This window comes from Saccostrea echinata, unplaced genomic scaffold, assembly GCF_033153115.1.
Source record: "Saccostrea echinata isolate AGI-Se365-2 ecotype Australia unplaced genomic scaffold, CSIRO_AGI_Sech_v1 ptg000001l, whole genome shotgun sequence".
NCBI lineage: Eukaryota > Metazoa > Mollusca > Bivalvia > Ostreida > Ostreidae > Saccostrea > Saccostrea echinata.
Genome location: NW_026889750.1, coordinates 42,977,850 through 43,106,208, shown reverse-complemented (window position 1 = coordinate 43,106,208; position 128,359 = coordinate 42,977,850). Strand labels below are relative to the sequence as shown.

At 33.2% G+C, this 128,359-nt stretch overlaps 3 protein-coding genes across 6 annotated transcripts; 1 reads left to right on the top strand and 2 right to left on the bottom strand.

Annotated features, from left to right (window-relative positions):
• Positions 1–46,444: 46,444 nt before the first annotated feature.
• LOC133179699 (buccalin-like) lies at positions 46,445–79,763 on the bottom strand. 4 transcript variants are annotated; one of them, XM_061314402.1, is made up of 3 exons: positions 79,673–79,763; positions 47,571–47,712; positions 46,445–47,468 (listed from the first exon to the last, which is right to left on the bottom strand). In XM_061314402.1, exons 2-3 carry the CDS (start codon positions 47,606–47,608, stop codon positions 46,724–46,726), a joined length of 783 nt encoding a protein of 260 aa, XP_061170386.1. In that variant the 5' UTR covers positions 47,609–47,712; positions 79,673–79,763; the 3' UTR covers positions 46,445–46,723. The 4 variants fall into 4 exon arrangements, with proteins under 4 accessions (XP_061170386.1, XP_061170393.1, XP_061170379.1 ...); XM_061314409.1 differs by lacking the exon at positions 79,673–79,763 and adding an exon at positions 53,438–53,501; XM_061314395.1 differs by lacking the exon at positions 79,673–79,763 and adding an exon at positions 53,296–53,367.
• Positions 79,764–91,649: 11,886 nt separating this feature from the next.
• On the bottom strand, positions 91,650–119,087 carry LOC133192182 (major facilitator superfamily domain-containing protein 1-like). Its single transcript, XM_061328144.1, has 14 exons — positions 118,856–119,087; positions 110,800–111,008; positions 110,371–110,438; positions 108,139–108,247; positions 107,776–107,878; positions 100,408–100,506; positions 99,765–99,876; positions 97,118–97,174; positions 96,723–96,879; positions 96,322–96,419; positions 95,639–95,751; positions 95,217–95,264; positions 93,743–93,812; positions 91,650–92,685 (listed from the first exon to the last, which is right to left on the bottom strand). Exons 1-14 carry the CDS (start codon positions 119,013–119,015, stop codon positions 92,667–92,669), a joined length of 1,422 nt encoding a protein of 473 aa, XP_061184128.1. The 5' UTR covers positions 119,016–119,087; the 3' UTR covers positions 91,650–92,666.
• Positions 119,088–119,329: 242 nt separating this feature from the next.
• LOC133179690 (chromatin complexes subunit BAP18-like) lies at positions 119,330–125,134 on the top strand. Its single transcript, XM_061314385.1, has 6 exons — positions 119,330–119,431; positions 119,597–119,691; positions 121,679–121,780; positions 122,222–122,400; positions 122,981–123,070; positions 124,639–125,134. Exons 1-6 carry the CDS (start codon positions 119,414–119,416, stop codon positions 124,659–124,661), a joined length of 507 nt encoding a protein of 168 aa, XP_061170369.1. The 5' UTR covers positions 119,330–119,413; the 3' UTR covers positions 124,662–125,134.
• Positions 125,135–128,359: the final 3,225 nt, after the last annotated feature.

Genomic DNA, 128,359 nt, shown 5'->3' with positions numbered 1-128,359 from the left:
TAACGATAGAAAAGTTGAATTCATTACCTTCTTCTTAAAGCTTAGTTGTTGGCATGCAAATGATGTCTATCTCTAGCGAAACATCCAAGTATGAAGCAGTTTTGTCAATTTCTGTGTTGTCATTTGTTTTGAATTCGGTGAGTTATATCGAATCAACATCCAAATGAAAATGAATATTGATATTTAATGAAACGTCGGCGATGTGTCTACGTCTCATTGAAGACCGATGCAAGAGGTCCGTTCCTTTCTTTTAGAAGTTTTTGAATAAACATAAAAAAAAAACAGGTCTTTTGAAAAGGGGGCACAATTACATGTAGTACGAATGGAAATTTTAACAGAAAGTTGGAAGACATGGTTTCGAAAGACTACATATTTATTAATAATGAGGAACTTTGGCATTTTTTTAATATATTCGGTGTACTTATTTGTAGAAAGATTTGTAACGAGGTAAGTTTCTAGATGACCAATTAGTTGAAAATTTCTGAAATCATACGAGAAGTCATACTTGAGATGCTATTCACTTTGTCAAAATATTGTGATTTCAATTTTCTAAAAGTTCTTTGCTTTTTTATTGACATATGATTTACATCACTTCTCGAATATTTGCATAGGACTGCTGGAGTTTCTCCGTTGCTGCTGTTTATATTTTCAGGAGAAGTTAAGGAAAAGGCTTCGTAGAACATTTACTAGATCCCACTGTGTATCTTTGGAAATATCCTCACGGACTCCTTCCTAATAGTTTTTAGCATGTATTTCATAGACTGTTAAATAGAATCAAGGAGATGCGTTACAAATTATTTAAATGATAACATTATGATAACTTATTGGAAAATATAAAAACTCAGCCTTATTATCTCCCACTGCTCTTTTTACCTTTTGTCACTTTATTTCCTTGCGTTATTGTCACCTAATTTCCATTTGTTGCTATAGCAAACATTCGTAATTCTTTTTAAGCCATTTTTGTGCAAGGACTGTACCTTTCTTTTTCAAATTTCTGGATACACCAATGATTGTCACGTTTTTAAAGATATGATGCAGTAATTGTTCCCGTACTAAAGCCGATTATTTCTGATGTCAAAGCTCCTCGATTTAAAAACATCATTTAGCCTTTTGGGTAGTGTTAATAAGATACAAATAAAACTATAAACCATGTTCCATTTTAGCTCTGTCTTATCTATTTCTTGCAGAAATATTTGTTCTTGATCTTAATAATTACAAGTAATAAAAGGTATTAATGTATCAAACATGAACAGAGATATAAAAATATTTAACAAGCATGCAGATAAATTCACATTGTCTTTAAAGGATAGAATTTTACAACTACGCTGGCTCTAGCGCAAAAGTTAATTTAAATAAAACACAAGGTGTATTACTAGGTAGCATTAAAGATAAACATACCAGCGTTTGCAACATACATCTAACTAATGATGTTGTTTTATGTTTAAATATAAAACACTGACCATAAAAAAATTTCCATATTATGAAATGATATGGTTAAACTCTAAGGAAAAAAATGTTTGAATTTTTAGAAAAAGGAAGATTGACTTCTGTAGATTCCTAAATATACGCGAGGAATTAGTTATCGCGTAATTACGCGAGAAGCACTACTCACGAAATAAAATTACTCGCTTTTATTTTTTATGGTACTGAAATCAATGTTAAATCCCTCCCGTCCAATCGCGAATTATTGTTCTCGCGATTTGACGTTGAATAGCCCTTTCCCAATAACAATTACTCGCGAAAAATAAAGAATCTACAGTATCTGCGGGAAATCATGCGTTAACTCATTATTTACATTACAACTAATTTTTATGGATTCAATATTACAAATTCCTGATCCTGAACATTTGCAGCAAATTAAAAGTAACGTCTTACTTCATAAGGAACAAACGAGATAGAATCAAGCGGTTGGAAAACATGGAGATGGTAAGGAGGTGTAGTCAATATTAAATTACGAGTAAAGGCTTTATAAAAGCTGCATCGATTAGAATCCTAGTAGAAAAGAACTGCATTATCAGCGAAATAGTAGACAGCTACTTAAATCGTTCAAATTGAATATCATTTTGTATGAGCTCTATCAGAGACAGAAACTTCCCACTTTAAAATTATTTCGCACCTTCCGATTTTGTTGTTTTAATAATTGTAAATATCTATCGACGAGATTAATTAGTTAATTTATGTTTCGCTCAATGATCAATATGGAATACAGATATTTTTAATTAAAATAATTCATCAATTTGTTTTAAAAATTGAATACAAAATAGGATAATGCAAACAAGGTCATTTTATCCAACCGTAGAATTTAAGAAATGTTGAGTTTTTTCACAATAATGAACAATAAAAAAAAAAACACTACGAGAATTGTTCTTTGCTTTGAAATAAAAAAAAAAGTGGATATACGAAAATGAAATATTAAAAACTATCTGTTTTAAAATCACTAAATTTCAATATAACATATTGTTTATACCTACAAAAACAGTTAAATGCGATTTTCGTTTTAGTTTGTTGTTTTTTTTTCCTTCTTTCTTTTATTTTTTTTAAAAATCTAATATATATTGTATTACAAAAAAAAAACAAAAAAAAAAAAAAAAAAAAAAACAATGTAAACAAGTCTACGTTTATCCAAATTTAAAGTTCAAAGTCATCAATTATTCGTTAAAAATATTTTCTGCAGATAAAGAAAACTGGAATGTTATTTATCAAAAAACAAAGTTTACTATAGTTATAGTAAAAGAAAATGCCAATTTAATAACAGATTTTTGTGATGCAACAGTTTTCTTTTTAAATGCAAATGTAAATTTTCTGCCTCTCGTGTAATGTAAATGAAGATATTACACATCAATTGTTTTTAATATGTTTTCTTCTACTAATATCGAACATGTTCAAATACTATGGAAAATTAAGGATTCGGTTACATTTTGACATAGAATGGAAACATGTTATCTTGGGATTTTTTAAACTGAATACTAAGGTATAATTGCTAAATACTTTTATGTAATTTTTAGCTGTAAGATATATATATATTAATTATGATGTTTTGTAGATGTCAGAACATTATATACATGTATGGTCGTCAAAATAGATAAATATACTGAAATGGATATTATTTTTCCTTTTATTTTACTTTTACTGGAAAAAATATGTTCTGAATTTTTTTTCCAAATGGCCTTGCAGGAGATAAGACCATCATTAAAAATATAAAAAGGACATCTACAAGGAATTCTATAATATAAGCAACCAAAAATAAGCAAGATTAATTGCTGTTTTTCTATATGCTTGGAGAGAAGGATTTTTTTTATTAATCAAAAAGGTTTTTATCTATAAATAACTACGGCGAATATGTTTCCTTATAATTAGAACTAAAATTGAATTGTCTACTACAACAAAGTAAATCATAGCCTAGCGTTAGGTTTTCAAACGACTTAATTTTAAAACATTTCGTGTGTCATTTTGCATACTAATGTTATGATGCCAGAAAACGAAAAAGGTGAAGGTAGCAAACATTGATCGAATTTCAAAAAAAAATCGTATGAACAGTACAAACAGAGAAAAAAAGGTAAAACACGGACTACTGAAAACATCAGGGGTTGGATTAAGTGCCTAGGAGAAGATAAATACCCTACCGACCGGTCACACCCGCAGTGAGCCCTCTGTATTGATCAATAAACTGAGAAATTCAAAATTAGTTTGAAACAATGGCCTTACGATTGCTATGAAACTTGTAAGTCAAAACATGACCCATTGATAGTTTGTATTTGCAAACAAGTAAATCATAATTCACAAAATTTGTGAAATACTGACTTTAAACAAAACCTTGATATTCTGTAACATAATTTTTTTAAGTAGAAAGGCCTCAGTTTTAAAATTGTTCGTACACAGAACATACTCTTGCGTACCGAACCAGTTCGGAGACGTAGACATCATCTACATGTGTAAGGGAATGCTGCTACGTGAACATGGAAAGCTGACAATATAAAAACTTAAGTCATCCCGTTTAGTTGTAAGTTAGCCATTAACGTTTATTTCAGTAAACATCCATGATGTGAAGCAGATATGACATTCTCTGTGATGCATAAAATTTCGGGTCCACTGGTATATATTAAGTCTACATATGAACAAAAATGAATATTTATAATTGATATAACGTCTTGATATATATTTAAATGTCGAATTGAAGTCAAATGCAAGTTTTTTTTTCTCATGCCGATTTTTTTCCAAAAATTCTGCTTTGTAATATATATACAGGTCGGCTAATAAAGAAAACACGTTGTGCTCAAGGGAAATTCCAACAGATCGTTGGAAGACCTGGTCTCCAAAGACTACATAAATATTGTAAATGAGGAACTCCAACATCTTTGTAATACCTTCAGAATACTTTTGCTATAATCGAAAATGTGGCTGATGCATGTGAAAAAATGACATTGTTGACGAAATTCCCTTTCCTAGTTTTTACACTTATTTATTAATATACATCAATGAAAGTCCTTATATAATCACCAACCAACCTAATTTTTCGTCGCGTAAAAAGGGAGGGTCTCAATAACAAAGGTATTGTAAGTTGTATACTGAGGGAGGTCATAAGAAGACCTTACATGCAGTCTTAAGTAGAATCATATGTAGAATGCTATCCTGTCTAGAGTAATATTGAAGAATTAAACCTGGGTAATTTCCCAGAAATCATCTCTCAGTTACTTAAGGTATGTAAAAATGTTTCAATTTTTTAAGATCTCCTGTTGCAAATATTGCATATATAAAACAAGGTAAAAAAAAATCGTCCTCTGTTTTACTGCACAGTATTTAAACATTTTGGCACCAGATACATCACCATTCCTTTACAGAAACTATACCATTCATGTATGCTATTATTACAATTCCCTGTTGTATCTAACTCAGTATCATTGTGCTGTTTACTCATTATCGCTGTTCGGATCGTGGTCATCCTGGTTATTTCCTGAGAAATTAATATTTCGTCATCCTGCGCATCATTTCTTCAGTCACATTTTTCTTACATATCCATAAAATTCTTTAATCTATGCGCTTCCCCTATTCTGGCCTGAAATTAAATTAGTATCTGGGGGTACTTCGAGACACAGGTTGCTCTGTATACCACAAAATACACTAAGTCCATTGTTTAGTGCGCAGAGTTAAAAGATTTAAGGAGAAATCGGCAGTTGTATAAATGTTCTTTAATATCTACATTTAAAGGGTAGCATTAACTATTTTTCCAAATAAACAATATCTTATCAAGACAATTTGTTTTATATCTTGTAATGGAGGAATGGATCAATAAACTTTGGGTCAATATCTTTGAGAATGATAATTATGTTTTTGTTTGTATAATTTAAGATCAAGCACCTTTATACATCTCTAAATTCCCTTTAAGTAATGCTTAATTTGTCAATCCTATCATGATTTAATTACAGTCATGAGACTGCTCCTGCTTATTAATGTCCCACGTACATTAATCTTAGACCCCCTACACATGCCCAGCATTGTATATTGATTTTAGAGATTTCAGTTTTAAAGCTGCATTTCAATTCATGATGACAGTGTCTAACAGTATAATCAATTATATGAAGGAACGATAGAAATCTATCCAAAATTTGAAATTAAATAATTTTGGGGGGCTTTATTTAATATACTACATATAATATAATATTTTGATTACTCTTTAATTTGTAGCATTAACCTGGGTGGTCTCTGAAATTCTATGATATATATTCTATAATATTGACAATTTAGATAGAATTGAACAGATTAAGATAGGATTTTTGTGGGAGAATGAGTCTTTCGGCATTTGTGAATAAAAATGATTCTATAAAATGTCTTCGCAGATCCCAGTGCTATGTGTCTAAAATCGAGCTTTTTTAAAATCATTAATGAGAAAAATGATATATGCAGTTATTTCAAATTGTTATCATTCGTCAGGCCCGTCAACTTGAATAATATTTAGATGATTAAATCTGTAATAATCTAGATCTTATAAAATTAATAAGGCTTCAAAATAGTTACATGAATTTCTTAAGTATTTATTACGAAAAGTGTGAAATGACCACCTCTTTAATTTGCTTGTAAGAGTTCATTAATCATTAATTACGATGAAAATAAGGAATTTTTTTATGGGGAAATATTAAGAATGCTTTTTAAAAATATTTTTCTCGCAAGAAGTTCGTTTGAAGCCATTTTGATATTACATATCCATTTCACCGAATGTTCGTAAACTGAATTTGCCCTTATTTGACTTCATCATAAAATCTTGTTTTGATATTCGTATATAAGCATTCAAATGTTTCTTTCGAACCCGGATTAATTCTTCACTGAGCAAAAAAAAAAGGTTTAAGATTATAAGATAAAAAGTCGTCAAAAGAAACATACTAGTAATATATTGCTTAAAGAAATGTATATTCTCTAGATGTTAGATAAAAATATAATTAAAATAGGAAAAAATCCCTGACAACAAACTAAGATTTAATATCTTAGTCTGGAAAAAATGCACGCTTGTTAATAATAAAAGTTTTTCAAATATAATTTATGCATAGTTTGCTTTGTTGTAGCTAGGAATTTAGTCTCCTCAAACAATAGAGTATCTTCTATAAGATTTATACATCTATATGCATGATCAAAAATTCCCATTTACTTTCTATCCATAATTTATCATGAGTTCGCCATTTTTCTATAAAAATTTTCAAAGTGTTTGGTTTTAGAGGGTTTATGTCAACAAGATCTTTTCATTCAGAGCTTTAAGATCTCTTGTTGTAAAAATTTCAAGCTTATTTAATTCAATGTAGTGTTTATTTTTCCTATAATTTTAGTTAATAACCTTCTAATTCTAGGATTTAATATGATCTTTTCTTATATATCATACAAATTCAATAAATTGAAAAGTTGTCCACGAGAATACATCTATACACCAGAAAAGCAATTCGTTTTGAAGACATAAATAAATTAGAATCTAATAGAAAAGAATTTAATTCTTGTGATGAGAAACTTGGATTTCGTATACAATCTTTATTTTATAAGAAAATTAGCCATTTGATTTATTAATAGGGTGTATAAATGTTAATGTCAATTTGAATAATTTCTTCTCTTCATTTTGCATAATAAGGTAGCTTTACTTTACTTAAATGAATGCATAACCAATATGGTTTCTTCTCTGCTTCTCCATATTGCATATTTGAAATTTTCCAAAAGTCAATCCTCTGGAATATATTTGAACTATCTCAATGAACTGCATTAATTCTTGAACTTTGAACTGTGAATAAGGAGTGGGTCTCAATGACTAAAACCTAGAGAAAATCATGTAAAAGCAGCCTTTACTAACCATAAAACATCTCTATGTTTCTCTGTCCTAATATAAAATTTTAACACACCGTGGACAAAATGCTCAAACTTGGTTGTCAATTTTAACTGTGGATATTTCTTAGTCAAATTTTATTTATATAATACGTTCAGACTTCATAACAATTAATTGAACAAAATTAAACATTATGGAAATCATCAGGATTAACTCCTACAGCTTCACGAGTATGGGTTTTGGGTATTCATATATAATAATTATAATAGATAAAAGACATCTGTCAAGTATAGGACAATACCTTTGTTTAAAGGATAACACAGCATCCAAGAAGCATTAGTTTGTGTATTCAAACATTTGGACTTTCGATAGTTTCCAAGCACAAAAACAATAAATTGAACATAATTTTTCATCTTAGATATTTCAACACATCATAAGGGATCATTCTGATTGCGTGCCGTTTCATCTTTACCGATTCATCCAATACGCATTTATTTACACCAAGTCTCTGTTTTATTATACAGATACGTTATCGTTCTAAAGTACCAGTGTTAAAGAGTAGAATTTCTCCAATAGCCAGCTCCCACCCCCGGAATCTCAACTCTAGAATAGGATATTTCCCGAGGGGAAATCTCACAACAGAGCCAAATTTCCCCTCTGTCTTTCTCAGAGTAGGACACTCCCCTCTTCTATCAATGCTTTAATCATATTGAAAATATTTTGGACTAAAAGTTTATACGAAAGTCAACTGATTTTTTAATGAATTTATAAGTGTTTTCTTATCAATAATGTGCAAAGGAGATGGGTGAACATAGCGTGCAGAAAGCCTATAGCTTTAGAAATATAAACGTCATGTTCAGTCTGTGAATTTAAATATTTAGAGTGAAGTTCTCATTATTGAAATTTATGTAATTGTGATAAACAAAACTTTTCTGAGGAAAATTTTCTCGGCAAAATTTATTCTTTTATTAAAAGAAATTAATATGGTATTCGTGGGGTTCGAACCCTAGCAATAAAAATCCTGAGAATCATTTTCTTTCGAGACTAGCACGCTAACCACTAGACTACACAAGTCCTGACGAACAGTGGCATTTAAATCATGTTTGAGATATGACCCTTGACTTAATGGACTTCAAGTATTTCTCGAAAAGATGCGAATGTTATGTCATAAAAGAATATTTATAAGGTATAGTGGGTCATTGCTCCATATTTTTGGTAACCAAAAAATGTCTATTTTTATGCAAACTTTGAGGATTAACTTTCAAAAAGGTGGAGCGAAGACCCACTCATATCGAAAAATAGTGATATAGTATGCGAAAATGACTCTTTTTGCCCGCTTTAGTGTGTTTCTAATATTTCACAGGCAAATAATTTCAATCTTTGAGGGATTTTTGCAAGTTGTAGAGATTTTACATAAAGTATATTTTAATGTTAGACGAAATATCAAGGAAAATTTTGATATAATAGAAATTTAATTTTTCATCTTCATGTTTGTCACACTATAGGCTTATCGCTCGTCATGTTCACCCATCTCCTTTATAATAAAATCTTAAATCATTTAGTTATGATCATTAGATCACAGGAAATTGTAAAAGTAGTCACTCAAAAATCGTAAGACTCGATGTCATAACACCCTCCCTCGGCGACTGTTGTTCAGGAATTTTAAAATATATATCAGGCCACCTTCAGTGATTAGATAATTTTTTTGTCCTCTAAAAGGCCCAATATTTTATCTAATTAGAGCCAGTTTTCCGGGGGAACGATTTTAGAGGGGAAAGCCTACTCTACATGACCGGTATTCTATACGGAGAGGGATATATGCAATATCTTGATGGCTTAGAAAAAAAGCAAAATTTACAAATAATTCAAAGTGCTCGAGTTAATAAAGAACAACTACCAAAAATTAATTATAGCTCAAATTACTCCAGGGGATAAGGTAGTAACTACATCTGAATTTAGATACGTTGGGCTTCCACTCGCATATATTTAGGGACATTCATAATTTATTTCATTATTGAAATGAGAAAAATTAATCCATTTACGAAATTTAGCATTAAACTTTGCAATTCAATCAAAAAATTACAAATAAAATTATCGTTTTTTAGTTCATGTTAATAAAATGATCGTAAACAAAATTTTACACTAGGTCGATTTATTCCGCTTTACTCTGTCACTTTTATGTTATTTTCAAAAGATAGGTTATGTAAAAATACCAGTAGTTTCGTGATGATTCAAATTTGAAATTTTTCAAAAATCAATCCTCTGGAATATATTTTTGAACTATCTCAATGAACTGCGTTTAATTCTTGAAATTTTTAAATGTCTGGCATCTCACAACCCATTCTTAAATACAATTTTAACATGTAATATTGAAAAATGGGGATGGAAACCATATCCATTGCAGCCGCAATGATTTTTTTCTTTTCCTTTTTCTGCAAAACATTTTTTTATGAAAATAAAGCAAACATACTTCTCTGTGTCATATTACTGACAGATATCAATTGACGTCAACGCGCCATTTAAAATAAAAACTACAATTGTCGGAACAAAATAAATTCAAATGATTCATAGTTGTTTGTCACTCCTCTTGGAAAAGTTTCAATATTCTATACCATGTATTCATGATTTTTAAAATTAATTTATTTTTTGCAATGTATTAATCAAAATCTAAATATAGAATGTGGACACAATCATTTTTTCTCTTCAGTATTGAATTTTTAGTTGCTAGTTAGGAAATCTAGGAGTTTCACTATATTTTTGTCATTGGAATTCTAAAATTTGAAATCTATCAGTTAAGTACATGTATACACTTTCAAATACCGTTATGAATATATCATCAAATGAGTAGAAAAAAATTTGTGGCGTAGTTAAAGGAATAGAATGCCATTTGCAGTCGAAAATCAGAGGTATTTTCGAATCGAGAAATTTCAAAATACAAGTTAGATTACAGCACACTTTGAAGGGAAAAAAAATGAGGGACATTTACTTAAATGATCAGAGATACTGTGGAATTATCATTGTTCGTGGGGGATCAATGTTCGTGGATTTCGTGGGTCAACTTTTCCCACGAATTTACATCCCCACGAACAATTTTTTTGTCAACGTACTGATTAATTAAATCTACCAAATAAACGAGCTGCCCACGAAATTACATCCCCACGAACCAATAAAATTTTGCTTGCCCACGAACAATGACCCCTACTAATTTAAATGATTCCACAGTAGGTATCATTAAGTTTTCCTATGTAGCCAATCTTATTTTTGCATTTTCCCCATATCTACATCTTTATATCTATATTGAAATTCAATGCAAAATATGGAACAAATGGAAGTCACTCCAAAATAAATATAATTTTACTCTTATTTTACCATATAAAAATCGATTTTTAAATAAAAACAACAAAATACAAGAAGCTATGATAAACCCTATAACTTGAAGGGGGGGGGGGTCATATGACCTTAAGATGGTTGACTTGGGTTTTATTGTCCAATATTTTGCGCAGTATAGTTTTACCCTTTAAAAAACTAAGTAACATCGATATCTTTTATCAAATTTGAAAGAAATGAATTAAGAAAAAAAGCATTTCCAAAAAATGCATTTGTTTAAAGAAATTATTTTTTCAGGATTTTTCAATGGATAGATAAGTTAGTGTTATCGTTATGCCTTAATGACCTTATTATAAACACGTTCTTCGGGATGAGGACAAAAATCTATATTAATATGAAACACCAGCTTCTGAAATATTAAACACAGAAGAATATAAATCTCAGAGTTATTTTTGTGAATTTCTGTAGGAACGTTTTGTACATTTTTACGTTTTGAGATGCTATCTTCTGAAATCCAGATGATAGAATGTTGTGTTTGTATCTTAAGATATTAATAGCGATTCTCTGTAACCACTTAAACTTCTTTGCCACACATGGTCACCGATTTTGATGAAACTTTGCTAATTATTACAACTTGACACCAGAAACATATATCAAATAAAATTCTGTTGCTATGTGTCTTGGTTGCCATGGTAACAGCCAGAAAAGTTGAAAAAATTGAGATTTTCAGCAACTTTGAATCTTTATTAAGCCTTAATAAAGAATAAGAATAACAAACAAACCATTCTCCCCAAAACCTGACACCTTGTTGCCACTTATGCTATAAAGAAGCTGTTTAGAATTTATCTCTAAGTAAGTGGTAACCATGGGTACATTTGGAATACATTTTAGATGCTGAAAAATGCAGAAAAATGCACAAAATTCACTAATGATAGGTGTTAAATGATCAAACTCAATCAACAACCTAAGAAAAAACAATGAAAATATTTGACCTTAAGTAATTAGGTATTGGCAATATTATTCTAAAAATAACTTTCATGGTTGCCATGGTAACTGAGTGTTACCATCCAAAATGTGTTGCTAAGATTGGGTTAATGCTACTATCTTCAGGAAAAACAATAAATTTCATGACTGGCACATATATATCCTTAGGACCTTGCAACACCGACAACATAAGAAAAATTGGGATTAATTGTTACTTTGCAGTGTAACCATGGAAACAATGTACCAGTCGTTTAAAGTGATATTTTTTTGCTGCCTTAGGAATTTACTTACCTTTTATTCAAGAAACATATTATTTGACTCACCTTGAATAGTACTTATCTGGTAAAACAAAAGTTGAATATCATATATTGATAACGTTTGTTGAAAAATACAACACTGTTGCTATGGTAACCAAGAAGGGAAAATGTTCGATTTTGTTAATTTTATATCAATATTAAACCCTATGTGCCAGCTTTTTGCATCCAGTTAGAGATTGGGTGGCAGTCAAAATTGAAAGTCAGGTTAGTTGTTCATAATTACCAATCATAAAAGTTTTGGGAATCTACATACAAGGGTACGTATCCAAGGAAACAGAATATTTTAAAGATTTTTATGCATATTTTTTCAGTTTATTTCCATAGCAACGTTCTATTTAAAGAATTGAATTGGAATTTTTTGAAATGTGAGAATTAGAGTCATATGAACATCTTTAAAAATTGATCATTAGTTATATAGAAATATGCTTTTTAAAAAGATAGGATTAGATTTAATCACTAAGAGAGTAAATTTAAAAATCCCTTCTTGGTATTAAAACCATGGCAACCATTGCCAACCTATAAGAAATATCATATTTCTTCCTTGGTATATGTTACAAGGATCTTTTGTCCATTATTTGCTTGCATTTCAACCTATAATTTTTTTTTATTCTTAAGTGTATGATGTTGTAAAATTAAATGATCAAAATTATTACTTTTGAATACTTTGTTTCCATAGTAACGTATGTAATAGTTGATTTACCAAACATGTTTATCATGCATTTAAGACATCAGGTCTTCAACTTTCAGAAACAATCATTACCACTTGTTTGCTTTGCTGCAAACGTTAACTGTGGGACTCTGAAAATGTTGAAAAATGCCATTTTTCAAACTTTAGGACATGTTGCCATGGTAACCATGTCTCGTAGCAACCAATTTCTGCCTGATTTGAGTTTACGGTATCAAAGACTTTTATCATAGAGAGTTTGGAGAAATTCTGAGACTATGCGTGCCACAGCTTCTATATAAAAGTTCAAGTCGTTACAGAGAATGGCTCTTTAAAACTCATCACATAGTGCAGTCTGAGCAAGAAACTAATTGTAATATTTCTATAAATCATTTAGTGCGAAAAATACGAATTCCATAAAAATATTGATAATCCTAAAGCAAATATATACCTGTATTTTGAGATGGTTCCTAAAAAGTTAAAATATTTCTAGACAAGGTTACAATGGTATTAAATTGTTGTTATTAAATTTAAGTTATTCTTACAGAACTTTTACACCAAAATACAAAGTTGACTTCCTTGTAAATATAAAATCTCTCTCTCTCTCTCTCTCTCTCTCTCTCTCTCTCTCTCTCTCTCTGTGTGTGTGTGTGTGTGTGTGTGTGTGAGGGTGTGTGTGTGAGGGTGTGAGGGTGTGTGTGTGTGTGTGTGTGTGAGAGAGAGAGAGAGAGGGTGTGTGAGGGTGTGTGTGTGTGTAAGACTTTCTCATCAAATTTTTTTCCAAAGCCTTATCTTTAATATCGAAAAGCATTAATAACAACTAAAAAAAATGATTGCTATTTTATACAAGGAAGTGGAAACCATACTTAGCAAAGAATAAGTCATGATACCTACCCTTTATTAGTTATCTGCTGTACAATATGTGCATTTACATCTTTTAATTTTTTTTAATTATTTTTTAAAAGTTTTTTTAACCTACCTTTGCATGAGTTTAGGTTCCTGTAGCCATATAATGAAGAATAATTCGTACGTATGGTTTTCTTTCAGAATCCCATCCTTCATACATGAATCCTCGCCTACTAATTAAATGAAATAAAATAAACACATCAACATGAGAGTCGAATTATTGAAATAAAGATGTCTAATGAATTGAATTACTGCTTACAAAGCACCATTAGTTTTACTTTCCTGTGTTTCCGATTACTTGTCTTATAATCAGACTAAAAGCCTTTAGAATTAGATAAATTACCTTGAATTGACGGCTCCAATAACCCCTCGTACCTGTATCTCGTGTTAGGAGTCACTTGCCTTTATATATATCCTTATTGTGTTTACGTCCATCGATATTATTAATCAATAATCGATTAAAAAACAATATCACAAAGACCTCTCCAAGGGAAAAAGAGGACAAGATATAACAGGTTTTTTGACTCGTCATTACAGAATATTTAGCTATATCAATATCCAAATAGCTCCAGACTTTGCCAGTTATCTTAATTCAGACAGTCCATACATTGAGCTCCGTATAATAAAATTACTGAAGCGTTTATTAACAGCCAATGCAGAATACATTGATATTCTTCATCTGATGATTTTAGACATTAGCTTCAAGGATTACATACCATACAAAGTAGGAACCCTCAGAAGAACAATTTAAGGTGTAATATCTAATGGAAGAATAAATGATAGGATTTTTTTTTATTTTACAGAAATTATTTAGAGAATCAAAATATTGATAATTCACTTGGTTTGACACTTCATGACATTGAAACCAGTCACCAGCAAAGAGAATCGAACACGTCTCTCCTGGGCTTTGTTTGATTCCTTAGTGAATATGCATATTCAATGCATTTGAATGAATAGAAAATGAATATCATATAAAAGCAAAATTGTCATGTGTAAGCAACATTGTTTTATTCATTATTATTTTATTTTTTATCAATTTTTTACAATGCATCTAGATGTCAAGACTCTTGTTCTGCCTCGAATGATATTTTTATTGTACTGAAGTTCGAATATAATCGTCTTATTTCTTATATTGGAGCTTAAAATTCTCATGAAATATAGAAGATCAATGATTCAATGTTTTTAGACTAAGACTTAGAATTTAATTTTAAAAAATTACACAAACTTTGAAAAGTGGATTTTTTGGCAATAAATTAAGATTTTGTAATTGCCACCTGATATCAGCTTCATGTAAATATATAGCTAATTATCTTCCATCCAGAATGCCAGAAATTTCTAGGATGTTTTGATAAATATATTCTTATGTGGTTTATCACATTTAAGGTTTTTTTTAAAACAAAAACGTAAATATTGGGTTAAAAGTGTGAAAATTAAAAAAAAAACATTTATGTGTTCCATGGGGGAACCCACTTCTAAGCACTTCATGAATATGTAAAGGGATTAATATAATTAATGCTAGAAAAATCAAAGAATTCGTTGGGTGAATGTTGCGCCACGTGACCTAAAAACTGGCAAATTTTATCTCACGTGGCGTAACATTCACCCCCCAAAAAACCTTCTTACCTGAATTATCCGATCTGGCGCAAAACGCAATTTGAACTCCATATTCATCTTTCCGAAATTTCCAGAAGAATCTACACTTTGCGAGTTTCTTTAAGAAAATTAGAAGAAAATCACAATGGCTTTGGGAGCATTAATGCAGAACAAAATATCAAAAACATTCTCAGAATGAATTTTTCCAAAAGAGTGCGTGCATCTGGTCACCTTTTTATTCAAAACAGAATTCGTACAGCAACAAGTCAATCTAAGGTGCGTAAATTCTTCTTTTTTTTTTTACATGAAGCAAGGTCTCATCTTATGAATAAAACAGAGCTTTCTTTCTTGAAACTATTAATAAAGTTCTTTTATTTGTTTATTCTAACATTATTTTTTCACATTAAAAAAGGTGTACATATTTTTATTTCTTTCTTTATTTATTTATTTATAACTAAAAGAAAAGGTTTTTATAAAAAAAATTTAAAAATATTAATAAACTAGATAGTTTCCATCAAGAGACATTAAATACATGTCACCCTGCCTACGAATGCTAACTGACCAGTTTCAAATTTTACTAATATCAAATCTGTTTTTGAAAAACCAATATTCTTTCTATGCGCAGACAATTTACTTTAAACATAGGCTTACAACGTTGTCAAACAACACCTCAACTTACTAAATGTCCCCTTTTCAAATGCTTTCTTGCGGACGAAATTTGTAATAACCATAGACACTGAAAATCGACTGAAGAGAAAAGTACAATTGTGTGAAAAGTATTTTTATGCAAAGTTATGGACGATATCGGTTGCCATTGATGCTATTTCTCGACATGGCATACCATTCAACTCTTAAAGTCCCCTCCCTCTTTTGTCAGAGAAAATGTAATTCTTAAATAAAATATCCATGCAAAATTCATTCATAAAAATAAAATCAAAAAATAATTATTGTTGGCATAATTCACTGAACCTTTATTGACTGAGAAATTAAGTTCTTTGGAAGAAGCATTATTGGTCCAGTGAATAACCCATACGGAGACAGGAGAATGAATTCATGTTGTAGAGAACAATAGAGGACATTTAAAGAATGTTTTTAAGTTTTGTGTGAGTTATTGATGTGTAAATCACACAGATTTTTCACGTAGGCATATTTCATGAAGCGCGCTAGAGCTTCATGACAAAAATGCATACGTACAAGACTGTGTAATGTACACAACAATATTTCACACTAAACTTATAAACAGTTCTTATATTTACATTTAACATGTTTAAAAGCACCAAAAAATACTCAATGTTTGATTTTCTCACAGCCTTATATCGTTATATTTTATTAACGTCTCTGTAGCTCACTGTGACGTCACTTTACCGCGAGAATCACCGTGTATATACGCGTGACTATACACGAAAATGGCATTCAAATTAATTTAACGGCAGGCTTACTAGAAAAAAACAACAAATGTAAATATCTACAATTAAACAATAGTTTTTTTGTTTTGTTTTGTTTTGTTTTGTTTTGTTTTGTTTTGTTTTGTTTGTTTGTTTGTTTTTTTTTTTTTGGTTTTTTTTTTTTTGTTTTTTAAAAAAAGGTAATAGATATTGATTACTAGCAAAATTAACTGTATACTTATATAATGTAAACATTGATGTTTAGTTGATTTAACAATCAAATTGTACAAGGGGTATTAGAAAAGTTCTGAAAATGGTTTGATGGATAATATCCCTTTTAAGGATGTTAATGGTTTTGATAACATTAAAAAGGGCTGGAAAATATTCAAATATTGTGTCGTCACTTTAAACTTTTTGGACGTACATGTATTTGATTCCGAAAATGACTTCACAATTCTGTGTGCTATGACCCAGTTTGTCAGAAAACCATGCAATAAAATAATCGCCCAAATGAAAAGTGGCATCTTCAGAAGATATTTGTGGCTAAGCATTTTCTATATAAAAATAAAAATCAGAAAATTTTCAAAAAAAATTGACGAAATTAGCTTCTGTTTTTAGAGAAAACTTTTTCGAATAATGGTAGATAATCAAAGTGCATTAAAAGAAAAACATTTCAAAACTGATCGACTCAAAAGGTGACTTTCTAACATCAGTTTAATTCAAAGTTTGCCTTATTTTCGAAATCATATTCTCATTTACATAGTTAATGATGAAAACTTCAAGTCAAATAAATGTTCTATTTTTCAAATGTTTACTAAGATTCTTAATCAGTGACTTTGATTTTTTAGCCATTTTTAAGATGTCCTTTTCTCTCAAGGCAAAGTATAAGACTGAATTAAAATAGGTATGAAAAAAAATGGTAGATTCTTCAGAATGAACTTAGGTCTGCTATATATTAAAGATAAACTTTGAATTACCGTTCATAGCTACAATTGTACACATTCTAAATAATGGTTAATTATCATATATCTGTATGAAGCCGAAACGCACTTTAGAGTCATATATATATATATATATATATATATATATATATATATATATATATATATATATATATATATATATATATATATATATATATATATATATATATATATAGTGCGTTTGGGCTTCATACAGATATATACAGAAAAAGAAGAGCTTATGTAAAAGGTGAAGATAACGAACAGTAAAACAAACTATAAACAATACAATTTTGTGAAGAGGGCATGAAACACGGACTCCTGGAAATTGCAGAGGTGGGATCAGGTGTCTAGGAGGGTAAGAATCCCCTGTTGACCGGTCACACCCGCCGTGAGCCCTATGTTTTGATCAGGTAGACGGAACATTTCGTAGTCAAATTCAGTTTAAAACTAAGGTCTAAAAATTGGTATGAAACAAGTCAGCCAAAATGCGAACCAATGATAGGTTGTAATTGCTAAGAATGTTATTATATCGACCATAGAATTTACGAAAGGTCTTTTATTGAGGTTCTTGAAATTCATGTAACATCAACTTACTTATCTCTCAATAGCTGTCTCGGTTTAAAAATTGATCGTACTCGGAGCATGCTCTCGAGAATCGAATAAGTTGAGAGATATAAATAGCAAATGCAGGTAATAGCGAGATATTCTACATATATATAAGGTTGGGTGGTTGGTTGTTTTACGTCCGATTCCAGAATTTTTAACTTATATAGAGAGGTCACCATATCCCGGTGAAGGGCTTCAAATTTTTTACCTTTACTCGGCACTCAGGGCCATTGAGCAGTGAGGGATCTTTATCGCGCCAACGCCTGCCGTGACACGGGACCTCGGTATTTAAGGTCTCATCCGAAGGACACGCAACTTTCACTTCAAAGTGCCGAGTACATGGCGAAGGAACAGTTGCTACCCATTTTTTATCGACTTAGGTCAGTCGCAGCCGAGATTCGAACTCACGACCTCCCGATCACGGATCGAGCGCTCTAACGACTGAGCTACCGTGAACGGTTCATAAATAAGGAAAGCTGACGATGGAAAAGTTGAAGTCATCTTGTTTGTCATACAATTTAGTTGTTAGTTTGCCCCTATCGTTTATAGTCAGTGAAGCATCAAAATGTGAATCAAATGTGGCAGACTCTGTGGTGTCATTCATTTCAGGTTCACTGGGATATATCGAATGAAAATAACTATTGTTAATTGACACCATCGTCTATATAAGTATCTGAATGCCGAGTTGAAGGCCACGGCAAGTGTTTTATTCTTCTCATGAAGAAGTTTTTGAATAAACTTTGCTTTATAGCTATATAAAAACAGGTTAGCTGATAAAGGAGCACAGATTATTGCCCAGCGCAATTCCAACAGTTTGTTGGAAGACCTGGTCAAGGAAGACTACATAAATGTTGTCAAAGAAGAACTCCAGCAACCTTGTAATATCAACTTCACAGTACTTATGTGTAGAATCAGTTATTTTTAACAAAATATTTTTGTTGATGACCAATAACAAGATAGTAAAATTTCCAACTTTTATTTTTATTGAAGAAGCAATTGTCTATGATATCAAAGAGCCAAGTTTTCAATTTATCGTGATGAATGGTTGTATAAAGTGCAGAAAAGTCGTCCGTTTTGACGTTACTTACTATGAAAAATTTCGCGATTTTTAAATTTTCTAAAAGTTTTGAGAATCCACATCTAATTTACACCACTCTAAAATATGCTGTATCACGGTATGTCGGAGGTTTCTCCTTCAAAGCAGTTTATATTTTTGTATGGAGTAAGGATAGGGGGCATAGTAGAGCATTTAATTGACCTTGCAATGTGTTCTTATGAGATTAAGGAATCCAAAATGGGTAGAATAGATCGAATTCACCTTGTGGAATGTGAAAAGTTTTAAATACTGAAATGTGATTTTGAAGATTTTAATCTTTAATAAATGAACTGCGAGTATAAGTTGAATTTTCAAAAGTTTAATTAAAAACAAGTTCTTCTAAAAAACAGTTAAAATAATGAGCCTTGCAAACAAAGACGATATAGTTACAAGCCTTGTCGGCTGCAACCATAACATATTGTTTATTTAGACTTTCTAATTCTTTGATAACCTCCGATTTAATGAAATCGAAAGAATGGATGTTTCGCACATTGACTTTTAGCTATCTTAAAGGATTCTTTAATATATCTAAAATATTAATCCATTTTGACAAAGTATTCAGATTTTCCTTTTCATATTTAGCCCAACGTCTCGAATAAATCTCGACAGAATTCGTCAAAAAAATGAAGATATGTCGCCATATGAAAGACTCACTGTATTTAGGACCTCTTAAGATGGTCGCTTTAAGGTCTTCATTTTCTATTATATTGACATTACTAGCAATGACGTGTCTAGCGGGATTGTAGTTGAAAGAAGAATAGGAAGAAATTTTGAGAGGATTTCGTTTTAGATGTTCAATATCTAGGCACTGTAAGGTTTGTTTATAATTGAAAAGTTTGGAAGCAATAGCTTTGGAATATCTGTAGGAAATACATGGTGTAGATTTCAACTTGAAATATGGTGGAATACAAGACTGAACGTTTTTTATGATTAAGAATGTTACTAATGTTCACAGCATCTATTCCTTTGTTGGCAAATTTAAGTTTAAGGAACCAACGGGTTGAGTCAGAATTATTTTCCGACTTCTCTGTTGGCTTAAAGAGTCTGTGCGGAGCAACATCCATAATCACAAACACTAGCTTGTATTCTGTAGTTGAAGAATCTAAGTATGGACTTGTTTTAGCTTCTCAAATAAACTTATGCATTAGTAAGGTGTCCATCGTCCTTCCCTCTGTCCAGCTGATCGTCTGTCTGTAAACTTTTTTTTTTCAAAACGCTACTCATCCTACACTTTTAATTTGATTTCAATAAGATCTAGTTCGCACATAAACAGAATACATACTGTAAGGTAATGTTCCTGATAATTCCTATTCGTCTTTTCATCATCTGTGTTTGATTGATTGATTGATTGTTTGTTGTTTAAAGTCCCTCTCGAGAATTTTTCACTCATATGGAGACGCCACCACTTGCCGGTGGAGAGCTGCCAATTTTGACCTATGCTCGGTACCTAGGGCCATTGAGCAGTGAGGGATCTTTTTCGTGCCAGCACCCACTGTCACAAGGGACCTCGGTTTATACGGTCTCATCCAAAGGACCGGTCTCCACGTCCCGCAGTGGGATTCGAACCCGCGACGTAGGGATCAACTCCTTACTCCGCGACTCTAGAGCAGACGCTCTTACCACTGCGTCACGCGGGCGACCACCTGTGTTTGAAAGCTTTCCCTTAATTTTACCTTTTTCACCATGTATACCCTAATATGCAGAGTCTATACTCATTTGGGAACGGGGTGTATGCCCTTGAAGCTTTTTTAGCTTCTAGAAAATTGCCAAACCTAACAAACCTGTAACTTCAGCACTAGACCTCAACCTAATCATAACTGATTCGTTCATCCCACTGACAATACAATCTCTTGTCCTTAATATATTTTATAGGAACACAAGCTTCATCTTTTCGCATTAAATCTTAAATTCCTTCTACCTTCTGTGACTCTGCCTAAACATAACAAAATCTGGTCCTACAGCTGTAAAACCTGAAATAATTTTACGCATCCATCTGTGGCTGCAGAACCGTAGCTCTCTCCTCGAGAAAATTCGGACAGAAAACGTATAGAGCTACAGATCCAAGCGTTGTAAAACCTTCGAATTACGCCGCCGCTTTTTTGTCGCTCACTTCGAGTATTATTTTATGCTTTCTTTCGCTTTAAGAATGGTATCCGATAATTAACCATATATTTTATACCTATTTTATTAATATTCGAAGTGAACGACAAGAATCGGCGGCGTGAATCTGTAGCTCTCTGCTTTATCTGTCCATTTTTTCAAGCAGAGAGCTAAGTTCCGCAGCTTGACCCTCTAAAATCGTCAAAACTGTAGTAAAGAATATTGATAAGACTGGGAATTAGATTAAGAGCAAGGAAAATAAGGGTTAGTATCTTTATAGGGGTAATTTGATTTTGTTGATTTTCCTGAATGTAGGGCACAGAAACTTCAGAAATTCACGACTCATTATAGTTAGAGTACAAAGAGGAACGGATCATGCTAGTAGTAGACGGCAAACGACATTTTATGCTCACAGCTGAGAAATGCGAAGATGGAATTCAAATCTTTTGCCTATTTATAAATTTAGTATTACTTGTTTATGTCAGAACTTTAGTCTCTGATTTTTAGTCCATTTCGTACATTGATTAAACTTATCTATTAATGTATTCAATTATTCGTTAACATAATAACTAATGTTGTCCATAGGGTTATTAAGACATTTGCATTTTTCATTTTCAGTACCGCAAAATCGACTTTTTTAAATTCGTATATTTATTTAAAGTTTGTAAAATCATATTTGGTGAGATGTGGGGGAGCACATCAATGTGAATTTTTCAGGACCCAATTTTCTAGGCCATATTTGGCAACTTTTATTTTATGATATCACGAGAAGTATTTTTAAAAGTAAAGAGTGTTTCCGGGGTACTGTCCGGAAGGTTGTTTTATCAGAGATCTACTTAGCAGTTTATTGTGGTAATCATGACAAGATCTTCTAATAATCATAAAGCCTATATTTTTATGTTTGTGATATGGTATGAATTGGTTTCTTTGAATCTTGTATCTGTTTTTTTTTCCTTCCAATACTTCAAGTTGCGTCATTTAATCTCTCCTCGCTTCAGTTAATTTCTGTGACCTTGACTTATGGACTAAGTAGTTTTGATTCATTGTTGTTTTTAATTAGAATTTAGTTTCTATCTAATTTAGTTATATCACTGATGATGGCCTATATTTATGTATCAGAGTGGCCTCTCTTTGATAATGAAATATATGGAGATATTAACGAACAGTATTCAAGCTCAAACGTTCAGTTAACAATACAAATTATGGAGCACAGCAAACGCGGACATTTAAAACATCAGAGGTGGGATCAGGTACCATGACTTGAGCATCCACCTACCGTGTGCCCCTTGTCATGATCGGGAAATAACGGGAAAATCCTTCGACAATTCAGTGTGTAAGTAATGGCCTAACAAGTGTTTCTTGAAATCCTGTCGGATTAAACTTTATCCTATACTTGTAGAGTGCTAGAGTTCTGTCGGCTCTTTTAGATGTCATGCATTCCTCCTTACTGATACCATTGAATAAATAAGTCTTTCATGCAATTTTTCATGCAAATGTGAAATTTTGTTTTCAAGAATCTATTAATCAAAAATACATGGAACATTTTTTGAAAGAGTTGATTTATATGGTACTTTTATTTTAAATAAGAATATTGATAACTAATTCACATGAGTAATATAAAGTCAGAAAGCCTTTCTCATTGTTCAACCATTTTCAAACTTACAGTTAAAATTTTTTAGACTATTAATTAATTTAGTGTTACTTTATTACAAGGTCCCTCCCCAAAATAACTCGACAGGCTTTCCTATGTAGACATCCAAAAAGAAAAAAAAGATATGATCAAGTACAGTACTAAGTCTCTTATAGTAAAGCACATTGAATAACAAATGGATAAATCATTTAAAATCATACACATTCACCCTTCGAATAAAAGCGGGTATCTTAACAAAATGAAATTAATCATCAATTCACAGCCCACTACATTTCTGATTAATTTACTTAGGAGTTATATTGTTTTGAAAAATACACAATTATGCCAGTCTTTTAAGTATATTTCATGAAATATAAACAAAATCACATCATCACATTATCACGAACAGTGTTGAAGTATAATTAATATCAATGCTTTTACTGGAGTTCTCTTTCAGATTGTATGACGAAATGCGTAAAAAGTATGACAAGACAGAGGAATCAATTGAAATATGAATTATATAGAATTGAAGTATTTTTTATCCTTAAAGCCGAAAGCAGAAACACATTTTAAATGTTACTTCACACAAGCTTAATAAAAATGTACACTGTGTGTATACTTCCAAAAGTGTTATTTCAGACCCTCTTCTCAACGTGAAAGTACTTAAAACAAGCGACAATGTATATTTATAGCCTCCGCTTGAAAAGCATGGGGGTATATAGTGATGGGATGTCCGTCCGTCCCGTCCGTCTGTCTGCATTTGCACGTATTTTGCAAAGAACCATTGACTTTTGGCAGTGGTCAATGATGCCACCATATAACTTGAGACATTTCTGGAGAACGACCATCAGTTATAAATTATCTATTATATGAAATATAGCTATTTAATGTTGTCTGTTTAAACTAGAGGTACTGTGAGCACTGAGCTCACAAAATGATACCCCGCCTCCCATATTATTATAATGGCAAAGTCCATGGTTTGCTATGGGAGACCCGAAATAAGTGCCAGATCAAAAAGTAAAATAGGAGGTCACAATAGCACTATATAATAAAGATTCTGTGAAAGTATCATTAAATTTTATTCGGTGGTGTAGGAGGAGTTGCGGATAAGAGATGGGTACCCTCAATATTATAGAAAGAATGGCAGTGTCCATGTTTTGCTATGGGAAACCCGAAATAAGTGCCAGATCAAAAAGTAAAAAATATGAGCTTCACAATGGCACTATGTAACAAAGATTCTGTGAAAGTCTCATTAAATTTCATTCAGTGGTATAAGAGGAGTTGCGGATAAAAGATGGGTACCCCAAAGTGTAACGGACAGACGGACTGACGTACATATAAACAGACATTACGATGCATGAGACTTTTTTCAAATTAATTACCATTGCTGTTTAAACAGTCTGATGTTTTAAAGGATGGTTCTTTCCTAATGGAGGTAGCAAAACTGTTATGTAGGCACTTGTTTTTCTACTCACTACTCAAAATACCTTTCTGATTGGATTGTAAGATCAGCAATTGCTAAAGAGATCCTCACTTGAAACGATTCTAAGAAATTATCACTTTAAACCAGAACAGTTTATGACGATATAGGCAAGAAAGTTTAATTTACCTAACAAGCCCTTTACGTCAACAGAGTAGGTGGCAAAAGGATTTTTGAAATATATAGATCGAATTCGTGACAAATATCTGAGCATTACAATCACAATATCAAAGAATTTAATTTTTATTTGACAAAGCAAGAAATATGCGATTATTAAGAGATGGTATTTCAAATTGGTAGAATATTATATCCTTAATGCAATAGACCAATCACAAAACAAGTTTACAAGTTTAAGATTTAGGTGTTAAATCAGATTGTAAGAATAATTAAAAATAATGTGAGTTTAGTTGACTGTTAAATATATCAACTTTATGCCAAAAATAGTTATTTTTTTAAACTGGTAAGCACCAATATGTGACTTATTATTTCTATATAGAATAGTTTGGGGCGACTAATAACATTGATGCATAGCCATGTGACTGGAGACGGACACACACACACACAGAGAGAGAGAGAGAGAGAGAGAGAATTAATGGGTATCTAAGAAATGCAAAAGGGGAAGACAACTGTAATCAACCCTGTAAACCCCATAAATTATACAAATCGAAAACAGGACAGCAATATAGACCCCTGGAAATACCAGAGGTGGAATCCCGGATATACCAGAGGTGGGATCCTGGAAAAACAGAAGTGGATTCCTGGAAATACCAGAGGTGAGATCCTGGAAATACCTGAGGTGGGGTCCTGGAAATACCAGAGGTGGGATCCTGGAAATACTAGAGGTGGGATTCTGGAAATACTAGAGGTAGGATCCTGGAAATATCAGAGGTGGGATTCTGGAAATACCAGAGGTGGGATCCTGGAAATGCCAGAGTTGGGATCCTGGAAGTACAAGAGGTAGGATCTTTGAAATACCAGAGCTGGGATCCTGGAAACAACAGAAGTGGGATCCTGGAAATACCAGAGGTAGGATCCTGGAAATATCAGAGGTGGGATCCTGGAAATACCAGAGGTGAATTCAGGTATCCAGAAGGACAACCCATTAGCTGTCGATTATAACAGCCTTGAGCTCTCTGTATTTACAAGGCAAACGTAGTCAAAATTAATATGAAAGGTATGAAACATGTCATCCAGAATTCGACCAAGTGACATGCTGTTTTGTTTCTTTGTTGTTTAACGTCCCTCTCTAGAATTTTTCACTCCTATGAAGACGCCTAACGACATGCAAACAAGGTCATTATAATAATGACCATAGAAATTGCGGAGTGCTAAGTTTGAACGAGACTTTTGGGACCATTGTAACATCAACCTATCTGTCAGAGGCCTGCCTTTAAGGCTTTGTTTAAATCTTGATCGTACAAGAATATGGTCTTGAGAACCAAATCAGTCATAACATTATCTACAGATGATAATGGAATATAACTATATAAATATATTAAGTTTACGAAGGAAAAACCAAAGTCCTCCCGTTTGTCATAGAGTAAAATTGTTAATTTAGCATTAACGTCAGCACTATATTCATTGAAACATTCAAATATGAAACAGACGTTGCAAATTCAGTGGGTCTTTTATTTCGAGTTCACTTAGATATATCGAGTTGATAAAGAATTAGAACGAAAATTGCTAGACAAAAAAATGATGGTTTAAATTTGGACAAAAATCTGCTGTTTGCAAAAATGGTCAAAATATGTCAACATTTTAAACCGAACAACCATTTATTTCAGTTAATATACAATATGTCTATAATCCTGGAAATTTGGCTACTATGTACATACTGTATACGATTTTAATATTTTTAAAAGCCCCAAGGCGTTTCATTTTTTGATTTTCTTGTATTGTGAAAATTGTTCAATAAATATTCAAAAAGTCCATCCAGTCCTGTGTCGGACTCTTCTTATAGAGTAATATCGCGCAATAGGTTAAAAGGCTAAAAAAAAAAAAAAAAAAAAGGTTGGTGATGGGGGATGTTCGGATAAAACAAGGCTCTCGATGTGCTGTTGTAAGTGCTGAATCCAGCCATGAACGCCTCCAAGGAATCAGCATCTATGATAGATTAGGGTAGTGCATTCCATATGGAAATTCTTATATGTAAGATATAAGATATGTTGGCAGTGTCACAGGCACGTGATGACGTAGTATCATAATTGAAAGTGTATATGTGTGTGTGTTTGGGGTGGGGTTGGGTGGGGGGTAGGTGGTAGGTGGTAGGTTCCAACTTTTAAAAATAAACATGTTACGATTAAGATCACCTGAGCCTTTATAATAATCAAATTATGCTTTATATTTTCATTTCTGCCACTCACTTTGGTGTGGACTGTTTGATTGTCTGAGGTCTGGTGATAAAATTTTATCAATAATGTGATAATAGTGTTATATAAGATATATGGATGTGTCATCTAAGTGTAAATTCTTTGTAATGAGGTGAGAAATAGTTGATTCCGATTGATGGATGCGTTGGCGAGCTAAACCGAGTTCACTCTCTGAAGGTACATAGTATACACAGGCTCAAATGAAGCTTGCAATACGATCCTTTGCTTTTAAATAATAGTAGGATAAGTATACACTTTTTATCCATGTATTTTTTTAATATATAAGTACACCATAAAGGATTACACCAGGATTAAAGTTACTAGTATTATACATTATACATGTATTTGTATACTAAACACACACGCACACACAACTTTCCTGAGAATCCACTTAACTAATTTTGATAGATAGGTTTATTTAACCTTAATGTTTTCAAAACATTAAGGGTGTTTTCAAACTAAGAGGAGTGTGATAAACATTACTAAAATAACATCAGTAAGGCTTGTAGCCTGTACTCTTAAAATGACACCTTAACCAATATGACAGTGTGTTGAAAAATACAATTAAAAGATAAAAGGTATAGGTAAGATAATCTAATACAGGTTCCGTTAAATATTCTACCACTAGGTAGTCCTAGTGAAAATAAATTTAGATTCTCTAAAAACTCAAAGAACTTTCAGAAAAATTTAAATCCCTGTGTTTTTTTTATCAACATAGCATATGACTTTTGAACACTTTATATATTTATTCCTCATGATGAAACAGTTTTTATCATTCATGGTTTAAATGTTTTGGTATAGGAGAGTTTAAAAGTTATTAAAACCATCCATTTTTTTTTATTTTATAACACCTGTTTGTTTTCAGAAGGGATAAATTATTGCTTCTATTAAACCTGTTAGCGAGCAGATTTGTGATAATTGGATTATTGAAATAAGTATATTATATGAAATGAAACTGCGTTTTTTTCACATTTCTTAAAGACTCTGGTCATGGGGTGAAAATGGACCATGTAGATAGTAAGTGTGTCCAAATTCACATTTTTATTCATTCCAATACTCCGCCCGAAGTAATAACTTACTAAAAACTATGACTGCTTAATTGTCAAATATTATGAAAATATAGCATGTCACAAAAAGAATTGGCGAACTATTGGTTGAAATATGAAAATAACGAAAAGTTATCAAGCTGTTCTATTCATTCAGGAAAATCATAGATGAGGTGTATAGTTTCAATCGTTGTTCTCTCTGATTCTTGTACTAAAAATAGATGCGTGCGTGGCATTACAATTAGACATGTCTACAATGTGAACACTTTTAAAAGAACTCAAACAACAAAAAAATCTATATAAAAAAACCTTATGCTTGAAAACATAAATTGATTTTAAATCAAATACTTTCACTTCAAGGGAAAACAGACAATACTTTGTCGTACTCAAGCCAAATTTTTTTTAGATATATCACGAGTCCAGAAGCAAACCCATGTACAGTGGAGCCTCATTTATCCGGACGCTTTGGTTCCCAGTCAATTTGTCCGGATATGTGAAGCGTCCGGATACCTGAATTGCCTTGATTTTAGTTATATGGCCTTTCATACCATTGGCAATAGAATGCTGCTTTATATCATTAAGTTTTATTGTTTAAATAGTTTAATATACGTTAGTACTACTCAATACCTGTTTAAATAAAATAAAAAAGTAAATTGTCATTGGATGAAACATTATTTATATGAAAACCTTGATTATTTCTACTTCCCAGTGTCTTATAAATCAACTTCTCCCAACCAAGAGTCCGAGAGCTGGTGGAGAAAAAAAATCTTTCGATATCTCTATTCTTATTTGATATTCATAATCATTCCAAGCGAGATCGTATTAACGATTTTTAATATTGAAAGTGATTTTATAAAGGTCATCAAATCACAATCCGTGTTGCACACAAAATACTGTGCATAAAAATACCCCCGATGTCATGTCTATAAATAGCAATACATAAAACCATGTAACGACTGTATTCTAACAGAAAAAGAAAACTATTTGCCGACTACAAAAAAATGGACGCGGAATTCCGGTTAAACGAGACAAAAAAACGTTAAAAAATTCCGTTCCCATGAAAAATCGTCCGGAAACTGAAGCGTCCGCATATCTGGCGTCCGGATATCTGAGGGTCCACTGTACATAAAGCTACCCAAAACAAACTACTTTTGAAGGTTTTTATCTTATTACAGAGGAACTTGTTCACACGTTGATTTTTCTAAAATCTAAATGGAAAACTTTTCCCCGGATTGTCTTTCCATCCATTTTAAATGAATTGAAAATGTATCTATCAAAAATACGCTCATACAATTCAAACATAAACATGTGCATACAGCCCCGTCTCAAAATTAAAAGTACATTGATTTCTGTCATAATAAAGGACACATTGTATGAAAATAGAAATACCAAATCTAATTTACCGTACAAACTCGCCTATAAGTTGGATTTTTTTTTTTTTTGGTTAAATTTTATACAACATATGTGCTTACAAATTTAAATGATCATATTTTTGTTTAAATTGTTAACAAAAGATAAAATAATGATGTCATACCCCATTATTAATCTGAAATTGGCTAAGGACTCTTGCAAGAAACGCACCGATTTATAAGCGGGCTAATTGCAAATTCCTCCAAAATAATATGAAAAAATAACAACAGACGTATAGGCGAGTATATACGGTAACTAATAAGATCATACACAAACATATTGATACCTTTAAAAATTTCATTTGATTTAATACTTTTCCGATCCACAATTGGCGTTAATCTGAAAAGAAATTTTTTAGACATATGTCGTATATGATTCCTCAAATTGTCCTTATAAGAGAGTGCTATTGCCCCTGTATTTGCTTTTACATATCTGAGTTAACATACTTTCGAAAATGAGTAATTTATCTCAGCTGAAATTTTTCATTTTTGCTGACCATTCCGTTGTTTCTGTTCTCATAAGATCGGAAAACACTTTGATAATAAAAACAGTTCCTTTCATAGTAAAATATACGTGTTTTCTGGAACGCTGTAAGCGTTTGTGTTTCTGAGATTCTAAAAGAGCTGTCTTCTTTTCAGATATTTTTGACTTGAATTTTTTACCACTATATGATAATCGAACAGATGATGTTTTCTAGCCCTCTCTCTCTCTCTCTCTCTCTCTCTCTCTCTCTCTCAATATTGCATCTTTTCTATTTCAATGTATGCCTTTGATCTTTTAATCACTGCTTCGAATTGTTTAATCTATCTTGCTATCTTGTGGTTTAAATCTTCATTCTCTTAAAGTTTTACCTTTACTGCTCTTTTTCTTCTCTTGTAAAGTTTCATTATTGAAAATTTTGTTTAAGATTTTCATTGTTTTAAAGCTGTTTTTCCACTTTTTGGCATTTTGCAAGGAAAGAAGCTGTTCTTGCTGGAATAGATGTGCTTTGAAATTGATCTATTCTTTAAACATTCATTTCTTAAAGCTATTGGAAAAGAATGTTGCTCAAACTTTCTTGTTGAAAATTATTTGAGAATGAAAAAGGTGTCGATAACGAACAGTGATCGATCTAAAAAAAAAAAAAATCTGCAAACAATTTATATCTGTGAACAGGGCATAAAACACGGACCCCCAGACATTTCAGAGGTGGGATCTGGTGCTTTGGAGGAGTAAGCATCCCCTGTCGACCCTTCACACCAGCCATAAGGTATTTTGTATTCATCAGATAGACGGAATAATAGTCAAATTAAGTATAAAAACAAACGCCTAACACTTTATATAAAGCACGTCGACCAAAATACGACCTAATAATGTGTTATATTTGCTAACAAGGTCATAATAACGACCATAGAATTTTCGAAATGTTCACTTTAAATGAGGTTGTTGAAATTCCTGAAACATCAATTTATCTGTCAGAAATCTGCCTCGGTTTTTAAATTGATCGTACTCAGAGCATGCACTTAAGTATCAAATAAGGTGAAACCCATAAACAAGAAATGCGGGTGAAAGCGGAATATTACTACATGAAATATGTGGAGATAACGAACAGTATTCGAGCTCAAAAGTCCATTAAACATTACAAAATAGGAGCACAGCAAACACAGACCTCTAAGACATCAGAGGTGGGATCAGGTGCCATGGAGGAGTAAGCATCCCCTGCCGACCGGTCACACCCGCCGTGTGCTCCTTGTCATGATCGGGAAATAACGGAAAAAACTACATGAACAAGGAAAGGCGACGATGCATAAACTGAAGTCATTTCGTTTGACATAAAATTAAATTGTAAGCTGGCCCTTTACGTCTATAGTCAGTAAAACATCGAAATAAGAAAGAAATCTGGCGTACACTGTGAGGATTCATTAACTTTGAGTTCGTTTCGATATATGGAGTCAACATATGAATGGAATTGACCACTGTTAATTGAAAACAAAAACGTCGTCGATATATCTTAATATCAAATGGAAGGCCCCAGCAAGTGTTTTATTCTTCTCATGTAGAATTTTTTGAATGAATTCTGATTCAAGGGAATATATAAATAAATATATATATATATATATATATATATATATATATATATATATATATATATATATATATATATATATATATATATATATATATATATATATATATATATATATATATATATATATACACACACACAAAAGGTCGGCTTATAAGGGAGCTCAATTCGTACTAATCGTAATAAATTTGTTGGAAGACCTGAAGTCCAAAGACTACTTGGATGTTCTCATTGAGGAAATCCAGTATCATTTTAATATAAAGTTCAGAGTGCTTGTGTGTAGAATCAGGATGATTTTCAACAAAGTATGCTTGTAGTTGACTAATCACGAGATACGAAAGTTCCACTTTTATTAAAGAAGCAGTTGACTTTGATGTCATAAAGTCTAGTCTTTAATTTATTGTAAGGAATGGCTCTGTACACTAGTCAAAAGTCATATGTTTTGATGATATAAGTTTTGGCAAAATATTGTTATTTTAGATATTCTAAAAGTAGTTAGGATTTTTTAAAATAAGTATCCACATTTCATTAACGCTACGTTTTTAAAGATATTAATGCTAAAAACTAACTTTTCCTAGCAAAGCAGAAATTTCGAAGCCTTTGTAATGGAAGAGGGTTTGTTTCCACCTTTAACGATACGTTTTCAATTATTGCTGTCGATTTGACGGTATTGACGCAAAAAAATAGATTAACAGTGGATAGAACAATTTTCAGTGTCCATGTCTGCTGTTTATTCCAATCAATCGAACCATGATGTGTACTTCTTATTTTTTAATATATTTGTTTTATATAATTCACTGACATCGTTCTTTATGAATAGTACACCGAATAAAGACATAACTAATTCAATTCATCAGTTGTTTCCAATGTTTAATCCATGTTTTTATGATACAAAAAAGAAAAACAAAAAGAAACACTGTTTTTTTTCTTTATTATTTGTTTGGTTGGTTGTTTAACGTCCATTTAGAGAATTTTTCACTCATACTGGGACACCGTTGAAGGGCTGTAAATTATTTAAACCTATACTCAGCACTCAGGGCCATTGAGCAGTAAGGGGTCTTCTTCGAGCCAGCACCTACTGCGAAACGGGACCTCGGTTTATACGGTTTCATCCGAAGGACCGGTCTTTACGTCCTACAGTAAGATTCGAAACCGCGACGTAAGGGTAGCTTCTTAACCATGCAGCGACTCAAGTGCAAACTCTCTAACCACTACGCCACGTGGGCGACCTTTTTGGTTTAAAAGGTAATACAAAGTAATAAAAACCAGTTTATATGAAATACACATTTCATAGAGGTCCGAAATTATTTCATTTGAACTGGTTTTTCAAATTTAAATTAAACATGTAAATTGTAAATACCGGTAAAATATAGAGATAACGAACAATATTCAATTCATAAGTCCATTTGAGCTATACAAATCCGGAGCAGAGCAAACACAGAGAGGTGGGATCAAGTACCATGGAGGAGTAAGCATCCCCTGTTGACAGTTCTATCCGCCGTGTGCTCCTTGTCATGATCGGGTAAACGGAAAAATCTGTAGTAATTTCAGTGTGTAAATAATGGCCTAACAAGTAGTATGAAAAACGTCAGTCAGCATTTGACCTAATGAAAGATTGTATTTGCTGATAAGGTCATTGTATCGACCATAGAACTTGCAAAATGCTGACTTCAAACGAGACTGTTGATATCCTTGTTTCGTCAACTTGTTGGTTAATATCTTGTCTCGTTCTAAAAAAAAATTGCTTTTGCGTATCGAATCAACTGGAGACATTAATTCCATTTGCAGGTGATAAGTAAGTACATAAGTAAGGGGAGTTGACGATTGAAAAGTTGAAATTATCACGTTTATCATAAAGTTTTGTCGTTAAGTTACCATTAACGTCCTTTTCTAGTAAAATATCCAAATATGAAACAAATGTGTCAGACTCTGTGGTATCTTTTATTTCAAGTTCACTGGGATATATAGAATCGACGAATAAATGGAAGTAATTATTGTTAATTGATGATATCCTCGATATATCGAAATGTCAAGTAGAAGGCCACGGCGAGCGTTTACTTCTCCTGTGGAAATTTTTGAATAAACTCTGCTGCATGTGAATACAAAAATGGATTTGCTAATAATGGGGTGCAATTAGTACCAATGAGAATTCCAACAGATTGTTGGAAGACCTGATCTCCCCGAAAACTACATAAATATTGTCCATCAGAAACTAAAGCATCTTTTTAATATCAACTTGTGTGTAAAATCAGAATGCTTTTTAACAAAATAATTTTGCAAATGATCAATGGTTTTTCCCATTTCCTTTTTTATGTCTATTCTTTTCTTTGCCCCCAGGAAAGGAAATGGCGTCCGAAAAAATATTGTTCGTATTGTTGGTAATTATTTTTTGCTATGAATAAATTTCGATCCCTGACCTTGTACATCTGTATCTTATAAATAGATACGACAAAATAGGATATAACAGTGTGCTTATTTTTTCTAGTGCTAATATATAATAACTTACAAAAAATCAAAAAACAAACAATATTTCTCTTTGATTAATTATCATTGAAAAATCACAGTGTCTTAAAATAGACTGCAACTGACATTTCCAATAGAAAAGAGGACAACCAAAGATTATAGAAATTTACCTCTAATAAAAGACGTTTTAGTTAACTTGTGTAACAATTCTACTTTTCTGTGTTGAGAATAACTGAAGTATTCACCTTTTTATTACGCTTTTTATTTCTGTCGATGACGCAATCTGTGCCTTACTTAAAAAAATACTGTTTTTAAAGAATAATTAACAAGAAGGTAATGAGTTATGTTAATTTGTTTAACATGTTAAAATGCAAATCTACATCTTCAGTATAGATTCTTAATCACATATTTTGCACGATGTTAGCTTACGGATCATTGTTTACTTGCGTTTTTCATTTCCGATATTAAAAAGTCAAGATATATTCCGAACGCAAATATCGTCATTTATAAAAAACAATTGATGATTGGTCGAACGATGTCGATCAACTCCAATCACAACTTGAGAAAAAAATCCCAACTTTTTTTAACACCGTATGCCAAGGGTTTATGAGTAGCGTAGCGAAGATGTGTATCTCCAACTTATCAACAACTCTCTCTCTCTCTCTCAAGCGTTTACGGTAGTGAACCCCTGTCTGAATCCTCGCTTGTTGCGTTCTACATTCAAACTAATTTACAGAAAATCTTTATTAAATAGTTTTTCTACTCATCATCCTTTACTTCACCTACAGTTTTTAACATCATTTCATCTCATTTTTTTCCTCAGTAAACAAACAAATCCATGATTACTATATACAATTTACTTATAATAATTAGTGTTTATAACCTAGGTCCCACAAATATTTCAAACGTATCCCAAAAATAATATTTTGCATTTACATGTATGTCATTTAGAGAGTGATATCGGAATAAGTGATGTATAACCCCCCCCCCCCCATACGAAAAACTAAAATTCTTATACCAGTATATTAAAAAGAGAAAAATATTTTTTAATGCATAATATTAATAGAGGAGTGTTTTAACATAGTAAGTCAACCTTAAATAGTTCTAAATATGTGTTTAAGAAAGTTAAGACATACTTAAGTTTTGCTAAGATTGTCAAATCTTAGCACGCTTCTAGTTACGGTCTTAAGTTTAAAACTGTACTTAAGTCCTACTTAAGCATGGTCTTAGACTTAAGTACCCTTTATGTTACGACCCCCTGAACTATAGGCAGTAATATTTTGACATGTGGAACGGTATTCTCTCTCTCTCTCTCTCTCTCTCTCTCTCTCTCATTTATGAACTATGTCATTTTGTCGTCTGCCAAAGTATTTGATATACTTATCGTCTAGTTTTAGTGTAATTTACTGGTCAATGGCCGAGCAGCAATATTGAATTGATAAGTAAGCAGTTGATCGTCAAGGTCATTCAACTGGTCAATTCTCCTTAGAATTGGAATTACCAACTACGTAAGTACCACAGCCTCAAAGATGTGTCAAAAACATCTTCCTCTCACTTCCGTTCGCTGATTAACATAATAATGGTGAAATCGCTAATATCCATTAACACCATCGCAATATACGAAGGAAACGTCAACTGTTCTACGCTTCAGACTTATGTACATAAACATGCGTTTTCTTTACTCAGTTAACAACATCTACTAGTTATAAGATGTAGGCTGTTAAGTTTTAATAATTTCTGTTGAACAAAATACAGGTGATAGAAAACAAAATACAGATAGTGGCCTTATAGCGAAGCTGCACTTAAGTAAATTGTACTTCATTCATTTTCGGGAATATTTTATTGGAAGCATCTGTGTAACCAGCCCGTTTTAAGCCATGCAGTTGATTATTGGAAATTTTTGTCCATATAAACGTATTTAATACGAATAACATGCATTTATATACTAGTATTTATTTCCTAAACGACGTCGCAAAATTTGATATATTACTGACACCACCAACAACAATCCAAATAGCCTGATATTTGTGTATCATCTATCTTTACACGACAGAAGAAATTGTTAGATTTCCTCCGTACAAATCCATGAAAACGAGTAAGTCAAGCCTCTGACCTTTTGGTATATTGAAAAAGCCCAAGACATTTTTAAAATAACCAAACTGTCTCGGGAAAAACTTACTTAACATTTGTGCTATTAATTAAAGTAAGAAAAGTTTGAATTGAGTCAGATCACCATTAGAAAAGGTTAAACTGTGTCACCTTTTAGAAGTAACAAATGAACTTGCCCATGCATTGACGTTCGGGGAAAACTTACCTGAGATCCTACGCAAACGAAAAGTGTGAAATCTGTTGTAGCTTTGGACATCACTCATTATTCCTTGAATTATAATATAATCATAAGATATAATCCGGCTGTTTACACTTGATGTCATTGAATAAACGGACATTTTCAAGATAGCTGCATTTTTGTTTCTAGAAGTTTTTTTTATGTACATAAATAAATATTTTCGAGTTTATAACCTGAGTAAATCGATGGCCTAGCATCATTTTAGATAACTCAAATCCCCTTTAGGTCTGGAATAATTTTAAGTATCAAAATCCGCCCTGTCATGAAAATAGATGAAACTTCTCAGATAATACCCAAGAATTTTGTAGATTATAAAACAATTCATTTTTGACGATTTCTTTTCCCATTTTCTTTTTACAGGTGTTTAAATCTGGTATTGTTTTTCATTGAAAACCCATAACGTCATGACGTTGACGTTTTATATACTGTAATTTCATGACGTTAACGTTATTTATAAGAACATAATGTATTCCGTCATAGAAAAGAATCCACCAAAATGGGTCCTACTTGAAAAATTAAGGAAAATTTATCATAAATTATATTTTCCAGGAATCGGAAAAATAGTCTTTGCTTTGATAACTTAATTCTTAAAAAGATTTTAATGAATTTATTTTTTTAATACAAAATGTGACGCCATGACACTATACAGATTAATACGTGATAAAGAATGTATTGCTTCCTAATATAATATATAAGATTAATTGATTGTTGTTTTCTGTCCCTTTCGAGCATTTTTTCACTCATATGAGACATCTTCATATACCGGTGAAGGGCTTCAAATTTAGACCTTTACTCGACACTCAGGGCCATTGAGCTGTGAGGGTTCTTTATCGCGAACGCCTATCCTGAAACATGACCTCAGATTTTAAGGTCTCGTCCAATTTACCCATGACTTTCACTTCTAATGCTGACTGCTTGGTGAACCTTCTCTTGACGCGGCGTCAGGAACAAGAATCAAACTTGGTACCTCCTGATCACAAAGTGAGCACTCTACCACAATCGGGAAATATAGGAGGGTAAAAATTACTAGCATTTATTTCCCAATACAGTGTAGTTATTGTGACCAATCATAAAGTGCAAAGTGTAAATTGGTATTTCATTAATTCAATATAAATATTAATAAAGAAGTTTGAAGTCTAAGCTTCCCCTTCAACAACTTTGTGTTATATTGTGTTTAGCAATTCATCCTTTTGTTACGCTCCTTTACAAAATTTATGAGCCATTGAACAGGCCCATGGGAAGCAATTTCAGTTGGGGGGGGGGGGGGGCACAGCTTTACATTTTCAGTGGGCGGGGGGGGGGGGGCACTATCAACTACCAAACTTTCCTTGACAAGTCATCAGACGTTTTTGTTGAGGGGACACAAGCATATACATGTAGTAGCTATGTTTTCTATAGTAATCTATATATCGGCAAAATTATTTGGGGGGGGGGGGACGCACCCCTTCTCCGGTTCCTATGGCCACGATGAAGTTCAAATTCAAATAGAAATTTCTATTGGTTCATGAATGGTAATGATTAATAATAAAATTGTTTATCGTATGGAATTTTTTTGCTTCTAAATGTATAAATGTAATCTGCATATGCATAACAATTCATTAACAACATTAATCTTCCTACAGTGTATCTAAAACATTACCTTCCTCTAATAAGCACTCTTGCTTGCTTTAGAAATATATGTACCCTTTGATTCTCAGTCATCTTCTGCTATGTGCTGGCTAACATGCAATGCAACAGGATAGTGAGCAGTGTCATTAAATCAGTGCATGGCTGCATGGGTCATTAACCAGTCACTTTCAGCACAGAATTACTTCGAAGAGAGGGGGAGGGGTTCTAGCTAGTGATACACAAAACTTTTGAATGGATATTATTTCAGAATGATGGAATACTCCCTTTCTCACACATATACTCCCCCATCTCTCTCTCTCCTGAATGTCCTTTTCCTTATAAATTAAGCATTGGATACATCTTATTTTTTATAAGATTAGTCAAATCTGTAAATTTCGATTATACAACGATTATTTGTGTTTAAAAATGGATTCTTTTTTAGCCTTCAGTATAGGGAATAACTCTTGTTCAAGCTCAATCGCATCCCAGTACAAATATTCGTAATTTTGCAAATATGTACTATCCCTTTTTCTTACTTACGGTTTGAAGCAGGAGTCAAAACTTATTTTATTAGTTTACCATATCATTCAATATCATGTAGCTTCACATTACAAGTAGCCCCTCTCCTACGACCTACGGAAGTTATATAGGGCTGGGTCAGCGCATCATCGAATAGATTTAAAATAAATGATATTATTCTTAGAAGGAACATCCATCAAGAGCAATTGAGATTTACTGTGCTTAAAGTCAGCTTAACTAAGCTCATCACAAGATATGTTTTAGTGAATTTCAAATGGTTGAAATATATTGAAAATACATATTGGCCTGAGTGAAAAAAAACGTGAAAGAGGGCGAGGTTTGCCGAGCTCTCTATCACACTTTCGATCCTAGACTGAATATCGCTTACATTTCAAGAAAGTTATCATACATTATGTTTTTCGTACAACATGTATTTAAATTTGACCTCCAAAACGAGCTATTTTCAACAAATTTAGCTAGGTACATTGCTGCAGTTGAAACTTTGAAAACTATGAAACCGCGTAACAATGCAATATGAAAAAGGTAAAGATAACAAAGTGATCGATTTCCAAAAAAAATCTACAAACTATACGGTTGTGACCAGGGACCCCAAAAGTCCAGAGGTGGGATCAGGTGTCTAGAAAGAGTAAGCATCCCCTGTCGATTGATCACATCTAGGTACAGTGATATTCACGTATTGATCAAGTGAACGGAATATTCCGAAGTCAAATTCATAAAAAAAAAAACAAACAAACAAACAAAAAAAAAAACAAAGGCCTATTAATTGGTATCAAACACACGTCTGCTAAAATACTACCTGATGATAGGATATATTTGCTAACCAGGTCATTATAGAAATAGAATTTTCGAAATGCTGACTTTAAAGGAGGTTGTTGAAATCCCAGTAACATAAACTTATCTGTCAGTAATCAGTAGTCTGTCTCATTTTTAAAAATTAATTGTACTCGGAGCATTCTCTTTAGTATTAAATAAGATGGGAGATGTAAACAGAGGTGGGTGATACAGAATATATTATTACATAAAGAAGGAAAGTTGATGATGATAAATCTGAAGTCATCTCATCTGTCATACAATTTAGTTGTTAGCTTGCCCTTATCGTTTATAGTCAGTTAAAACATCCAAATATGAAACAGATGTAGCAGACTCTGTGATGTCTTTTATTTCGAGTTCACGGGGATATATCGAGTGGACATACATGTATGAATGGAAGTGACTAGTGTTAATTGATAAAACGTCGTCGATATATCTGAATCGAGTTCAAGGCCAAAGCAAGTGTTTACTCCTTCTCGTAAAGGAGTTTTGAAATGTTATTCATAGGAATATTAAAACAGATCGGCTGATAAAGGAGAACAGTTAGAGTTCGTCGAAATTCCAACAGTTTGTTGGAAGACCTGGTCTCCGATGACTACATAAATGTGGTCAATAAGGAACTCCGGCATCCTTTTAATATCAACTTTAGAGTACTTATGTAAAGAATCAGAATGATTTTCAACCAAGTAATTTTGTTGACGTCCAATCACAAGACATGAAAATTTCCGAGTTCCATTTTTATTGAAGAAGCAGTTTTCTGTGATATCAAATTACCTTGTTTTAAATTTATCTTGAGAAATGGTTGTATAAAGTGTATGGAAGTCGTACGTTTGATGAAACTTACTTGTTGAAAAATATTATTTTAAATTTTCAAAAAGCTCTTTGGAGTTTTTGAGAATCCACATCTGATGTACGCCACTTCTAGAATATGCTGTAGCACAGCACGTCTGTAGTTTCTCCTTTACAGCAGTTAATATTTTGTAAAGAGAAAAGAGAGGGTCTCGGTAGAGCATTTGCATGACCTGGCAATGCATCTTTGTTACGATTTTTTAAGTTTCGAAATTCAGTATAGATATATGGTAGGCCGAACTCATCCTGGTTGGCTTAAATGTTAAAAATATTAAAGACTAAAACGTGATTTTGAAGAATTTCATCCTTAGAAAGTGAACAGGTAGTAATTTTATATGACATCGCAATGTATTAAAGACGTCAGAATTATAACCGAATAAAGCTTTGATTTATTAGGTTACATTTATTCGGTCAATGTTAGCGGCCGGTGGTTTCCGGATAAATCAAAGTCTTATACATGTAGTAAACTATAGTATGGTATATAAGGTATATTTTGCTAAGATAATGTTTTGACAGGACAAGATGAAATAGGTGCCTGGTTACAAGAAAACAAGAAGCCAATAGGACATATCTCTCATAAAAGTCCTCTTAGCCCCACCAATCTTCATAAAATTATTAACAGAAACCAGATCGATATTTTCGCCCTACTTTTTCCTAAGGGGGTCTTGCATTAACTAAACTTGAGTCGATACTACATGAAGATTCTGAAAATAAATAAATATGAATAACATGGACTTGCTTTCTTTGAAAGAAAAATTTTGATAGATATTTTTGATAGTTTTTTTTTTAAATTTTCTCATATACATGTATATGCACTATAAGTATGTACAATTTCATCACAGACATTTGGAAAATGTGATTTATAGTGTTGTCCTGCTACTTGTACCTTTTTCCAACTTTTAGATATATTCCCACTTAAAAGTCTTACCCCAACCCTTGCCCCAGGTGATCTGAACAAATATAAATCTGGCGTTAGTATTAAGGTTTTGGAATAAGGTTAGGATTAGAATCAAGGTTAATCTAGGATGCTTGGATTTAAGATTCAGTGAACAGGGTGTTATCAAAAACACTGGGACATAATGGAAAATTAAGTATGCCAGCAGAACATTGTCGATTTCACTGAGTAACGTTGTTTATTACCTATTGTATCATTGCTGCGGTGTTTTTCCTTTGATGTCCACTGTGTTTTTATTTTTGATACACCATGACTAACTGTGCTCTAACAACCATGCTCTATCAAGATAGAACACACCAGAGGCCTGTTCAACAGAGCGAACGTTCGCGGGCGCTCGCCAAAATTCCTTATCTTTCCAACAGAAATGTTCGCGAGCGCTCGCGAACGTTCGCTCTGTTGAACAGGCCTCAGGGTAATGATGCAACGATTCCAATGACCCTTGACCTTACATTGATAAAGAAAAAGAATATAAACAAAGTAGCTGACTTTATGAGCAAAATACAAGCACATATAAACATAGCGAAGGTATACCTTTCCTTGGGTCTACCTAAAAAATTTTAAATTTTGCACGTCAATTTTTTTAAAATCCATAACGAAATTCACACAAGCACATTTTTATAAATGAATGTTTTCGTCTCTCATAGCGTAACAAACTACACACAATGTAGTACAGGGAACGAGGTGGATATTCCTTATTTTTAATTCCAACACAAATCGCTGCATCCAGTAATTTAGAGAATCGCTGTTCATCTCGGTCAGAAGTGGACATTTTCCCGTGCTGCACGGATATTTTTTGAGAGTCTATCAAACGCTGAATTTCATAATCGGACACTTGTACAAACCTTTCATTTTTCGTCTTCGTGTCGACCTCAGGACTGGTGAAATAAGCGCACTCAACTCAGTCTCCATCGTGTCTAAAATATCTCCTATATCGAAATCCATAAAAGGTTCAATTTTTAGTTCCGGTAGATCAAACGCCATTCTTCCCAAAGAATCTTCAACCTGCAGCTGGTTTCCTAACTGATCTAAGGAATTTTCCTTCATAATTTCGGTTTCCGTATCTATAAGAATTGCGAAAGCATAAAATCACAACCGTCATCCATGGCGTTCAGAATATGAATGGACGAGGTAGAAAGTTCAAGAAATACAGCGCGCTTTACTTTTCGAATCACATGCTCTTTTTTCATTGGTTATATAAAATGGTATGTTGAAATTTTGATAGATCATGGTTAATTCAGTGCATGAGAATATGTAGTTGAATTAAGTGCTATTAACGTGAATTTCATAGATCATAGGTAGCTCAATACCTGAGAACAATATTAATGATACAAAACATATAGAGTACCTTTTAACTCGTGCATCTTCAGATATCAGACTCGGGGGACAAGCCCCCTCGTCTGATATCTGAAGATACACTCGTTAAAAGGTACTCTATATATTACTTTTTGCATTTCTTATCCCTTTAAATATCCTTCCCCCGTCTTCCGACCTTGACATTGAGATATTGTGACAAAAGTAACAAGTTAGATTGATTAACATACACAAATTGTTAAAACTTTAAATTGCCATTGCCAAAGGTATATATACACAATAAATCCTGTATTTTTTAGTTTAGTTCCCTAAAATTGTAAATGTCAAATATTGAACTATATTGATGCGCTAAGTAATATATAGAGTACCTTTTAACGAGTGTATCTTCAGATATCAGACGAGGGGGATCAAACGTCATACTTCCCAAAGAATCTTCATTATTAATGTTATTCAACTATATTCTCATGCACTGAATTAGCCATGATCTATCAAAATTTCATCATACCATTTTATATAACCAGTGAAAAAAGAGCACGTGATTCGAAAAGTAAAGCGCGCTGTATTTCTTGAACTTTCTACCTCGTCCATTCATATCTTGAACGCCATGGATGACGGTTGTGATTTTTTGCTTGCGCAATTCTTATAGACACGGAAACCGGAATTATGAAGGAATATTCCTTAGATCAGTTAGGAAACCAGATGCAGGTTGAAGATTCTTTGGGAAGTATGACGTTTGATCTACCGTAGCTAAAAATTGAACATGTTATGCATTCCGATATAGGAGCTATTTTAGCCATGGTGGCGTTCATTTTACCAGTCCCGAGGTCGACAGTCGACACGAAGGCGAAAAAATGAAAGGTTTGTACAAGTGTCCGATCATGAAATTCAGCGTTTGAGAGACTCTAGAAAATATCAACAGTCGTAAATATACCAAATGGCAATTTAAACGTTCAGGTTAATCAAGGAGTAGCGTGCGGCACGGGAAAATGTCCACTTCTGACCGTGATGAACAGCGATTCTCTATATAAATTACTGGATGCAGCGATTTGTGTTGGAATAAGAAAACAAGGAATATCCACCTCGCTCTCTGTACTGCATTGTGTGTGGTTTGTTACGCTTCAAGTTTATGAGAGACGAAAACGTTCATTTATAAATAAAAATGTGCGTGTGTGAATTCCATTTTGGATTTAAAAATTGACGTGCAAAATTTAGAATGTTTTATGTAGACCTAAGGAAAGGTATACCTTCACTATGTTTATATGTGTTTGTATTTTGCTTATAAAGTCAGATATACTTTGTTTATATTCTTTTTCTTTATCAATGTAAGGTCAAGGGTCATCGGAATTGTTGCATCATTACCCTGGCGTGTTCTATCTTGATAGAGCATGGTTGTTAGAGCACAGTTAGTCATGGTATATCAAAAATAAAAACATAGTGGACATCAAAGGAAAAACACCGCAGCAATGATACAATTATCTGTACGTGACTGTTATGCTGTTACACGCGTCATAAAAGAAACTCGATCATTTAGTTGTATTTTGATCAAATCAATGAAGTTTCTAGTTGGTTTTAAACGTCCTTTTTGTAATGTCCACCGTCATGATGAAAGATAAATAGATTGCAGATTTCCCTTAATGTACATATTATTCTACTACAGAAAAATCACTACGATCAATCATCAAGTATCTGAAGAGTTACATTTCCTTCTACGTGTAGAAATATACAGGTAAATTGAAGAATTTAACGTCTGACGACACGTTGCCCGAATATCTGTATCTCTTCAAAATGTACCATAAATTAATAATATATATAATCATCAGTATTTTGTGATTTTTAAACTATTTTCAAAATGTCTAAATAGATAAAGACACAAAAAAATTTTGATATTGGCAATGCTAGTGATTTCCAATAGGATTATAAGTAAATAACACCCTCTGGTATCTTGCACAAATGCCTGGTAAGGTACCTTAATTTTTTGTGAGGAAACTTGTTAAGTAGCAATACTTCTATGATAAATTCTTGGAAAAAAATATATATCATTGAGGAACGTGTCGTCTGCCCTTTACACCTGTGTTTTATCTAAAGACATTTTTATCATATAGTCTTGTAAAATGCTTAAAAATATTCAATAAAAAAAATAAAATATTTGTCAAGCAAGACTTTTTTTTTTTATTTTTCAATTTTGTGTTGTGTTGGATCGATTGTTTCATTGACACATTTATTTTACTTACAATGTATGATATATAACAAGCTAATTTAGAGAATTTTTGTCCCCCACTTAAGGAAAAAAAGAAGACAGTGGGAGAACTGGAAAATGTATTTATTACCTATAAAATTTCAGTGCAAAAGCTCAGACTTTAAAATATCGCCCGAAAACAAAAGTGTTACACACAAACAGTGTATATAAATTTATAACCTTGACCTCTGACCTTTTGACCTCAAATTATCATAAGGGGTCTTCTTTAGGCCATACGGAGTTGTGGTATAAAATTTCATTGCAAAAGCTCAAAGGCTTCTTGAAATATTGTCTGGAAACAAAAGTTTTACACAAAATCGGAATGTATGATTTATAACCTTGACCTTTTGACCTCAAAATCAAAAGGGGTCTTCTTTTGGCGATAGGGAGTTGTGGTATAAAATTTCACAGTAAAATCTCAAAGGCTTCATGAGATATTGTCTGGATACGAAAGTGTTAAACACAGACTGAATGACAGTCAGACAAAGGACGGACAGAATCAGGATAATATTCCCCACTCTCAGTGAAAGCGGGGGATAATTAAAAATGATTGAACAGATTTTTCACTGTAATAGGTTGTCTTTACAATGAGTGCAGTTGCGTGCCTGGAGTTATAAATGCCTTGCTAGGTACTGATTCATACAGGGTTGTAATAGAGCAATATTTAAATATATCATGAGTAATTGCATGTTGCAATGCTGTTTTTGAGATTTCCCTGTATATTCGATATGAATATATGATCCCTTATTGTGGCACACTTAATCCCTGGGCCACGAATTGAATAAATGTAATGGGCAATGTGGGGATACATGCATAATTATACATACATTGTAATTTATTTCATGGCTTTGCTGTCCTTGGAAGACCATTTAAAAATGTTAATTTATATAACTTTGTACAACTTTATTCCCCTACTGTATCCCCACCATACCCCCAAGGACCATTATTTGTACAAATGAACATGCACTACCTGATAATACTTATATATTAATATGTCTAGTCATGGCCCTGTTGAGTTTTAAAGTTTTGTCAAACATATTCCCGTGTAAAATGTGATACCCTTCTGAGGATGCTTACATATATTAATATGACTTATCGTAAAAAAAAAATTATTGTCCTTTGGTGGAAGATTTTTCTTATTATATATATTCCCATATTAAACTTGATCCCCTATTGTGGTGTGGTCCAACCGTATGGAAAAGGGCAATGATTTAAACATTTTTAATCCATTCAATGTCAGGAATCCTTCATGTAAGTTTCGTTTTTTTTTCAGGACCAATGGTTCCTGGGCAGATTTTTTAAAATGACGCAAGCTTATGTTTGGTTTTTTTTATTACCTCCCCTTGTTAGGAAGCTTGGGCCTTCATTTAAGGAAGCTCTAAACATTTTTTTTATTACTCTGAGAAATTTCTATCAAATAAAATGGTGTACTGTTGATTTTTTCTAGTTTATTTTAAACATAAAGTACCTATTATATTTCTCCAGGAAAAATGTTCAAAGGTAATAAAGTATTTATGTACTTAAATATCGTTTTTTAAATTTACATTAAAAAACGGAAAAAAAGTGTTCTGACATTTATTTTATCTTGGTCTAATATAATGCTAAGAAGACTTAAATCTATTTCCAATTGTGTGTCAAGGGACCTGATCCCACCTCTGATGTTTTAGAGGTTCGTGTTTGCTCTGCTCCATAATTTGTATTGTTAAATGGACTTTTGAGCTTGAATACTGTTCTTTATCTCCATATATTTCATTACTGTAGATTTCCGTTTATTCCATATTACATCAAAGGGCAGATCACTTTATCTGCACAAAACTATCATCAAATTAGAACTCCTCAGTGAGCTGTGATTAGAGCTTCCTTAAAAATTTTAATTTCCTTTATCCAAGAATTCATTGGTTAAAATTGACACAGTGGTTTTTGAAAAGAAGTAAAAAATTTAAAGACAGACAGATAAGGAGACAGACGGACGGACGACAGAAAACATCAATCAGAAAAGTTGACTTGGGTCTTTAGCTCATGTGAGTTGAAAAGACTTAAAAATAAATGGTATTCCACAAATAGAATTAATTTGTGAGTATAGCTTTATTAAGTACAGCGTAAAATCACAAAATTATCAAAGAAATTAATTTACAATGCTTTTCGATAGAGCAAACGCAAAATTAATATAGGATTCATTTTCGAGAATGGATAGTTCAATAACTTTATCAAAAGATTCCATAATTTTTTTAAATCAAAGTTATTAATATATTTTAATTACAAATAGCATATTTCTGAAGATATTTAGATTAGAAATCAATGTCTCACAATGCTAACTCTCTTTTCACAACCTTGCTGCACCTCTATCAGGCAATTCAATAAAATCTATCATTTCCCAACCAATCCACTTGCAAGAGAATCCATCACCCGTTTTCCAACCAATCCACTTGCAAGAGTATCCAGTCTTCTTTTCCCAACCAATCCACTAGCAAGAGAATCCATCACCCGTTTTCCCACCAAACCACTTGCTAGAGAATCCATGGTTCTTTTCCCCACGAGCCCGCTAGCCAAAGAATCCATCATACGCTTTCCAACCAAACCGCTTGCAAGTGAGTCAAGCATGCGTTTCTGGGCAGCAAGACTACTGACATGTGTTCCCAATTGACGCTTTCCAACTAACCCACTTGCAATGGAATCAAGATGGCGTTTTCCAATAAGACCACTTGCTATGGAATCAAGTCGTCTTTTTCCAACAAGACCACTTGCAATGGTATCTAAACGACGCTTTCCGACGAGTCCACTCGCAATCGAATCTAGGTGCCGCTTACCGACTAATCCACTAGCAATCGAGTCCAGGCGCCGTTTGCCCACAAGACCACTTGCTATAGAGTCCAGATGCCGTTTGCCTACTAAGCCACTTGCAATTGAGTCCAGACGGCGTTTTCCAACCAAACTACTTCCGACTGAGTCCACCCGTCGTTTACCAATAAGTCCTGATGCTAGTCTATCAAAGGAGCGTTTGTCCACTTGCGTTCTGTCTTCATCCCGAAATGAATGTGCGATAGAGTTTTCGTTATATTCGAAATCTGCCTGACAAGCTATATATGCAAAATTCCACGTACCAAACATTATTCTGTTAATAGAACACAGGAGAAATTAAATGTGGAAAAACCAAAATACTACAAATTTTAACAAATTTTACTTCGTGAACTTGAATAAAATAATACCAACTTACATTGTCACAAAAACCTTTTGTTGCTTTTTTGCCACCATCTCGAGAAAAATCTAATTAATATGTCTTTGCAGTCTTGATCAGTAAATCTTTTCCTTTTTGGCGACCCTTTATTATGTTGAAATCAAAATACTGACATCATAGCCTAGAAAATAAAAAAAAGTGAACATGATAATATATATACATTTTTTTCATATAAATGAAAAAATGAAATTGGGAAAAACATACCTTTTAGAGCGAAATTCTCTTACGTACTGACATTTGCGTTTGAAAGAAAATATTTAATACTTTGAGTAAACTAATTATCACTTGTGTTCGTCACTATATGTTCGTGCTTGGAAGATAATTTGGTGAGGGTTGGTTAATAAAGTCGGAAAGCTATCAACTTCACTAGTTTTTATACAGTCTTTCAGAAGATTTAAAAATCTGCAGAATTTTCGCATACTACAATATGTACATGTATTTTGTGAAGGTGTTGTCTCTGAAATATTTCCTTAAAAGGCGTTTACTTATAGATAAAACATATATATAATAATTCTTTGGGATTTGGATCGCAAACACAATACCTCTCTTAAAATATCATTTTTTTTGTTCTTTCTAGGTTTGTTGTCTTAATAAATTACTATTAGTAGTTCTATTTACAGTTCTCTCTCTCTCTCTCTCTCTCTCTCTCTCTCTCTCTCTCTCTCTCTCTCTCTCTCTCTCGGTCTTGTTTTTCTTTTCACTCCCAGACTGTTCTATCCTTTTGCTTTGTGATCCCCTTTAGCGAAGGAGAGGGGGACATTAAATCTCATTCGTCTGTCGGTCTTTCAGTCTGTCAAAAAAATTTAAACCTAGTCATAACTTTTAAATAAGAAAAGATAGGGCTTTCATACGCCATATGTACATTACCCGTGATAAGACCTTTCCAAATATACTATGATTTTTTAACTTGACCATGAAGTTTGACCTACTTTTCGAATATTTTACAACTTTTGAATGAGAGAAATTTATAGTGTTCATGTTTGACTTGTGCATTACATGTGACAAGACGTTCTATGATTTCTGACCTCGTGGCCTTCGCGTTCAAGTTTGATCTTATTTTGAAAAATTTTAACATTACTAATAACTTCTGAATGAGAGAAGAAATGGCGGTCATATTTGACATGTGCATTACCTGTAACTAGGCTAGGACAGTTTTTTTTTTTACTAAACATATGTAAAATTACAATTAAATGTTTGTTTGACTTGTGTTCTTTTTTTGTTCTTTAAAATCTTTTTTTTTTTTAATTTGACGCACATATTGTTGAATCATCTAAACCAATGAAGCACTTCGAAATGCTTGACTACCAGCAATTCTACTGCTATTCAAGATTTTAACTTTTACGTTCATATACTAAACAGATTCTCTTGTTTTAGCGGATTTAAGTCTTGAACTACATAATGATCACATATACACATCACGGTGATGTTCGTATATTTATTTGTTTTCAATAATTGTGCTCCTCCTGTTCTTGAAAATGCAATTAAAAATGTTCTCAGTATAACGACATGTAAAATATCAACACATTATTTGGGTCCTGCATGTATCTACACCCCACACCCAGGGACCACAGCTTGAATATTGTTTCATCTTCACTACAAAACTATTTTTATCATCATTTGACTATCTTTTGCCCTCTTGTTTTCCAGAAAATTTTCCAAGATTGTTTATATCTTCCCGTGTACCGTAAACATCAGTTACAGCCTAGGGAACCTTAAACATCAGTTACAGCCTAGGGAACCTTAAATATCAGTTACAGCCTAGAGAACCTTAAAAATCAGTTACAGCCTAGGGAACCTTAAACATCAGTTACAGCCTAGATAACCTTAAACATCAGATACAGCATAGGGACTATCATTTGAAGATGTTGAATATGCATTGAATGAGAATATTTTGCATATTTTTTACAATCTGATGCTCGACTCTTCTTGAGAGGGGGTTAAAGATATTTTCCCTTTATATTTCCATTACTCTTTTGCACTCCCATTCTGTCTCGGTACTATTCATGGATACAATATGTTGTCAGCATATTTAGAAATTAACATAGAATAATGGTGCTTACTATCAACTTAATAGTCAGAGCAACTATATTCCTACCTGTTCAAATCATGACCCATTGAGTCAAAAGGTACGATAGTCAATTTGAATCTGATATATACGTATGAATTTTAAAAAATGCTTCATTGCAACATTATTTGTACATTATACATGTATGTGATCGTTTAAACGGTCTATTATCATAAAAAAATGATAAAAACCTTAATCAATTTATCTAGAACAACTATAAAACAATTACCTCCAAGATCATTTGAATGACTGAAATAGGATACTTGCTACACGAAAATTATGGTTTATGTAGCTTCTGGCAAAGGAAGTTCATGTTCAGAGAAATTTTACAGGATATCCTTTAAAAAAAATCTTAAACATACCTATTTTATTGATTTCCCGTCAATTTTGATATCGCTATTTTTTTTTTATTTTTAGTGGTTTCAAGTGGCCGTCAATGTATTTCCCTCTAACTAGCGTATTGAAAACACATTTCTACAGAAAGAAAATAAAATCAAAGCCAAAAACATTCATAAACCATTTTGAGTTCAGTCGTTCCTTATGACTATTATACGATCTCATTTTATGTTTATTTCAAAAAAGGTAAGACAGTTCTCTTTTTTTAACTCTGAGAAAATTATATCATATAAAGTTGTAAATATGGAGCTTATCTATTTAATTTTCAGCATAGGGCACCTGCCGTTTACCACAAGGAAAAATATTCAAAGGCAATGCATGAAGTGTTGGTGAACTGAAATCACTGTTGCTTGCTTAAATGGGAGAAGTTCATGCAAATAAAGTGTTCAATTAATTCATCTTGACCAAATGGAATGTTTAGAATACTTGAATTGATTATAAAATGAGTAATAAACTTTAGATTTTGATTATTGCAATTTAGTTCTGAGAGCAGATCACTCTTACTGCATAAAAATGCCACAGAATGAGAACTCTTTCGTGTGCAATGTATAGAGGGTTTTTAAAATAGATGTGCATGTAATTAATAATGAGAGTTTTTATAAATAACAAATTTGGAGTTAAAAAGTAATTTTAAATAAAAAAGATTGAGATTTATTGAACAATTTCCTATGGAAGTCTGCAACTAAAATGTATATCCGAAAAGAAATTTCCTTTTCTATCATCCAATATCACACCCCTATCCTTATCTTTCGAAAACAATATAATTATGGTACCCCAAACAAAGTCGGGAAGCATACTGATATTATTCCACCTATAATTATTTCTACAGGATTTCTCGTAGATGGCTTGGACAATCTTAATAAAACTTCAAAGTATTAAAAATCCTAAAATCTACTTGTGCATGCAACATTTAAAATTTTCAAAATGGCCACTGTTGCCATGAAAACGTAAGAGACACAACAATTTAAGCTCAGTCTTCTTAGTAAGTGTCCAGCTTATTTTTTCGAAACACTAAAGGTTATTCCTTGCATAAATTTAAAATGATTTCTACAAACAATAGGATTCTGTTGGAGTTTCTTTGATTTTTTTTTCCTCTTAAGGTATTTCCAACATGACTGCTATTGCCTGGAAACAAATTGGGTAAATTTCTGAAAATGTTGAATTTTTGCAAAATTTTGAAATGTAGTTTCTCTTTATACATTCACTTTCATGTTGCACCGTTGGGGTCAGTTCAAGTTAACAAGTAATGTTGCTTGCAGAAAATAATGTTTCTACTTATTCTTTCCATTCTGATCAGCCTCACTGAAGAAATCTAAATCATCACAGTATGGAAAACTTTAAGTACAGGTAGTACTCAGATATTCCTTAGTGTTTATTCGAGAGTAGTCCACACAGTTCACGGATAAGACCTTTTTTGGCAAACGTAATGGTCCTAGATATAATTATTGTATACCAAAGTATTTGCTATGAAAATTCAGTTCATTAGAAGTTGGTTTTGATTGTTTGAACTTAATATTTTTGTGAAAATTGCGGTCCTTAAAGGTTGCAAATAATGCGCACGGCAGCCCAGAGTTAAAATCCGAAAAGCTTTTGAAATTAAGTTTCCGGATTAAATTTGAAACAAATGTGTTCGACTCTGTAGTGTCTTTTATTTCAGATATTTGGGATAAATTGAATCAACGTTGAAATTAAATGAGTATTGTTAAATGATTAAAAGTCGATAATCTAAATGTCGAATTGAAGGCCTTAGCAAAATACTCCATTTTTACAAGTAAAAGTTATTGAATAAATTCTGCTTCATATCAATACAAAAACATCTTGTGAATAACGGAAAACAATTAGTACCCGTGGGATCAGAATGTTTTGTTTAACAAAATAAGTTTGAAAATGATCAATGACAAGGTTGGTAAATAGACGTTTTCCATTCTTACATTCTTTTTGAAAACATTCATGATATTATTTTTCATTCCTAAAACAATTTTTCATTATTATTCTGACGTTTTTAAAGTTTTGGATCTTAAAACTTTCTGAAATTCAAGGATATTGAAAGTCTTTATTAAGGAATGGCAAATAATAAGGATTTTTTTCTTTTAGATGAATGATAATACAAAAATGTTTTCATACTAATTTTTTTACACAATTACTAGATATGCAAAATTTTACTTTTTTTTTTTTACTTTAATAAATAATTTTAAAAAATACTGTAATTAAAAAATACAAACAACTGGGAAGAAAAGGGATCAAAAATAAACATGTAGAATTAGGGAAAAATGCTTTTTCTCTCATTTATTTTTCAAAAATTGATATGAAGTGCAGAAAGCTAAGAATAGAATGCCAAAATATAACAAATGTTATCCTTTTACCTGTCATATTGAGAGTTGAAGGCTATGCTGGATTTAGTACAATGCATCGTTAACTTGATGACTTACACTACAACATCGAAGAAATTATTATCATGGAAATCTATCAAAAACTCAAACCCTCAAGCACTGCCGAATTTCACCTTAAATTAGAGTATTTCATTTATAAAATATCCTTTTTAATAACAGTTATCTGTCAATCATCGGAAATTGTAAACAGTTTGCACCCGGAACGTCGATTTAGGTACGGAAGATTTTTTTATTGAGTAATTATTTCCTTATACCTGGAGCAGGCGATCTGTCTTGTCATTGTTAATGCTTCATTGCTCAAAATGTACTATTCTATAGTTGAGAAATTAACTGTTTCCTTTCATTTCTTATTTCTTACAATACTTTCCATTAAACTACTTACTAAGCTTATGGACTATTTAAAAAGGCTAATAAGTAAAGACTGTATCAAAAAAGACAAAGAAAAGCTTCGTAATTTTTTAAAGCAAGAAATACTAGAGAGGACAGTGAACTTGAATGACATTTTGACCAGAAAAAAACTTGACAAACGTCTTAAATTTTGCTTTTAGAAGGAACATCATTAATGAAAAGCACGAATCCATTTGTTAAATATATAATGAAATTCCATCTTCTGACAAGCATTCATATGAAGATTTTTTGCTGCATTGCCAAGCAGAGATCGTTTTAATACATGTAAAAGATTTATAAAACCAATGATATTTAAATGAACGTTTATATATAATTATATATATATATATATATATATATATATATATATATATATATATATATATATATATATATATATATATATATATATATATATATATATATATATATAAATTCAACTTTGGAAACATTGAAACAAACTTACCAAAATCCAGAAAGGATGAAAGGATAATTTTCCTAATCTAATCGAGTTCTGTTTTGTTCAATCGAACATTCAAAAATTCCAGTTTTATAATCTTGATAAGTTAAACGCACTATGTGAGGAATTTTCATTGGACATGACTTACGTAATTAGTTGTAAGTTCTGCCTGAGAAAAGAACACCAATCATGGTGTTTGATGGTATCCATCACATGCTGTTTCCCGCGCTAACCAGAGCTTTATGCAAAGCAGATACTTGAACCTTTAAAGCCTACGTGTTTCGATATTTCATGCATGCTCATTGACACAGAGTGGGATAGAACTTCCACCACGCTTATCTACTGGCTTCATCTCCATCAAAAGCTAATATTTATTGCAAGGTGTCCTCACAAAATGATTTGCATGATTGGCGCTTCTCTTCATTCAATTGATGTTAGTTCTCATTCTACTAATGGTGGTCTTTCACGGTGAAGAATTGAATTATTGTAACTTTGAACATGAAATAATTTATTCTACTAATTACCCATGAGATATTGACAATCATTAAATTTTACTTTTTAATCAAAGATTTTTCCTGAATGTCCCATATTAGTCAAATGCAGAAACAACTTTAAAGCAAAGACTGGAATTATTTCTAGCTATGGCAGCTGGCAAGAATACAATATTTCAAATCATAAGGTAGAAGACGTACGTGATATAATATTTATAACCCAATAATTATGTTCGGCATGAAAAGTGCTTCAAATTGCTTTACAATTACATTATTATGTCGTTAAGCTTTATCCGATATCTTCCTTATTTCAAGACTGCATTTCTTATATAAAAAAAATATATTAGAAGTGTTCAGTAACAAAATCTTGTTTTATTTGTTAACTGCTTTGAAGGCGAAACTTCAGACATGTTGTGCTATAGAACACATTCTTGAGGTGGTGTCAATTGGAGGCGGATTCTCAAAACCTCCAAAGAACACCAAAAGGTGCGACTTTTCAACCCTTATACAACTATTCTTAACGATAACGATAAATTGAAAACTAGGCTTTTGGATATCATAGACAACTGCTTCTTCAATAAAAACTCGGAAAATTTCATATTTTGTGATTGGCCATCAACCAGTTTTCTTTGTTAAGAATCATTGATTCTACACACAAGGTACTCTGAAACTGGTATTAAAAGGATGTTGGATTTTTTTTTTGACAACATTTATGTAGTTCTCGGAGACCAGGTCTTCAAACAAACTGTTGTAATACCGACCTGTTTTATATAGATATGAAGCAAAATTAAATCAAAAACTTCTACATGAGAATGAGTAAAAACACTTGATATTGCCTTCAACTCGACATTCAAATATATCGACTGCGTTTTATCAATTTACAATAGTTCTTCCGTTCATATGTCGACTCGATATATCACAGTGAACTCGAAATTAAAAATACCACAGGTTGTCCGTCAAATCTATTTCAAATTTGGATGCTTTACTAACTATAGACGATAAGGACCAGTCAGCAACTGAATTGTATGACAATCGAGATGAATTCAGCTCTTTAATCTTCAACTTTACTTATCTATGTAGTAAAATTCCGCTATCACCTGCATATGGTATTTACGTCTCCCAACTTATTCGATATTCAAAAGCATGCTCTGAGTACGATCAATTTTTAAACCAAGGCAGACTACTGACAGATAAATTGATGCTTCAGGGATTTCAACAATCAGAATTCAACAAGGTCGTCATAGTGACCTTGATAGCATGAATAACCTAATATTGGGTTTGGTGGGTTTTTTTTTTGTTTTTTTTTTTTTTTTGTTTTTTTTTTTTTTTGCTGACATGTTTCAAACCAATTGTAAGGCCTTTGTCTGTTGACTACGGAATATTCTGTCTAGCTGATCAATACATGGGGCTCATGTGTGACCGGTCGACATGGAATGCTTACTTATCCTAGGCACCTGATCCCATCTCTGGAATTTCCGAGGGTGCGTTTTTATGTCATGCTCAAGAATGGTATTGTTTGTATTTTTTTTTAGATCGATCACTTTTTTTTTCATTATTAAAAGAAAATGTGTACATATCAAAGTGAGTTTATTTATTCCTTATTACTTTGTTTACCTTTTAATTACGGTGGTAAAAAAGGGTTTTATTAAACACTCCTTAAAAATACAATTTTCAGGTTTTTCTTCAAAAGTTTTCTCATTTATAAAAATGTTGGATTTAAAAAGATTTTTAAGCCACTTTGTTAATAATACATATTCACACACAATGAATATTTTTCCCCATTAATTCTTATGGAAACCATATTGTTGTCGTCTAAATAACTAAAGTATAAGCTATTTAGACATGGGTTTTATCTGTATCTTTAATAGATTAAAGATTAACCGTTTTATGACTATCACGCCTGCTGCAAATTTTCGTGGAGGTTAATTTTCATTTTTTCCGTGGTTTGAGGAGACTAACAGATTTATGGCCTATAGGAAATGATACAATTTGGAATCATAGTATCATTTTTCTTCTTTACAATGAAATCAATTCCCCTTAAGCCAATATTTTTTTCTCAAACCACAAAAATTTAACTTAATGAAAATAAGTTATTTTGCAGTTAGGTAAGGAACGAACAAATAACATAAAACTTAACGTACTTTCAACTGCTTTATAGGAATAATTGAAAAAGAAATAAATAAAAACAATAAACAATATTTTGGTTGTTGTTCTTTACAGATTATAAAGGTTGTAATCGTTGCAGAAAAGATTGTTTTGTGGAATGATGCGGTTATATCACGTATATTACAACAAGCAGCATTTTATGGTTTGAATAAAAGTAGCTAGAAATACGTCAGTCATTCTACGATAAATGGACCAATTCAGAGTATAAAACATAAAAAAAATAAATTGTTTCAAATAGCAAAATGAACATCATAATTCATAGGACATATCAGTGAACTTGAAAACAAAGAACTGTCCACAAATCTGGTTTCGTTAACTTTTTACCACAATTTCAAGATACCATTGATTTTAAGGTAATGTTGCGAAATTTAATGCTTGATCATGCCTTATTATTTTTTAATTAAAACTGAATTTGAATAATTTTTCGTTTCTGATGTTCAGTAAAAAAAACGCTAAAGTATGATTCATGAAGTCTCGCATGAAACCGAATTTAAATTAAATTTTCGGGAAAAATGTCATTACGGAAGTTAATCTTTACGGAAGTTAATTCTCAGCAATAAAAGTTAAAATTCTCTTCAATAGTTAAAATCAAAGTTTGTTTTAGGATATTAAACAAAAGTATGAAGCATTTCGCTTCCAAAATAATAAAAAAAAAATTATACCTTTAATGCAAAAACTTTCCTGAATAACCGTTACGGAACCTACATTTTTAATAGAGACAACTTTTTTTCTAATTCATTTTGTTATGTCGAAAATGTAATCGTCTAAAATAGCTGACTCGCAACTAGAATCGATGATATAAGGTTAAAATCCGTGGTCACTTTCAGATAAGTTTCAGTTCTTTTTGAAATCTGCATTCTAAGCGTGAAATTTAAAACAAAATCGATACGGAAGTTATTCGATTTTAAGCGACATGCTATGATTTCGCATGAAAGGAGATCCATGCATTTCTTTGCGAAAAATGGTTTGATTTCTTTTTATATTGGATAAAAAAACTTTTTTAACATTCATTGCAATCTATTCGGAACGATTTTACGGCTGAAAATTTCATCTTGAAATTTGTAAATAAATGAAGCGACATTAAGATTTGCAGTGGAATACGTTTTTCAACATTACATTATGTTCATATCAAAACTTTAACTGCATTTATATCGGTAAATATTTACAAAACCACGTGTGTATGTTAAGTCTTAGAGTTGAAATCGACCTTTAAATCTATAGTTAAGATATTACAAAGGTAAATTTGTAAGGGGCATAAAAAATTCTTAATTGGTCATGTTTTTGTAGAATTACTAATAAACGTAACTTTTAATAAAACAGAAATCAACGCTTTGGGTTTTTTTTTAATAGCGATTCTCTGTAACCACTTAAAATTCTTTGCCACGCATGGTCACCGATTTTGATGAAACTTTGCCCATTATTACAACTTGACACCAGAAACATGTATCAAATAAAATTTCGTTGCTATGTGTCTTGGTTGTCATGGTAACAGCCAGAAAAGTTTAAAAAATTGAGATTTTCAGCTACTTTAAATCTTTATTAAGCCTTAATGAAGACTAAGAAAAACAAACAAACCATTCTCCCCAAAACATGACACCTTGTTGCCACTTATGCTATAAAGAAACTATTTAGAATTTATCTCTAAGTAAGTGGTAACCATGGGTACATTTGGAATACATTTTAGATGCTGAAAAATGCTGAAAAATGCTCGATATTCACAAATGATAGATGTTACATGATCAAACTCAATCAACAACCCAAGAAAAACAATGAAAAATATTTGACCTTATGTAATTAGGTATTGGCAATATTATTCTAAAAATAACTTTCATGGTTGCCATGGTAACACTGTGTCACCATGTAAAATCTGTTGCTATGATTGGGTTAATGCTACTATCTTGAGGAAAAAAATAAAATTCCTGACTGGCACATATACATCCTTAGGACCTTGAAACACCGACAACATAAGAAAAATTGAGATAAATTGTTACTTTGCAGTGTAACCATGGAAACAACATAATAGTTGTTTAAAGTTATATCTTTTTGCTGCTTTAGGAATTTACTAACCTTTTAATCAAGAAACATATTATTTGAATCACCTTGAATAGTACTTATCTCGTAGAACTAAAGTTGAATATCATATATTGATAAAGGTTGTTGAAAAATACAACACTGTTGCTATGGTTACCAAGAAGAGAAAATGTTTGATTTTGTTAATTTTATGTCAATATTAGACCCTATATGCCAGTTTTTTGCATCCTGTTAGAGATTGGGTGGTAGTCAAAATTGAAAGTCAGGTTAGTTGTTCACATATATCAATCATTAAAGTTTTGGGAATCTACATACAAGGGTACGTATCCAAGGAAACAGAGTATTTTTCAGATTTTTATGCATGTTTTTTCGCCTTATTTCCATAGCAACGCCCTATTTAAAGAATTGAAATTGAATTTTTTGAACTGTGAAAACTAGGGTCACACAAAGGCCTTTAAAAATTGATCATCAGTCATTTAGAAATATGCTTTTTAAAAAGATAGGATAAGATTAAAACACTAAGAGAGTAAATTTAAAATCCCTTCGTGGTATTAAAACCATGGCAACATGGCCAACCTATAAGAAATATCATGTTTTGTCCTTAATATATGTTACAAGGATCTCTTGTCTATTATTTGCTTGCATTTCAACCTATAATTTTTTTTATTCTTAAGTGTATGACTTTATAAAATTAAATGAACAAAATTGTTACTTTTGAATACTTTGTTTCCATAGTAACGTATGTTATAGTTGATTTACCAAACATGTTTATCATGCATTTAAGACACCAAGCCTTCAACTTTCATAAACAGTCACTGCCACTTGTTTGCTTTGCTGCAAACGTTAACTGTGGGACTCTGAACATGTTGAAAAATGCCATTTTTCAAACTTTAGGACATGTTGCTATGGTAACCATGACGCGTAGCTACCAATTTTTGCCTGATTTGAGTTTACGGTATCAAAGACTTTTATCATAGAGAGTTTGGAGAAATTCTGAGACTATGCGTGCCACAGCTCCTATATAAAAGTTCAAGTCATTACAGAGAATGGCTCTTAAAGAGCTCAGTTCATTTTATGCATAAAATGGCCCTGTAGATATACCAATTTATTGACTAACACCTTATGTTCCATTTTAAACATCAAGATAAAGTAGAGACCTAGTGCTTTCATTTCCTATTAAAATTTTTCTCTTAAAGTCCAGGTCTTGGAAAACAAGCTTTATGGAATTACAATGTTCTTGAATTTTAAGGAAAACAGGTATATTTAAGTACTTTCAGAGAAGAAAATAATATGAGCGCACCCTCTGATCTAAAAAATAAAACATGTTTTGTAATCTCCAGAAACGGTTCTATCAGTAAATAATTGCATATTTTAGATCAGAGATTGCGCTCTATATTAATTATCGAAAAATACCTTTAAAAATTGGCTGTTTTTGTAGAATTGTTCAGGATATAGGGAAAATGACGCATTTCATGACGTCACAATGCATTGACTAGCCAGAAAATTATGTCATTTTTGGTAGATTCGCAATCGCCATATGTCTAATTGAAATTTAATACATTGTGAACTAAAACTAAGCAGTTTCAGTTTTTCAGAAATTCACAGGGCCAAAAAAGGCCTTAAGTGAACCTTGTTCTTTGAATTTACTTAAATTGTTTACTTTTCCTTTTTTTTTTTTTTTTTTTTTTTTTTTTTTTTTTTTGTCTATGGGGTTAGGATTCTTAATTTTATATCATCTACAAGATTAAATTTCAGTGGGTCTTCTCTAAATAATTGTCTTATTTTTCTAATTTCAAATGAATTTCTTATATTGCTAAACATTTAAGCTTGTAAATTAGGGAGGTAAAGAGGTTGGTTATAAACATTTAACTGAAGTCAGTAATTGTAATGTAAGACAAACAGATACCTCCTTTTATAAAATATCAAACAGAATTATTTCAAAGTAAAAGTGTTTCTTCTCCTTATACTATACTTTAAGGATTGGTGTTTACACATGATGAAACGTGGGATTAGAGAACTTCCTTACCACAATGACGCAAAATTCAGTTCTACAAGAAGGATGTAGAGACACTTGATAAAAATGTACTAATCAAATTAGAGTTCGACAGTCTTTAAAAATTCACACCTAACTTTACACGCCTACCGGTATGTAATATTCCTGATTCTAGTGTGCTTACCTTTGAACATATATGGTATTAAAATGCAAGGATGATTTTTCTCTTCCTGTATACATGTATAACATTATAGATGTTAATGTTGCTGATCCCATTGAGTATAATACAAAGGTACGCTGTATTTTAGAGCATCTATTTAGCTTAATTTATTTAGGGTATTTAGAAGGATAAGTTGTTTTTATGATAATATTCTAAATTTGGAAATTCTATGATAGCATAAATGTATTAAAAATGTGAACTTTTAAAGATGACAGTCCATAATTGGCCAAAGATATCAGATAAAATCTTATTATTATATATTAGATATAATCTGATCCCTCTTGCTGGACAAGCCTGCATTTTTAAAATATTTTTTGCCTCGAGAAAAATGTTTTAAAGAAAAAAAAAGATCACTCGCATGTATAAATGTACATTTCAGGGAAAGTTTAGCCAGGGTCCAGAATTTTGAAACTGATTTGGATATAAGGGTTTTAAACATGTGTGTTATACCTTATGGGTGGACCTAATATTGAAGATTTGCCTATAAAACAGCCTGGCTATGTCAACTTAATTTTTTTAGGACTGCTTGACCTCCACATAATTTCATGACAATATGTAGAATCTGACTTCTATCTAAATGTTTCATTATCCTGGGACCGGAATTTTCTTGATATAACACTGTAACATTGATATGCAATACTAGTATATATTGTACTTTCGAGTTGAGACCATTATAAAATTGAGTTGAGACCTTTGTAAAATTGAGTTGAGACCTTTGTAAAATTTTGTTTTACTGCCTGTTTTATATGCCTACGTGAAAAACTCCTGCTCAGCGTCAGCAAAGAGTAATATTTATTGTGAGCAGTGTTAACTATCTTGACATTGCATAACTTCAAAAACTCCTAATAATGAATACCATAACTGTAAATCAAAACAATAACAGGAAATCGATTAGCTTGTAAATTGCTAATGTTGTCACAGGAAATGACGATTCTTAAAATGTTTGTACAGGTGAAATTCACTTTGTAGCTTAACATGTTTGACATATCTAGAAGAAAATAAAGATAAAGAGAAATTTCAAAATTTTGACGAAGCATACATTTATGGAGTGTTTTAGAAATTGTATGAAAAGCTTTATTTTTAGAATGACGCTGTTTATCTGTTACATGAAAATTTTTGGTAAATTATGCAAAATAAGCTTGTATTGTGTATTCTTTGATGTTCTGCATGTTTATGGGGTGTTTATCCCTCACTTGATTCGATACGCAAGAGTATGCTCTACGTATGAACAATTTCTACAATGAGGTAATTTATTGACAAACAAATTGATGAAACAAGCATATCAGCAGTCTCTTTTAAAGTCATCATTACGTAAGTTCTATGGTCGATACAATGACCTAGTCAGCAAACACAATTTATCATTAAGTCAAATGCTGACTGACGTTTTTCATACTAATTGTTAGGCCATTATATATTTACACACTGAATTGTCGACAGTTTTTTCAGATTTTATTTCCCGATCATGACAAGGAGCACACGGCGGGTGTGATCGGTCGGCAGGGGATGCTCACTCCTCCATGGCACCTGACCTGATGTTTTTGGAGGTCCGTGTTAGCTGCAATAATGTAGCCCTCTCCGATTTTTTTTTTTGGGGGGGGGGGGGGAGGGCTACAGCTCCTCAGGATCTCCGTAAGGAGTGATTCACTACCGCACAGATTTCGGCTCAAATTATCAGTAAAAGGGTTTTTTATTAACATATCTTACCTTAATTCATAAAATGTAGTTATGCAAGACGTGAATTGATCCAAAAATATACAGAACAATCCGTATATCGGTTAGTTTCCGCGTATGTCAACATCACAAATTGAATTTATCCGCCATGTTTACTGACCTTGATCGATTTTATTTTGGGACAACCAATGAAAATTCGGGATCTAGGGAGCGGATCATTTAGGATTTCCCTTATTTTAAGCATAAATATCACTGTTTATGAAAAAATATCACATGGAATGCTTTTATTTATCGATGTTTAGTGATATCATACAACACAAACATTTATCAACACCGACATCAATGAAATCTTAAAACTTCATCAAGTGATTCTAAATTTCAAGCGCAAGTTCTCTGTCATGGCTTCTGAGGAGAACGACTGGTTAACACGCAGATTTATTTTACTTGGTTTTCGCGTATAAAGGGCTATGATGTTGATAGTGAATAAAAATTCCCTCTTATTGGAAGTAAGTTGAAGGCAAAAACCATTTATTTTGCCTGCAGTCGCCCGTATCTAAAAAAATATATTTGCACCATTACGGAGATGCAGTGGAATTGTAGCCCTCTCCTGAAAATATCAGATTAAAAAAAATCGGAGAGGGCTACATTATTGCAGCTAGTCCGTGTTTGCTCCCGAATTGTATTGTTTTAATGGATTTTGAGCTTGAATACTGTTCGTCATCTCCATATTTCATTACTAATGAAACTTGCTAAGTTAGCCAATATATGAAATGGGACCCTAAAATAACTACATGTACTGCAAGGAGTTTAATAAATTTTAAGTTAACATGTGTAATGTGTGAGATAAATCAGTTTGATCCTTGAATTCAATATTTTCTTTAATTGATAGATCGATAAACTTTTTGGTCTCTGGTCAAAAACGTGCATGACAATAAGCGCACATAAACAATCCTTTTATTCAAAATTCTTGCGGATGACATCTCTGTAGCAATGTTCTGAATTAGCAGTCATCTAAAATAGAAGCAGTTTGATCCCTGCTTTTAACTCTAAGCTTATGATATTTAAATATGATTAAAAGATTTTATTGGATGTTCATATTCTTCCCTGAGGGTGGAAATCTCTGTCAAACAATTTCTCCAATGTCTGTTAATGGATGCTTGGATATAGCAGTATGTTAAGCGCTCTGAAGAACAAGACACAGTTTCAATTCAAGTACAATTAGTTTTCATCGGCTTTGATTTTATATGGTTTTTGTTAAATATTACGATGTCGGCTCTTTATTATAACACCAAAGGGACATCGTTATAGTACATTCCTATATCCGATACTTCACGGCTCTTCGGGACAGATCAGGGCTTTTTGCACATTGAAGATTCCTAAAAAGACCTTCGGGACACCTTAGTTTATTTCTGTAGGAATATATTGCCCCACTCCCTTCCCATTCATATGAATTTCAATTTAAAGATTATCCGACGAAGCTTCACAAAGGTCACGCTTTATTTCGTTCTTCCGTTCTTGACATTCATAATAAAATACTTAATGTGATTTTAATGAGATAAAAAGATAATATATCTTGAAATGAAGGATAATTATCTTCCAACAGACTGTTAAAGTAACGTGTCAAGGTTTAAGGGATTTATGTAATCCAGTTTCATAATTTTTTTTAATGAAAATAATCAAAACCTATAAAATTTGATACTACTGTAATACCATAATATCTGATGATTTATTTTCCCTTGTATCTTCATTGGCGTAAATAAAGGGCAAAGTCATTTTGGGACAATATCAATATCCTTATTTACCAATCTATAATTAAGTGTTAGGACTTGAGTATTGTTTGCTAAAAACTTCTTACTCTTGGCTGGGATTGATGGACTTCAAATATTTTATCTTCAATTGTTCATTTTAGAAACGTTAAAATTCCAGTCTTATAAAGAAGTGTTCATATAAACTGAAAAGTATATTTTTTCAGTATCAAGAAAACCTTATAATATTAAGGTTAATCAACCCTCTGATAAATGAGATAAATCTATTTCTTTATGAAATTTTCAAGTTAACCGCCATTTCTGTAAAATTTTGCTCCACTAAGAGAATTTGAGATATCGTACATTTTAATAATTTACTAATATAATAGTAATAATTTTCTCTTGGAAAATCCTAATCGTAGAGTCAAAACTTTATATGAGTGAAAGGAGGAGGGATGAACCCTTATCAAAAAACAAAGAGCTTCGGCTGATACAGAGAGACTGAGAGGGGGAGTGGTTTGTGGTTTCAAATGTCTGTCCTTTTCATGGCTGTAGGAACGGGGGGGCGGAGGCCCAATTATTGTGCTTGTATATTGTAGACATTAGAGAACATAGCTACTTTTTGCTTATGCCAACTCAATGACCTTTGTTTTGCCACCCCAAAACTGAAGATGTTTGCCCCCCCCCCCCCCACACACACACACACATGGAAACTGCTTCCTACGGGCCTCTGAAACCTTAAAATGTTGCAGATTAAAAAGAGTTTTCACATAGCACATACCAGTTTCAATTCTCTTGTTGACTAATTCATCAATGTATCTTTCAGTAAAGAAAATAACTTCGAACAGTTAATTAAAATTACCTCTCATCAATCAAGACATGGCGATTGATTAAGAATGAAATACAGTGTTACTGCTTCCTCACAAGAAATTATTGAGGGAGAATTCCTACAAATATTGGGCTTTATTTCTCTGTATAGACAGAATGGGTAATTATGAGACCCAAACTTAATCAGCAAACTTTAGCGGGTCTTTGTAAAGAAACTTTGGGGTCATGCACTTTTCATTGAGTTCACACAAGTTTCATCCACAGTCGATCCCGATGTGTAGGAAGTACAATGTAATTATCGTTTAATTTAAGTAAATACCACTTATAATCATGACGTGCAAACAGATACATGATTAGTGTGGAAAATATATTTTATTCATTATTCACTATTTTCCATCCTTTTTTTTTTTTTTTTTTTTTTTTTTTTTTTTTTTTTTTTTTTTTTAACAAATTAATATTGCAGAAATTCAATATATAAGGAAATCCTAGAAATGTTAGATTTCATAACAACATAATGTATTTATTTATATTAAAATAAGTCGGGTTTTTGTCTGGATAAGTGCATATCAAAGTCGTTTCACTATTCATAATTCAACAGTACATCCTTTAAATCTCTTTGTGAACACTCAAGTTACTGAATAATTTATGTAAGCGTCTGGGTAGATTCTCCAGTAAGTTAAACTCTGTCTTCTTTAGCGTCTGGTGTATAGCATATAAATTCAATAATTAATTTCGATATATTATATTTATAAGTAACAATACCAAAGGAATGATAATGCAGCATAACAGAGAATTAGTAATCAATTTTGAGTGATAGCATTATATAATTGCTATTTTTCTATGTTGTTGCAAGTTATAAACTTTATCATATAATACATGTATTTATTTACCTAGATATTTAGTTTTTGCATACTTACAGGGCAATTAGTTTCGTAAGTAAAAACTATAAGTATTTAAAATACATACTCGTGGTAGTATATTTTGATGCATTTTGTTTTTATTTTTTCAAGCTTGTAACATGTTCAGGTTCATTTTATTCACGCAAACCAAATTTTTGGTAAATGGGATACAATATTTAAACAATTATATGCTTTCTATGGTTGTTAGTACGGGAATTTATGTTGCAGCCGTTGCAGAAAAAAATTACATATCCGCTTTCGCGGGTTATGTATTTTTTCTGCACCAACTGCGACATTAATCCCCGTACTAACAACCAAAGAAAGCATTTTATTATTTATATTTATTTAAGGAATGTTTTTAAGTTTTTTGTGAGTTATTGGTGTGTAAATCACACAGACTTGTCACGTAGGCATATTTCATGAAGCGCGCTAGCGCTTCATGAAAATATGCCTACAAGCAAGTCTGTGTGATTTACACACCAATAATTCACACTAAACGTAAAAACAGTCCTTATATTTACATTTTACATGTTCAAAAACACCAAAAATATACTCAATGTTTGAATCATTCACTGCCCTATATCGTTACATTTTTATTAACGTCTCTGTAGCTAATTGTGAAGTCACTTTATCGCGAGTTTCTCCGTTCATATTTCTACGCGTGAGTATACATGAAAATGGCATTCAAATCAATTTCACAGTTGGCTTAGTAGAAAAACACAACAAATGTAAATATTTCTTTTTGAGTTGACATTAGTTCCTAAATATTAATATCCTTCGATCTGTAAAAAAAATAATTCCCAAGTGTTTTTTTTCCTTACATTAAAATAAGTTTTTAAATATTCTTGCATGAAATTCATCAGCAATCTGAGCATTATTACAACGTGTACAAAATTCTTTCGCAAAGTGGTGTACCATAACATCTTCCAGTTACTACTGGAAGATTTGCAGTGCAAAATATTAAAAGTGTTTTCTATATTGAGGAGATAACTTATCAAATTAATTTTCAAATCCAAAGTTATGCGTAAAGATTCTGTAAATTTGTCCTTTTGGGGGATTATTCACGTCAATGGGCCACTTTTGAATAAATTAAATAACACAACCAATACAATAAGGCATTAATTAATTAATATACTTCACAGCTATAAACTTCGTTAAGGAGTGGTAATTTACAATGTTGTTGTTGTTGTTGGTTTTTTTTTTTTTTTTTTTTTTTTTTTTTTTTTTTTTTTTTTTTTTTTTTTTTTTTTTTGGATTGTTTGTTTGTTTGGGGGTTTTTTTGCCTACATGTACATAACAATGGCGAGATATGTTTTATTTTCATATTTTATGGAAATGGGTCATTTACAATTTTGAGATAAATTAAACAATATCTTTTCCCATTAATTTTGACACTTTTCCATCAATTTTGACAATTTTCCCATCAATTAAATGCATGTTCCAGACATTACGTAATTGATATAATTCTAGTAAGGTATTATCAAAATGTTTAATAAGAATTACCATTTTGATTCTTTTTTTTAATCAGCACAATTTTTGTTAAATTGGAATGAGTATGCATTTTAACACTCAATTAGAATACAATAAAATATGTTCAAAAATCCAATTTGAAAGAAGACTGAATGTATTTATAACAAATTGATATCTTTTGTAAGTTCATGTAGCTTTTAAATATGTTTATTTTTTAGTAATATAGTTAGCCTATGCTGACTGGAAGAAAAGTTTTTACTCGTATTTTAGTTTAAAACTTTGAAACCAAAATTTACAAGGCGTCTGCAAAAGTTATGAGATCTGAGTGTGAAAATTCATAAGCTTTTATTTGCTTCCTTCTTTTCGAAGACAACATACATATTTTCTATCATCCACGGATAACACATAGTTCAAACCAAGGATCGTGATTATAGAATGATAGTACGAAATTTCTTGATACCAAATTGCTTTTTTCATACCTAGATATGTGGAATGTTCAGTTCATGCTTAAAATTCGTTTAACCTGGATACTGATTACAGGTATTGTGAAGATAACGAACCATAATCATGCTCAAAAGTATAGTTGAGCAATACAAATTGATAGCAGAGAAAACACGGCATCCTTGAAAAAAAATCAGAGGTCGGATCAGGTACATGTACCATGAAGGAGTTAGCATCCTCTATGCCTTTCGACCGGTCACAGTCCTTTGTCTCGATCAGGTAAACGAAATAATCCCTAGACAATTCAGTATGGAAAAAAGGGCCAAAAAATTGTATTAAATACCAAGTCAACATTCAGCCTAACAACAGGTTGTATTTGCAAACAAGATCATTAACCACAGAGTTTACAAAATGCTGAACTAATGGAAGGCAGGTTGTATTTGCAGACAAAGTCGTCGTATCGACCAATAATTTAATTCCGATTGTAACACGCCATTTGACCGAATAGAAATTTATTAAAATTTTATAAATTGGGTTGCCTACGTCAAAATGACTTGCGTCAAAAACGTATCGATCCGCCTGACGTTACATTTAAATTTTGTACAATTTGAAGTCATTTTTAAGAGCAATCATCTTTTTTCTTACACTAAATGAATGAAATTAAATTATAAAGAATGAAATTAGAAGCTACCAATTTATACGGTATAAAGTGGGTTGGTACAGTTTACGCTTTTTTATAAACCGCTTCGCGGTTTATAAAGCGTAATCTGCCCCAACCCACTTTATATACCGTATAAATTGGGTAGCTATTAAATTCATTCCTTAAAAGAATATGTGGAATGTTGAACTTAAACGAGATTTATTTATTTCTTTGTTTTACATTGTTCATGCATTGATAGTAAGTTGTTTTTTTTTCAATTGTGTGTTGTTTACATTCTGCATGTTTAAACTTCCATGACTGCTTTCAGTTGGTGAAACAATATGCAAAATGTATAACAAAATTAATATCATTCTTTCTGCTGTTTGTGAAAAAAGTGTATATAAAAACACATCATTCCTGAATAGGATCGTGTTAAAAAATGACTTTCATGAAAATGAATTGAAATGTGGAACCCATACTAATTAGTTTTATAATTCTCTTCCAACCAATAATGCAGGAGAAAAAACGTCTTGTTTGAAAGGATACTCCGCTTTGCAGTATCCTCCATTCATCGAAATGAAGTCTCCCATTCAAATTTGACTTAAAAATTCTCATGAAATTTGTTTCTCATGAAATCATCTTCTTGGTTGACCAGTATAATTCTTTATCTAAGAAATATTCAGCCTTCTTCTGGCTAATAATTAAATTTCCATTTTGCAAATTGTCAGATAAAATGAAGCCCAATCTGATAATTCTTTACTTCATATCTAATCTTGATTCTTCCTACTTTCTTTACAGAGAAACATTTACTTCCATACACGTTTATTCGTCCACACTTAATATTTAGTGACTGGCTCACATCTTCATCACTTGTCTTTTTGGCGGGTAATTGTTGTAGACGACACAGAATCTAAGTGAATTCCCACTAATGAATTGATTGCAGAATTCGATACAAGCTGACAGGATAAAGAAGATGATGTGGGATTATAGCAGCAATGTTATGAGTCCCTGTTCGGTATCACCTACTATTGAAGCCATGTCCTCGTAAATTTGCATATGTTACGTTAAAATCGCCATGTTCTGCTTTAAATGAACTTTTCAGCGGTTGTCAATTACGAGGTATGAATTTGATTAGCATCGATAAGTCGATACCATTCCACGACATGACCGTCACAACGGCGATCTCATACAAAAACCAAATCCACGGTCGACGATAAATAAGTAAGATTTCTTCAAAAGAATTAACAATAAAAAGACACTCTTATATAAGTTATTGAAAAACTATGAGACATTTCCATTTAACAACAAACAAAATCAGAAGTCTCTATTGAGAATGTAGATGTACTGGTTTGTACTAATATTAAGAGGAGAGCTTTTTCGTATCATTATGTTTTATATGTATATAAGAGATGTATTTCTTTCTTTTTTTTTATTTGTTCAATGGTACGAGGGAAAGATCATTTGCCGATGATTATTTCGTTTGTTTGTTGTTTAACGTCCCTCTCGAGAATTTTTCACTCATATTAAGACGACACCACTTGCAGGTGGAGGGTTGCAAATTCATACCTAAACTCGGCACTTAGGGCCATTGAGGAGTGAGGGATCCTTTTCGTGCCAACACCTACTGCGACACGGGACCTCGGTTTATACGGTCTCATCCGATGGACCCGTCTCCAAGTCCCGTAGTGGATTCGAACCCGTGACGTAAGGATCAGCTCCTTACTCCGCGACTCTCGAGCAAACGCTCTAACCACTGCGCCACGCGGGCGACTGATGATTATTTAGAATGCATGTCATGAAACAAGCCTACTTGTGGAAATAAAGGATTAATTAACTAATGTTTCTATCATTTCAGTCAACGGAAATATACTGGATAATTCTTTGCAAACCTTAGCTTTAATCTTCATTAAAATATCAGTTACTGTGAAAGTGAAACGTCAGATTTACTATATGTTTCAACGTATATTCAAACAGTGGTGTAAATCAAATGTGGATTCTCAAACATTCAAAGAACCTTTGGAAAATCTTAAATCACTTAATTATCCCAAGAGCAATAACACGAAAAATTATAATTAAAACTTAAAGATTATGGTTCTTGACATTACAGATAACTGCTTCTTCAAAAAAATGGAACTCAGAAATTGAAATTTTCGTGCATTGTGATTGTCATAAATAAAGTTAATTACTTTGAATAAACTCGTTTTGATTCTACACACAAGTACTCTGAAGATTCTACACACAAGTACTCTGAAGATTCTACACACAAGTACTCTGAAGTTTCTACACACAAGTACTCTGAAGATTCTAAACACAAGTACTCTGAAGATTCTACACACAAGTACTCTGAAGTTGATTTTAAAAAGATGTTGGAGTTCTTCATTGACAATATCAACGTAGTCTTTGAATACCAAGTATACCAATAATCTGTTAGAAATCCGATGGGCACTTAACTGTGCTCTTTGATTAGCCGGCCTATTTTTATATCCTTATGAAGCAGAATTTACATGAGAAGACAAAAACTCTTGCTGTGGCCTCCAACTCTACAATTGTATATATTGACGGCGTTTTGTCAAGGAACAATAATTATTTTCATTCATATATGGACTCCAATAAACCCAATGATTCCCAATGAAACTCGAAATAAAAAAAAAAACACTACAGAGTTTGACACTTATGCTTCCTTCACGGATGTTCATTGTCTGTAGACGTAAATAGCACACTAACAATTAAACTATATGACCAACGGGAAAACTTCAGCTTTTCCATTGTCAACTTCCCTAATTTATGTAATAATATTCCATTATCACCTGTATATGGTGTTTATGTCTCCTAACTGATTCCGTACTCAAGAACATACTCAAGAGTAATTTTTTACCGAAGCAATTAACTGACAAATAAGTTCATAGTACAGGGCTTTCAGCAATGTCGTTTAAAATCAGCATTTGGCATATTCGATGGTCTTCATACTGATCTTGTTTGCAACAACTTTTCGTAAGATCGGATTTTGACTGACATGCTTCCTGCCAATTGTTAGGATACTTTGATTCCTATATCGACAGTCTATTACTCCGTTTATCTGATGAAATACAGAAATCTCATGGCGAGTGTGACTGGTTGACTGGTAATGCTTACTCCCCCTAAACACTTAATCCCACCCCTCATGTTTTGAACAAGGGGTCCGTGATTTTTCTGTGATCACGAATTGTATCATTTACAGGATTTATGAGAATGATCACCGTTCAATACATTTAATTTTTTTTCCTACATATAAGCTCTGTTTGGGTTCCCCATGAATTTGATAAGCATCAAAGGGTCGATTCCACCATATAACAACTAGTGTTAAAAATATTTTTTTCAATACCATCGCATGTTGTTCGCTATACTTGTGAAAAACCACATATAATGGTTGTCAAGACTTTGATATTGATAAAATACCAAAAAATGTACTAGGATTTACATGTATTTTGCATGAATTTGCATCCAATGAGTCGCATTTTAGAAAATATCACAATACCTAAATTCACCATTTAATGGATCATCCTGCGGGGTTCCCTTGTATGCCGTTTGATCAGTAATGAATTAAACCGTTTCAAGGGAAGATGTCAGTATCACTAAGTTTTGAATTGGAATCACAATATTGAAAAAAAAAAATTCAATTACAATGTTTAAATATAAGGAAACAGCAAAGATGGTTGCAATTTTTTTTATAAGAAACTTACAATTTTGAACAGAACAAAAACCATTTAATGGATACTAAGTATTCATCAACACCACAAAAGCAAACGAAAAATGTAAAACAATATGCTTAGATACAAGGAGACATAAACCGTTAATAATTTCCCTATGTCACTTCAAAACTGAAAAAACTACCCTTGGTATTTCAAAGCAAAGTATTCATTTATCTTTGATAAATATTGAAATAAGGTGTTGATTTATTGATGTACAAGTAATGTTTTGACCAGGATATCGATTACATATTTTTGATTATTACTTTTACGAGCTGAATCAGAGTTCCTCAGGGTAAAAAAAAATCATATCTTACCAGAAACCTTTAAAATTCTATATCAAAGTCACATCTTAAATCTTGGATAAGATTAAAAACACATGAAACATCTGAAAATGAACAGGGGCAAGTGCTTTTTAATGAAACAAAAACTGGTTCAGAATTTCACACCGCCACAATCAGAGAAACTTCGTCAATATTTGATCAAAATTTACATCGAACATCAACCAGTTTTCACTCTAATACAGAGAATATTTAATGTTCCTAAAAATCAGGTTTCACATACATTAAAGAATGTTTTTGAAAAAAGATAATTATCACTTATCCCTTCTGGACGAATTCGCGGCCCGTGAAGAAAAAAATCAAAATCATCAAGTTTTCATTAGAAGGTTGGCTTTTTTATATGGATTTGAATAAAATGTAAACAAATTGGATCCTAATGCAGGGATAACAAAACACATAAATTGCTCAGATCAGCTAAATATTTTTACAGATACGTATTCACTGGCATAAAATGCCTCATATCGTGCTTCACAGCAGAAACAAGTCGGTTAGATTATCTTTTGAAAGAAATATTATTATTATTATTAATATATACATAATATATATTATTTAATTCTACAAGTAGTAATACAACTAATACCCATAGCTCCCTTTCCAAGGAGGAAATTCTTCAAAATCATATGCCAGTTTTGAATATTCTTACTATTCCCAACAACCAAAATGAATTTGAATTACCATATCTATATTGGAATCCGAAACTTCATATAAATCCTTACAAACAAAGATACATAGCGGGTTCCAGTAAATGTTCTACCAAGCCTCTTTCTTTCTCACTAAGATATTAACAGTAGTGAAGGAGAAACTTCAAGAGTACTGTGCAACAATATATTCGAGAAGTGGTGTAAATCAGATGCGGATACTTAAAAATTCCAAGGAACTTTTGGGCCATTTGAAATCAAAAAAATTTACCAAAATCAACAACATAAAAACTTACGACTTTTCAACTTTATATTCAACTATTCCCCACGATAAATTAAAGTCCAGACTTTCTGACATCGTTGACAGCTGCTTTTTTAATAAAAATGGAACTCGTAAATTTACTTTCCTTGTCATTGGTCATTTGCAAAATTATTTTGTTAAAAAGCACTCTGATTGTACACACAAGTACTCTGAAGTTGACATTAAAAAGATGCTCGAGTTTTTTATTGACAATATCTACATGGTTTTGGGGGACCAGGTCTTCCAACAATCTATTGGAATTCCCATGGGTACCAATTGCGCCCCGTTATTAGCAGACCTATTTTTGTATTCATATGAAGCAGAATTTGTTCAAAATCTTTTAAGTAAAAAGAAGAAAACACTTGCTGTGGCCTTCAACTCGACATTCAGATATATCGACGACGTTTTGTCAATTAACAATGGTTATTTCCATTCTTATGTCGACACGATATATCCCGGTGAGCTTGAGATAAAAGATACAACAGAGTCTGACACATCTGTTTCATATTTGGATATTTTATTAGAGAAGACGTTAATGGTAATCTAACAACCAAGCTTTATGATAAACGTGACTATAACTTTTTAATCGTCAACTTCCCTTACTTATGCAGCAATATACTAGTACCCTTATCACCTGCATACGGGGTTAATAACTCTCAGTTGATTTGATACGCCAGAGCATGCTCTACGTATGAGCAATTTCTAGAATGAGGTAAGTTATTGACAAACAAGTTGATGAAACAAGAATATCAACAGTTTCGTTTAAAGTCATCATTTCTTAAGTTCTATGGTCGATAAAATGACCTTGTCAGCAAATACAATCTATCATTAAGTCAAATGCCTTTTTTCATACTATTTGTTAGGCTATTATTTACACACTGCATTGTCGACGGATTTTCCCGTTATTTCCCGATGATGACAAGGAGCACACGGCGGGTGTGACCGGTCGGCAGGGGATGCTCACTCCTCCATGGCACCTGATCCCATCTCTGAAGTTTTAGAGGTCCGTGTTTGCTCTCTCTCTCTCTCTCTCTCTCTCTCTCTCTCTCTCTCTCTCTCTCTCTCTCTCTCTCTATATATATATATATATATATATATATATATATACTGAAACTCACAATTCTTTTATATTTTTATTGTTGATCTTTAAATTTTCTAGATATAGTATTACAAATTTGCTCTCATGAAGTATCATGTTATTCTGAAAATAATATACTAGGAATATAATTATTTACTATATGCCCCCCAACCCCCTCGTCTCCAGTTTAGCAACTTTCACCTGTCTTCATTCATCATTATAATACAGTCTTATATCATAGGCAACACCAGGCTCAAGTTTGAATTGATTCTATCCGACGGTTCCATAGTTATTTTCAGACAGAACTTTGTGATTTACAGGGATACATGTCAACACCAATATATACTCCATATGAGTAGGCATAATAAAACTTAAGACAGTATGCAGTGATTATTAACATTTTACAATAATTTTTTTTTTTTCAATTCACGCGCTATTTATTTTCCTAGTATTTTCCTAGTGCTCCACACATACGACGATTCCGAATGTAACTATCAAATACGTAAATGCAAAATTTAGGCTTAAAATTGAAAAGATTTCAGTGGAAACTGGTGGGTGTATGTTTATGGTGTCTGAATCGGAATCCATCAGGAAAGGGTGGGATAGGCATGTTTATGGCACCCCTACACATCACTGTTGGCATTGGTTTTTCCTATACAGAATGATAAGTGGTTCCCAAATTCGAGAGAGCCGGTGTCTGGATGTTCATTGAAAAGTTTCATCATTGGAGGCTGGCGAAGGAGACGTATAGTAACCATATAGTATGGGCACATATATGTGTAGGAATATTAGTAATATTTTGATCTTTATTACAGTTTGATAATGTAAGTGGTACCTATATCAGTCACTGGATCCTAACGCAGGGGTGCCACTCATTGAACCAAGGCATATCACTTGAGACTCGTGTAGCAATGTTTATGATTCCATCCTGATTTGGAGACTAAAATGCTTTGAATTTGTTTTGTAAAAAAAAAAAAGCTCGACTTGTATACAGAGCCTTCGCCACCACAGGAGAGAGAGGTATTGTAAAGAAGGCCTTTTTCCTTGGAATTTTGGTTCGGGAGATCATACAATTAAGTTATGACGACTGTGTTTTCATTTTTAAATGTATCCAGTACTTAGAAGTCTTGGGGCCACAAGTGTAATGGACAAAGAATTGCCATTATGTGTGACAATTCTGCAAAAAATCCAGTGCATACAATGGTAGATCAAAGTTATATGTACTGACACGCAAAAGAAACACAACATCCTGTTTCAGAGAAAAATATATATATATAGGGTACAGTTTTGTACTTTAACAGAAACTACATCTTTAACATTGATTAATCAGTCATTTAACGATTACGTTACTGGACCAAATCCGAGCCAGACTTAATGAAAAGGGTGAAGATAACGAAAAGTGATAGATCTAAAAAAAAAAAAAAATCTATAAACAATAAAATTTTGTGAAGAGGGCATGAAACAAAGACCCCAGGAAATTCCAGAGGTTGGGTCAGGTGCTTAGGAGGAGTAAACATCCCCCGCTGACCGGCCACATCCGCCGTGAGCCATGTGTATTGGTCAGGTAGAAGGAACATTCCGTAGTCAAATTCAGTATAAATACGAAGGTCTAACAATTGGTATGAAACACGTCAGCCAAAATACGACTAATGGTAGGTTATATTTGCTAACAATGTCATTATAAAGACCATCAGTTTACGAAATGTTGACTTTAAGCGATGTTGTTGGAACCCCTGAAACATCAACTTATCTGTCAGAAGCCTGTCTTGGTTTGATCGTACTCGAAGCATGCTCTTGAGTATCGAAAAAGTTGGGAGACATAACCACCATATGCAAGAGATAGCGGAATATTGATATATAAATAAGGACAGTTGACGATGTAAATGTTGAACTTAATGCAACTGAATTTAATCAATTTCGGAACTAGGACTCGCCGAAAAATAATAGCGAGGAAAAAGAATTCAAATTCGAATGATCCCTAAAATCCAACGTGGTAAGTGTCGCTTCTTTACTTGTGTTAATGAACACAAGAACCCCTTTACAAACAAGGTGATCATTGTTATATCTTTTGGCGATGTAAAACTTGTCCGATCTCTAAAACCTTTTAAAGCACATAGGTGTTGAGCGACCCTTGAGAGATTCTTGAGCGTTGCAAAATTAGCCAGATCTCCCAACGAGCTTTCAACGCTCGGTCACCAATCTCCAGGATTTCTCAGGATCTCCCAGGGGTTTTCACGGTCTCCATGGTCACTTCAACGCATTGAATCTACCAAAAACAGTCACTCAACAGTCAACGGTAATCTCTCAAATCAGTCACTCAAAGAACACACTAAGAGCGCAGAAAGACCGCTCAACGATTGTTTTGTTTTTTTCTGATGATCTTTCAGAGGCTTAAAGAGATCGGACAAGTTTTGCTTTGCCCATACATATGGCACGCCAATTTCACAAAAATTAGCGAAACTTAGTTTCACAGTTGATAAACTAGGTTTATCGACTGTAAACTATAGTTTACAAACCGTGAACTATAGTTAACGATTCGTTAACTATAGTTTTCATCTGTAAAACTATATTTAACGGTTGTTAACTATAGTTTACGAATGCTAATCTAAGTTTATCTGTCTGTAATTAAACGTTAACAATAGATTTTGTTGATAAACATAGATTCACATCTGTAAACTATAATTTACAATCGTGAACTATAGTTAAGAGTTGTTAATCATAGTTTCACAAATCGTGAAACTATATTTATCAGATAAACTATGTTTTACATTCGTTAACCATAGATTTCGGTTGTAAACTATAATTAACTGTCATTTATACTCACAAACTATATTTAACAGACGTAAACTATACTTATCGATCGTAAACTATAGTTTTGAGAGCTAAACTATGATTCACATTTGCCAATCATAGTTTATCGTAATAAACTATAATTCACACTCGTAAACTATAGTTAAGAGTTGTTAAATATAGTTTATGAATCTAAACACCTGTTAACGATAGTTTTCAATTCGAAATTTCGCGGCACCAATCGCGAGAAGCAAATAATGGATATTAAGGACACGTGTTGAGCATTATCTAAAGCAAAGATCGAGTTATATATAATCAATATTACTTTCTCTATTTAAACAGGATTAATTGTATTTGTTTTAAAATGTCGTGTATATATACATTTCCCATGGGGAAATTTTTAGAAATATGATAAAATTTTAATTTTTTAAAAGACAGAATATTACGAGATTTTTGCTCAAGCAGAGGAGGGTGAAGCGCGTTTTACAATGTGCCAAGCATTTTCCCGCCACATCTCATCACCAAAACAAAGAAACTGAAAGAGAGGAAATGCAGTGGCGGATATAGATAGGGTTGTGGGGGTTTCAACGTCCTCCTTTGAATTTAAGAGAGAGAGAATGAGAGAGAAGTCCCAAATATTTGTTGTGTTTGTTCCGTGAAAGGCTACTTTTATTTATGTATGAAGAAAATTCGGTTGTTGAAAAATAAATTCCGCGCCTGCAATGTTACATGTACTGTGTTATGTCTTTATTTACAGAGGAATCTAAGATATACATGTATTTTATTAATGACAGATCACGCATTTCGGTCTCTATTTTTCTCTTTTAAATCAAAAAAATAAAATTTTAATCAATAATTTTCCAGTCATTTTTCTTTTTATTTCTAACTAGATTTGCTTTAAAATAATAGAACATTTACTTATACAACGCCAACAAGAAATATACATGCATATATATTTAACAACAATTGTCGTAACATAGCAAAATCTTATAATGCTGTAACTAGGATTAGCCGATCTATAATTTACAAAAAAAAAAAAAAAAAACTATTGTTAACTATGGTTTTGATCGTAAACTATGGTTTAGAGTCGTGAAATCTAGTTTCACAGAAAATTGTGCATCTCCGATACAAAATAAGCGATTCTGTTCCTAAACTGTGTTTCTCAAGTGTAAAACTATGTTTATCGCATTTTTGTGAATTTGGCGCTTTGTATGTCTGTAAAGTATACTTTACAAAGCCTTAACTATAATTTACATTTGTTAAGTATAGTTTAGAGTTGTAAATCATAGTTTACAAATCGTGAAACTATATTTATCAGATAAACTATACTTTGCAGTAGCAAATGATTGTTTTCCGTGTTAATTATAGTTTACGCTTGTGAAACATAGATTATCGTGTAAACTATAGTTTACATATGTGAAATATAGATTATCATCGTTAACTATAGTTTACGGTCTGTAAACTATAGTTAACAATCGATAAACCTAGTTTATCAACTGTGAAACTATGATTAGCTCATTTTTGTGAATTTGGCGTGCCATACATACATGTTGTAGGGCTCTCAACGATCACTACGTGTGTAAATATCTGAAAGACATTGGAAATCCGTCTTCGTGTATTTTTATAGGGAGGTCTTAATAAATTGAAAAGGATAAAAATGAAAAATTGCGGATATTGCCACATTTCATGGCTATCTGTCGAGATCACTGAGCAATCTAGGTGCTCAAAAAGCGCACACTGAAAGATCCCTCAGAGATTGAGGGTTACAAAGTTTTCTTAGCGACCTCTGAGAGTTTGTTATACGACCAATCGAGATCATATTCAAATTGTATGAATATCGAATAGACGCTTCATACTTGTTTGGAATTTATAATCTTAAAGAGAACAATTTAAACACCACTAGAAAAAAAAAATCAAAATCATAATAATAAACCAATGTGATTACAATTGCCACTGGGAGCTATGTATCAAGATGTGTAATTGGTAGTATCAATAGAATCCTTAGCTTTATTATATATTTGAGAAGTGATCAAACCTGTTAGGTTTTTATATTAAGAGAAAGTGTGGGTTCGTTTATTTTAAAGTTCATCGCTTATTATTGAGTTTTAGTTGAGAGTTCTTATCTATAATAAGTGCAATAGACAAACAGCGTCTCAGAACAATTTTATTCATCCACATGGACTACAATTGGACATGCACTGATCTTAAAATATCTTATATCAAAGTTGCAAATCATCAGCTAACTGTTTTTGTATTTAATTGAGAGACTAAAGAGAATAATAGCCTGAAGACAATGCATTTACTTTTCTATTTTTTTTTTTTTTCGAACGAAATCATGGAAGTCGATCGTCGTGCTGTAGAATCATAAATTAATGTGAAGAAGTGCAACACGTTACATATCATAATTCCCTAAAGGAAATAATCACCATAAACAAGTAATCGGTAAGAATCGTTCCACCTGTTGTGTATTTAGTATCGTGAAAAATTACTGGGCGTATGTATCTCCTATTTCCTGTCTCCAATTGATAGTTTTCTTTTTTATTCATTTACACATTTTATTTTCATTTACTTCATTAGTAGTAAATCTAAATCGCATAAACAGTTGGCTTAATCATTTGGGTATTCAAACAATTAAAACCCTAAGTAATTGATTTTGAGTATAAGTTGCAATATTTGCAAAATTCATCAGTGACACACATAATGAAGAATAAAATAGCAAAATAAAAACTTCTGGCTATTATTTGTATTTATACTATTTCAACCATCGTTTACTTGATTATTTAAAAGGAAAGTTTAACTTTAACATTTAATACTTTCGATTCCTAAATAAATTAACAACACTAAAATATTGTTCGGGATCACTCAAACTTTCACCAACAATTAAAAAACCTTCTTAAAGACATTAAGTGACAAACCTTGTGAAGATGTTTTCTTTCCGGGTTCCTTTTTTGTTGTTTCCCTTAATCAAATGACAGTAATTACCAGTTCCTCGTCTTCATTTAAACTCTCTCGTACTGGCCAGATTAATTTTAATCAATGTTAGAGAGACGCTCATAATGTTATTATGGATATCGCACCAAATCAATCACAATCGATCTCAGGTTTAAGAATCTTTCTATAATACTATAATCTTAATCTAAAAAAGAGACAAAGGATGCAATGAAGATGAATAATTAAATAATAGCTAGAAGTTTTTATTTTGCTATTTTATCCTTCATTTTGAATTCATCTACATCGTTATAAGATCACAGGGAATATTTTATTAAACTTGGTGGAGTGATAAGACTGTTTCTCGTCGTTTATCATGGGGATACATCCTAACAGTTCCTGATGGGAAGATTCTGCCTGATCTATGATCCTAATTCTTGTCTTTATCTCCAGCTCTACATTCAGATTGTCATCTACATATTGTCATCTGACTCCTTTAGTCAGATATGGCGATGGTTTTCTCCATAGGTACTACCTCTTAAAACGATGCAATGTACTTAAATTATCTCTTACTGCATAACGTAATACAAGTTTTGACAATAAATGATTACATGTTCTTTGGAACCATGTACCTGAGTGCATTTGGAATGTATTCTGTGACACAAATTTCATGAAATTTCCTTGATAATCGTGACAAACTCTCGTTGATATGGTAATTATATTTTTTTTAATAAAGAGATGATTTTTTTTAGTTTAGTTAAGAAGTTATATTCAAAGTAGATAGAAATTTTTGTTTATTAATATTCTCTGTATCCAATTACGTAATTATATTACATCATTAAAATCAAGGCCACTTCAAAACGGCAACACGTGAGGGTAGGTCATGTGACCAGAGGTTCAAGGGACTTTTAAATGTTTATTTAACTGAAGTCGTATTCTTAAAAAGAATAATGTTGCACCTTTAGATTTTATATGAAACAAGACATTTGATTTGGGCATCATCCTGGCTAAGTGGACCCCAAATTATTCTACTTCGTGTAGTATGGGGATCGTTTTTATAATACTGTCATAAATTAGTAAATTTGTTCAAATTAAGATGGTAACATAATATTATTGATATATTAGTGTACATTGTATAGTATATAAATATTTAATCCATGTTATTTTAATAGTCACTAGTGGAAAACTTTTTTGAAATGTACATGTATGCTAGTTATTCTATATAAATTACGTTGGATCTTCTATTCTATCCAAATCAACCAATACTGACAAGGAATTAAATTAATCTACTGTTTTATCTGACAGTGTGTCGCTGTGGGGGTTTTTTTTTCAAGAAAATTCTTAATTCTTTCTGAATCTCTGGACTCATTTTCACACATTTCCTAGACTGACTGCTTAAAATTTCAGAGGTTCGCTTCCAAAGATTTAGATACCAACTCTGTCCACACTGGAAGCGCTAGCGATGAATTTCGTTTTTGGAGAAGTTAAATTAGTTTTTTCACTGCCTACTGGCTGATTTTTTTTTTACTGTTCCATTCTTTATCTTTAATCACTATTTTATCTACATTTCCCATCATAATCATATATTTCCAAAGTTATCCAAAGTATTATACATATTTACTAAAATTCAGCAGATTCTCTAACTTAGAAATATTTTCTTTTGAATGAGAATCTTCTTGAATTTGCTTTGTAGATTAGTGAGCCGTACGTAACCAAGCTTTCTGTACACCGTAAATTAGATTTCCCTGGGTGATGTATGTGTGTCTTGCCACCGTGTAATTAACTATCAGAGATGTACTCCAGCAGACCAACACCTCAAAAACAATCTTTCTTTTCTTTTCATCAGACAATTTTCCGGACACCTTCTGATGATGATCCTCTACATCCCACTTACAGCTGAAGAACCATGAAATAATAATGCTCACACTTTAAAGGTAGATACCTGTTAAATTGTTGCGTCTGTTTCTGTGAGAATGTTTTACTGATTATTTCATTTTTTTTCAATAACAATTTAACAATGTAAGTAAAGATAATACTTAGGAAGGATTGATTGATTGATAGTATGTTTTTTTACATCCCAATCGAAAAGTTTTCAGTGAGGGATATTTATCGTGCCAATGCCTACCGTGACATGTAGCCCCGGTTTTTAAGGTCCCATCCGAAAGACCCGCAACTTTTACTTCAAAGTACCAAGCGCTTTGCGAAGGAATACTTGCTTCCTATTTTTTATTGACTTTGGTGTGTAGCGGCCAGGGCTTGAACCAATGACCTTTCTTACTTAGGATCTAAGGAATATTAGCACTAAATATGACTTTCCGATGTGAAACTACATGTATTGTTTTCAGACATAAACTTCTAAGTTTGTTTACTGGAAAGATAAACTGTCTTCACTAGTATTTTAATTCTACTCAAACATTCTTTACGGTAATTCATATTCAAAGGGTTTGGTTTCAAAGGAACATTGTACCTGAGAACATTTCATTTAACAGCTTCAAAAAATTAGGGATGGAACCATCAATAATGAATAAGTATTCAAATGGTCCTGACCAATCATCAAAGTATAGATGAATTCACGAAACAATTACGGAAAGATCGAACTTTTTCAGCATTTCTGCAGAGTACTATCTGAGCTGCTTCTTCTTTGTGTGTGTGTGTGGGTTTTTTTTGTTTGTTTGTTTTCTTTTGCTTTGTTTTGGGGTTTTTATTTTTTTATTTGGTTTATAATTTTGTTTTGTTTTTTTAATCGATGGTTGTTAGTTATGTAGTGGTGTAAAATTGGTTGTCGCAAACACTGTCGAGGAAATTATCTGCTTTATTTGCTACAGCTTTTTGAGGTATTATGTACTGTATACAGTGTTTTCAGTTCTGCCTGACCTATAATCCCTAATCACTTACGGTCTAAGATGAATCTTGCCAAAATAATTAACTTCAAGGTACAAGTTTGAACAATATGCAATTAATTCGATGATGTTGATAATATTTATAAACGAAACTGTAATTCCTCTCTTGGTAAAGGCTGATATTTCATAAATCCGCACTAATTATTGATAAAATTTCAAACTGATTAATATCAGAAGAAATTTTGAAAATTAATATAACTTACTAAAAGAAGATATTAAATACATCAATGCGCGGGAATACTTTAAAGAGAAATTGAAGATGATGTATGGCAAAAATAAGTAAACAGGAAGTTGGTTCAACACAAAGTAAGATCAAATTTTGAAAAATAAATATAGATGAACTATTTGAGCATAAATTCTCAATAGTTATGGGATCAATTGGTGCGGGCTTGGACGCATCAATAATGGATGAATATACGTATTAATGTAATAGTTATTCAGCTATGTACATGCATTTTAAGGCCACCTGTGTCGGATGACTAATTGATAACTGTTTTCATCCGTAATCGTGCGTCGTCCGTCGGTCTTAAACTTTTGAACATCTCTGGAATGACTGAAACATTTCCAACCAATTAATTTTGGTATTTAGCATGTATCGTTGAAGGGGGAACAAAAATTGCTGCGGGGGCCATGATTTGAAACAAACCTTATGAAGATGGATATATATTTATATGACTAATGGTTCATGGCCCTGCTGTCCTTGAGAAAGAGATTTTTACCCATGTATTACCCTCTAAAAATTGGCTCTCAGTTGTAGTCCCTCTGTATCCACATGGGTTTTAATTTAATAAACTCTAAATTTGTGCAATATTTAAGGAATGAATTTAATAGCTACCCATTTTATACGGTATAAAGTGGGTTGGGACAGTTTACGCTTTATAAACCGCGAAGCGGTTTATAAAAAAGCGTAAACTGTTCCAACCCACTTTATACCGTATAAATTGGGTAGCTATTAATTTCATTCCTTATAATTTAATTTTCATTCATTTAGTGTAAGAAAAAAAGATGATTGTCTTTAAAAAATGACTTCAATTTGTACAAAATTTAAATGTAACGTCAGGCGGATCGATCGTTTTCGACGCAAGTCATTGTGACGTAGGCAACCCATTTTATACTATATAAAGTAAATTTTTTTATCCAATCAAATACAGGGTTACAACCAGAATTAAATTATATGAATGTAATATGAAGATAACAAAGAGTAATCAAGCTCAAAAGTCACTAGAACAATACAGATTGGGGGCAGAGCAAACACGGACCTTCAGAGGTGGAATCAGGTACCATGGACGAATAAGCATCCCCAGTCGACCGGTCACACTTGTATGATCAGGCAAACGGAAAAATCTGTAGACAAATCAATGTGAAAAAATGGCCTAACAATTTGAATGATTGATTGTATGTTGTTTAACGTCCCTCTCGAGAATTTTTCACTCATATGGAGACGCCACCACTTGCCGGTGGAGAGCTGCAAATTTTGTCCTATACTCGGCACTTACGGCCATTGAGCAGTGAGGGATCTTTTTCGTGCCAGCACCTACTGCGACACGGGACCTCGGTTTATACGGTCTCATCCGAAGGACCGGTCTCCACGTCCCACAGTGGGATTCGAACCCGCGACGTAAGGATCAACTCCTTACTTTGCGACTCTAGAGCAGACGCTCTAACCACTGCGCCACGCGGGCGACAACAATTTAAATGAAAAAGTCAGTCAGCATTCGATTTAACGATAGCTTGTATTTGCAAACAATGTCATTGTATCGACCATAGAATTTGCGAAATGTTGACTTTAAGGTATTCAATCCCTAATACCTAATAGTCTCAGATTCAATAAATTTGAATACATAACAGATGTGTACTGGTGGAATACCCAGTATATTTATACATAATTCCCATTTTGAAAAAATCTATACGGAAAAAAAAAAAAAAAAAAAAAAAAAAAATCTATTGTCATTCTATTTCTAATGATTTGATGCATCTTTCCACCACAGTATTTATTGATATTCTTATTATTTGAATTTTTATTTTAAAAAAAAATCGCTTGTCTCCATAGACTTCAATGCAATTTCTGGTAATTAATTACTGTTTAGTTAATTACATTTGTGAAATTTTCTCTTGGTAAATCCTTTTCTACTGTAAAATGCTTTGAATTAATATCAGAGTATTATATACGTGATGGATATTTAAGGATTGAGAATTAGGTCCTATTAGGGATGGAAAACTGTTGATTTCCTTGTATCATCAACTTATATGTCATTAGTTTGCTTTGTTTTAAAAATTGTTCGTATGTAGAGCATGCTCTTGCGTTTCGAATCAACAGGGAGAAATAAGCTCCATGCAGTTGATAATGGTATATTGCAATTAAATAAGGGAGTTGACAATAGTAAAATATCCAAATATGGGAATTCCAACAGACTGTTGGAATACTTGATCTCCAAAGTGAAATAGAGTGAATTAAGATAATGAAAGTGATCAATTTCATAAATCCTATGAGAAATGCAAATCGAGAATAGGGCAGAAAAACGGACTCCTAGAAATACATTAAACTACCAAAGATATCTTTTAGAGGTTCCTGGTTCACTCCTGGTGGACCAGGAACCTAGGAGGAGTAAGCATCTGCTGTCCGGTCACACTCGCCGTAAGCCCTTTACATTGATCATCCTAAGCCAAAATTAGTTTGATAATAATGACCTAACGTTTGGTTTGAAAAATATCAGTCGAAATTCGACCTAACAGTATGTTGTATTTACAAACAGGGTCTTAAAAACGGCCATAGTATTGCAAAATGATGACTTTAATCGAGAATGTTAAAACCCTGTACCATCAACTTATTTGTCAGTATCCTGTCTCGGTTCAAAAATGTATCGTACATAAATCAGGTTCTGTGGCAGTTCAGAGACATTGGAACCATATACAGGTGATTTTGAAATATTGCTGCATGAATATGAAAAGTTGACAATAAATGCAGCCATTCCGTTTGAATATTCCTTATAAATCTGCCATTAATGTCGCTATTCAGTAAAACATCCAAATATGAAACAGATTTGAAAGACTCTATGGTATTTTTGGTAGTTTTTTGACTTGCCTAGGTAGCTGAGCGGTGTAGCGCGCTATTTACTGTTACTGCTAGGAGACAGATTCCGTAGTTCGAAAGTTCAACACCGGGTTACGGCGGAATTGGGTTTCCTTATAAAGTGAATTTCTCTGTGCTTTATAGCATGATGTTTCCATGACGGCATAAAACAATCCTCATTACAGAAAGATTTATTTGAACAATTGTTGAAAAGCGTATTCATTATACTGGCGACAATACTTAAAAGAGTAATTTACTATAATGATTGGCCAAGAATAATTATACAATTTCATATACAGACTGTCACAAGAGATTTGTCTAAATGGGTTATTAGGAATTAAAAGCACATCGGCATATCGATATTAAATAGTCTATTTCGTCGTGTTAATTGCAAAACCCAAAATTAAAACAGTAAAGAGAATCCACAATGAAAATATTTTTCGAAAAGTTTGATTTAATGTCGCTCTTTAACGAAATGAGTCAAAACAACAAAATGCAATCGAAGATGAAGGGATACATGGTTTAATTTTTCAAAGTCAAATCCATTATTTTTTTTTCTGAATAGATACAAGAACTTTATGTTAAACTCTGTTATTACTTTTATTAAATGCTACTTTCAGTAAAGACTACGAAATCCCATTGGTCATTTTCGTGGGCTAAAAAATATTCCGTTATAACGTCAAACTTTCGCGAATACACGCGTCTACTAACATATGTTATTAGACTATTTTCATATCAAAATCTGTATTATTAATAAGATATAAATTCAGCCATCCATTTACGATAATGTTGTTTAAGTTGCATTTGAACTCTGTAAACGAAATATTTTTTTTTTCTACGTGGTAATTTTTTTAAACCAGATTAATTCAGGATATATTTACAATTCTCAAAGTTACTAAACATTATGCAGAGTTTTTCAATGTCTTAAGAATAGTGCGGGGGAAGGGGGGGGGTAGATTATGTCTACATGCATAATAATTATGTTGACATGCAAGTTAACAATCTTTTTATAGAATCTAATTTTAATGTTCGAACATGGTTTATGCATGCTGTAGGGTAGTAGTTCTTTTAACAGATTTTTTAAACCCATCGCACTTGACTATTTAACATTAAATTATACAATATATTATATTATGCTTTCATGTAAATTAGTTGAATCTGATTCGTCGAGAAACATTTGTTAAACAACAACTATACCCAATGAATAACGAAGCCACACCCTCCAGAATAACAACAGTCGACATTGCTTGACGATGGGTAATATTCCAAAAAAAAACATTGACTGCGCAGAATTTATGCGCGCAAGGTTCACTGTTATATAAATTTGTATAAAAGTATAATATAATAAATACTGCATGTAGTTGAGAGTAACGTTGAACATTTTCACCATCAAAAAACATATCAAATCGAGGCGCAGCAATGTTGACTGTTGCTACACTGGAGGGCGTGGTTTTATCATTCAATGGATATGTTTTCTCGACGAATAAGATTCAAGCATTTTAAATGAAAGTATGACATATATTCTACACAAGAACCGCATAACTTTTTCTTTGCTGTTCCTGGTGATTTTTTTCCTTAAATCTTCACTGTATATGCGAATAATGCTGGTTACACAAACATCAAATTTTGCTTTTAATTATAGGGTAAAATTGGACGGAAATTACTGACAATTACTGGCTAATTATTCACAACTATACATTAACTTTCATCCAATTTTACCCTATACTTAGAAGCAAATTTTTTTAAACTAAGGGTAGTAAAATTGATAGATTAGAATGGACCTTCACTTAAAATCTGAAATCCATGACTTTTTCTCCAGATTGTCAGACTCTAGGATAGCCCTTTTAATCTGTCATATAATACTGTTTATATAACCTCTATTCTGTTTTACATCTAAGGACAGATCACTATGATATTGAAGCACTCCTCGGAGTGCGGTATTAAGAGCATTTAAAGCATACAAGTTATCGTCTTTCTTCATTGTTCTTATAATGAATTTCTGTTTTACATACACTGTACCTATATAAGTTACAAAACGAAAGTTACGCGTTTATTCGTGAAAGTTTCGTGTTATATCGCGAAATTTAAAGGTTTATTCGCGAAAGTTACGCGTTTATTTACGAAAGTTGTACGCGTTTATTCACGTAAGTTTCGCGTCATTATAACGTTAAAGTTTCGAGATTTATCTCAAAATTATTTAGCTATTCCTTCATGTAAGAATTCCCGAAAGATTACTTTTAGTTTATAGCAAACTACCAGTACTAAGAAATACCTAACAACCCTTCTAAAAAAAATCTTGGGTAAGATGTTTTTAAAAACTTATCTAACAGTAGAAGCATGATATTTGTCTAGCACAGTGCTTCTGGTAAAGTCAGCGGCATTGAACGGCATTTGTCCAAACACAGAGCTTCTAGTAAAGTCAGCGGTATTGAGCGGCATTTGTCCAAGAGAGAGCTTCTGGTGAAGTCAGCGACATTGAGGGGCTTCTGGTAAAGTCAGCGGCATTAAGCAGCATTTGTCCAACACAGAGCTTCTGGTAAAGTCAGCGGCATTGAGCGCATTCGTCCAAACGCAGAACGTCTGGTAAAGTCAGCGGCAGTGGGTGGCATTTGTCCAATAAAGAGCATCTGTTAAAGTCAGAAGCATTGAGCGGCATTCGTCCAACTACAGAGCTTCTGGTAAACTAAAAGTCAGCGGCATTGAGCAACATTTGTCCAACTCAGAGCTTCTGGTAAAGTCAGCGGCATTGAGCAGCATTTTTCCAACGCAGAGCTTCTGGCAAAGTCAGCGGCATTGAGCGGCATTCGTCCAAACACAGAGCTTCTGGCAAAGTTAGCGGCATTGAGCGGCAATTGTCCAAAAGAGAGCTTCTTCGTGAGGTTAACGCATATAGAGAATAAGAAGTACTCTACATATGGTTAACTTATATTGAATAAGCAGCATTCTTTATGCTGTTAACATAGAAGGACTAAGGGTTATTCTTCATGAGGAAAACTTATAAGGAATAGGCAGCATTGAACTTCATGTGGTTGACAAAGGTATGTTATTCTTCATGTAGCTTCGCGGATTATAAAGCGTAAACTGACCCAAACCAGGTTATACTCGAATAATTTGGCCAAGAATTAGAGTCATTCCTAAAATAAATTGCACAGTCGCAGCGATATTAACAATCGTTGAATAAATTGATACGATAATTATGGTGATCATATTTATAGAAGAAATTCAAATTAATCAATATTCAATTTATTTAAAATAATTATTGAAAGAATAAAGTGACAATCAAATTGCGAACGATTATGCTTCATTGTAATATTAGATGTATACTGGTGATACTGTATACTAGTGAAATTTAACTCTATTCAAAATTTCCGTTACGTGCAACTGTTGAGATACCAAATGTAACTGCCTATATTAGGAAAGTAAATTATTTGTAATTCGTGAGTTTCATAATTACAATTACCTGATATAACACACTCTATGTACTTGCTATTCATTTATGAAATATGAAGATAACGAACAGTATTCAATCTCGAAAATTCAATGAAACGATACATATTTGGAGCAGAGCAAACCTCAAAATTCATAGGTGGGATCAGGTGCCATGGAAGAGTGAGCATCTCCTGCCGACCGTTAATTGACAAAGGGCAGAGTAACCTTTTAGAAACTATTTCAACGATTGTCCTTTCAAATGATTATGACAGAACACTTACAGAAAAAAGACAAAATTGCCCTACAATATACCATGAATGACCATTGTCCTTGAAGAAATAGAAAAATGCCAAGATCATTTTTAAAGATATTATAACTTAAGTTTTACAGAGGTTCCTATGTATGAATTACAGAAAACGGTTGATCATATGTAGTTTTTGCAATGTGTATGGATTTATTGAAGTAGATGAAATAAATTGATTAGCGTGTTCAAGAATTTTAGAACATTTTTTTATAATAATACACTTTATAGTAATTTTCTATTGTCTCACAACATTCATCATAATCATGAACGTGTGTAACTGTTTTCCCTGGAGGTGTTGTCAATTCAGTGAATCAAATTATATGAGAAAAATACAGTAAAACCATCAATGTTTGAATTATTAATTTTTGATATATAAGATTGAAAGATTCTTAGAGCTCTCTGACTAGCAGAGATTGAACACTGTTAAAAAAAATCATACTAAGTTATATTCACTTGCACGATACCTTCCAGGAGATCATTTTTTTCTACATTGGACCAAAAAAAAGTCAAAAAAAACATCCAAATTGATACATTATTAAAGTTATTTCATCTGCAAACGACATTCATGTGAACATACTATTTTTTTACAACGAACCAAAGTTGGATCAAGATATTCCAAATTACAATGGATTACGTTTCACTGCGTTCGTCTAGGACTTCAACAAATGTAAACAATCTAGAAAGCTTTAAGATGGCAAAGTTTGCTAATGATTTTGTATCATTTAATCATCAAATCATATAAAACATATATAAATATATTGTTGGCTTTTTTTCAGTCTTTACAATGAGGAAACAACCATTGAAGTATAATATTCACCTCTCCCTTGGTGAATATTGTACTCCTCGAGTAGCTAAATCATCGTATTGACCTCAAAAACAGGAATAATAATCATATCATATTAAAGTAATATGACATTAAATTATATAACTATAATATGAACATATATGTTAAATATAATGTTAGTAAAGGTGAAATAACGAACAGTGTTCAATGTCAAAAATCCAAAAAATGTACGAAATTAAAAGCAGAGCAAGCACAGGTGGGATTATGTGCCACTGAGGAGAAAGCAACTCCTGTCGACCCGTCACACCCGCTGTGATCCCTTTGTCTTGATCGGGTAAATGGAGTAATCTGTAGACAAATCGCTATGAAATAATGGCGTAATAATTTGTATGAAAGGATGTAGGATATATTAGAAAAAAGGTCACAATAACCACTACAGAATTTGCAAAGTGTTGACTTTAAATGCGACTGTTGATACCCCTGAAACATCCACTTATTTTTTTAGCAACCTACCTATATTTAGAAAATGAACACAGAACTTGCTATCGTGTATCGAAACAACTGAGAGACATAACCACCATTTGCAGGTGGGTATGGTATATTGCTATATACATAGATAAGGGAATTTGACAATAAAAAAAAAGTTGAAGTCATCACGTTTACCATTTAAGTTTAGTTGATAATATGCCATTACTGTCTATCTCTAGTAAAATATCCAAATATGAAGCAGATGCATAAGACTTTGTTGTGTCTTTTATTTCTAATTCAGTGGGATATATCAAATGAGTAAAAATGAATATTGCAAAGTGTTGACTTTAAATGCGACTGTTGATACCCCTGAAACATCCACTTATTTTTTTAGCAACCTACCTATATTTAGAAAATGAACACAGAACTTGCTATCGTGTATCGAAACAACTGAGAGACATAACCACCATTTGCAGGTGGGTATGGTATATTGCTATATACATAGATAAGGGAATTTGACAATAAAAAAAAAGTTGAAGTCATCACGTTTACCATTTAAGTTTAGTTGATAATATGCCATTACTGTCTATCTCTAGTAAAATATCCAAATATGAAGCAGATGCATAAGACTTTGTTGTGTCTTTTATTTCTAATTCAGTGGGATATATCAAATGAGTAAAAATGAATATTGCTTATTGATAAACGTCATAGTTAAATTGAACACTATAGCAAGACGCTTTTTCTTTAGGTTTAGAATAAATGCTTCATATTAGAATACAAAAACAATTTAGCTAATGGTGGGGAACAAACCAGGGGTAATTCCAAAGGTTGCTGGAAGAGACCTGGCACATAATATCAGAGCCCCCCCCCCCCTTTTAATCTTTTACTGTTATTTTAGTATGAAAATGTTAATTCAGAGGTCAGTTGCCCCCATCTCCACCCCTTCTTTTTGATACAGTATAGTCAAATCCTCCTCCGGATTGTAAATGATCAATCACAAGATGAAAACTTCCAAGTTCCATTTTTATTGAAGAAACAGTTGTCTAATGTACTAGTAGTTTGCTTCACTGTGAAATATTGTCATCATATAGACTAGTAGTTTGCTTCGCTAAAGATGAAGTACTTACAACTCTTGGTATTTGATTTGGCTGAATTTTACTAAACTTTAAGATAATAAACTTTCATGTCTAACATTTATTTAAATGAAAGCATAAACATATTTGAAAAATACAAATTATTACACAAATACACAAAAATTTAGGTCTGGTGCTGCCACATTGCACAATATTTTATGTGGCTTAAATTTATACTTTTCTTTAAACAATATCCAATTACGAAATGCAATCTAATCACCTCCCACAATTTTGGACAACCAGCTGTTCCTGGATGGATGTACATTGATGAGTGATGCAGAAAACACTGCAAACTTTATATTCACAACATCATTGAATTGTCATGTATATTGTGTAAAACCTTTTTCTGAAAATCTTTAAAAACTTGTTTATACATGTTTCAGCAAATGTAAAATCTTCTTTTGTACAATTTTAATTTAAAATATGTATTCCAGCATATATAAACAATAAATCTCTGTTTTCATGCAGTTAATATCATCAACTGTAAAGTTTAACAACGCCACTCTGATTGGGTTTAAAACAAATTTTAGGGAAATCATATTATGCTTGAAAAATAAAATCCAAGTTCCTTTATATTTTGTTTTTGTAAATAAATATTTCATATTAATATTACCAAAGTATGAGACAAGACATGTATTCCTGAATTTCTTAAAAATTCTGAATGTCCTAAGTGAAGTATACCAGTAATTGCACATAAAGACCATTAAATGCAGTAAGTTTGACTGGAATGCTTGTGTTAAAATCTTCACCGATTCTTTATGCGTGTATGTGTGTGTGTGCCTGTGTATACAATGTCCTTGGTTTTTGTCAATGCTCTCCCATATTATTCCCGTGTCTTGTCCACCTCCACACATATCACAGATTTTGTAAAATATTTCCACATGGCACCATCTTCAATCCAGTAGTTTTTTCCTTGAAAATCAAAGGAATGAAGTTTATTTCTCAAAACCTAAAACTGATACTAGGAGTGTAAGATTAATTAATATACATGTATATCTAATTGTCATCTATTCTTTATCAATTTAACTTTCACTCCTATACAAAATAGATTTGATACATCTACAATAAATTGCAAAATACTTTTATCTACATATGTTATAACAGTTAATAACAAATACACCTGCATACTGTGAATGTTTAATTGCCATCTATCTTTAATTAATTTAACTTTCACACATATACAAAATAGATTTGATACATCTACAACGTAATTTCAAAAACTTGTATCTATGTTTGTTATAACAGTTAATAAAAAATACACCTACAGAATATAGAATATTTATTCAACCAATTTGGGCCCACAGTGGAGCATAAAGATGAACAATGTCCGAAATCATAGTCATAAATAACAATAAACAGAACAAAACAAACAATTGTACATTGAACAGAGAGTTAGCTGTCAACTTTTAGGATGCATAAGATGTATACAAATAGTATATGTATAATGACAGTATTAATATGCCTATATTGTACTATGTTGTTTTCTCATATTAAAATTTTCATTTAAATGCTAGCTGGCATAATAAAACAACAAACTCAGAATCTTCATTTGACATAATCCATGTAAACAGGTCCACTTTGTTAAGAACTGTTCAAAACTGCTTATGTTACAGTAACGAAAACTAGAGGCACTGTGAACATTGAGCTCACAAAATGATAACCCCCCCCCCTCCCACCTACATACTGTGAAAGTTTCATTGTTATCTATCTTGCTTCAAATCCTTCCTAATTATCACATTCATTAGTACTTACTGATGGCATAAGAGAATATAATGAGATAAATTTTTACAAAGGATTTAAAAGTTTTCAGCTACAAAAAAGCATTGAACTCTCATTAGTTTTTGCATGTTGCTTTTAAATTTATCTACTAATTAAAAATTCAGCCTTTAATAATTTGATCCAAAAAGTCTTTTAGGAAACCTACATAAAACGATCCTATCATGAAAAATTGAAGATTGATTTTACTCACTCCTCGCCCTTCTCAGAATTAATGGCTGCCAGTTTCCTCCTCTCCTTTGCTGAGAGATTAAGCTTTCCACCTGTGAAATAATTTTTTTTTTTTAAACTGGTTAAAATAAATTGATATATACAGATATACACCATGAAAAATACAATTTTTTACATATTCCCTAATTTTCTGTTTTAACATATTACATTTTAATGCTTACTTTTTAAAGAAAATTGTAGAATTATAAATAATGCAAATTAAACAAATGTGAATTAAATTGTGTTCACACCACAGTTAATGCGAAGTAAAATAATGTATTAAAATTTTATTTCTACAGTAAGGCTATTATGATGTCATTTGCACATCACCTTATGCAGAGCAGATAGATTTGAAATAATGTCATAGTTGTCTGTACACATTTTTAGAGAAAAACTAAATTTTCCTTTGTTTTTCACTCAAAAATAGCATAAGTACTTACGTTTGACCACTGACATGTGGCATGTGGCTTAATTTTGCTATTAAGCATGCATCAAAATATAATTTGAATTAACTTCACTTAGCTGTTCACATGGAGTTAATGCAATTTGATGTGCAGCAAATTAATTCAAATTAAACTAATGCGCATAAAATTATCCATGGAAACACGGCTTAAATTTAATTCACGGTAACTTGCAACGTATTCGAATTAAACTTTCTGTGAGAACAGAGCATAAAATAACTAAAATAAAGGTAAACATAGAATTTATCAATTTATTATCAACAAAATTTATGCCAACATTTTACACCCAAATGATTCATGGATATCAAATTTGTTTGTGATGGCAAATTCCTACTTTGTTAAGAACTGTTCAAAACTGCTTATGCTGCAGTAATGAAAACTAGAGGCACTGTGAACATTGAGCTCACAAAATGATACCCCCCCCCTCCCACATGGCAAAGTCCATGTTTAGCTATGAGAAAGCCCAAATATCTATCAAAATGTAAAATAAGAAGTGTATAATTGCACACTATATAATAAAAATCCTGTTAAAGTTTCATTAAATTTTATTCAGTGGTATAGAAGGAGTTGCAGATAAGAGATGGGTACCCCCATATAATAGAAAGAATGGCAGTGCCTATGTTTGTTTTGGGAAACCCAAAAAATGTGTCCAATCAAAATACACAATAAGATGTGCACAATGACACTATGTAATTAAATTGATCATTAACTTTTATTCAGTGGTATAGGAGGAGTTGCGGATAAGAGATGGATATCCCCAAGCGTAATGGACAGACAGACAGATGTACAGACACCCCCATCACTATATTCCCCAACTTTTCAAGCTGAAGGTATAATTATAAACATATGATAATGTTATCAGTATCCGTACAGTTAGAACAACCTTAATAATTATGCATATGTGCTATCACAACCATAAACTTTTAGTCACTTGCTGAGGTACACAAAAACTCCAACATCCTCTGTATCACATGGTTAGACAGACTTGATTTTTACCTTTAGAGGCATCCACTAGATAAAGCAACACAGCAGCTATAAGGGCCACTGAAAAAAAATTATCAAGGAATTATTTAATTTGTTATCAATTGAACCATATTTGTTTGTAAATACATGCATATCACTTTCCAAAGGTTGAATGGTAAATCCCTACTGTTATTTCAAATTTCAAGAAATTGTTTCCAAATAGCCATCTGTAAATCTTAGAACAGAGATTTTAAAATATCTTATTCCATGAAGATAGGCAGATGAACAGAAAAACAAAAGAGCATAAATCACATTTTTTATGCTTAAGCATAGATATTTATCTTACTAATAACAATAAGAAGAAATTTCTCATGATAAAGAAGAATATTGTACTATTGTCTTTATATGAAAATAAGTCAAAGTTTAAGTAATTCATAGAAATCATAGAAACATACCGCAGAGACATGCCAAGAAAAACACTTCCAGGATCAGATAGCCTTTTGAATCAACAATAGCACCAGCTACTATAGCTATCACAGCTAAACCCAAGTTCTGTATAGCCTGCATGCTACAAAACAATCAAAATCAGCAAGATACAATATAGCTATCACAGAGAACTATAATAGCTATCATAGAGAGCTCTAACTGCAATCACATGTACAGTGAGCTATAAAAGCAATCAGATCAAGATTTAATTGCTATCAAAGTGAGCTAAAGTAGTTATCACGGTGACCTTCAATAGCTATCATAGCATGCTGCAACAGATATTACATTGAACTATAATAGTTATCAAAGCAAGCTACAATAGTTATCAAAGCAAGCTACAATAGCTATCACTGCAATCTACAGTAGCTTTCACAGGTAATTAAATGATTAAATAGGTGCTTTATCGAGCTACTGAGAAAACAGGCTGTGACTCTCATCATTGAATCTATTACTTGTCTTTTAATTCCAAGCTCATTTTGAATGACAAGTTTTGTTTTTTTTTTATTCTGACAGATGAATCTAAGGGAACAGAATACAGAATATTGGCTGATCTCAACAAATTTAAATTGACAAATGTTCTAGCATGTCACATTACAGACAGAAGTTAAATCAAGGATTAACTGTGTTCTACTGATACAGGTATTTTACCTACATGCCATAAGCTGTTCCTAGTTGTGTTGATTTTACAATCTGTGCTGTGATCGGCCATAGGGCACTGGCAAGAATGGAATAGGCTAAGCCCATACATGACTACAATGTCCAAAACATCATTAAATAACAGGAATATTATCATCAGTCAGACTGTCTATAATCAGTATGTGTTCCATATGACACTGGCAAATGGACTGTAGACTTTCCTAAACTTGTAGTTGACTTGAACACATCATTTATATTAAACTTTATCATTTCATTAATGAATACATATTATTTTCTCTCTTACATAGAAGGAAGACAAACTGAACATGAAATTTGTCTTCAAGATCTGATTTGACAGCTAATAGCCAGGTTTAATATTGATAAGTTTTAGTTTACAATAATTCAATAATTACTTACCATGGCAACATAAGGATTAAGGAAAGTGAAAGCTAAAAGGGCGTGACATCCTATAGTACACACAGTCCCCAAAATAACCCAGAAAATATTCTTCCCACTACGGTCAATCAGGAAACCAAAGACAGGGGAGGCAACTGCTGATATAATGTACACCAAACTGAAATATGACAACATATTCAAAGACATAATAAACTCAAGAAATATTATTTTCATATGATTTTGAAGAGAGTTGAAAATTTCATTGTAAAATTGTTGAATATTTATTTATTCCATTAACTTTGATGCATTCCTCAAGCTACCACAAACACCCCTGTGCTTGTAATAATGGTATATAGTGCATATATATGAACAATTGATAAAAAGTTTTGACAATCTTTCCCTTTGCATATGTATACCTGTTGACATTGTTTGCTAAACTTGGATCAAAGCCCCACTTCATCTCAAAGAACACCCTGAAAAGAAAAAAACAAATTAACTATATTATAACACTAAGCAATTAATACAGTATTTCAATAAACAAATAAATTACATATTCAGCTGAATTACGTCAGTAACCATCCCTTTTTATGTAACGTTTTAACAGTCACTGACCAAGAGAACTCAGTTAGGTTGCATACCACTCATTCCACCAAGTTAAAAAAACATAGGTAATCAAAGATTACGAAGCTCACCTCGACGAATGTTATCTACATGTAAGGCAAATTTCACATCATATTTTTTTTTCTAGTTAGGGTACATCCCAAGATCAATATCCATGCAAGTTTGATTTAATTATAGATCTGCTCAAAAAACTTTTGACCTGTTTAGTAATCAAGAAAATTTTGGTCAGTTCCAACATCCAAAGCAAGTCTGGAAGTTTTCATCCTTAGATGCACCATCTATGCAAGTTTAATCATAACAGGCCATAATATTATATAGCTACTCCAAAAAATTACCCTGGTCACTCATCTGGAAAATGTACGTCAGATTCAGAATCCAAGGCAAGTCTGGAAGTATCTATCCCTAGATACATCATCCATGCTAATTTGGTTAAAATATGGCTAAAATTCACTCATGTGGAAAATCTAGGTCAGATCCAGCATTCGAAGCAGGTTGGTTAGTGTACATCCCTAGATGCATCATCCATGCAAGTTTGGTCCAGGAAGGGCTTATAGTTACTTGGGAACGAGACTACTCCTAAATCTAAACCTGGTCTCACATGTGGAAAATCTAGGTCAGATCCAGCTTCCGAAGCAAGTGTGGTAGTGTCCATCCCTGGATGCATCATCCATGCAAGTTTGGTCCAGGTAGGGCTTACAGTTACTTGGGAATGGACCTGCTCCTAAAACTTTAACCTGGTACACATCTGGAAAATCTACATCAGATCCAGCATCCGAACTAAGTGTGGCCATGTCCATCCCTAGATGCATCATCCATGCAAGTTTGGTCCAGGTAGGGCTTATAGTTACTTGGGAATGGACCTGCTCCTAAAACTTTAACCTGGTCACTCATCCGGAAAATCTAGGTCAGATCCAGCATCCTAAGCAAGTGTGGTAGTGTCCATCCCTAGATGCATCATCCATGCAAGTTTGGTCCAGGTAGGGCTTATAGTTACTTGGGAATGGATCTGCTCCTAAAACTTTAACCTGGTCACTCATCCGGAAAATCTACACTAGATCCAGCATCCGAAGCAAGTGTGGTAGTGTCCATCCCTAGATGCATCATCCATGCAAGTTTGGTCCAGGTAGGGCTTATAGTTACTTGGGAATGGACCTGCTCCTAAAACTTTAACCTGGTCACTCATCTGGAAAATCTAGGTCAGATCCAGCATCCGAAGCAAGTGTGGTAGTGTCCATCCCTAGATGCATCATCCATGCAAGTTTGGTCAAGGTAGGGCTGATAGTTACTTGGGAATGGACCTGCTCATAAAACTTTAACCTGGTCACTCATCCGGTAAATCTAGGTCAGATCCAGCATCCGAAGCAAGTTTGGTAGTGTCCATCCCTAGATGCATCATCCATGCAAGTTTGGTCAAGGTAGGGCTTGTAGTTACTTGGGAATGGACCTGCTCCTAAAACTTTAACCTGGTCACTCATCTGGAAAATCTACATCAGATCCAGCATCCGAAACAAGTGTGGTAGTGTCCATCTCTAGATGCATCATCCATGCAAGTTTGGTCCAGGTAGGGCTTATAGTTACTTGGGAATGGACCTGCTCCAAAAACTTTAACCTGGTCACTCATCTGGAAAATCTAGGTCAGATCCAGCATCCGAAGCAATTGTGGTAGTGTCCATCCCTAGATGCATCATCCATGCAAGTTTGGTCCAGGTAGGGCTTATAGTTACTTGGGAATGGGACTTGCTCCTAAAACTTTAACCTGGGACGCCGACGCTAACGCCGACACCGACGCCGGGGGTATAGCATAAGCTCATCTCGACTTCGTCGAGGTGAGCTCAAAATGGCAGAGACAAAATAAGGCCTGCATCCCAGATATTTGCATTCCTACACTAGACATGTACCTCATTTTTTAATGAAATAAAAACTATGCGTTGGCATTTTGAATACTGTACCCCTGATTTATGAAAATTAAGGTAGTGTTGAATTTCTGGGGTGCTGTATGTGATGGGGAATACTTATATCCTGCACATGATTTATCAAGCACCTGCTTGACGTTGACAAGTTTATGTACCGTGCTATTAGAGAATCATTTTACAGACACTGGAAAGGAATCTCTCCAGGCATTTCCTCTGAATAATAATGTCAGCATAAATTTGCAAAATTTTAAGAATGCATAGAAAAAATTAATACTGCACAACCTGCAAGACTTAAAACTTAACCACAGCTCAAGGTGTGTATAATTGATGTATCTTAAAGTTGATCAATAAATCTGATACAAAACAAAAGGGTCTTTTGAACACTATGTAAGTTTTGAGCATGGTTCCGATTGTTTACATAAATATGTAATGATGTGGTCAATACTTCTACAATACCAATCACTGTGTCATTATGCCAATTGTTTTTTTCTAGATCTGTAATATCTGGGAAACATGTACATGTACTTACAATCCTAATCCAATAAATGGAAAAACTGCTACATAGTATCCCACACATATTATACACAGGAGCCAAAAGGTCAAAGGAAAGTACTTCACATCTGTAATCCTGATAGTCTCATCTAAAAAAAGGTCAAAGGTCAGTGCTGACATACAGAATCCAATCACATAAATCCTTGTTACATTCACTTCTTGGGAGGCCCATGGGCTACATCGCTCACCTGAGCACTGTGGCTAGGAAAAAAATCAGTTCAGTATTGAAAAGATTTTTAAAAGATACCATTTATTTTTCACTAATTTGTAATTTTCTCCCCTTGGAAGAGGGTCTGGCCCTTCATTTGAACAAACTTGAATCCCCTTTACCCAAGGATACTCTGTGCCAAGTTTGGTTGAAATTGGCCCAGTAGTTCTGGAGAAGAAGATGAAATTGTGAAAAGTTTACAACAACAACGACGATGACAATGTCAAAAGACAACAGACAAATTTCAATCAGAAAAGCTCACTTGAGCCTTCGGCTCAGGTGAGCTAAAAAAGCAGAATGATCAAACACTCTCAATGCAGTGTTAAATGTCTGGGACTTCAACAATCAATTTTGAATATCCAGAGTTAAGTTTTAGTGTGCTATATATATTTTTAGATACTATTAATCTCACCTGAGGTGACACTGGCTCTCTTTAGAATTCTATCTGCTCTTTTATCAAAGAAACTTAGGACAAGTGCACATATCAAAGAAAATATACACATAATAGCCCCTAAAAAAAGACAAAAAATAACACTGTTTACTACACATTCTTCATATCTACATAAAAACAAAAACAAATAAATTTAATGTAAATGCAATTCCAGTGAAACCCAATTTAGACTCACATTTATGTTAACTTCCATCCCATAAAATGATGATCTCCATCCCATAAAATCAAAAGAATTTGTTCAAAAAATATGTTTTCATGTCTGAACTCCTAACACTCAGGTACTTACTGATCATGCATACTATTCTTAAACTAGTCCCTAATCCATACCACTTAACCAGACAAAAGCACCAATCCATACCACTAACCAATCAAAGGCACCAATCCATACCACTTAACCAGACAACAGCACCAATCCATACCACTTACCAATCAAAAGCACCAATCCATACCACTTACCAATCAAAAGCACCAATCCATACCACTTAACCAGACAAAAGCACAAAATCTATACCACTAATCAATCAAAGGCACCAATCCATACCACTTACAAATCAAAAGTACCAATCCATACTATTTACCAATCAAAAGCTCAAAATCCATATCACTAACCAATCAAAGGCACAAAATCCATACTATTAACCATTCAAAAGCACCAAATCCATACCACTTACCAAACAAAAGCACAAAATCCATGATTCTTACAAATCAAAACCATCAAATACATACCACTAACCAATCAAAACCACAAAACCCACAAAATCCACACCACTTACCAATTAAAAGCACAAAATCCATACCACTAACCAATCAAAACCACAAAATCCATACTATTAACCAATCAAAAGCACCAAATCCATACCATTTACCAATAAAAAGCACAAAACCCATGACTCTAACCAATCAAAAGCACCATATTCATAATATTTATCAATCAAAAGCACCAAATCCATACCATTTACAAATCAAAACCAGCAAATCTATACCAATAAAAAGTTAATACAGTAAAATACTCTTATAGCTAACATGCTTATAACAAATTGATATTTCGTTAACTTATTGGATATAACGAATTACGCTTATAAGGAAGCGAAATTGTCCGCCCCTGGCACTTCGTTTTAAGTGTGTTTTACTGTACATACCACTTGACCAGTCAAGGCAGCAATCAATGCAACTTACCAATCAAATGCACAAAATCCACCACTAATCAATCAAAAGCACATAATCCATACTACTTATATGTACCAATCAAAACCACCAAATTCATACCACAAGCTACAGTAGAAGTACTTTTTTCCGCATGGTATTAATTTACGATATGTACGTGGTCACAAATTTTCCGCAGAAATTTGTCCAAACGTACTTAATACACATGTAATGCATACAGTGACAGTCTAAGAAATCCGCGTAATTTTCTACCCACAGATTAAACAGAAAATGAGATTCCACGGAATTATGACAACATGGAAGAAAGTCCATCTACAGTAATCAAAAGAACCAAATCCATACCACTAATCAATCAAAAGCACCAAATTCATGCCACTTACGAGTCAAAAGTACCAATACATGTCACTTCAAATCAAAACCACAAAATCCATACCACTCACCAATCAAAAAGCACAAAATCCATACTTCTTAAAATTCAAAACCACAAAATTCATACCACTCATCAATGAAAGCACAAAATCCATACCACTTACAAATCAAAAGCACATAATCTAACCACTTACCAATCAAATGCATAAAATCCATACCAATCACCAATCAAAAGCACCAATACATACCACTTATCAATCAAAACTAAAATATTCCAGCCACTCACCAATAAAGAGCACAAAATCCATACCACTTACAAATCAAAAGCACAAAATCTAACCACTCACCAATCAAATGCATAAAATCCATACCAATCACCAATCAAAAGCACCAATCCATACCACTCACCAATCAAAAAGCACAAAATCCATACCACTTAAACATAGGTAATCAAAGATTACCAAGCTCACCTCGAGTCACCTCGAAGCACAAAATCCCTACCACTCACAAATCAAATGCATAAAATTCATACAATTTAATGATTAAAAGCACCAATCCATACCACTAACAAATCAAAAGCACAAAATCCATACCACTCACCAATGATATGCATAAGATCAACATATGTCTCAGTCAAATCAAAAGCACCAATCCATACCACATACAAATCAAATGTATAAAATCCATACCACTCACCAATCAAAAACACTAATCCATACCACTTACAAATCAAATGCAATAAATCCCATACCACTCCCCAATCAAAAGCACCAATCAATTCCACTTACTAATCAAATATAAAAAATCCATACCACTTACAAATCAAAAGCACCAATCCATACCACTTATCAATCAAAACTAAAATATTCCAGCCACTCACCAATAAAGAGCACAAAATCCATACCACTTACAAATCAAAAGCACAAAATCTAACCACTCACCAATCAAATGCATAAAATCCATACCAATCACCAATCAAAAGCACCAATCCATACCACTCACCAATCAAAAAGCACAAAATCCATACCACTTAAACATAGGTAATCAAAGATTACCAAGCTCACCTCGACGAGTGTTATCTATAAGTAATGCAAATTTCACATCATATTTTTTTTCCAGTTAGTGTACATCCAAAGATCAATATCCATGCAAGTTCGATTTAAGTAGGACTTATAGTTACTTGGAAATAGAACTGTTCAAAAACTTTTAACCTGTTTACTACTCAAGAAAATTTTGGTCAGCTTAAAAATCCAAAGTAAGTCTGGAAGTTTTCATCCTTAGATGCACCATCTATACAAAGTTTATCATAACAGGCCATAATATTATATAGCTACTCCAAAAAATTATCTTGGTCACTCATCTGGAAAATGTAGGTCAGATTCAGAATCCAAAGCAAGTCTGGAAGTATCCATCCCTAGATACATCATCCATGCTAATTTGGTTAAAATATGGCTAAAATTCACTCATGTGGAAAATCTAGGTTAGATCCAGCACCCGAAGCAGATGAGTTACTGTACATCCCTAGATGCATCATCCATGAAAGTTTGGTCCAGGTAGGGCTAATAGTTATTTGGGAACGGACCTGCTCCAAAATCTTTAACCTGGCCACTCATGTGGAAAATCTAGGTCAGATCCAGCATCCCAATCAAGTGTGGTAGTGTCCATCCCTGGATGCATCATCCACGCAAGTTTGGTCCAGGTAGGGCTTATAGTTACTTGGGAATGGACCTTCTCTGAAAACTTTAACCTGGTCACTCATGTGGAAAATCTAGGTCAGATCAAGCATCAGAAGCAAGTGTGGTAGTGTCCATTCTAGATGCATCATCCATGCAAGTTTGGTCCAGGTACGGCTTAAAGTTACTTGGGAATGGACCTGCTCCAAAAACTTTAACCTGGTGACTCATGTGGAAAATCTAGGTCAGATCCAGCATCAGAAGCAAGTGTGGTAGTGTCCATCTCTAGATGCATCATCCATGCAAGTTTGGTCCAGGTAGGGCTAATAGTTATTTGGGAACGGACCTGCTCCAAAATCTTTAACCTGGTCACTCATGTGGAAAATCTAGGTCAGATCCAGCATCCCAATCAAGTGTGGTAGTGTCCATCCCTGGATGCATCATCCATGCAAGTTTGGTCCAGGTAGGGCTTATAGTTACTTGGGAATGGACCTGCTCTGAAAACTTTAACCTGGTCACTCATGTGGAAAATCTAGGTCAGATCAAGCATCAGAAGCAAGTGTGGAAGTGTCCATTCTAGATGCATCATCCATGCAAGTTTGGTCCAGGTACGGCTTAAAGTTACTTGGGAATGGACCTGCTCCAAAAACTTTAACCTGGTGACTCATGTGGAAAATCTAGGTCAGATCCAGCATCAGAAGCAAGTGTGGTAGTTTCCATCTCTAGATGCATCATCCATGCAAGTTTGGTCCAGGTAGGGCTTATAGTTACTTGGGAATGGACCTGCTCCAAAAACTTTTACCTGGTCACTCATGTGGAAAATCTAGGTCAGATCCAGCATCCGAAGCAAGTGTGGTAGTGTCCATCCCTAGATGCATCATCCATGCAAGTTTGGTCCAGGTAGGGCTTATAGTTACTTGGGAATGGACTTGCTCCTAAAACTTTAACCGGGACGCCGACGCTAACACCAACACCGACGCCGGGGGTATAGCATAAGCTCATCTCGACTTCGTCGAGGTGAGCTAAAAATCAAAACCAAAAAATTCATACCACTCACCAATAAAAAGCACAAAATCCATACCACTTACAAATCAAAAGAACATAACCTAATCACTCACCAATCAAATACATAAAATCCATACCAATCACCAATCAAAAGCACCAATCCATAACACTTAAAAATCAAATGTATAAAATCCATACCACTTACAAAATAATCAAAAGCATCAATCCATACCACTTATAAATCAAAAGCACAAAATCCATACCATTTAAAAATCAAATTCAAAGATCCATTCTACTTACAAATCAAAAGCACCAATCCATATCACTCACCAATCAAAACCACAAATACATATCACTTGCCAATCAAAAGCACTAATCCATGCAACTTATCAATCAAAACTACATAATTCATACCACTCACCAATAAAGGGCACAAATTGATACCATTTACCAATCAAAAGCACAAAATCCATACCACTCATCAATCAAATGCATAAAATTCATATGTCTCAGAAATCAAAAGCACCAATCCATACCACTTACAAATCAAATGCATAAAATTCACTCACCAATCAAAAACACTAATCCATACCACTTACAAATCAAACGCAATAAATCCATACCACTCACCAATCAAAAGCACCAATCCATACCACTTACAAATCAAAAGCACAAAATCCATACCACTCACCAATCAAATGCATAAAATTCATTATACTTACAAATCAAAAGCACCAATCCATACCACTCAATAATCAAAACCACCAATCCAAATCACTCACCAATCAAAACCACCAAAACTACCACTTATCAATCAAAAGCACCAATCCACACCACTTATCAATCAAAACCAAAATATTCATGCCACTCACCAATAAAGAGCAAAAATAATAAGGGTCTGTCATCTTTATCATAATAATAAGGAAACGGATTAGTATAAGTTTTCAAACTTGTTTCCGAATCCTTTTTGATTTTTGTACTACTTATCTGTATTTTCTGCTTGTCATTTTCAAATAAAATATGGTTTAAACTAAAGAGCAAAAAATCCATACCCCTTACAAATCAAAAGTACAAAATCTAACCACTCACCAATAAAATCCATAAAATCCATACCAATCAACAATCAAAAGTACCAATCCATACCACTTAAAAATCAAATGTATAAAATCCATACCACTTAAAAATAATCCAAAGCACCAATCCATATCACTTACAAATCAAAAGCACAAAATCTATACCACTAACCAATCAAATGCATAAAATCCATATTTCTCACCAATCAAAAGCACCAATCCATACCACTTACAAATCAAATGCATAAAATTCATACCACTCACCAATCAAAAACACTAATCCATACCACTTACGAATCAAATGTAAACAAGATGTGTTTGTGAAACACTGATGCCCCCGTATGGCAGCTTATGGTGAAGGTTAAAGTTTCTCAAATGCAAGTCAAAATCCAGGCCAAAAGATAAAAAATGTTGATACCCAAAGAAAGGTCTTGTCTCCAGGAATACACCTGTGAAATTTGATAGACCTAGATACAACTGTTCAAAGGTTATGGCCAAGGTTAAAGTTTTTTAAATAAAAGTCAAACGTCAAGGTCAAGGTCAAAGTGGTTGGTATCCAAAGGAAGATCTTGTCACAAGGATTACATATGTGAAATATGAATGCCCTATCATCAACCATTCAAAAGTTATGGCCAAGTTTGAAGTTTTTCAAAAGTAGGTCAAACTCCTAGGTCAAGGTCAAAGGGTCAAAGTGATTGATATCCAAAGGAAGTTCTTGTCACAAGGAATACACATGTGAAGTTTGAAACCCTAAGCACCAACTGTTCAAAAGTTATGGCCAAGGTTGAAGTTTTTCAAAAGTAGGTCAAACTCCAAGGTCAAGGTCAAAAGGTCAAAGTTGTTGGTATCCGAAGGAAGGCCTTGTCACAAAGAATACACATGTTAAGTTTGAAACCCCAAGCACCAACTGTTCAGAAGTTATGGCCAAGGTTAAAGTCTCATAAAATTTTTGCAAAAGTGGGTCAAACTCCAAGGTCAAGGTCAAAAGGTCAAATATGATGGTACCCAAAGAAAGGTCTTGTCACAAGGAATACACATGTGAAATATGAAAGTCATAGCTCCAACCAATCAAAAGTTATGGGCAAGGTTAAAGTTGACAACAGACAGACAGACAAACAGACAAACAAACAGACAAACGGACAAACAGACAAACAGACAGACAGGACAAAAACAATATACCCCCTGGATCTTTCGATCTGGGGGCATAAAAATCTATACCACCAAGAAATCAAAAGCACCAATCCATACCACTTACAAATCAGAACCACAAAATCCATACCACTCACCAATCAAATGCATGAAATCCATTCTACTCACACATCAAAAGCACCAATTCATACCACTCAATAATCAAAACCACCAATCCATACAATTTATCAATCAAAACCACAAAATTCAAACCACTCACCAATAAAGAGCACAAATTGATACCACTTACCAATCAAATCCACAAAATCCATACCACTCACCAATCAAATGCATGAAATCCATACAATTTATCAATCAAAAAGCACAAAATCCATACCACTTACAAATCAAATGCATATTAAGATCCATACCACTCACCAATCAGATGCATAAAATCCATACCACTCACCAATCAAAAGCACAAAATCCATACCACTGAAAAATCAAATGCATAAAATCCATATGTCTAACCAATCTGAAGCACCAATCCATACCACTTACAAATCAAGTGCATAAAATCCATACTACTCACCAATCAAATGCATAAAATCCATACAATTTAATGATCAAAAGCACCAATCCATACCACTTACAAATCAGAAGCACAAAATTCATACCACTCACCAATCAAATGCATAAAATCCAAATGTCTCACCAATCAAAAGCACCAATCCATACCACTTACAAATCAAAAGCACAAAATCCATAACACTCACTGATCAAAAGCACCAATTCATACCACTTACAAATGAACAGCACAATATTCATATCACTCACCAATCAACAGCACAAAATCCATACCACTTAAAAATCAAAGGCACAAATTCCATACCTTTTACTTAACAAAAGTCTCTTACCAATCATAAGCACCACTCCTAAGCTGGTGTACTCATGTTTAAACCCCATACCACTTATCCATTGGTAGATGGGCTGCATGATATTCATATTCACAGTACTGCCCTAAAAATTTCAAATATACATGTTAAATTCTATAATACTATTTCAACCCTACAGAAATATATTGTTACAGTATTACTTAATAACTTCTAAAATATTCATTTACTGAAAAGTAAAGTTCTCACAGACAAACACGAATTGCACATTGTTAGATGAATTTGTTACACAGTTACACCTATCAAATTTCTACTAGTCTTTTGACTTCCTGAACTGAAATTTGACCATTAATCAGAAAGCACAAGACTACTATACTGGTAACTTACCACTCTAGAGAAACTGAGTTGAAGACCAAACACCATGTTGAGTTCTTTCCCTTGGAACCACTTTACAGCATAGGTATTCTGGGCTACACAAAGAGATTCTCCTCCAATGCTGAAATACCAGTCATTGCAATTTTCATAAACTTAACCATCACATTTGCTACATTTTTTTCCATTCAAAACTCTTCCATTTGGTAATATATTTTTTCCTTATTATCTATCTTTGAACATTACAATATAGATAGTGAAATTAAGCAGAATTTTATAATTAAACAAAAATAAAAATAGAGCCTCATACAATTCAACCATAAAAATATATTTTTTTTTATTATTAATAATCCATTTTGTTTTATTAGTAATAATAAGAAATACATTGAAAATTAAAGGTGGGTGCCCTTTTCAAGATTTAAAATTTAGATCTTACAATATGTATGCATCAAAAATGCATTACTTCTCTGAAGGAATGGTAAGAAAACTGATTCTAGGTGTGTTCCAGTAAGTGTACCAGTGAATTAATTTTTAACTGCCACATGGACAAAAATCATACAGTTTCTTACTCAAATTAACATGTAATATTACATTGCACAAAACAGCTTAACAAATTGTAATACTGGTACTTGATCTTGTAAGTATATAAGCCTGATCAAAGTTGTCAACTAGATTTGAACCTGGAAGCTCCCACTATCTGTGCAGGTCCTCTACCACACAGATCAAACCTACTTAATTCCTCTTAAAATCTTTCCATTTTTCCTTGAGGTTTTCCTTCTAAAATCCTCTACAGACTCTTCTAAAACTACATACAGATTTTGGTGCTGTGGACCGAAATACCCAATCCCTATTACAGGTCATAGCATGTACAATTTTCTTTTAACATCACTGTAGTCCCTACTTGTGGAATCATTATATCTCATTATAATAATTCTATAAAATGTATAATCTGATTCCTCTCAGACACCTACATGACTCAAAAAACATCAAGTATCCCAGGGAAGAAATATCACATCCCACCACTTCTGAACACTCTAAAGTTTTCCTTTAAAAGTTTTTGTTTTTGGCTGAGAATACCTAGCAGACATAAACTGTCACACTATCTGACAGCTGTAGGTTCCATATTCCCAGTGAGAAATTAATATTCAAAATTACTGAACAAAAAGGACTCAAGAACACATTCAAAACTTGCAGAAGAGTTTCAGAGACTCTCTCCAATTGAAAGTGAATTTGAGAGTGTTACCAGACCTGAAAGTTTATGCTTACTGTATACAGGGAAATTTTTGTCCCCTTTTTATTTTTGTCCCTTTCGTCCAAGTCACAAGTATGTGAATTTAAGACGGGGTGAATTCAAAGAAAAAAGTATAATTTCTTAAACAAAACTGTGACTGGGCGAAATTAAAATGGGGCAAATTGTTTGCAAGTGTGAAAGGGCGGAAATAACACGGGGCAAAAATAACCCTGTATACAGTATTTTTAAAAGTTTGATGTAATTTGGTTTAATAAACAATGAATTGCATGAATATTTGGGAAATGTGGAGATTTATTCAGCCTTCAGAGAATATGATTTTTTGGCTGAATAAATTTCATATTTCCCTCACCATCATGACTTGTGATTAATGTGTAATGTATTATAGTACAGGGTGAATTACCAGCAATATTTGGAAATGTAGATGTACATTTTTCCACAGGGTCATAATTCCACAAAATCACAATTTCTATTTAATCTGCGGGTAAAAAATAATGCAGATTTCTTAGATTGACGCTATTTGCCTAAAATGTACTTCAAGTACACTGGAACAAATTTCCCTGAAAAATTTGTGACCACCAAATAGTGTAAATTTACACTAGGTGGAAAAAAGTACTTCTACAGTATTTGTAAATGTTAAGCCTGAATTTATATTACCATATGATTTTATTTAATACTTAAGTTTTTTTGAAACATACAGAAATACACTACCTAGGCCATGTATTTATGATTTTTTTCAGCTACCATTTGTGGTTTTTCTAGATAGGTTTAAAAGTTGTCAAGCACATGTCATCTTACCATGTGACAACCAAACTAATCAAGTCTTAGGCTAGAAGTCTGTGAATGTCTCACACTTTGTTACGTCAAAGCAAGAGATAATTAAGTGACTGTATTTACAGTGTAAATATCATGCTATGTTTCTACTGTTTTTTTTTTTGTGATAAAATCAATGATGTCTTATTTTCTTGTAACCTCAGTTGATACCAATGTCAACTTACCCAAAAACAAATCTTCCTACATCCATTAGCCATACATGGTTAACCAGAGCACCTGCAGCAAACAACACCTGTAAATATAAGAATAACACTATTCATATTTAATTCCAACTAAGATTTTTACTCATATCTATTTTTCTGTCACTTCTTAAAATTGCATGAAGCTTCAACAATGATTCCCATTCCTTATATTTTTGTTATATCATTTTCATCATGTAAATCAAATCAAAAAAACTTATGCATTCAAGCATATGGGCCTTGGGTAATGTCAGTAAATCTTGACTGATGCATTACCGGGTACTTACTGGTTTTTGGAAACATTGAAGAATAATGGCTTAATTTTTTTTTAATTCAAACAAAGCTTCAGGTCAAAAGATGAAGAATTGGTATATATAGATATGTATAAAAATATAAAAAAAACAAAATGGTTACCTGACCCGCAGTAACAAACAAGGAGAAAATGATGGCTCCCATCCTGACCCCAAAAACCCGGTCGATGAGGAACCCCCCAAAGAAGCAGAGAATGACGTTAGGCCAGGAGTACCAAGAATAGAACCCCATAAAGGTGCTCTCAGAAATGTCCAGGGCCTTTATCATGGTATCCTGGAGAGCAGCCGGGTTATCATAGCAGAAGTAGCTTCCTACAAAAAATAAAAAAAGAACTTTAATTCTTTACATCTAACAGATTTTATACTCTAGACTTAATCTTTTACACTAGTGGCACAAAACATTATTCACAAAATAGACTACTGCCATCAACTATGGAATTATTCTGGTCAATTGCCTGGTCACTCAACCAATGTAATAATGCATTCATTTCCTGTTATTTTACTGAACTACTTTAGTAATCCCCCCTCTCCCACACACATTCAGTTTTTTATGCCCCCGAAATCGAAGATTCAGGGGTATAGAGTTTTTGCCCTGTCCATCCATCTGTCTGTTTGTCTATCTGTTTGTCCCCAAAAACTTTAACATTGCACATAACTTTTTGATTGGTTGGAGCTATGGCTTTCATATTTCTTTTAAGTGTATTCCTTGTGACAAGACTTTCTTTGGGTACCAACATATTACAACTCTTGACCTTGACCTTGGAGTTTGACCCACTTTTGCAAAAATTTACCTAACTTTAACCTTGGTCATAACTTTTGAACAGTTGGTGCTAAGGCTTTCATATATCACATGTATTATAATTGTGACAAAACCTTTTCATGGGTGTAAATATTTTATATTTGATCTTTTGACCTTGGCCTTATAGTTTAATCCACTTTTAATACACTTTAACCTTGGTCAAAACTTTTGAACAGTTAGAACAAGGGCTTTCAAATTTCACAGCTATATTCCTTGTGACAAGATCTTCCTTTGGATACCAACAATTTTGACCTTTTGACCTTGGAGTTTGACCTACTTTTGAAAAACTTTAACCTTTGCCATAACTTTTGAACAGTTGGTTCTAGGGCTTTTATATTTTGCATGTGTATTTCTTATTACAAGGTCTTCCCCTGTGTAACATTAATTTTGACCCTTTGACCTTGACCTTGGAGTTTGACCTAATTTTAGAAAATATTATCTTTGACCATAACTTTTGAATGGTTGGTGCTTGGGCTTTCATATTTACCAGGTATATCCATCGACACAAGTCCTTTCTTTGGGTAACAACATTTTTGATCTCTTGACCTTGACGTTTTACTTGCATTTGAGAGACATTAAACCTTCACCATAAGCTGCCATTTGGGGGCGTCAGTGTTTCATAAACACATCTTGTTTTAATACAAAATTCACTGAATCTGAGGAAAAATTCTTCTTTCATTCTAGTTTTACAAATACAGATTAATTGAAAAGAATATGTTATAATTAGTTCTTAATTCTTAAAAAAAAACATTGTGAAACACTAATGCCCATGGTGAAGGTTTAAGTTTCTCATATGCAAGTCAAACTCATCGCCTGCAGTGCGCAGTGGTTAGAGCGTTCGCTCTAGAGTCGCAGAGTAAGGAGTTGATCCTTACGTCATGGGTTCGAATCCCACTGTGGGACGTGGAGACTGGTCCTTCGGATGAGACTGTATAAACCTAGGTCCCATGTCGCAGTAGGTGCTGGCACAAAAAAGATCCCTCACTGCTCAATGGCCCTGAGTGCAGAGTATAGGTCAAAATTTGTAGCTCTCCACCGGCAAGTAGTGGCGTCTCCATATGAGTGAAATATTCTCAAGAAGGAAATTAAACAATAAACAAACAAACAAGTCAAACTCCAAGGTCAAGAGATCAAAAATGTTTTAACCCAAAGAAAGGTCTTGTCAAAGGGAATACACATGGAAATATGAAAGCCCTTGCAGCAACCATTCAGAAATTATGATCAAGATTAAATTTTTCAAAAGAAGATCAAACTCTAAAGTCACAAGAAATAGTCAAATACTCATATGAAGTATGAAAGATCTAACATCAACCATTCAAAAGTCACGACCATGGTTAAAGTTGTGTCAAATTTGGCAAAAGTAGGTCAAACTCCAAGGTCAAGAGGTCTAATATATTGGTAGTTCGGTACACAAAGAAAGGTCTTGTCACAAGGAATACACATGTGAAATATAAAAACCCCAGCTTCAACCATTCAAAAGTTATGGCCAAGGTTCAAGTTTTTGCAGACAAACAGACTGACAGAGCAAAAAACAATAACCCCCCCCCCCAAAATCTTGGATTACAGGTGGCAAAAAAACTATTATGGAGCATGTTCCTGCGCAGTGTTATTTGCAGCTATTAGCCTCACCTATGGCCACAACATTTAACTAAACTGAACCAAGTCAGTGTAAGTCTTAGATAACTAAACTGAACTAAGTCCGTGTAAGTCTTAGATAACTAAACTGAACTAAGTCAGTGTAAGTCTAGGTAACAATAAAAACATAGGTAAGGCCCAATTAAAAATTACAAAGCTCAACTCAACAAATATTAGGAAAAGTCAAAATCTCACAACAAATGAATGTTCTGGTAGTGTGCATTCCTAGTTGCAAGTACATCAATGCAAGTTTGTTTTGGGTAGATTTTCACTTACTTGGGAATGGATCTGCTCCCAAAACATTGAACTGTTTATTAACCAGAAATCTAAGTCAGATTCAGCATTATAAGCATGTTTGGTATTGTGCATCCTTAAATACATCAATTAATCATATAGCTTATTGTAGCTTAGGAATGGAATTCTGCTTCATACTTTAACCTGGTCAGTCATCCAGAAAATATTGGTCAGATCCAGCATCCAAAGTAAGTCTAGCAGAGTGCTGTCTAGATGCATCATACAAGCAAATTTAATCACCATGTGACTTATAGCTATTTTGAAATGGACTTGCTCCAAAAACTTTAACTGGCTGACTCATCTGGATCAAAAATCCACAGCAAGTCTGGTAGTGTGCATAATCCATGCCAGTTTGGTTCAAGAATGGCTTATAGTTACTTGGGAAGGAGACCTACTCCAGAAACATTAACCTGAATTTTATTTGGGAAAATATTGAATGAAAATTAGCAACTGAAACCTGACTTGTACAGTAAAACATACTAGATGCATCATTCATGCAACTTTGATCAATATAGGGCATAAATTTACTTGAAAATAAATCTGCTCCAAAAACTTTCACCAAGGACGGCGATAGTGAGGATATACATTAGCTTCCAGACTTGTTGAGGTGAACTAAAAAATCTATACCTATCAACCATGATTTGTAATTGATTGATTGATTGTATGTTGTTTTACATCCAATTCGAGAATTTTTCACTCATATAGAGACGTCACCATATACTGGTGAAGGGCTTCAAATTTAGACCTTTACTCGGCACTCAGGGCCATTGAACAGTGAGGGTTCTTTATCGTGCCAACGCCTACCGTGACACGGGGCCTCGGTTTTTAAGGTCTCATCCAAAGGACCCACAACTTTCACTTCAAAGTGCCAAGCGCTTGGCAAAGGAACAGTTGCTACCTATTTTTTATCAACTTAGGTCCATGATTCGAACACACGACCTTCCGATCACGGAGCGAGCGCTCTACCAACTGAGCTACCTTGACAGTCCATGAGTTCTTAAAGAATATATTTATTACAGGAAATAAATAGTTTACTTGGCCTAAACACAAGGTTACAAGAAAAACAATGTATCTAAACCTGTACATCATAATCATGAAATTTTATAGTTAACTGTTCATACACTTTATAGCAGAGTATTCTGTGATACTGTGTGAGGATTAGTCACTCAAATCCAAACAGAGTACCATGCAGTCACTTAAAACTCTCAAGAGGAGATGATATGTCCACTCAACAGTCAACATTGTGGGAGGGGGTGCAAAAGAGTAGTCATCTACCAGACATTTTTGTACTACTATGTACTACCTCTAATGATTGTTTACAGACAAAATAAATAAAAGAAATGACAGTTTTTGCCCTCTAGTGCCTATTCCCCAGTAAGTAACCACCCTCTCTGACTTCCTTCTCCATTGTGGACAGAATGTGACATTTTATTTCCTACTCTGTTAAAACATATATAACATTTTATTAAGTTTGCAGGAAGGTACATGATTGATTAATTTGTTTTCTTGTAAGTTAGTGCCAAGATTTTCTTTTACGATGTGTAATCTATGACGTATTATTGTACACTTCTCCTTTTACACACTGTATCATGATCTTTTAAAAGTGCTCACTTGTCAAATTTCCTAAGTGCCCAGGATGCTTTTTAGGAAAACAGCAATTAGATCATATTGTTCTGCAAGAAGAGCAAGGCTCAACTTTAACTAAATCATTCACTTGTCCATTGGACAAACTGCCAACAAATGTCACTTGTATGAATTCATTGTTTACTTGCCCCACTCCATCGTCAGAAACCCATGGTCGGTCTCGCTTCTAAAAGTAAGAGAAGCGAGACCAACCATGGGTTTCCAACGATGGCCCCACTCTGAAGATATAAAAAATTGTAAACATAGGTAATCAGAGATTACAGAGCTCACCTCATCAAATGTTGTCTTTAAGTAAGGCAAAGTCCTATATTAAACTAAAAATCTAGAAGTGTACATCCCAAGATGCAACATATATGCAATTTTGATCTGATAGGACTTTCAGTTACTTGGGAATGAATTTATCCAAAAACTTTAAACTAGTCACCCATCCAAAAACTGTAATTCAAATCCAGCATCTGAAGCAAGTTCAAGGGTGTTCATCCCTTGATGCACCATCCATGCAAGGTTCAGAAAGCCCTTATAGTTTCTTGGTAATGGACCTGCACCAAAAACTTAAATTTGGTCACTTATCTAGAAAATGTAGATCAAATTTAGCTTCTGAAGCAAGTCCAATAGTGTGCATCCTTAGATATATCATCCATGCAAGTTTGGTCAACATAGGGCTTATAGTTACTTTAGAATGAACCTTCTTAAAAAACTTTAACATGGTCACTCATCAAGAAAATCTAGGTCAAATCCAGCATCTGGAGCAAGCCTGGTAGTGTGCAGGTGTAGATGTATTGATCATCCATGCAAGTTTGGTCAACATAGGGCTTATAGTTACTTTAGAAATGAACCTGTTCCAAAAGCTTTACCCTGATCACTCATCTGGAAAATGTAAGTCAGATCCAGCATCCAAAGCAAGCCTGGTAATGTGCATCCTTAGATGTATCAGCCATGCAAGTTTGGTCAATATAGGGCTTATAGTTAATTTGAAATGAGACCTGCTCCAAAAACTTGAATCTGATCCAAAAACATTAATCTGGTCCTTATTTGGCTGAAATTGCAGCATCTGAAATGTTGACTGGTACAATGAAACACACTAGAAGCATTTTTCATGCATCTCTGATTAATGTAGAGCACAGAAGTACTTAAAAAGAAAACTGCACCAAAAACTTTAACCTGGGATGCCGACGCCGAGGGTATCACATAAGTTCCCCTGACTTCATTGACGTGAGCTAAAAATGTATTTTCAAGAATGAAGTGGTACATGTATATGTACCTGTATAATTTTTGACTTTCTAAATACAGTAGCCCTGTCTGTAACCTAGTCTTGATCACCCTCGTTTGTCTGCCTCGATTGACTGAGCCCCTTAATATTGTAATGTTTTTTACATTTGATGTTTGTAATTTTTTTTTAAATTATAATGTGAAATGAATTCATGTTTTCCAATAATATTTACAATATTCCATAATGTTACAAAAAGTAGCTTGTCCGATCACATAAGTGTGTCTGGAGATTGACCTATCACAAAATGAACTGGACACCGACAATCAGACAAACTTGAAAATTGAATTCTGGGGAATATTTCATAGGGAATATAAACTTAATGGAAACACTTTAAATAATATATATATTGGGCTAAATATGTGAATATGAGATGGGAAGACAGATGTTATACAATCTTCCATAGAGAATGATAGCAGTAAATATGCATATAGTGCTTGATTGATATTTTTGTCTGGCTCCAATGTTCAAGTAGAGTGGCCTTATGCCACACAGTTTTTTCCATTAATCTTAAAAACTCAACTTGTCTCTATCAACTTTTCAATTTTCAAACTCGCAAAAAGCTAACAATAAAATATTCACTTTAGACTATAAAATATGACCTGTATATAGTTTATATTTAATGGAAGTTTGTCTTTAAACTTGAAACTAAGCTTCTTCATTAAACTTTCAAATGAATTAAAATACACATGTAAATTGTGGATAATCAATGGCCTCCTTATCATCATTTAATTTTTTGCTTTTTACATAAAGAGATTATAATTTGAGACTCCACCCCCTGTATACCAACACTGACTTCATCAAAATTTGAAAGATTGACATTCTTCAACACATGCAACACTTCAAAGTTCAAATTAACAACACTACACAATGTATGAAGTAAATTACTATTTTATTTATCAAGTTCAGCACAATATCTCTATTAAGCTAGATATGGCATCCACTGATAACTTCTCCTTCACTTCATATGAAAACCATAATTTTTGTATATATGCAGGAAAAAAAAAAGAATTTCTCACAACCACCTGGCGTCGCAACTTTCCTTCCCTCTTGCACACTAATCTGAATTACCAAACCTTTGAGCTTTGATAGATTTGATGCAAGGAAATTGAATCACATTTTCATATTTGCTCATTTTCATGGACTCTGTTTAAGCAATGTAATCACCAAAACACATTCACCTATAGTAAGAACTGAAGTCTCTCCTGTCAATAGTACTTTTTTTCTATGATCGTGATTCACAGCCCAACATACAAATATGAGAACATGAAAAATGTGACATATTCCACCTGAAACAAATCAACAGAGTCCCAGAGGTTGGGTACATTTGTACTTCCTAATTCTGACCAAGCAAAAGGAAAGGAAAGGTGTGATACCAGCTGGCTGTTGGGATTTCTGGGATTTTAGCATAATGTCCACTCTGACTATTCTCCACAAATGTAAAATATAGCAGGTCCAGTCCAAAGACTATTTCTACCTACGTAGCTATTAATAGCTACCTAGGTATTTAAACCTACTTGAAGTAGCTACTTCTACCTACTTTAAGGCCAAAATAAAATAATTGTTTGTTTGGAATTGCCTCACGCCTCATTGAAATGACCCCTCCTGGAAAAATTTTATTGACCAAAAATAAGAAGATTTTTTTTATTCAATCAATTCTTGGCCTGCTACCACATGTGCCACCCAATCACCTAATAAGTGTAGGATCTAAGCAAAACTGGGTTCACGGTTGATGGGAGATACCCTTTACAAAAAGGCAGAAAATAATGTGTTCATTCCTTATTGAGATTTTTATCATCAATTTTTAATTTTGAATTTTGAAAAAAAATTTCCCTCCCTCCCTCCTGGGTCTGAAACCTCCCAGGCAGCAATTCCAAACAATCATTTTTTTAAGGATGGCCTAAATAACCTGTCTTTGAAAAATCCAAATAAATAATAATTTAGGCGCATCTTTAAAACAGGTCAGACTTGTTGTTTATCATGCTGTACACTTGCACGGCAAAATTTGGGGTGTTAATTTGAAAACTTTATGATGAAGAATGGAGAGGAAACATATGAAAAATCGTCCTAAATACCTTTTATCTAAGAATGCATGAGGGCAAGTTTTAAAATTTGTGCAGATTACAGATTTGTAAGACATTTTAGGCTTCTTACCATGTAGCTTTGATTTTTTAACTCCTAGAAAATGGAATGGGTGTAGTTATTGATGCAAAATTGAAAAAGTAATCATTTTTTGGCCAAATTTTTTTCATACTCATCATCAGTGTGACTATATGTATCAAGAAATTTGATACTCAACATATTGCGTCCTTGCTGCATTTGGCCATAAAATGCAAGTAAAGCAAAAAGTAGGTAAAAATATCTACCTGGAGTAGGTTTAAATACCTATTATAGGTAGCTATAAGTAGCTACCTAAGTAGAAAGAGTCTTTGTACTGGACCTGTATAAAGGTGGGGGTAAGAGAGAAAGAAACGTGCAATCAGAGTACATTTTTCCCTTCAATTTTCTATGAATTCTCACCAAAGCTGAGGAAACACATGATGATAAGGATCAAGTAACGATGAAGTGGTCTGTGGGGATTACACGCCATGGTTCCTCCACATCCCTCCAAGACCTCTTCTTCTTCTTCATCTCCCTCGTTCACTGCTCCAATGAGGGGCTTCTTTTCCGACTCCGTCATAATGTTTGAATAAACTTAATACTTAAGGATGATAGTAATTTTCTACTGTTTGCTGCAACACCATTCTAATCTGCTCTCTCACTTTGTTGTACTTGTGACAATCACTCATGCGTTCTGGTCACGAGACCTCTTAAAATAGTTTATTATAATCTCGAAGTCAAAGTATTGATGAAAGTCTTTGGCTACAGTGATTAATTTATTATTTATGAAGACTCAGTTATGTATTAATTTAACTACCCTCGTAAATAAGATAGTTTAATTTCAATAAATTTCGTAAAATCGTTTTTCTTTTTTATTTAAAGATTGTTTTAAAATTTCCGGTGTAAACTTCCGCTTAGAGCTCATGAAAAAGAAACGAGAATTTTAAAGCTGTTTTGTGCAAAGAACTGCTCGGCAGAATGAGTTCTGCGAGCAAGGTACTGTTGAATTAAAAGTGTTTTATTTTTTAAAGCTTTATATGGTATTGCATTATTGTAAGTGAGTACTTCAGTAATAAGCAAACGGAGAGAGGGGGGGGGGGGATATATATTTTTTAATTCATCATCCTCACAATTCTTTAAAAACTTATCTTTTTAATTCAGGTTGGTGAAATATTTACTGCGGCAGGTGCTGCTTTTACTAAATTAGGAGATCTTACTCTGCAGCTTCACCCAACAGCAGAACAAAGCCCATCCAGGTAAAAATTACCATGCTTTCTTCTTCCATATATAGTGCAGGGCCCTCTGTAGAGCATTTTCACACTTTATGCAATAATGTACACTGTCTGTGCTTTGCAAACATAGGTGCAGGTTAAAAATAGGGGGTAGACTTTACTTTACCGGTCCCCAGATCCGCAAGATCCGCGCGTTCATTGCATTAGTAAGATTACGTCACTCAACTGATAAGGGTTAGTCTTGCACATTTTTTGACTGGTTAGGTACGTTAGTCTTGCACCTACCTGAGAGATTAGGGTTAGTCCTTGCACAAGTTTTCAACTGATTAGGGTTAGTCTCGCATCCATCCGAGAGATTAGGGTTAGTCCTCGCACATGGGTTAGTCTAGCATCCGCCCGGGAGATTTGGGTTAGTCCTCGCTTACCATCCGAGGGATTAGGGTTAGTGTCTTGTTTTTTTAAAATTCAGCTTTAACGACATCTCTTTGGTTTGTTTACATGAAAAAATGGCTAAGTACGAAAGAAACGCTACTAAGCATGCGCCGCACGCGCTCTGTTGACAATTATTTTTTGTCTCCTTTTCACTGAATAAACAATATTAATCTCTTTTTTCAGAAAACGAGGTTAAAAACTTCGTTTAAAAACGAAGTTTTAAACTAAACTTTTATCTGTAGAATTCGATTTTGGGGTCAAAAAGGCTAAAAACCTCATACTTTTAATTTTTTTCGATCGCTCACGCGATCTCATATATACTGAAGTCGCCTACGGCGACACTATATTTTAGCGCGTTTTTCTGGGGACCGGTAAAGTAAAGTCGTTCCAAAATAGGATAAAAAAGACATCAAATGCTTTAGTGGAAGACTGTCAGCCCTGCAATGAAGGTCTCTAGAGACTTGGCAGTGGTGCTCTTGGTGACTAGTTCCATAGTCTGATACCAGAGGGAAAGACAGAATGTTCGGTTTGTGACTGCTCTGCAGAATGTAATCTCAGCAAGTTGCATTGAGACTAAAAATATTGTACTTAAGTCTCTTAAGGATGAGATATCAGTACAAAATTTTTAGTCTCAACAAATCTAGCTGAGATTGTGTAGAATGATGTAATGAGTCTGAGAGAGTGTCCACAGGTAGTGCCGTATTGGTGCTGAGTAGGTGCATGTATGCTGTGGTTGGTATGCATAATTCAGTTCACTATAAGTACTACCTTGTGGTCCGAAATGTAGGGTAGGCCATTCTAGGTTAAGTATCATTTGGCTAGTACATGTACTACTGAACTTGTAGTTAATTACAACAAATCTTGCTGCTTTATGCAAACACCTTTTAGCTTGTGTTAAAAACTCAAAATTGCTAGCTGTATAAGGATTCCAGACAAGTGAGGCAGACTCAAAAATTGGCCTGACAAGTCTTTTGTAACACTGGGCTTCAATCTGGGTCTGCAGGGTTACTATATTTCTCTGGAGAAAGCTGAAGTTGGTGTTTGCTGTCATTATAGTTGCAATGACATGATCATTCCCAGAAATCTTGCTTGATAAGGTGACACAGCTCTAGATATGTTCCCTTATTGACAGTGGCCAGCTGATGTCTATGCAGGGTATACTTGGCAATGATAGGATTGCATTTCCGAATGATCCTTGATAGCTAGCATTTACAGGTGTAGAAGGACATAGATCTGCCAATTACTTTCCCATTCTTATAACTTCTTTGGGTCTTATAGGATATTTGAGTCTGACTCTCAGATTTGATTCTGCAGTAAAGCAGACCAGTGTCTGTGAAGAGCCTGCCAGTTAATTTTACTCCCTCCAGCAGTCAGAGTGCATTCAAGTTCTTTTAAGAATTCTCATATCTATCATAGTGAATGGACCTCACTATCAAAGTTATGCTTTGTGTCACTTGCTTCACTCAATATAAAGTATAACCCAGTTCCTTCTAGCAAGTCATTCCCATCAGCACCACAAAAGATGAATTTTTGTATTCTTGTCCAGTTTGGTGCCTTATTATATGCTTTTATTTTTTAGTGGAAAATGGACTCCACATGAGGTAGATATGCTGAAGAGTGCAGTCAAACGTTTTGGGGACGATTTGGACAACATCAGTGAAATAATCAAAACAAGAACCATGTAAGTAGGGCTTTGAGTTTCATGTGAAATTAAGAAAAAAATACTATTGAGATTTGTTTAAAACTGTTGGTAATATATACATGTACAATTTCTATATACATATGTACCTTCTGAAGGTCACTTTAGATTTAGTTATTATGACATCCAGTTTATTTTTAGTAACATATTAGAGGAAATTTTATAATTTAAGTCATGATAAAATAATCTATGATCTACACAAAGAGAAAAGAGGAAGAAAAATTTATTATGTGTTCAGAATTATTATTAATAATGGGCTAATTTGTATCAATTTCCTCAAAGTAAAAAAAAAAAATATGCTTTTCATCTTTATGATAATATGTTGTCATGAGTTCCTTTTTATTAATTTTACTTCCTTAAGAAAAAAATATTCGTAAAATATAGCAGATTTATTCCAAAAATGGATTGCTGTTTTAAATTTAGTTCTCAGATTAAGACACAGATGAAAAGGAAAGCATATGAAGATGCCGGACTTCCTCAGCCGACAGAACCGTCTCCCAAAAAACAAGCTGTGAGAGCCGAAAAAACACCACAGGTTACAGTAACAACTGCCACAGCTAGCTCTTCTGTAGAATCTCAACCTAAAAAACAGCCACAAAATGGTAAATTCAATCACTTGACACTCATGTTGCAGGCATGGGACACTTAAGTTGTAGAAATTTCTGCAATTCTTGTATTCCACTTATCCATTGTCTCTTGTACAATGGAGTAAAATTTGCATTACTGGTAACATGACAATCAACTGATGAGAAAGAATTGCTTTCTAGAGATATATAAGTATGTGTGTGTTGGTCATTCTGAAGCATTTACATGTACCTTCAAGTTTCATCTTTAAAAAAGAAACTGGATGAGTTTGAATCATGCATTTGATGTAAATTAAGCATAGTAAAGGTCGTGGATCTGTATTGATTCTAGAGTGTATTTTTTCAGGTCATCTGAGTGAAAGGCTCCAGTAAACTTTTCTGATTCAAAGTTTTACACAAAATATGCAAACTTCTGAAGAACAAAACTACAGTTGATGTTTTTGAATATTTGGATTTAGAGGATTTGAACCTAGGTTCAGTTGAAATGAATTACAGTGTATAATGCTGTGAAATGAATTACAGTGTATAATGCTGTGAAATGAATTACAGTGTATAATGCTGTGAAATGAATAACAGTGTATAATGATATGAATTGCAGATGTAACGCTAAGTGCCCTCAATGCTCCAGAGAGTGATGTTGACATTGAAGGAGATTCTTCATCATCAAAACGTTTAGATTTTGATTCAGGTAAATTGTTAATTTATTATACAGTGGTACCACAGTTATCAGAACACAGAAAGTCCCAAGTTTTCACCGTCCAGAAGATATTTTAGGAATCTTGTATAATTGTGTAATTTTACTGATCAAAAAAAAAATTGTGTTCCACACCTAATCGAAACTGAGCAAAGAGAAGGCAGATTGAATTAACTGCCAGTCATTGGCATGTAGATGTTGTTTTTATCTAGCTTCATTTATGCAAATCTTTTCATCTGGGTCAAAGGTATCAGATTTGTCTAGATTTTTTGATATCTGAGTTAAGATGTACATGTGTCTATGATATCTGCAAAAGTTCCAAATTTAGTAGTTTTCAAGTTTAAATTGTTATCATAAATGCAAACAATACATAATTACAAAGGCACCTGTCATTTTAGACATATTATCAAATATAAAAATCTTAAAAGAATTGAAAGGGTAAAGTTTTATCATTTGATTTTTTTTTTTTTTTTTGAAAACTATAAAATCTATATATTTAGGTTTGGTTTTGTTATTGCATTCTAATTTCTGCATCCTAAGATTTGGCCACCAGTAGACATTCCAAAGACATATTATTCATGTAAACTGAAACATAAATACATGTACTTGCTCTGAATTAGTTGAGTTTTTAACATCTTCTTTCCTTAAATAGGGAAAATAAAAGTAAAACAGGAAGGAATTCTGTAAAAGGTTTTATTACAGTTGTAATGCTATTTGACACTAACATGTTTCCTTCTTAACTAACAGACCATTGCTTTACCTATTTTATTGATTTAAACATTATTTTTCTTTTTTTTTCCAGAAAAAAATGTTATATATACACTGTATTATTCAGTCTTTGTTTTCTGTTAAGTAATTCCATGCTGTATATGGGTAATTCACTAAAAATTCATATAACTAGTAAAGAAAAAAATCATCAAAGTCAGAAAAGATTGTAGTTTACATGAAATAAACTGCTGTAGTTTACTTGAAATAAACTGCTGTAGTTTACTTGAAATGAACTGCTGCAGTTTACTTGAAATAAACTGCTGTAGTTTACTTGAAATGAACTGCTGCAGTTTACTTGAAATAAACTGCTGTAGTTTACTTGAAATAAACTGCTGTAGTTTACTTGAAGTAAACTGTTGCAGTTTACTTGAAATAAACTGCTGTAGTTTACTTGAAATGAACTGCTGCAGTTTACTTGAAATAAACTGCTGCAGTTTACTTGAAATAAGCTGCTGAAGTTTACTTGAAATAAACTGCTGTAGTTTACTTGAAATGAACTGCTGCAGTTTACTTGAAATAAGCTGCTGCAGTTTACTCGAAATAAACTGCTGTAGTTTACTTGAAATAAACAGTTGCAGTTTACTTGAAATGAACTGCAGTAGTTTACTTGAAATAAACTGCTGTAATTTACTTGAAATAAACTGCTGTTTACTTGAAATAAACTACTATTTACTTGAAATGAACTGCAGTAGTACACTTGAAATAAACTTCTGTTACAGTAGTTTACTTTAGATTAACTGCTGTAAATTTATTTTTATTTTTTTTTTTTTGTTGAGTTATTATTATTTTTGTAGATGTTGACTCCAGTATGCTGTGAATCAAGGGAGAGAACTCAAAACCGGCAGCAATATTATCCAAAAAGTCATGTTGTTCTTAGTGGCATTTGCAGACATTTTATTTAGTGTTTGACATTCTGATCAAAGAATTGTACAATTTATTGATAAAGCATCAAACTAGGTTTTATAGTTACCATAAAGAGAAGTGCTAAATTTGGAATCATTTAGCTCAGATTTTGTTTGTTGTTTTTCTTTCTGGCAGACTTTATTGAGGTGCTAAATGTGCAGTTGTGTTTGCCAAGGAAAATTATCAAGCTATGAAAAAGTTTTTTACTAATCATTCTTTGTTATTTTTGTCATACATACATGTTCATTTAGTGACCTTGATTTCTGAAAGAAACTGATAATTATTATTCAGTATGTGGATGGTATTTAGTTTTATTGTTCTCATTTACTATATATTAATTATATAAGTCTTATTTGGGCAATATTGTACAGTAAATGTTTTATGTTTTAGTAGCTGTTATGTTATTAAAGACTGTGAATGTATTTCTGTGTTAGGTTTCTCTTTCATGCCTGCCAATGATTTTTTTACCTCAGTTTTTAGCTCACCTTAGCTGAAAGCTCAAGTGAGATTTTCTGATCAAAATTTGTCCATTGTCCTTTTTGTTGTCATCGTTGTCGTAAATGCTTTACAATTTCATCTTCTTCTGTAGAACTACTGGGCCAATTTCAACCAAACTTAGCACAGAATATCCTCGGGTGAATGGGATATAAGTTTTGTTCAAATAAATGGCCACACCCTCTTCCAAGGGACCAGAAAATATGAACCTTATTTGAAAGCTTTCTGACAGTGTAGATTCAAATTTGTTCAAATCATAACCCCCCCCCCCCCCCCCCCCCCCAGGAGTAGGATGGGGCCACTATGGGCAATCAAAGAATTACTTGGGTATATATAGGAAAAATCTTTAAAAATCTTCTCAAGAACAGCAAAGCCATGATCAGTCATAATTATATTAAAGCTTCCTCAGGTAATGTATATTCAATTTTAAACAAATCATGAACCCCAGGGGTAGGATGTGGCCACTATGGGTGATCAAAGTTTTACAATTACTCGATGGGGCCAAGAAAAAAGCTTTGAGATATCTTAGGATTTGAGATATTGAGGGTAAAATACTTAAAGAAAAAGTGGTTGGAACTTCCAAATAACTTTTACATATCCATGGTATTCGAACCGTTCACTGTAGCTCAGTCGGTAGAGCGCTCGCTCCGTGATCGGGAGGTCGCGAGTTCGAATCTCAGCCATGACTGACCTAAGTTGATAAAAAATGGGTAGCAACTGTTCCTTCACCATGCGCTCAGCACTTTGAAGTGAAAGTTGCGGGTCCTTCGGATGAGACCTTAAAAACGGAGGCCCGTGTCACGGCAGGCATTGGCACGATAAAGATCCCTCACTTCTCAATGGTCGTGAGTGCCGAGTAAAGGTCAAAATTTGAAGCCCTTCACCAGTATATGGTGACGTCTCTATATGAGTGAAAAATTCTCGAATGGGACGTAAAACAACATACAATCAATCAATCCATGGTGTTCAAGATATCCGTGTTCGAGATACCAAAGTTCAACTGTGCTTTGGAATTGATATCATCATTCTTCATAGATGAGCAATGTTCTTGGATTTTGTGGGTTACCATTACCCACAAATTTTCATTCCCACAAACAGTAAATTTGTCAGCATTTTGATTCATTGAAGTCTGTAAATATGAGTAACCCACATCATTCCATATTCACAAACCAGTAAAATTTTAGTTGCCCACAAACACTTACCCCCATAAATAAAAATTATTCCATGGTACAGGTACTTTCAAATTATAGAACAAATGTGGTAGAGTGTGGTACACGGTTTCCTACTAGCTTGGGTTAGTGGGTTAACCCTTTAGCTCAATTGGTAGAGCACTGGACTGGCAAGCCAGAGGCCCCAGGTTCAATCCCCAGCAGAGGCCCATAAATGTTTCTGTTACATTTGGCGCCCACGTTGGGACCCGGGTATTTTCTGGTGGGTGAGAGTGATTGACCCCAGAACTTTGCCCCACAGGCATTGGCATTCCAAAAGAGATGAGGACATCTCTTCTCTAGAGGGGGACAATGTGGTAGAGTGTGGTGCACGGCTTCCTACTAGCTTGGGCTAGTGGGTTAACCCTTTAGCTCAATTGGTAGAGCACTGGACTGGCAAGCCAGAGGCCCCGGGTTTAATCCCCAGCAGAAGCACATAAATGTCTCTGTTACACAAGTACAAAAATCTGAAAGAATTTTATGCAGATAAAATTCTCAAGACAGTATTTGACAAGTTATGTACAATCTGAGAAGAACGTGTTGAATTTTTTTTAGATTAGAGAGAAGGAATGACTTTCTGGGTGAAAGTTAGACATGTATACCTCTGGGCATCTTAGATTTAGAAATTTTATTACCCTCTTTGTGAAGGAACACAATTATGTGATAATTTATATTGCATAAGTTTGTCAGTTTTTAGCTCTTCTAAGCCAAATTCTCAAGTCAGCTTTTCTTATAAAGTGTTTCTGAAGTCCATCTTCTGTCTGTCCACCTTTTTCTTCTTTTATTTACAGAACAATATCTCAAAAAGTCCTAATAAAAGCTTTTGCAAAGAAAATCTAAACCATAACTCCCTATGACCTAAGAAGACCCCTATTGATTCTGAGGTTGAAGGTCAAGGTCAACATTTTATTTATTGTAATACTGTATACAGGGAAATTTTTGCCTCCGTTTTATTTTCATCCCTCACAGGTGGACAAATTTAAATCGGGACGAATTCAAAGAACACAGTATAATTTCTTAAACAAAAATATGATTGGCAAATTTAAAATGGGGCAAAATTGTTTGCAAGTATGAAAGGGCGAAAATAACATGGGGCAAAAATAACCCAGTAAATGTTTTCCAGATAATAGCTAGCTCTCTTTGAGCTTTTGCAATGAGATTTTAAATCACAAATCCCTTAGGCCTATGGCTCAAAGAAGACCTCTTTTCATTTTGAGGTCATAAAGTCAATGGTCACAGTCAGAAATTCATATATTGTTTCAGTTAGTGTTCAGATAACTTAAGTTCAGCAATGAAACTGAAGGTGGTAACCTCTCTAACTGAGAAAGACCTCTTGGTGATTTTAAGGTCAAAAGGTAAAAAGTCAAGGTCAATCCTTTTCTTTCTCCATCTGAATTTTAGGTGTTTCACCCTTTTGTTATTAAAATGTTTTGGGGGGGGGGTTTTCAGAGCAATTGGAACAATTTCAACTATACTTCGCACAGAGCATTCTTGGATGGAGGGATTCAATTTTTGTTCAAATAAAGGGCCTGCAAAAGGGGAGATAATCAAGAAAATAGAAGACTAGTGTGGGTATCCTAAAAAATCTTTTCAAGAATTATTGACTCAGAACCTGGAAGGATGAAACTTGTATGAAAGCTTCCTGACAAAATGAAGTTCAATTTTGTTTAAATCATTGCCTCAGGGGATAGTCTTGGGACACAAGAGGAGTTCAAAGTTATACATGGGAATATGTTGATAAAAAAATCTAGAAAAAATTTATTCTCAAGAAGAGCACTGGCCATAATTAGTCATATTAATATCTGTATATCCTCACTGCCCCAGGGGCCAATAGGAGATCAAGTTTTATAGGGAAATATACTATAGATCACCAAATATTATTTATTAGCAGCAGGAGAAAATTTCACAA

What these genes read in the sequence shown, in the direction of transcription:
- LOC133179699 (XM_061314402.1), bottom strand. Translation starts at nt 47,608, where the DNA reads ATGGTGGCAAAAAAGCAACAAAAGGTTTTTGTGACAAT. An exon ending in CAAAAGGTTTTTGTGACAAT is followed by an intron (nt 47,469 to 47,570) that starts GTAAGTTGGTAT and finishes TTCTATTAACAG; the next exon opens with AATAATGTTTGGTACGTGGA.
- LOC133192182 (XM_061328144.1), bottom strand. Translation starts at nt 119,015, where the DNA reads ATGACGGAGTCGGAAAAGAAGCCCCTCATTGGAGCAGTGAACGAGGGA. An exon ending in TTTCTTGGCATGTCTCTGCG is followed by an intron (nt 95,265 to 95,638) that starts GTATGTTTCTAT and finishes ATTTTTTTTCAG; the next exon opens with TGGCCCTTATAGCTGCTGTG. An exon ending in TCTAGTGGATGCCTCTAAAG is followed by an intron (nt 93,813 to 95,216) that starts GTAAAAATCAAG and finishes ATTATTTCACAG; the next exon opens with GTGGAAAGCTTAATCTCTCA.
- LOC133179690 (XM_061314385.1), top strand. An exon ending in GCAGAACAAAGCCCATCCAG is followed by an intron (nt 119,692 to 121,678) that starts GTAAAAATTACC and finishes TTTATTTTTTAG; the next exon opens with TGGAAAATGGACTCCACATG. An exon ending in ACGTTTAGATTTTGATTCAG is followed by an intron (nt 123,071 to 124,638) that starts GTAAATTGTTAA and finishes TTATTTTTGTAG; the next exon opens with ATGTTGACTCCAGTATGCTG.